This window comes from Peromyscus californicus, unplaced genomic scaffold (genome assembly GCF_007827085.1).
Source record: "Peromyscus californicus insignis strain IS unplaced genomic scaffold, ASM782708v3 Scaffold_10__1_contigs__length_136768540, whole genome shotgun sequence".
Lineage (NCBI taxonomy): Eukaryota > Metazoa > Chordata > Mammalia > Rodentia > Cricetidae > Peromyscus > Peromyscus californicus.
Genome location: NW_026294391.1, coordinates 25,188,121 through 25,332,299, shown reverse-complemented (window position 1 = coordinate 25,332,299; position 144,179 = coordinate 25,188,121). Strand labels below are relative to the sequence as shown.

General features: G+C 39.2%; 2 protein-coding genes across 4 annotated transcripts; one reads left to right on the top strand and one right to left on the bottom strand.

Annotated features, from left to right (window-relative positions):
- Positions 1–72,354: 72,354 nt before the first annotated feature.
- On the bottom strand, positions 72,355–113,741 carry Mospd2 (motile sperm domain containing 2). The gene is made up of 15 exons (XM_052716859.1): positions 113,555–113,741; positions 113,337–113,406; positions 99,547–99,702; positions 97,295–97,381; positions 95,388–95,542; positions 92,336–92,396; positions 90,076–90,114; positions 86,971–87,095; positions 83,128–83,304; positions 82,314–82,426; positions 79,943–80,039; positions 79,106–79,202; positions 78,545–78,674; positions 75,838–75,940; positions 72,355–74,936 (listed from the first exon to the last, which is right to left on the bottom strand). Exons 1-15 carry the CDS (start codon positions 113,561–113,563, stop codon positions 74,799–74,801), a joined length of 1,557 nt encoding a protein of 518 aa, XP_052572819.1. The 5' UTR covers positions 113,564–113,741; the 3' UTR covers positions 72,355–74,798.
- Positions 113,742–113,886: 145 nt separating this feature from the next.
- Fancb (FA complementation group B) lies at positions 113,887–132,100 on the top strand. 3 transcript variants are annotated; one of them, XM_052716651.1, is made up of 10 exons: positions 113,887–114,132; positions 115,938–116,520; positions 116,833–117,840; positions 120,849–121,001; positions 121,981–122,073; positions 125,286–125,414; positions 126,349–126,512; positions 130,349–130,779; positions 130,892–131,126; positions 131,587–132,100. In XM_052716651.1, exons 3-10 carry the CDS (start codon positions 116,902–116,904, stop codon positions 131,993–131,995), a joined length of 2,553 nt encoding a protein of 850 aa, XP_052572611.1. In that variant the 5' UTR covers positions 113,887–114,132; positions 115,938–116,520; positions 116,833–116,901; the 3' UTR covers positions 131,996–132,100. The 3 variants fall into 3 exon arrangements, with proteins under 3 accessions (XP_052572611.1, XP_052572690.1, XP_052572530.1); XM_052716730.1 differs by lacking the exon at positions 115,938–116,520; XM_052716570.1 differs by having other exon boundaries at positions 115,938–117,840.
- Positions 132,101–144,179: the final 12,079 nt, after the last annotated feature.

Below are 144,179 nucleotides of genomic sequence, written 5' to 3'. Positions count from 1 at the left end.
TGGCCCTAGGACACCAACATAGTCTCAGGTGGCTAACTGTACCCCAGGTATCCACATGGCTCTCAGTGGTAACAGGAGCCATGGCCATCAAATCAGACCCTGGGTGCTGTAGAGCCATGGATGTAGACATGGCCCTCAGCAACAGCTTGGGCCCAGATGTCACTATAGATCCAGGTGGCAGTACAGGCCACTCAGCTCAGTATGGCCCCTGAGGTGGCACAGCCCTCAGACACCAACATGACCACAGGTGATGGCCCGGATCCTGGGGCATTCATGTGGCCATTGGTGGGAACATGGCCTTGGATGCCAACACAGACCCTGGCTGTGGTAGGACCATGGACCCAGACATGGTCCTTGGCAGCATCCTGGTCCTGGATGTCACCATGGCGCTGGGTGGCAAAAAAGCCACCCACATCAGCCTGTTCCTCACCACCTTTGCTTCTTCAGTTATGTCTCTTTCTGTGGCACATGAACTGGTCCACTTCTCTTTCTCTCCCATGACTCTAGCTGGATGGGTCTATGGGTATCTTCAGCCAACCCTGGGGCCATAAGGACCAAGATGGGCCATGCCTGTCTTTCACCAGCCTTGTCTGTGAGGGTCTCTCTACCTTATTTTACTTTTTTAGACTTATTTATTTTTTTATGTGAATGAGTAATTTGCATGCATGTATTTTTGTATACTATGTGACTGCCTGGTCCTTGCAGAGGCCAGAAGAAGATGCTAGATCCCCTGGATCTGGAGTTATGGATTGTTGTGAGCCACCATGTGGGTGCTGGGAAGTGGAATCAGGTCTTCTGCAAGAGCAACATGTGCTCTTAACCTGTGAGCCATCTTTCCAGGCCCTCTGGCTTTTTTTGAGACAGAATTTCTCACAAAAATTGGAGCTTACCATTTTGGCCAAAGTAGCTATCCAATAAGCTTCCATGAACTGCCTTCTTCACACTTCTCCCTCTTCCCCTGCATTGGGGTCACAGGCCCACACTGCCATGCCCAGCTCTGTTTTTTTTTAACATGTGTTGCTTGGGAGCCAAATTCAGGTACTTATGTTTACACAGCAAACAGCAAGCTGTCTCTCCAGCCCAGCTTTCAATATTTTAATCTTAGGTAAGTACAGTATGCATAATAATTCCAGGACAACTTCTTAATTTTGCTACAGGGAAACAGATAGGATTTTATGTTGGATCCTAATGGCTCCCTCGGGGGAGGGTGTGAGGAGGCACAGGTGTCAACAGCACAGACACCAGGAGTCCGTTGAAGGCAAATAACGAACTCCTTTATTCAATAACAGGGAAGGCCTTGTCTACCCTCCTCCCAGCACCCAGTCTGCGTGGTCATCCCTCATTGGCTGAGCATGATCAGGAACTCTGAAAGCAAAGCGACTGTTGCTAGGCCCTCAGGCAGACTCTGCAAGGTCAGGAACTCTGACAGTGACCAGGAACTCTGACAGTGCCTGTTGCTAGCCCTTCAGGCAGACTCTAGGTTGGCTCATAAGGAAGTACGTTATGTGCATGCGTTGGCAACTGGTCTGAGACAATTTCCTTGACCCTATGGGCCTGTCCTACTGCAAAGAATGATGAATGAGTGTATACATACAAATTCAGTAACTGAGACAGTCCTCAACCTAAATGTTTCCATTTCTGTTTCTCTCTTCTAATTCTCTTGGAGAATTAGCTCTCTCCAACCTCCAAATATCCAGAAGGTAAAATAAGGCATTTCTTTAACTCCCACCCTTCTTCCTTCAGCTCTTGAAAAGATTTTCAGAGTGTGATCTATAAAGCAATGTAAAATTTCTCATCTTTAGGGAATGAAATGTCCATGCATTCTGGCTGCACACAAGAAGATTCATCTATGCCAATGCCATTGCCCTTATCTTTTCTCATGGCACAAGGGCAGAGAATTTCTAGTTGCATGATCATAAGGCTGCAACTCTAAGAATATGTTTTCTGTGAAGTGACACTGTGGTGGATAATGAAAGTGATAGTCTGGGCATCAAATGGATACACTTCTGGATTTGTAAAATATAGAGAATTAGATGAGATCATTCCGAGGTCCTTTGCAGCTGTAACATTTTATGCTGTATATCAATGGAACTGTATCCGTTTGGAAGCACATTCTTACTTCTTGTTCTTTTTATTGTTGAAGAAAAAAGAAGCCTTATTTTGTAATAAGACCTTTATGAAACCCTCACTTTATAGTGTATGATGGATAAGTCTATCCCTTTCAATCCTTGCATTATACCCCTCTCCTTCTAGGGATAGTAGAGAGGTTACATCAACTAAACCCTATAATTCTAAGCTCTCTAGACTTAATATTCTTACATGGGGTTAAGAACTCTGAACAGCTACACAAACACTGTGTCATCTTGCTTTTCCAAGAGGATTTATTCTTGACCTCTATGAACTGAAATAACTCAATAATAAAACATTGAGGACTCTGTGGCAACCATCTCTCTACAGCAAACAGCTTTCCTCAGCTCACGGCTTTTGTCAGAGGAACTTGCAGTGTAATGGAAGTTCCATCATCGTAGACAAGCATTTTGCTTTGCACTCTGCAATGGCAGATGGCAAGAGAAAAAGCTGGATTTATGCTTCAATATTAATAGCTAATCCTCAGACTGACAATTTTTTATATTAAAATGACCACCAAACAAGTGCTTGAATTGAGTTCATCTCTGAATTCACTCCCATAACCTGTTTACTGAGATAGAAGGGACATAATATGACTGAGTTCATTGTTCCATTCTACCTTGTGTTGTAAGATCTTCTCCCCCTGGAGAGTAGTGTCTTGCTTAATAGATATATTGGAAGACTCTGGTGGCCCAAGTTAAAGTTTCAACTTCAGACTTTATTTATAGGTCATCTGTTACTTGCCATTCAAACAAATTTAATGTGGGACAATGCTTTCTACTGGTGAGGAGGAACTTGATCGGTTCCAAGGTATGACTTATTGCCATTAGATTTCCTGAATTAGCTACAGAGAATAGCAGAAAAAAAGTGCTGAGGAAGATAAGGAACACCTCTTTATTTAAAGTGTTTGTTATGGTCCTCTTTGGCTATCATAGTGTCACTGGCTAATATGTGGATCTCTCTACAGAACACCTCCATGGGGAGCCAAATGTTGAATCTCTAGTGGAGCTGGAGTTTGATAATATGAATCCTTGGAAATGATGGACCTCTCTGCTACTCAGATATTAGTTCTTTCCAATTTCCCCTCAGTTCCTATACTTTTTGGTTTTGGGGTTACCTAAGTAGATAGTCAGCCATCTTATGTGGTATATCAAAACAATATTCAAATCTCATTGGTGGCTGGAATCAGAACTCTTGGATAAGAAACGCCAGTCAAAGGGTAGGGATGTGAGGCACAGAAGGGAAGATGTATAAGGATGAGTACACTATGAGTACACTAGAGAGAGAGAGAGAGAGAGAGAGAGAGAGAGAGAGAGAGAGAGAGAGAACAATCCTATGGGCAAGCTGGAGTTCAACTTACCAGGAAACTTTTGGGGATCATTCTAGTATATGAGTGTTTTCATTATCTTGTCTAAGGAGTAAAAGAACTGAATATTATACAGTAATCCTGTCAGTCACTTGCTGAGCATTACTCTCAAAGATGCCAATTTCCTGGCATTATCAGCCTCCATCAGCATGGCCATAGTGGATTCTAGTGGTTACAGAGACTCTCAAGCAGAGATACAGGTTCTTGAAGTTGGAAGTCTCCTTCAAGGAGCCACCTCCAATTGCACACCCAAGAAATATAGTATACAGGATACCCTTTATGAATCAGGCTATAGATCTGCAAGGTGACTGGGGCATGGCTGTAACATGCCCTAGTCTCTAGTCCATAACTTCATGTGCCCGGTCTCTTCACGGCAAGAATTAGAGACTCTCAATGGTCTGGAAGAAAACACTTGGAGCTTCTTAACATATACTGAATTCACTCTGTCATTTTTGCCCACTTTTAATTGGCCAAGCTTATCAACAAAAAGATAGAGAGAATGCTATTTTTCCTGTAGAAATAAGGTAAGAGATATTTTTATTGTTAAATAAAAATCCAATCAACCATGTTCTCCAAGCCTGAAGTCTCAAAATCCATATTAACAAATATTCACAGAGAAAAAGAAATGGCTGCTGTCATTGCTGACTAATGGTGCCTATTGATTATCTTCAAGGATGTGCTTTCAGCAGAAGAGCAGAGGTATTAATGAAACCATTAGAAAAAATATCAAATAATAAATAATTAATACATGTATATATCACAATAAGTAATTTATTAGTTGTAATGCAACATTTAAAAAGAATAACTAACATGACCGGTGCATGGAAAGTCTCTCAAGACCTTAGTAGAGAGGAAAACCAGAAGACTGGACAAGAACTAGATTAAGCAAGTTCTCAGGAAAGATGTAATTCTTTGCTAGAAATCAAGAATACCACCCTGAACTCAAGAAGAGGAGGGTTGACTGCAAGAGTGAATTTGTGAAGGAGGTGGGAGAGTTCATTCTGGGAGAGACTTCTGAAAGCAGAGCTGCCAAACACGGTGAGCAACATCACAACAGTACACCCAGGGTGCTCTTCTGCCAAGATTCCACACTAATTATTCAGTAACATAACAATTCTGATCACTCGTAGTAATTTTGTCACACAATTTTATGTCTGGGGGTTTTCACTCTTTTTATTTTTAGTGTCATCTTTTCTCCTAAACTCTTAATTTGGAAAATCAAAACCTGGACTAATAATATTCCTATTAATCTTGGTGTGATAGACTATATAATAGCTCACAAAGATGTTTCGAGCTGAATTTCTAGAACCTATGAAAAACTACAGTTTTGAAGATGCTCTTAAAATGAGGAGATACCTGAATTATCCAGAAGAAGTCAATGCAGTCAGAAGAAGCTGGTCAGACATAAGAAGGAGGAAAATAGGAGGAGTGAAAGGAATTTGGAGAATTAAACCAAAATGGGATCTATGCCACCAAGAACCAAGCCATGTGAGAAGCCTCTAGAAGGTAAGAAAGGTGAAGGTCAGATCCTCGGAAGCCTCTAGAAGAGTCCACATCTGCCAACACCTTGATTTTTATTCCTATAAGACTTATTTCTGACCTCTGACCTCTAGAAATGTAAGATACATTTGTGTTCTTTGAAACCACTAAGCTCATGGTGAGCTGTTGCAGCTGCTGTGTTCAGGAAGTCAAAACTCAGACTGAGTCTTCACACTACAGGCTGTTCTCTCCATGTTGAGTCAAGAACCTTCCTTTTTTTTTTTCATTAAAAGGCATAAGCAGTTCTCAAAGAAATGACCAATTCTAGGGTGGGAGCCAGAAAGATACAATGGGACAAAATGAAGCTAGAATAGCTTTGTAGTATCCCCAAACAAAATAATCAAGCACAAAGGATGGGATGTACTAAACCGATAGGCAAGTAACCTTAATATGTGCCTCATTGGCCAAAACTGAACAATAAAATATCTTATCTGATCATAACATTTCTTTGTTATTTTTGTGTTGCTGTGAGCAGATTTCTGACGGAAGCATTTTAAAGGACAAATTACTTATTTTAGACCACAGTTTTGGAAGGTTCAGTGCATGGCCACTTGACTCCCTGTTTTTGGGTCCATGGTGAAACAGAAAATCATGGGAGTGGGAGCATGAGGTAGAGGTTGATTATTTCACAGTAAACAAGAGACAAAAAGAGCTACAACAAGAAGGGGCTATGACAAGAAATAGCCTGTAAGAATGTACACCAGAAGCCTACTCTTTTCAAGAGGTTCCCCCCACCTCCAAAAGTTTCCACCATTTCCAAATAATGCCATTAAATGGATTAGTGCCACCCCTGGAACAATCCATGAATAAAGGCAGAGGATGATCTAGTCACTTCGCCCAAATATCACACCATCTGTCAACCGAGCCCTTAGTACATGAACCTGTGAGGGATTTTCATATTTAAACCATAACAGAACCCAAAGTAGAAGACATAGAACTATGTCTCTATTTTATACAATATTTAGATTATCCCCTTCTCCAGCTTAATCTTCTCACCCTGTATGGACTAAATTTATTGAGAGTATGTTTAGTATTATTAAGAGTATGGTAAGAGGAAAAAATGGTAACAGTTCAGTGGATAAACCTGGCAAACAGCACCGTATCTCAGTTATGAATGATAGTATCACAAGTCATGTGGATATCAGGTGTCCCCTGATGTAATGTGATTAAAGCATTTCATTTCAGTGTGGTTTTTTTCCTCTAAAATCTAAAATCTCTATCTCTAAGTACAAACAATGAGAAAACATCTGCTAACCCCCAATTAAGGGGGCATTCTATACGATACATGCCAGTAGTCTTCAAAAGTTTTAAGATTAAGGAACGTCTGAAAAAGTGTCAGATACCACAGAGTCTGGGAAATGGAGTGACCAATGCAACAAGGTACACTGGACTAGAAAATGGCGTTATTGGTAAAACCAGTGGAATCCAAATAAAGTCTGGGGTTTCATTAACAGTGAAAGAGTGAGTCAGATGTGGTGTCTCATACCTTTAATCACAGTGCTCTAGAGGCTGAAACAGGAGATTTCTGCAAGTTGCAGGCCAGTCTGGATTATATAGTCACTTTTAGACCAGCCTGGACAACAGAGTTAAGTCCCTCATCTCAAAAATTATGGCAAATGACTTGAAAGAGTAAGAGAGCCATCTCAGTAAAAATGAACTGTGGATATATAGCAGTGTGTTGTGAACTTGGAGCTTAATAAAAAATAACAGCAACAACTTAATGGTGTTTTTTCATTTTCTCCCAAAACATACCCATATTCTCAAGTTGTAGTCACACACACATTTTATTGTCCTCATTATCTGCTGGGCACAACTCCCAATAGATTAGACATACTGCCATATAGCTCAAATAACCATATAATAACTCGATGGAGTCATTACTTATAGGTCTGCTTTCCAAGGGAGAACACTGATGCACAAAGAGGTTAATTGACTCGCCCAAAGTACTGCGATAGTTCTTGAAGGAGCTTTGACTCTGAGCACAGGCTGTTGACTCTGCTTGTCTAGAACTACTAAGTTACAGTGTCTTAGAGGCTATGTGATTGGCTTAAAGTCACTGAGTTGAGTGGTTCAGAACTGAGATTAGTACTGAAGCTTCCTGCTTCTCAGCCAGGAGCTTCCCCTCTCTCCAGGTAACACCCCCTCCCTCCTTTTTTTCATTTTCCAAAGCACAGTGATAGTCTTTCAATTTCACTAGTCACTCTGAACCTTTCACAATGGCCAAAATGAAAACAATTTGAGTAACAAAATAAATGAAATAGGATTAAATTATAGACCAAGGTATAAATAAATAGGCACAATCCCTGCCACTGTAATTAAATGATTAAATAAATAACTGAACAGAGAAGAAGGAATTCCTTTGATTCCAGTCCCTGACCTGGCTTAACAATTGCTAAATGGTTAAGCCTTATCCAGTCTGGAGATGAGGGTCTGTGCCTAGTCTTATTGGAACTTGTTATGTTGTGTTCAGTTGATATCCCTGGGAGGCCTGCCCTTTTCTGAAGGGAAAAAGGAGTAGGAGTGGATCTAGAGGAGAGGGGAGGTGTGTGTGGGGGAACTGGGAGGAGTGGAGTGAAGTTTAGGTCAGAATGTAGCTGTCTGGATGTAATGTATGAGAGAAGAAAGAGAGAGGGGGAGGGAGAAAGGGGGAGGGAGAAAGGGGGAGGGAGGGAGAGAGAGAGAGAGAGAGAGAGAGAGAGAGAGAGAGAGAGAGGAGGAAGGAAAGAAGGAAGAAATTTCAATGACATGCATTCTAATTGCAGGTTGAAAGCTGAACAGATTTTTTTGATTGTCATTGGTCTAGTTTTTGACAAGATTCTGATCCTAATAGAGTGTCTCAGGGACTGAGGACAATTCAAAATTTATTCTGCTTTCTGGATATTGTCTTGACAGCTCCTGGCCTTTTTGAATCTTGAAGGATTAGCTTTGTTTATAGTTGCTTTATCTTTAATATCTTTTGGCACCCTTTGAACTGTTTTCTGCAGTTAGACAGCAGTGTCATCACCAGTTATTGTCCTTTCTCCAAAAAGAAGAAGGACACAAGATTGGTAAGGTTGGTGAACACTTTAATGATTCGGTGAAACCTTGAATCTCTTCTTTCTTCAAACTGCATTCAAATGGAATCTGCTCATATTTTCTTTAGAATCACATCAACAGCTCAGTGCTTGGTGGGTTTTCATGGAAAGCAGATTGGGAACTCTTCATCAAAAGTATCAGCTATTGGATTTGTGATTCAATCATGTGGAGTTCAGAAACAAGAAAATGGAGAAAAGTATTTTCAAATTACTACAATTGCAACAATATACATTTGTAAAGGGCATTTCTGCTTCTAGTGAGCACTTGCCCTGTTTTCTTCCCCAAAATCTCATGAAACCTAGTGAAGTCAGAAATATTGTCTCTTTTATAAGTGAGGAGATGTAAGTTAGATCCAAGTTTGCTAGGCTAATTCTGGAACACCATCATTTCATGTTGCCTTGACATCTTAAGGAGAGATGATTACAGTAAGGCAAATTCTACCACTCTACCAATAATCATCACTTTGATAAGGACATTATATTGATTCTTAGATATACTACCTCTGTACAAACGACAGCAAGACACATTTACTAGTTCATTAGGTAGGATGGCAGGAGATGAGGCAAAATTGAGTCTATCAACAGCCATTCTTCTGGTTTTCACCTATATTTCACAAGCAAGGGAAAAAGCAAGTGCAAAAGTCTACTAAAATATGGGGAGATAACATATCAACTCTCTTTGACAAGCCTTTTAGAAGAAAATATCCCAGTGCCTTAAAAAGTAACAAAATTGTTAATTGGTAATTACTTTTAAAAGCACGTAGCAAGGGATGCAATGGGGAGAATTTTGGACTCAAATTTGGAACTCTGGAACTTAGTAGTTGGGATGCTTAATTGAGATAATAAAAACTTTATGAAGCTACTGTATTATAATTGAAAAAATTATGTCTTTTGCGTATGTACTTCCATTCAATAGTTATTAGAGTTGTTGTTTATGGTTTTATTAAATGACTGTCCAGTTGCCTGCTTTAGAGAATCTTTAGATAAATGCCTTTTTGTCCCCAGACTAGAAAATGTCAGCCTTGAAATTTGTTCTTTCTTTGTACTCACTGGCATCCAAGGCTTTAAAAATTAATGTACTGAAGAATTACTTGTTTAATGCTCATAAAAGCACTTCTTAGGCTATTTACTTGAAAATGAATTTCATGGGGAGTAAACCATCAAGCAGTAGGGCAGGAAAATTTCTTCTAACTGTGATATCAAGGCAGGTTACAAGTATTGAAGCAGCAGCAGGTACTTCAGATGAAGAAGTACATGCCTTTCAAATAATGACGAAAGCCATCTGAAGCAGAACAGTGAAGACAAGTCCAATTTGTTAAATGCTCTTAAGATGTAGAGGTATGAGTAACACTTCAAACATGTTCAGCCTCTGCCTTCACACATGAAAGGAGTTTTATTTCAGTAACCATGGTTACCTTTTTGCTCTACTAAAATACTCGTTAAGTGGAAGAGACCAATGAAGAGTAAAGTTAAACCCTGTTGAGATACATAATGCAGGCACTAGTCAAATAATAAAATTCTCTATTTGTTTGAAAATTTAGATTTGTTTGGACAACAATGTAGTTATTTTCTATAAATGTATTTTTCCCATGTCAGGACAGTACCTTGACCTAGTACATAGTATTAGCTTATAATCTAAAATGACAACTTCTCATAGAAAAAATATACTGACTGATAGTGGAATTATGAGAGTGACTGAGGGAGTGAGGATGTGAGAGCAAAATGTCCATTAACTGTTCATAGCACATAAATCTTAAGAAGCAATACAAACAACAGTCTTACAAAATTATAACTAAGGATAAAATATCAAAAGCAAGTAACACTCCCCAGAAAAAAAAAAGCATAATAAGGGAGCCCAAACAATTAAACTGTGTCACTGTGTGGTTAATGAATCACTCAAGGTAAGGCTGTGCAACTAATTATTAAGGGGTCCCAGAAGGCTGGCTATGGGATCTAAGTCCATTACCAGTCTTTCTATGGTTCAATATTATACAGTGCCATTTGTCTGTTCTACTTTAAATATAGATGAGAGTACAATATAGACAGACTCCAAGATGATTCTGATCATCTTTATTAGATGCCACCCTCTTCATCAACACACAGAGAAAAGCTGGATTCCTGTGTCAAAAAGACATGTTTGTGGAGAAGAGAAAACCCTGAATGAATGACTCTCTGATTGAGTGAGTGCTGTTGACATGGACATGGGTATGTCAATGACACCATAGCCTCAGGATCAGAGGGATGGCAAAAGTCTTCCTTGGGGGACTGAGTGAGAGGGTTGACAGTGTGTGCAGAAAAGGTCCACCATAACTCTCTCTGCCCTGATACTTGTGACCTGAAGAATGCCCCCTGCAGAGACTGTCCTACTGAGATTAACAAAATTTATTTCCTTGCTTCTGCTGTGTGCCATAAACCCTACATCCTTTCTATCTGTATTTAACAACCCAGAATTCTGGTTTAAGTGTATATAATAATGTTGTCAGAAAGTTTCTCTGGTCCAGCCTGATCCTGGAGCTGCTCAGATCCAAGTAAACACACAGAGGCTTATATTATTTACAAACTGTATGGTCTATCTATGGCAGCCCTTTTGATACTTAGCTTTTATATCTTAAATTAACCCATTTCTATTAATCTATGTTTTGCCACATGTTCCATGGCTTTACTTGTGTCCCATTACATGTTGTTCTTTGGGCAGCTGCTCATGTTTCCCTAGACTCTGCCTTTCTCTTTCCTGTCTCTCTCCTTTCCTGCCTGCCTCTAAGCTACCTTGCTATAGGCCAGAGCAGTTTATTTATTAACCAATGGGAACAATATATATTCACAGCATACAGAAATACATCCCACAGCATAATAAATATCCCATACTTCCAGAGTGCTGTGATTTCTCCACTAGAGGTCCCAGTCCACCTTATTCCAGCTTTTCTGTGTGTCTGTCAGTCTGTCTTTTCTTCATTCCCTGGATATACCAGCCAGGTCTGTCCCTGGAGCTGTGTTAGATGCAGCAGGTATACCTTTTGCCACTACTTCCCAAGATAGTGTTCCCTCCCACTCTTTTAAAGGAGAATTTTAGCTGAAAAACCTCACTAATATTCATTGGAGAGTTAATTTCAATACTCTCTACAATGCCTATATTTCATTTAAAAATTATCCCATTTAAGATTATTTTTATTTTTAATTATGCGTATACATGTATGTCTCTGTGTATATGTGGACATGAGTGCAAGTGTCCAAGGAGAAAAGAAGTGATTGCTAGATAACTATTGAGTTAGAGTTGCTGGTAGTTGTGAGCTCCTCAGTGAGGATGCTGAGAAATGAATGTGGGTTCTCTGTAAGAGCAGTATGCAACCTTAACCTCTGAGCCATCATTTAAAAACTACTGAGAAAAAGAATTTACATAGTAAAAAGGAAAAGAATACAAGACTGTTGTGGAATATTAGTTAAAGATGTGTTAAATTCATTTATGCTGTGGAATATTTGTTTAATGATGCAAAGATGTGTTGCATTATTTTATGTTACATTTGTTTAACTCTGTGAAGCTGTGTTACTTTGCCTGCCTAAAACACCCAATTGATCTAAAATAGAGTTGAGTGGTCAATAGTCGGGCAGAGGAAGAAATAGGTGGGGCTGCCAGGCAGAGAGAATAAATAGGAGGAGAAATCTAGGCTCATGAGGAAAGAAGAAGGAGAGGAGGATGCCAGGGGCCAGCCACACAGCCACATAGCCAACCATAGAGTAAGAAGGAAAGAAAGATTTACAGAATAAAGAAAGGTAAAAATCCCAGAGGCAAAATGTAGTTAAAGAGAAATGGGATAATTTAAGTTAGAAAAGTTGGCTAGAAACAAGCCAAGCGAAGGCTGCGCATTCATAAGTAAGAAAAAGTCTCCATGTATTTATTTGGGAGCTGGGTGGCAGGCTCCTAAAGAGTGAAAAAAATAGTAAATCCAACTACATAAGACAGTTTATGAAGGAAAAAAAATCTTTCACTTCACATCTCATAACCATCCAGTGCTACTCTTGAGTGGAACTTTGTTTTTTTTTTTTTGTTTTTTTTTTGTTTTTTTTTTTTTTTTAGGTCTTTGTGTGAGGGCATTTAGTGGTAAGTATATAGACAGCCTGTAATGCCACCAACGGGAAAGTGTGCTTGAGAGGAATGCTTATTCTTGGGGAAGGGGTGGTTCTTATGGAATGACAAAGAAATGGAAAACAGAGTCCTGCTTCAATCACACCTAAAAGCCCTCTCTCTCCACCGTAAACACACCAGGTCACTTTTTTCTTTAATTTCAAAGAAGAGGTTTAAAAGTTTACAAACCAAAATTCCAAAAGAAAATTTCTTCTCCTCTGAGCCCTGTGTTTTGAATACCAGGCCTCCTTCCACTAGTATCTAAATTCCCTTAAGCTCTATTCAACTGACAACCGTCCACTCTATTTGTTATATCAGATTGATGCCCACTTTTTCTTCTCTATATCCTCACCCCAATTTTCCAAGTGAATGCTCAATAATGTCCATTTCCTCACTTCTCATAATTCACAAAGTAATTTGACTCCTTTCCTAGGATCAAAATTGCTTAGATCAAGATAGCTGGTCATTTCCATGTTCCTAAAACCACTGAACAGTCTTCAGAATTCTGGCATGTTACCAACTACCTTCAAAAGTATTGTCTTCTCCTTCTTTGGTGTATGTATTCTCTGCATATACGGCAGTTCTAATATATATTATACCCATTTATTTATTTATGCAGGGAAGGAGTGCATATGCCACCGGTGCAAATGGTTGTCAGAGGACAACCTGTGGGAATCAGTTCTCTCCCTCTATCATGTAAATAAATTAATGTTCTTAAAATCTATTTTTTCTTCTGTCCCCCAGATACATTTATTGTCTCATTGGCATTGTACTTAGCTTGTAGTTAAGGTTGAACTCATTATATTGACTTTTTAAATATGAGTTTCCTTTGGTATTTGCTAAGTTAATGGTTGTCCTCCACAATCTTCCCAAATGTTGAAGACAGAAATTGAAGTAATAATGTGATTATATGTCTCATCCACCTACCTTCCATCAAGTCATGTCATAGAAGAAAGGGGATGAAAGAGATTGTAGACTGGACAAGGACTTCAGAATCCAAAATTTAGAAATGGAAAACATTCAGACATTGTTTTTTATAAGTGTGAATGTGAAGCCCACTGGAGTGAGAAAGTGAAAGCAACTATGAGACTAACAGGTTGAAACTTTCTACATATCGGTAAGGAGGAAATCTTTCTATGTATATTTAAAGAGCAGACATTCATTCTTCTTAGCCTCCCTTAGTGCAAAATATTTTGCCGGGAACTAGTGGACTAAATGATTTCCAGTAACACACGACAAAATCTCAAGACAAATAGTGACATTTTATACCATGTAGTATTAAACTGCATATCTCTTTCTCCAATTAGGAACATGCGGTTATTTTCTTCCAACTTTGCCCTTTGATAGCAGAACTAATTTAAAGCTCTGGTTTCTTAGCAACTAGAGCTGATCCACACATTTCATGGGGATAGTAGATAGACATTTCGGAAAAGATTGGAAGTTACCATCTAAACTTACCAGAACGTGTTTTGAAAATGGACTTAAACAGCATATATTCTAATGGAGATACAAATTTTATTTCAGTACTCATAGACTTCATGACAATAAAAATCTAGTCAAAGTTTCTGGATTGCCCACTGTTATCTAGCTGCAATAGTAAAAGAAGGGATTGCTTGATTTAATCTGCATTCTAATTTATTCTTCTTTGTCATTCACAATAAAATTTTAGTGAATTGTAATTTGTTAAGTGTGATATTCTTTTAAGCACTATATGGGTTGATGTGTAAGTATACTGTTTATAAGGACCTACTCCCTTGTTCAGGATTCAAATTCTAAATTTATTAACTTGAATGACATTTGCTGATAAATATCTGGTCACATACAAGATTATAAATTACAATAGTAGAGCATTGTCAAAAATGGCCCAGGTAAGCTGTTGGTAGGAAATTAGTTTTGGCAAAGTGGTTTTGTTTTGTTTTTGTTTTTCCCTTTTCCCAGGCCAGGAATACAAATTCATGTAATTCCTTTCAACATACATCAGTGAGAGGAAGGTCAAAAGTTCTCAAGTTTGATTTTTGGGTTTACCCCGTAGGCTCCAACTCTTAGGGGCTTTCAAAATGATTGGATTTGATTTCTTTATATTCTTCCAAATAATAAATGTTATAAGTGCTTGGCCAGTAGTTTAAGAAAATTAATCGAAACATCTTACAGGCAATGTAGAAAATCATAAAGGATGACAGAGAAAAGTCAAGCAATTTTCAAATAGGCTTGCAGATGTAATTTAAACCCAAGAAAGAAATTCATTAGCAAATATAGTTCCTCCCATATGTTAGAGGCTTCTAGGACCATTTCTAGCCTTGGGCTATTTTTATCACTTACCTTTCCACTCATCTTGAGCTAGGACATTTCCCAATCATACTTCATGTTGATAACTAACTAAATGAAGTGAAACTCTGCTATTTTGTTGTTGTTGTTCTCTTTAAACTCACCTGGGTTAAATAATGAGATATCAGTAACAGAGGCCCTGTGTAATGGCTCATCTTCAGAGCCCACATGATAGGAATCAGAGTTACCTAGAAAAACACACCTCTACATGTGTCTGTGAAGGTGTTTCCAAAGAAGTTTAATTGAAGAGGGGAGGCCCTACCCTGAATATGCCCAGCACCATCCTATGGTCTAGGCTCCCAGACTGAATATAAAGAGCACGTGAGCTGAGCACCAGAATTCATTTCTCTCTGCTTCCTGACTGTGGGCTGTGGACACAATGCAACCAGCTGCCTCACTCTTCTGTCAGGACCCTTTCCCTGCCATGACAGGCTATACCCCCAAATTATGAGCCAAAAGAAACCCTTCCTTCCTTTTGTTGCTTTCCGGGTGGCCCCTGCCAGAGCAACAAGAAAAGTAAGTACTCTGTAGGTAAGTACCCATTTGAGGTATAAATAAGTTTTTGTTTCTGAAATACTACTAAGATCTATTTCATTATTATATCATCTTGTAATTGTTTGTACGGTCATAGTGCAGAAGTATATAATTGAACAGATTATTGAACAACACCATTGTGTCCCCTCTGTGCCATGATGGTAGAATGATGAAGTCCCTAGAAGTCCTCCACTTGTCTCTTCCGGATGATAATCCTAAATACCCCCTGCCTAAACTGAGTATCTTGACTTTCATACCAAATAAAAATTACTTCACGTGGCCTATTTTTGAAATATATATCAATCAGATCATTTAGTATATAGCCTAACATTTTTAGCTCAGCCTTTCATTTGTATTTACTATTTATCCATGTTGTTGTGTGGAAGTCTAATTCATTTGTCATCTAGGTGAATGGTGTGCTATCCTATCTATCTCCATTTGTTTATCACTACAACTATTGAACTATTGATTTGTTCCTGTGGGAGTGTTGTTTATATATAAGCACATATTTCGGGGGGTGGGGAGGTGCAGGGATAGAATAGTTGTCTCACAGGCTGTACACTTTTTCAGCTTTATTCTCAAATATTATCCAAATTTACTTTATAATGTGTATTTCTACTAATGGTGCACGAGAATACTCATTGCTATACCTGCTTATTAAAACTTGGCAATTATATGTACATATATAATAAATTGTCACTCTGATATAGATAGATAGGTAGATAGATAGATAGATAGATAGATAGATACATAGATACATAGATACATAGATACATAGAGATAGACAGACAGACAGACCCATAGTTGTGTGTTTTACTTTTTCCTGCTCATTTATTTATAGTGCTGGGAATAGAACCCATAGACTTGTACATGTTAGACAAATAATTTTCCACTGAGCCACATCCCTGGTTCAGACATTTTATTTTAATATACTAATCAATATGCAGTACTACCCCATTGTGCTTACTAATTAGCAAAAGGTCTTTATATATATATATATATATATATATATATATATATATATATATATATATACAGTAGAAATGTTGATATTTTTCATCCAGTGTATCCTCACTTGAAGCTGGAGGCATGAATGGCTACATTTTATCTATATGTACCCTGTGGTCTCAGTTTCCTTAGTGACTCATAGTGATTGGCTTACCCATAAAATTGAAAAAGATTAAAGCAATTCACTAGAATCTATTTAATTTTAAACACACCTGTAATTTTAATTTATATGATGTTCTCCTTTGAACATTTTCTTCTTTTTTTCATTACTTTTAATGAAATTACTTAGCAACCATTTATTACTTGGAAGTCTCTGCCAATCAGTCCATCTTATCTCTTCCAAGTACAAGGACAAGCTAAATTATACTTTTCTCTGTAGCATTAAATTAAAAAGGGCAGCACACTAAATTGAGTAACATCAGAATTCAGTCATTTTACTTATTAAACCATTTAAAAAACAGCACTAATATTGCTTCTTGCGTCTTATTCCTCAAATGTAGATAATCTGTGTCTTGTTAAAATGCTAAAAACTGGAACTTTGATTATCCAAAGTATTTTATGTCATGTAAAATATTGAATAACTCTACTCTCATTAAAATTCTAGAAGAGAAAGACTAGTGATATAGCCTTGTAGTGGGGCAAGGCCCCAGATTCCATTTCTAACACTACCAAAAAGTCTCATCTGGGAGAAATACTTCCATAGTCTTCGATATTTGACTTATAAAAAATATTTGATATTTGACCATTTTGATGCACCTTCAGCTATCCTTTGTCTTTATGATCATTCTTTGTATTTTCCTTCTTGGGAATTCTATGAGAAGAGGGAGCATTTATCTGTACCATCAGTCCTCTAGAGGACTTGCCTTAATATGGAGTACTGTCTCCTGTGGCTTCATACAAACTTGCAAAAAGATAATCATGTAAATGAAAGCATAACTCAAATTTCAATAAGTTACACATTTCTGAAACTTTGTTGGGCTAAAATCTTTTAGGACTAAATTAAAATATTAATATTTAGCTATAGAAAACAATTTCTGGCAACTGTCTGTAAAGATAAAAGACACCTAATAATATTATTTCTTCTGGTCCTTTCTGGAGGGTGTCTGTTTACTTAGAAAACACTTAGAACATGGCACCAAGGGTTACAGTTACTGGTATCTCAATGGCATCACTTAAAACTACAATAGAGGCTACTTATGGACTCAAGAAGTGCCTTCTGTAGTAATGATGATCTTCATTCCCCTCTTAGCAATTTCACCAATTGCAAATGTTGGATGCTTTGATGTACATCATTAGTCTTACAGCAGTACGGGATCCTTTCATCACAGATGGTCTTTGAAACTCAAAGGTTCACCATATTCAATGCAAATGCCTGTAAGACTAACATCTGAAGGGCTTCACTCACTTTTTCTAACTTACCACTGTAGCTCAAAGGCATCAGAAATTTCATTTCTCATTCTTTTCAGTGGATAAACTTTGTAATGGATTGAAATATTATGTCTTCATACAAATTTAGTATGACAAAAAGTATATAGAGACTTGTTGAGACGTGTAGAATCTGATAGAATCCATTCATCAGCCACACAGAATTGGATGCTAGAAGTATGATCTATATTTCTGCTTGGAGCAGGAATATATCTAAGGAAGGAGAGAGAGGAGAGAGAGAGAACAGGGGGCAGGAAAGAGTGAGTGTATGTACTGGGGCAATATTTCATAAGACCCAGGCAATCTCATCACCAAAGAAGCTTCCTCCTACAACCAATGGCAACAAATACAGAAACCCAGAGCCAGACATCATATAGAAAGGGACAGACTTTGGAACACTCAGCACTAAATGAGATAAATCCATCAAACCCCTCCCCTCAAGGCTCAGGAAACTCCACAGAAGAGTATAAGCACCAGAGATCATGGAGGACATCATTAGAACAAGGCCCTCTAAATCAACTGAGCAAAGCTCATGTGAACTCACAGAGACAGAAGCAGCATGCCTAGGCCCTACACAGGTCTGCACCAGGTCCTCTGCATATATATTATCACTTCCAGTTTAGTGTTTTTATGAGACTCCTGAGTGTGTGAAGGAGTGGGTCTCTGTTTCTTGTGCCTTCTCTTGGTATCTTTTCCTTCTGTTTATTTTGTCCAATTCCCATGTGTTGGTTTTCATCTTATAATATTATATTATAATCCCTTAGAAGCCTGTTTGTTTACTAAAGGGAGATGTTAAGGGAATTGCTCCAGATGGGTGAGGCGGTGGGGAGAAACTGGGTGGAGAAGAGAGAGGGGAAACTGTAACCAGGATATATTACATGAAAAAAACCCTATTTTTCAATAAACAGAAAAAAAAGACAGAGGCAATCTATTAAAAGTGACTAAATTATAAGTGAGAAAATAACTGCTGAATTTACATTGTTATTTTAAGTTTACCATGATAAATGAAGACCCCATGGGAATAGGAAGAAGCAGAGTGCTAGAGAGATCCCTAGAAATCCACAAAGATACCTTCACAATAGACTACTGGCAATGGTCAAGAGAAAGCCTAAGCTGACCTACTCTGGTGATCTGATGGCCGAACACCCTAACTGTCATGATAGAACTCTCATCCAGTGACTGATGGAAGCAGATGCAGAGATCCACAGCCAAGCCCCAGGTGGAGCTCCAGGAGTCCAATCGGTGAGAGAGAGAAGGGATTATATGAGCAAGAGATATTGAGACCATGATTGGAAAAAGCACAGGGACAAATAGCCAAACTAGTGGAAACACATGAACTATGAACCAGTAGCTGAGGAGCCCCCATGGAACTGGACTGGGTCCTCTGGATAAGTGAGACAGTTGATTAGCTTGAACAATTTAGGAGACCCCCAGGCAGTGGGACCAGGACCTGTCCTTGGTGCATGAGCTGGCTTTCTGGAACCTAGGACCTATGCTGAGACACTTTGCTTAGCCTTGTTGTAGGGAGGAGGGGACTGGACCTGCCTCAACTGAATCTACCAGGCCGAGCTGAATCCCCAGGGGAGATGTTGCCTTGGAGGAGGTGGGAATGGAGAGTGGATTGGTGGGGGGGGGGGGGGGGGGAGGCTGGGGGTTGGGAGAAGGGAGGACAGGGGAATCCGTGGCTGATATGTAAAATTAAATTAATTATAAAATAAAATTTTTTTTAAAGTTTAGATATGGTAAGATTTTATTTTTCATGAAAAGAAAATGCAATGGTCCAAATACATGCTATCAATAGCATTCATGAAATACAAAATGAACATGATAATGGAGTATTATAAAATTACTAACTGAAGGATCAGATTGTAGTTGAGTACTTGCCTAGCATGTGAGATGCCCTGGGTTCAAACCTTAACACCACAAAACTATTATTAACTTAAGTGAAACATTTTTCTTTTTCAAAGGAAAACCACACACAAATTAAATAACATATTAATAATTAAATAATAATAGTGTATAGTAAGTTAGCTCACCTGACTTTGACCATTAAAGGTAGATATCTTTCACTAATGAGTCAAAAATTGCTGCTTGCAAAACCTGCTTAGAAGTCTGCATATATCTTTCTTTTGGGCCACCAACCAGCTCCCAGATCATGACACAGAGACTTATTATTAGTTTTGAATGCTGTTCTAGCTTAGGCTCTTTTAACTTAAATTAACCTGTTTCTCTTTGTCTACCTTTTGCCTCAGGGCTTATTGCCTGTCTTACTTCTGTATGTCTTCCTTTCACTGCTTCTCTGTGTCTATCTGGCTGGCAGCTACCTGGCTTCTTCCCTTTCTTCTTTCGAGCCTAGATTTCTCCTCCTGATATCCCTGCCTATCCCTCAAGTGCCTCTGGCAGGCAAGGTGAAACAAATGCAACACATTTTTTTTCATGATTAAACACACAGCTTTATATCATTAAACAAATGCATCATAAACAAAAGTAACACCCATTTACACAGTTATTCCACGGCATAAAAAATGTAACACGTCTTTGCCTAGTTAAAATAATATTCTACAACATGTATCTTTTCAAAAAAGAGAGAGAAAGTTTCAATGATGTAAAGTACACAGGTTGTGACCTCCTAAAGGATAAAATGAGGCATGACAGAACATTAAAGGATTCATGCGAACAAACACCTACTCATAGCTTTTAACCAGAAGTTACCAAGGGAGCACAGGAGAAGGGCTTTGGAAGACAGCAATAAAGGAAAGCGGTTACAGAGTGCCCTTGATTGTCTATCCTGAAGGGAAGGAAGCCTCTAGTTCTGGAAGCTTGTGGCTTCTGACTAGTTAGCAGTGCATTTTTTCTCAATATGTGCAGTTTTACAAGAAATATTCTAATTGCGTTTCACCTAGGTTTGCAAATTAAACAAGATGAAGGTCACTGACGAGGTTTGACTGGCTTTGTCTGCTCAGAGCTTCTTCAGGTCTGGCCTCCATTTTAATTGATTTCAACAAAGCATAGACTCTCCAGCTCAAATAACTCTGTTCAAGTCAGTCTTTCCTGCTAGCTGTCCAAACCTCAATGGAAAGACGAAGAACATATGATCTATGTCATTCCGGCCTGGGAGTGTAGTTAGAACTTCAATCCTTGATTTTTCTGATTCTCAGCACAAGGCAAAAGACAGTTCTTCTGGAACTATGCTTAGATGGTAGAATTTTTCAGCTCAGTAACAGCTGACATTTTATTTTATCAGAAACTATAGACTAAACCAGTATGTAACAGGAATGTAATGGACAAGAGAAAGGCCAGAAAAAAAACAATATTATACAGACTGTCCAAGATCTATTTCTCTGAATGTTATGGAAGATGATCGTTAAAACTAGACATCATGACATGTACTCACAATCTTTCTTGCAGGGAAGGCTAAGACAAGGGAATCCCATGTTCAAGACCTCTTTGGAAAATATAAATAGACTCTATCTCAAATTTAAAAGAATCATAGTGGCAGTTAACAAATATTTTTGCCATATTTCACTGTTCAACTCCAAGACATCTTAAGGCTCATAAAACTGTTCAGTTCATTCCCAAGAAATTACTTCTCTTCTTTCCTGGAGTAGAAAAATCCACTCCTTCAGTCCTAATACCCATGACTAATCAGATGTTCTCTGAATTGTGATGGTCACATCCTAATAAACTCATAGTAAAATGAAACTATTACAAATCAAAGTTGTGTTGAATATACATACCCATCTCACTTAATATCATTGCTTGGCCACATACTGCATCTTAGAGTACCATTGTTTCCCTTCAAGACTGAGGTGTTGGCTAGGAGGTGTGGTTTACTGGGAGAAGATCATGCCATATTGCACCAGCTCAGGGGAAATATCATTATTTAAAATGTGATGCATTGTGTCTACTGAATGGGGATAACTTTTGCATTACCCTGAATTCAAAAACATGAAAGTCTAATCATAAATCTAAAGTTGTCTGCATTCCTGGGATAGAAAGGTTTTGTTGTTACTGTTATTGATGTCATTGATGTTGAGAGAGAGTTTCACTGTGTAACTCTGGCTGGTTTGGGGATCACTATGTATACCAAGCTGTCCTCAACATGCAGAGCTTCATCTGTCTCTGTCTCCCAAGTGTTGAGATTAAAGTCATATATTCCATATCCAGCTAGAAATGAGTTTTTAAAATATGCTACTTGGCTGGAAAGAAAGAGAAAAAGAGAAAGAGAAAGAAAGAAAGACAGAAAGAAAGAAAGAAAGAAAGAAAGAAAGAAAGAAAGAAAGAAAGAAAGAAAGAAAGAAAGAAAGAAAGAAAAAGAAAGAAAGACAAGGAAAGGAGAGAGGGAGAGAGGGGAGGTGGGAGGGAAGGGAGGTGGGAGGGAGGAAAGGAGGGGGAGAGGGATGGAAGAAAGAGAGGAGGAGGAGGGAAGAAGAGGGAGAGGCAAGATGAAGAGGAAAAGAGAACTAAAGTGAGCTCATAAAATACTAAGATGAAGACCTCACTAGGACTTAGCATGTAGCCAGGACCCTGAAGAGCTTCATCTTTAGGTTCAACAATGCTGAGGTGTGGGTCTAGAAATTTGTCTGCCTCTGCCTTGTCCCTGGAAAGAAGGGGAACCATCTAGAGGGGGAAAAGGGCATATCGTCAAAATGGAATATGACACAGATGAGAAAATAAATACAGTAGAGCCACATGAATCAGTTTGGGTGAATATCAAACTCTTAGTGCTGATTCAAAGCATCAAGTTAGGGACTGGGGAGATGGCCCGAGGAGTAAAGCGTGTGTCATGTAATCGTGAGAATCTGTGTTCAGATCCTCAGCACTCATGTAAAAAGCTAGGTATGGGCCATGAGAAAGGTAGCTCAGCAGTTAAGAGTACTTGCTGACCTTCCAGAAGACTGAGGTTGATTTCCCAACCCTCACATGGTGGCTCACAACTGTCTGTAACACCAGTTTCAGGGGATCCAATGCCTTCTTCTGGCCTGATAAGGTACCAGGCATGCATATGGTGCACAGATATCATGCAAGGAAACACTCATATTCATAAAATTAAAAAAATTAAAAAGCCAGGCATGGTGGTGTGCAATTCCAGTCTTACCACTGGGTACACAGAGATAGGAGGGTCTCCTGAGCTTGGAGGCCGGCTAGCATAACCATGTAGTGAGCTCTGGGTTCAGTGAGTGACCATGTCTCAAAAAACTGAAGTGGAGAGCAGTACAGGGAGATGTCTGATCTCAAATTCTGTCCTGTATAAGCAATTGCACACCCCCGCACACAAGTATACACATGAACACATATACATAAATGCATCAGACACATACATACACACACAGACACAGACACAAACACACAATTTAAAAGACAAGACAAATGGAAACTTTTAGGAGAACACATGTATATGATTAAATTTATACAGAGTGCACAGCACTGGTCATACTGGGCTAGGCATCTTATTCTGGTAGGAACATATTATAACTATGTTAAAATGGTCCTATTTTCAAATAAGGCCCCATTATGAGGTACTGGAATTAGGAATTTAATACATCTGAGGCGAGGTGACATTATTTAACCCATAACAGCACAGTTCCTCACAACAAAGGGCTGTCATCTGTAGATCAATAATGCTGCTGTGGAGAAAGTCTGGAGGACGACAACAGTGAAAAGAAGGACGGCGAGACTGAAGGTGTGGCTCAGTGGCAGAGTGCTTGCCTGGTATGTACAAGGCCCTCAGTTTGATCTCCAGCACAAAAAAGGGCAGTGGAGTGGTTCATGCACAATTCTGAATACGTTGGAGGAGTGCAGGAATTACACATAAGACATGTTTAGATATCACATTCCTTCTTACCTGTGTGATTATTTTTTTTCAGTTATTGAAATTTAAAAAAAATGACGAGCACATGGTTAAATTAGAAGATTGAAAAATGGACTTCATATTTGGATGAACTCCTTCATCCACTCGTTCATTTGAGGTTAAACTGAGGTTATGCTTGAATATATTATTTAAGAGTAATGGTGAAAAATAGATAATGTAGTTTACCAGGTGTGAGCTTGATGGCTCCTTCTTATGAGTAGGTCACATGTTTTCAGGATTCCCCAGTAGTTGAGATTCCTTAGTTCCACCACATTCCTGCACTTTTCAGTTCCACTACTGAGAAAGAGAAGGCAAACTGCATATATTACATTGGAGGACTCCTCTTCAAGACCTGGAAGCAGCATAGTGCAATAAATCAAAGTGTGAGGTCCAGAGGCTGTCTCCCTGAAGTTGAATCTTGCCTATGTTTTTTGCTGACTGGTCAAGTTAATCTCTCCAAGCCTCTGTTTATACTAATGCAAAATGAGGCTATAAATTATACTAATAGAATTGTTCTAGATAATAAATGAGGTAGTTGTTATGCTAAACATTGGTAGTATTCATCATCATCATCATCATCATCATCATCATCATCATCCCTTTCTTGTTTCCTTTAATGAGCTTGAATGTATGCACCTGATTTTTCATCCATCTCACTCTACAAACTATTATAAGACAAAAATGGGACCCAAGAAACTATTTACTTAGTCTCATGTGTTAATATGTGAACACATGAGGCTCACAAAAATATAAAATTCAAAGAAGGGCTAGAAGGTTGAAGCTTAAATACATTCTTTATATAGGTAAAGGCTGTGGACCGTTTAAAGCAAGACTAAATAACTTTTATGGAAAAGGAATAGGCACACACACACACACACACACACACACACACACACACACACACACACACACACTAGGAAGCAAAGACAACAAACAAAAACAAACAAACAAACAAAACAGATGATAGCCTGGGAAAAACTACATCTGGACTCTGAACGTTTTATCAACTCCAGTGTTTCTGTGAGTTAATATTCTGGATGATCTGGCCTTTAAATATACAGTGGATATTCACAAAGTGGCAATTCCTGTGCTTCAGGAGAGGTAGAGGAACAAGAAATGAGGAGGACAAAAGAAGTTAGAAAGACTCTGGTCATGATGTTACTTCTAAGTGTCATACTATAGGACATCATTTTCTGAGCCTCAATGATACCCTTCCCCCTACAAAACTATTGAACTGCACAGTGATAAAAAGGATTACTGAGGCTTAATCAAATCCACCAGCCTATCCAGAGGAATAGACTACAATGTTTTGTGTAGTAGTAATATATATGAGAAATTAGAAGTTCAGCTCAGTTGCTGAACTTCTTTAACATCTCATAAGGCAGCCTTACTGCCTCAACAGAGATGGGATATTAATACTATGAATAAGTGAATACCAGACACCCTCCATTCTCTTGACATCTGCAACAGGTCTCAGGAGAAGGAGCTATTTGCCTCCAGTGCAGTATAACTTTGCCAGTAATTCTAGCTGATTGTCAAACACCCGGGTACCATGTAGCATCAGTATCCTGAAAGCTTACAGAGAATCTCAGGTCTACCCCAAATCAACTCTATCACCGATCCCTAGGGAAATCTTACATAATCTAAAATGGCAAAAGTGTTGCTTCAGAACACTGGTTCTTAAGCTTGGCTACACATTGGAATCAAGTGGAAATCATAAAAAAAAAAATGTTAATGATTGCCTGAGTGCACCTGAGGCAGCTCTATTATAATTTGTCTAGACTGTAATCTGGATACTGAGATTTATACTTTTAAAAACCCATACAGGATGTTATTTTGTACTTAAGCTTAAGAACCATTTCTTTCAGTGGCACTCTATAGTTTGGATAAGTATACCTTAAAAACTCCCGCGTGGTTTTGGTTCCTAGCCCACGGCAAAGTTGGGAGGCAGTAGAAGTTTTGAGTTTTGATAAAGTCTTCTGAGAGGAAGTTAGGTCATTGAAGGTATGTCTTTGAAGGGGATTTGGGGCCCCTAGCTCTTGTTCTCTCTTTCACTTCCCTACTACCACTAAGTAATTTCTTCCACAATGCCAATAGGATATGGTGCCTCACCACAGGTTCAAAAGCAATAGGCAACCACTAATGGACTGCAAACTCTACATTGTGAGCAGGACAAAACTTTCCTTGGCTGGAATCAAAATGTTGCAGGCTATAGATACTCAGCACTTTTCCTGTATTTCCACAAGATTGAAGCAAAGTAACATGCCTGAGGCTGCCAGGAGAGCTGGGCACCATGGAAAATCACGACAGTCCAAAAAATTAGACAGTCAGCAATTAAGTGAAACCTGCAGATATTACACTTTAACACTGTAAATGAAACAGAGCTCAAACATTGAGTATGAGTCAGTGAAACAGAGAAAGGGGAAGATCCTTCTCTGTAGGGCTACAAACAAAAGAGAGAAGGAAAGACTTAGAGAGTTCCCCAAATGTAGTACATCAAAAAATATAGTCTGTGAAATGGGATCTGTGGTCCACATAGCGAGGCAGTGCTGAAGAATAGGTCTCTGTTGCTTTCCAGCTTCTTTGTAGAATCCACAATTAGAGGCAATCTTAAAAGGGGTGCTACCTTCTGACCTTACTGTGGAGAGGATTGGAAACTGTTACATTTATTTTTAAGTCTAGGAAAGCAATTTATTCCACTATAAGCACTTACACAGTTAGTCATGGAGAGCAACAGGCTTAATGATGCATTTTTTTTTTAAATCTCCAAATCCTACTGGCCTCTCCCCTTCCCTGGTCCAGTGAGTAGTCAACCTGAGAGTCACTGTATGCTCAAGAAATCTACAATGATTTGGACAGAAGTCTGCATTGTGATGCATTGTGGGAGTTGTAGTTTGCATTGCAGCAGGAAGTAGAATGCATGTCCATTCAAAAGTTTAGCTTTCAAGGAGTCAGAGTTGCTGTGTATGAATTAATTTGGGGACTGAGACAGACACTAACAAGGCAAGAGCTAGCAGGATCATCAGTCCCCTACTTACTGAGTAGATCATTTAGGTTTGGTCACCTGTGGTGATTTGAATGACAAAAATTATCTATTATCTTTGACATATGAATTTTTTTTGTCCCCAGTCAGTGGCCCTATTTGGAAGGCTTAGAAAGCATGGCTTTGCTAGAGAAAGAATATCACTGGGGGCAGGTTGTGTCCTAAAAACTTGTGCCATTTTGATTTTTTTCTCTCTCTGCTTCCAGCTCCAGACACCATGCCTGTTGTTTCCCCATCATCATGGACGCTGATCGCCCTGGAACCATAAGATCAAATAAACTCTTTCTTCTATCAGTTGCTTTCGTTATGGTGTTTTATCATTGTAATAGAAAAGTAACTAATACAGAGACACTTAGAGGAATTGCTTGGATATTTCTCACACTGATGACAGAGCACAGTAAATACAGGCAAGCACTCAAGTGGTCCCCAGGCTCTTGGGAAGGGACCACAGACACTTTCTTTAGTCACTTTTGTCCTTGGATCTTCACAGAGCTCATTGTTATGAATGGCACCCTGTCGTGGTTCTTGTGTTAACTAGTACCAGCTGGTAAACTTGCTGGGTTCTCAGCACCCAAAAGCCCCCTCTGGTTTGACCTATTTGGCCAGAAATGACATATTACCCCTCTACCTAGAAAACCCCAAAATTAGAATGCTAAGACAAAGACAAATAGGAGAAATACTCCAAACTCTTAAGCAAGGAGAATCTCTCTCTCTCTCTCTCTCTCTCTCTCTCTCTCTCTCTCTCTCTCTCTCTCTCTCTTTCAAGGGTGGTTCTGTTAACAATCAGTCATGAATTAGGGAGGGGCTTAAGAGGCCCTATCCATTCCTGCTGAGCTATAGGCTACTGATAGATTCTTGAAGCTAGGGAGTCATTGTCTTTAGTTTCCATGCACAGGTTAGTCTACTAGGCTCCAATGGTTACCTCTAAGTCCATGGTCACACAGATGGCCCTGGTTAAATTAAATGGGTCACAAAACAAAATAAATAGGCATATGAAAAGGGATTTGTGGGGAAGGCAGTGTAGATAGGACTGGGAGGAAATTAAGAGAGAGTGAGATGGGAGTAATCTGTATACACAGTGTGTATGTATGAAATTATCAAAGAACAAATTTAATTACTTTTTAAAAGACAAAACCACAAAAACTTAAAAAGCAAGGTAAACACGAGTTTTATAAAAGACATCAAAGCAGAGGAAATGCTGGCATGGAGTATACTAGAAGAATAGAATAAAGAATGTCAGAAAACAGAATAAAAGATAATATCAGATCTTGACAACAGATTGAGGAATTATTACACTCAGATTGTAATAAAGAAAAAAGAATTTGATGATCACCACATTAAAGACCCCTGTGATGTGATTTAAAGACCATGAGTAGAAGAAGTACCAATTTTCAGACTGATGATGTAGAAGACTGATTGGTAAAAATACAGCAGAATTTTCTTGAAATCTAGGGAATGACATGGATATCTCAGGATAGCATTTAGAACCACAAATTAATATGATCAAAAAAATCTCTCTACACACATTATAGTTAAAATGCCAAGAGTACAAAATAAAGACAGGATATTAAAAGCTGTAAGAGAACAGGCTGTAAGAGAAAATTGTCAGATTTACTTATGAAGGAGAACACAGCAGAATTCCTAATGAAACACTAAAGGTCAGGAGAATGTGGAAAGAGGTACTTCAAGTGTTCAATGAAAAAAGAAAACCAGCCTATAACTATCTCTTAATATAAACCTTCCCTCCTTTCAAGTTGATGACTTCAAGTACTTTGTGACAGTAAATTGTGAAGCTGATTCACATATTTACTCTTAGCAAAAGTTTCACATTGGTCATTTTGAGCTCAAAGGACTCTTATAGTATTTGTTTGATTGCCACTCTAAGCACATAGATCCCACTCATCTCTAACTAAAAAAATACTAAGAGTATTCCATGAACCCTGCTCAGCTAAATGGCATCAGACCACAATATCATGCTGGAAGCTATTTTTTTCCACGAAAGTCTTGGTCTAATAACAACAACAGTATGTGTGCTTCCCTGAAGACATGACACCACCACAACCTTCTAACAGATTGGCAAAGACTTGGATTGAATTGGGAGTTTCAAATGAGTTTATTTATTTATTTATTTTTTTAATATTTATTTTAATTTATTTTAATTTATTTTGCAATACAATTCAGTTCTACATATCAGCCACGGATTCCCTTGTTCTCCCCCCTCCCGTCCCCCTCACCTTCCCCCCAACCCCCCCCATTCCCATCTCCTCCAGGGCAAAGCCTTCCCCACAGACTGAGGTCAAATGAATGGAAACACATGAACTATGAACCAATGGCTGAGGGGTCCCCACTGGATCAGGCCCTCCGAATGGGTGAGACAGTTGATTGGCTTGATCTGTTTGGGAGGCATCCAGGCAGTGGGACCAGATCTTGTGCTCATTGCATGAGTTGGCTGTTTGAAACCTGGGGCCTATGCAGGATTGTTTGGCTCGGCCTGGGAGGAGGGGACTAGACCTACCTGGACTGAGTCTACCAGGTTGAGTTTATTTTTTTAAATCATTTTCCTTCTTCATTTTTGATGAACACACAATAGATATAATACTTTGCTTTAGAAATAATCCCACAGGGGAGGGGGGAGGGAGGGGGGGAGAACAAAGGAATCTGTGGCTGATATGTAGAACTGAATTGTATTGTAAAATAAAATAAAATTAAATTAAAAAAAATTATAGCAGCTTGGAAAAAAAATTGAAAGAACTTATATTGTCACAATGCTTAATAAACTTAATGATGATCAACCTACTAAAAGATGTCAAGATGACACTGGAATGATGATAAAGAAAGGGAGTGACTTCACCATGTAGTGTCCTGTATTAAGGAAAAGGTTTTTGTTGTTGTTGTTTGGTTTGTTTGTTTGTTTGTTTTACCTAAAGACCCAGTAAAACAGAACACTGCGGTGCTGCAAAAAAAAAGAAAGAATCCCACAATTCCATGTTTAATTGTGCATAGAAATACTTGAATTTGAGCATTTCTTCCATCTTATGAAATGCCCTGATAATACTACTACCACTTGTGATCGTCTTGAGGTGGCCTATGACGAAACATCTAGTTTCTTCATCCCATTCACATGCTTTCAAGTTTAAGAAATGGTGATTTTCAGGTTAAGGGGTAGAAAAGTGATCGTGTTCTGCCACATTCTTTCTCTGTGTCTTTGTGTCATGAGCATGATGTGTCATAAACAAATGCAAACATGTTTGTGTCTGTCCACAATGCCAGAATTTATTGGATAACAATAAATTCACAAGGTAAGGTGGTAAGGCAGTTTCAATGACAGCATTTGCCAGATAGCCCCTCTGATAGCCCTGGCCAAAGAAAGCACAGATTCTTTTATGGCAATCTTAAGCACTGATACTAACTCTAAGATTAAACTATACGTCATACAGTACATCAATGTGTGTGTGTGTGTGTGTGTGTGTGTGTGTGTGTGTGTTACAGAGTGATTACAAAAGGTTAAAGAGGCAATGTTGATAGATAATGAACTCAATGGGAAGCAAGGAAGAGGCTCCTGTTGTGAGTCAGGGAGCATTGGGTCATAAATTTGAGAAAGAAACTGAAGAATTGAGTGCAGCTATAGAGGCAAAAGGGCAAAATGAAGCCTGGATGAAGAAACGGATAGATGCATGAAGAGCAGGTCCAGATGGGAGAACATGAGGATAGACAGACAACAGTTAGTAGGCTATATCAACAACAAAACAGAGCATAGCTAAAGCACTAGGAATAGTAGAAAGTCCTCTATCTATGAGTCCTTAACAAAAACACCAGGCGCTTAGGTGACAGAGGGCATTGCCATTACAGCCTTAGATATCTTCCTGTTTACCAGGTCCAAGTAAAGGAGTTAAACCCTCCCCTATGTCTAGTATGTTCAGCACGGTTTCTCTGATGTGATTTTAATATACTTATGTGCTCTCATGGTCTCAGTTTACCCAAATAAATTTCTAGGGTAGCACTTGCTGTGGGATGTTCTGTATGCTGTGAATGTCTTGCTCTGATTGGTTGATAAATAAAACGCCGATTGGCCAGTAGCCAGGCAGGAAGAATAGGCAGGATAAGCAGGCAAGGAGAATTCTGGGAAGAGGAAGGCTGAGTCAGGAGATGCCAGTCTGCCTGCCATCTAGCGAGCAGCATGTAATGGCACACAGGTAAAGCTGCAGAAAACATGGCAACATATAGATTAATAGAAATGGGCTGTTTAAGTGTAAGAGTTAGTCAGTAGGAAGCCTGAGCTAATTAATTAATTAACCTGAGCTAATTAATGAGCAGTTTTAATTAATATAAGCCTCAGTGTGTTTACTTGAGTCTGAGTGGCTGCAGGACTGGCAGGTGAGAGAGATTTGTCCTGACCTTGGACCAGATGGGACACAGGAAAACTTTTAGCTACAAGCACTTTTTCTACTCACAGGAACAAGTCTTTGATCAGTGTGTGCCACATGGTATAATGCCAGGCAATGGTGCTATTTTCATGTCTATGCAAGCACACAGTCATTCTCCATCCTCAAAATGGAGTTGAGTGTTGTGGAATATTGGTTGAAGAGGTTTTACATTCATTTATGCTGTGGAATATTTGTTTAATGATGAAAAGATGTGTTGCATGTTTTATCTTGCATTTGTTTAACTCTGTGAAGCTGTGTTACTTTGCCTGCCCAAAATACCTGATTGGTCTAATAATGAGCTGAATGGCCAATAGCTAGGCAGGAGAGGGATAGGTGGGGCTGCCAGGCAGAGAGAATAAGTAGAGGGAGAAAAAGAGAAGAAGGAGTATTGAGAAAAAGAGGAGGATGATGCCAGAGGCCAGCCACTCAGGCAAATAGCTAGACACAGAATAACAAGGAAAGAAAAGATATACAGAAATAGAAAACTGTAAAAGCCCAGAGGCAAAAGGTATATGAGATAATTTAAGTTAAGAAAAGCTGGCTAGAAACAATCCAAGCTAAGTCCAGGCATTTATAAGTAATAATAAATAAGTCTCCATGCAATTATTTGGGAGCTGGGTGGTGGGCCTCCAAAGAGCAAAGAGTTAAAAAAAAAACTACAGTGAAATCTCTCAGGGCAGGGCTCAGTCTGAAAAAAAAATCACTGTTTTACACAATGTGGAGTAACTTAGAACAGAGCACTCCCTGATCTTAACACTAAGCCTTGCTACATGCTATGATTCACTAACATTCTTTGAAGAACTAGTAATGTCATCACAAAATACAGTACTCTAGTATCCTGATTATTTAAAACCAAAAGCCCTTGGAGATCAGAAGATTCTCAAGGAACCTTACTCTGAACTTCCTTTTTGTCTTAAGGCTTGCTAAAGTGTTATTAGTAATTACTTTTCATCCCTTCCCCAAAGGAAGGTAGAATGAATCCACACCTGGATAGACTTTGTATCAAGGTAATGTCTGTCTCTCTAGGCTCTTCCAAATTAGAAAGGGAGTCATTTACAAGGTAATTTCTGTCTCCTGGATTCATTCATCTCCCTCCAGACCATCTAGTACAACGCAAAATTACATTCCCACATATCCCTCTTTGCTATGAAGAAGCCTCTAAACCTCACTGGGCTATTGAGTAATCATTTTCCTGTGATTTTTCCCTATGCACATTAAAGTTAAATACATCTGTGTGCCTTTTCTCCCTGTTGTTTCAGCAGACTCTATTATTGAGCCTTCAGAGAGAAAGTTTAAACATCCTTCAGTTCTTTCCATGAAATGTTCTATTGAGCACATCCCAGATATCAGTGGAATAGTTGTGCATGCCATAGATGCAAAGAATCAGTCAGGAAAGACAGGGAATTACTCACAGGAATCAAAATAAATGCTTGAATGACTTTCTCTTCAGGGAGCCAGGTATGTTCAGAAATAAGCAGGGAGAGGAACAAATGGACTGACCATGTAGGTTGTATGGTGTTGTAGTAGATAAGCTAGTTTCTGAAAGTGAAATCCCATACCTAGGTCATCCATAACTAACTGTTATACCCAAGGGCACTTCATTTATTGCATCAAAACACTGGGTTCTTACCTACAAATTGGAAAGATACATCAAGATAATTTCTAACATTCTGTCTGTCACAAATAACAATGGGGGGGTCCATTTTCTCTGTTTTTCTATGTTGTTTGGTTGGACTGTGGATGAAAACTGACATAAACTGGATTAACAACAACAACTAAAAGTTTAATTATATCTATTTTCATGGGAGTCCCATAAAAATATGAGATTCATAAAATAAGGCCAGAACTGGGAGAATGGAGGGGGGATTCCATGCCTGATGTATATGAGGCCTTTAGCTCAATTCCTAGCACCCCCATACACACACGTGCGCACACACACACACACACAGACACACACACACACACACACACACACACACACACACACACACACAGTGGCAGGGCATTGGTTCTCATATGGCATCTTGAGCTACAGAAAGAAATGGGGCTTGAGACTTCTGGAGGTTGGAAATGGCAAGTTCTAGAAGGCTGAGGGGAATGCATGGTGAATATATGGAAATATATGGTCATGTGGTTTATTAGACAGATGTGTCACTGTGACAGAATCCCTGACATCACAACTGAAAAGGGGAGACGTTTACTTTGGCCCATGGTTTCTGGGCGTTCAGTGCACAGCTGCTTGGCTCCATGTGCCTGACTAGGCAAAACATCATGGTAGCAAGAGTATATTACTACTATTACTATTATTATTAATTTTTATTTTTACCACAGAGTAAGTATGAAATAGAGAGACAGGTTGGAAGGACCAGGGACAAGATATACCAAAGGACTCATTCCAACTGACCTACTTTATCCATCTAGCATGACCTCCTAAAGTATCCCAAACTCCCCCAAATAGTGTCAACAACTGGGAAATGTGATCCTGTTGCAGAGACATTACATATTCAAGTCAAAACCTTATGATCCATGTGCCCAAAGGCTTATGACTATCTCACAATGAAAAATGCATTTGAGAGTTGCTGTAGGATAATGCTTTTGTACACTGGTTTAGTAAAACACTGATTGGCCAGTAGCAAGGCAGGAAGTATAGGCAGGATAAGCAGACAAGGAGAATTCTGGGAAGAGGAAGGCTGAGTCAGGAGACACCAGTCCACCATCCAGGGAGCAGCATGTAATGGCACACAGGTAAAGCCACATAAAACGTGGTGACATATAGATTAAAAAAATGGGCTGAGTTTAAGTGTAAAAGCTGGTCAGTAATAAGCCTGAGCTAATGGCCAAGCAGTTTTAATTAATATAAGCCTCTGTGTGTTTACTTGGGGGATACGAGAGGGAGAAATTTGTCCTGACCACTGGCAGGACACAGGAAATCTTCCGGCTACAGAGTCCCTTAAGTCAACACTTCCACCATTGTTAAAAAGTTCAAGTTCAGATCAAAGAGATGGCCTGTCAGGTAGGGGCACTGCAGTTGTCACCAAGCCTGACCACCTGAGTTCAGTCCCTGTAACCCACATGGTAGAGGGAGAAAACTGATTCATGTAAATTGTCCTCTGACTTCCACACGTGCACTGTGGTACATGCATGCCCTCCCCCATCATGTATATGTACACACAGGCACACATTACATATAAATAAATAAATGTAAAAAAATAGAAATGAAGTTTAAAATTTCCTATGAGAATTAAGTCTAACTTTGAGGTATGAATCTCTATAAAAATAAAAATTAAAAAAAAAACCTTTTAAGTTACATACTTCCAACACATGATGGTAAAGGAAGTGTTTCTGTTCCAAAAGGAGTAATGAAGGCACATCAAGTTGAAATGGGACCAAAACAAGACTGAAACTCTATAGGGAAAGTATTAAGTACTATAGTGCCATGTTTGGGTATGAGGCCCATGTGGCATGATGGAAGCTGCAAAAGACTTGGGCAACCCTTCCAGCCTTACCGTTTGCAGCCCGCAGCTTCCCTCTTGCGTGGGCTCTGTTTCTTATCAGAGCATTTCTCCAGCAAGTGAGCGATGTTCCTGGTGTTTCCGACATACTGGAATCTCCACCAAATCTTGGGCTGCACCTCACTGCTTTGTGCGTTATCCAGCAGTTTGTCAGGGCAAGAAGAAGTGGCAGGAGTGTTATCTGAGAACTTACTAGAAATGCAGGGTCCATGCACCACCCCTGGTGTTTGATAAAGGGTTGCAGGTGACTTTCATGTACTTTCAAGTTTAAGAAATGCTGGCTTGCTGGTTAAGAGTTCATATCAAGGTGGAAAATTGCCCAAATTCTGCCACATTCTTTCTGTGACTTTGTGTCATGAGCATGCTGTGTCAGAAACAAACATCAAACACAAACAGGTTTTGTCTTTTGACAATGCCAGAATTGATTAACAATAAATTCACAAGGTACAGCAGTTTCAATGGCAGTAATTTGCTAAATAGTCCCACTTTCTTTGATAGCCCTGGCCAAAGCAAGCAGATTCTTTTATGCCAATCTTAATCACTGATACTAACTCTCAGATCACACATTACACATCACACAGTAAATAGATCCTCTTCCTTTCTGTCTGTGCCTGTCTCTGACCATCTTTGTCTCCCACCTCTATGTGTATGTGTGTGTTTACAGTGACCAGGCCTCTTCAAATATCTACTTCCAGGCTCTTCCTCCTGAAGTTTCCAGAACCTCCCAAATTAATGCTATCAGCTGGGGACCAGCCATTCAAGACATGTGCCTGTTGGAGACATTTTATATTTAAACTCTAATGCTTTGTTATGCAGATGAGTATCTCTCAAGTGATGAAGATGATCTAGCACTCGTTTTTGAAACAGATATCTTTATTAATGAAAATTGACTTAATAGATGGAAGTTGATTTTTATTAGCACATGCTAATTGAACCTATTAATGGGATCGAAACTTCTTTTACAAAACAGCAGCTTTTTGCAGTTGCTCCTGTGTTATGAAAATCCTCAAAATCAATATGCCAAAGGGAAATATTGGGGGACTAAGGTGTTTTGTACATTCATGTAACTAAGGAATCAAACATGTTAAAAATCATGAAAACATGTCTATGTTTATAGATCAAGAATATCAAAATGCAATACAGTTATAATATCATGTGCCTATAATCCCAGTATTGGGCAAGGGAAAGTAGGAAAATCAGGAATTCAAGGTGACCCTTAGCTATACAGTGAGTTTGAGTATAGCCTGGGTTACATGAGTTCCTGCCTCAAAAAAAGAAGATATAAAAATGTATATATAAATGGGAGCTAATGTCTAATAACTTGTTAGGTTTTTGTTTTCACTAGCTCTTGGAAGGGACTGCTTAGGCATCTTAGGAATTTCCTGAGTGACTGCAGTGTCTATTATTTATTGTGCTCTCATAGAGCACATTTGGGTTCAGGTTAAGCAGATATCTTAGGATGGGCGTTAACCATGCAAGGAAAAGCAATCATGTGAATGGACAATTGGAGCTTTGCATCAGGTGCTACTTGCCTGATCTCTGGGGAGGAAAGGGAAACTGGGCATTGAGTTCAGTCATATAGGCAAAGCTTAGTCAATCACATCTGTACAACATAGTCCTAGTAAAACTCTCGACACAAGGATGGATTTCGTGGTTGGTGAACACTTGGCTTTACTGGAAGAATGAAGTGACATACCCTAATCTAGGGGCGAAAGTCACTGGAGTTGTGTATTTAGCCCTATGTACCCCTTCATTTGACTTGTGGTGATCATAAGTCTAGTGCTTTCACGATCTTTGTGCATCTAGGGGTCATTTCAGTACATTACCAAACCAGAGAAAGTAATAGAAACTCCTGAATTTGTAATGTAAGTGAATGTAATAGATTCACCTCTTGGTGAGTACAAAACTGATAACTATAGTCACAGGATAAAAAGAGTGAAGAGAGATTTCTTATTCATAGCTACTAAGGAGTGCACTGGAGGCAATTCCTAAATCAGTGGTGCCCTCTGGCCAAAAAGAGATGAAGCTTCTATTGGGAAATTTATTCATATCCATATAGGAAATACAACATTACATGTAGAGGGGACACATTCCTGAGCATACTCATGCACCTGGGTAAATAATTGAACATTATAATTTCAAAAGAATGAGTCAGTATGATGTGACAATGTTAGCTACTTTTTGCTAGTTTTCTGAAGTACTTTAGCAAGCACAACAACAAATAACTTTGAAGTCATACTAACATTCTTTTTAAGAGGCAGCAGCATTTCCTGTACACAGAGGAGCTGACTGTTAAAAGTGCTTGCCTATTACCAGAGTCTTAGTCCAGAGGCCTGACCCTAAGAGCCCCAATAAACCAGGTCCAATCACTCAACCAAATGAAAGCTGAAAATACCAATGGACAAAAACAGGAAAGGAACTTCAGTTAGTATAGCTACAATACCAGGAAAACAAGAGGACAGATGGCCTTTCCCCTGTGTTTGGAGGTACTGTCAGGAGCTCCTAGACATGACAGAGAGGGAACAAACATGGAACTGGGTAAAAGTATGTATAGCTCATCTTGGTCAAACTGTGGTCTGGCTGATCACTATCTTTGGAATTGTCAGTTGTGTTCCCATCCCTTATGATTAGAAAACCTTATGATTGCTGCCTGCAAGGTAGGTCCCACTATTGTCACAAGATATTCTCCTGTCAGATCTATTGCTCCTGAAAGTCAAGGGAAGTGACTCAGAGCAAAGGAGGCAGGTGCAAAATAGAGGCAGAGATGCCAAGTTTTGATCCTAATTTTAGTTACCCATTGGACGTTTGCATGGCAAAATGAAGAGTCAGGATTTCTAGCTAAAATTATCTGGAAGTTCATGTTACATGCCTAGTAATTAACAGTAGTCTGTCAGAATTGCATGTGTGCTGACGAATGTCATATTTGTATGAGGCTTTTGTAGTTAGGGTTATTTTTATTGAGAGAGTGCCTTTAACCTGTGGAGTCTGCACTAACTCAGATGCTAACATCAGAATTGTCTTATGGTACTGTAGAAACCAAACCAACTATATCCTTAATGGGGGAAGAAAGAATGAACCTACACAGAACATGATTTATGAGTCTATAGACAAGAATTTCTGAGGCTGGAGAGATTGCTCAGTGCTTAAGAGCACTTGTTGCTCTTGCACAAGATTCAGTTTCAGTTCCTAGAACCCATGTGGTGGCTCACAACCATTCCTGATTCCAGTTCCAGAGATTTCAACTCCATCATCTGGCCTGAGGGTACCAGCACAAACATGGTGCATACATATGCCTGTGCACAAAACATTCATACAAACTGTCTTAGGGTTTCTATTACCAAGAGACACCATGGCCATGGCAGCTTTCACAAAGGAAAACATTTAATTGAGGCTGGCTTACATTTCAGAGGTTTAGTCCATTATTGTCATGGTAATAAACATGACAGCATGCAGGCAGACATGATGCTGGAGAAGGAGCTAAGAGTTCTATATCTTGATCCATAGGCAACAGGAAGTAAACTAGTTAGCACACTTGGTGCAGCTTGAGCATATATAAGACCTCAAAGCCTACTCCCACAATGACACACTTCCTCCAACTAGACCACACCTACTGTAATAAGTGTCACTCCCTATGGGGGCCATTTTCTTTCAAACCACCACACAAACAAAATAAAATAAATCTAAAAGGAAAAAGTTTAAAGAATGCTCTTTCTAGTGGCTATCAACAGCTTTCAAAGTCATGAAATAGCTTTTACCGATTCCAAACGGAGTAATAGGTCAGAATAAACTATAGATAGTTTCCCATGAAACTTCAATTTTTCTGGATATACTTGTTTTACATGAGAAAGAAATGGAACCTGGGAGGGCTTTAAATTCATCCTCCAGTATCTAAGGAGAATCTCTATAGAAACAATACTGGCTGACCCGTAAACAACATGCAAGATCCAAACTTAAACATTTGGACAAGCTGAACTTCACTTCCACTGGCACATATCCTATGATCACAAGCCTCCCAACTGGGAAAGTCCTTCAGATATGCAACCCAGCACAACTTCATGTACCCTGTGGACATTAATAATCATGAAATCAGTAAATAAATAATCAAAACCCCCCTGTTTGTTTTCTAAAGGCTGTTCTGTCTTCCATAATAAAACATGAGCATCTCATACACAAAGTAGTATTTCTCCATCTCTCCTGTCTCCCCATTGACCAGCTCTGCTTTCTGCATTTTGGGTTTGATATTTCCCTTTATGCCTCTGACTTTTCTCTGCATTGCTGTCTTGTATTGCATTTAGCTGCTGCTTTGTATGTGAAACCAAAAGTTCCTGTCTTGCAAGTCATATGAGGACTATCAAAAGCACCTTTGATGTGACTTCAAATTCCATGCTATCTTAACATGCTAAACATTCAAATAGCTATCAATATGAAAAAGTTACTTGGGTACAAGTGCCAGCATTGTGTGCAAATTTTCCTTTAGATAAACATAAGGTACCCATAAATTAATTTAGGGTAATTTTTAAGGTATTCTCTCAGCAATGGCTCTCTGAGACTGATCCCACATCTCCTGATTAGTTTTGGAGATCCAAATTCTCAAGCCCCCTTCCCCCACTCCAGAGTTTTAGAACCAGAAATAGTGGGATGTGTTTCGACAGGCTGTTGTATAGATTTTTAAATTTTGTAGTTGGAGATCCAAATGGTGAACAGAAGCCAGTATGCATAATGAAATGCAAGTGCTTTCTGCCTGTGTCTCTGGCCATGACCTGGTTATATAGCTTTGTAGGCAGAATCTTCAGAGCTTTGAAGACAAACATAACAGAGTCACACTGCTCCATGATAGCCATGTACTTACCCCAATGCCATACTGTTCCTAATGTAGGAAAAGAGTTATACAAATCCAATGGGAAGTTTAAAATTCCAACATTCATCCTAGCCCACATTTATGTTTTAACTACACATCTTCATCTGCTTGTGGAGAAACTTTCCAATAGGCTCAGCTGTACAAACCCATCACTGAATCTCCCAAATGCTTAAACATTTGCTTCCAGAGTGCTTGGCCCGAGAAAATCTGGGGCAACAAGCTTTCAACAGACTTGTTTGCCTGAATTTTTAGCCACAGTTCAGAGGACCTCTGTTACATGCCGTTCTATGCCATTAACATCCCACTCCCCTTGCTAGTGTGACTCATATTTTGGCATCTGTTTCTTTTGGCAAGAGATGAGACTTTTAGTCACAGTGCAAAGCATGCAATTCTCTCTCATCCGATTTATTTAAACTTCTTTTCTCTTCCAAATCTCCCCTAAAGATCGCTGCCAGAGGTGCTGCCTCCTCTCAGATGCTCATCTTGAAAGTGTCTTCTGAATGGGGGTGGAGAGGATGTTTTCACTTGGGAGGATGTCTTCCAGTATTATAGAATCTGGAAGTGAATGTAGACACTATCTTCAAAACGAGGCTCTGTAATTATGCACGTCTGATGAAAATGACAGTCTGCAGGTGGCACATCACTTTGGAGGTGTGATCACAAACACCAGCCTCCTTGGGAGATGAGGTAAAGGCAGTTAGTGCTTAAATTAGTTTATCTTTAATTTGCATTTGATGTTGGACCACCAGGTGGGAGCAAGTTGATGAGTTGAAAATCTCTATTTTGCAGGAGAGCTGCTCTCCCTTCAGCACATCTGGAGACTTGGCATTGCCTATGAACTCTGCTTAGTTCACACAAGAGATTCTGATGTATAAGACACTCCTAACTGTAGGAGCCAATGCTTTGAGTTTGGGATCTGGTGTTCACAGTAATGATGCTTCTATAAACATTGTCTTTTGCACTTTCAAATGCTTCAGTGTGTGTAGAAAGGACCTCGTTTGACCACTAAGCATATTTTATAAATTTATTTCCTATTTTGTTAACTATTTTTGTTAAAATTTTCATGACATCAAAGTCAGTTTTATATCACTGAAATAGCATTTTAGCCAGTGTTTTCAGACTAAAGATTCTTTCAAAAAGTCCCAGTGTACCTGACACCAAGCCTGATGACCTGGTTTTGGTTTCCAAGATTCCACATGATGAAGGGAGAAAACTGAGTCCCATGAGCTGGCCTCTGACCTCCATGTGCATGATGTGTCCCACTCCCCCACCCCACCCCACACACTTAAATGAATAAATGCAATAAAGAAATCCCAATGATCAGAAATGATTCTCTCAAAATACAGAGAAGCTTTCTCTGATGTTCTTATCACCTGGGCAAGACTGATACATGTTACAGGAAGAAAGACCCCAGAGCTAGAGTCCAAGGAACACTCAGAGCCCAGAGGAACTTTGTTCCAAACTATTGTCTGCTCTTGGGGCCCAGTTATCTCTCTCAAAATCATTTACACTTCCTCAAAAAATGCCTACATCATCCACTTCCTTATAAACAAGTCATAGTGGAACTGCAGACATAGCTCGGTAGTTAAGAGCACGCAGTACTTTTTCAGAGGACCCAAGTTTGACTCCCAAAACCCATGTCAGGAGGCTCACAAATAACTATCTGTAACTCCGGTTTCAGAGGATCTGACGTTTCTGGCTTCCAGGGTTACTTGTATTCACATGTAGATACCACACACCCCCAATACATGGTTAAAAGTAAAATGAATGTTTTTTTAAAAGGAAGCATATACACTTCCAAATCTCGTTTGGTTTTAGATACTGACTTTAGATACTGTGACATCTTCATGCACAGAAAACTTACACGTATGCCATTTCTCCTGTTAATCTATTGTCTGTTTGTTCTCATTTCTCAAATAATGGACCTCAATGGAGGAGAAAGAACATTTTTTCATACTTACAAGTAGGGTGCACCCCAGACCAATGGCATCAGACTGAATGGGGGTGGGGCAGAAATAACAACATATTTAAAAGAGTTCCAGGACATCCTATTGCAGAGAGAGAGAGAGAGAGAGAGAGAGAGAGAGAGAGAGAGAGAGAACTATTACTTGAATAATTACATGACAGTTAGTTGAGGGATCTTGTGAGCTTGAGATAGACATTCTATTTGTAAGGAAACGAACATATGGTACTATGCACTGGAAATAGGATAAGGCAAAAAGGTTTCTCAGCCTTATAAATGTTAGAATAGTTGTAGCAGGAATCTTAACAGTTCTTATTAATAAAATCAAACCTGGGGCCAGTTATTGGGGTGAAATGCTGGATGGTCAGAGAGACAGAACAAGCCACAGCTAACCTCACCTGGCCAACTTCTCAGCTGGTCTTGTTTCCTCCGACTGGAAGCCTCTGTGTCCTCACATCCGAATGGCTCTCAGCTGAACTGTGCTGCTAGAAGCCTGAAAGCTTAACCAGCCAAATGCTTCTAGTTTCTGGTTCTCACGCCTTATATACCTTTCTGCTTTCCACCACCACTCCCTGGGATTAAAGGCTCGCTTTCTGGGATTAAAGGCGTGTGTCACCATGCCTGGCCATTTCCAATGTGGCCTTGAACTCACAGAGATCCAGAGGGATTTCTACCTCTGGAGTGCTAGGATTAAAGGTGTGAGTGCCACCATTTTCAAGGTTTTGTATCTAGTGGCTGTTCTGTCTCTGACCCCAGATAAGTTTATTAGGGTGCACAATATTTTGGGGAACACAATACCACCACAAATAGTCAGTGAAATTGGAGCGGTCAGGGACACTACTCATCCTCAACTTGTCTGTTTCTAACTGGTAAAGCATTCAAGTCAGTGTCTGCTGGTATCAATCTTGTTCTACTCCAGGGGGCATCTGGGTTGGAGAGTGGTTAACTCAGAACAAACAAGTCATTATCAGTGTGCACATGTTACCCTCTTAATAGCATGCATATGCAGATTCCTTTGTACAGTATGAAGTACAAGTGTGTCTTTAAAATACAGACTATCAAAGTACCTGTGCCCACACCCATCCCTCTTAGCCTCTATCATTTAGGGGCCTTTAAAAATTCCCAAGACTTGGCAAAAAGTCAAAATTGTTGGATATCTGCATTGGATATTAGAAAAACAAGACAAGAGAAAACAAAGCAAAAAAAAAAAAAAAATCCTCAGGTAATTTCAATTTGCCTATAAGGTTGAGAGCCAGTGGTTTGAAACAGTGCTCTTCAAATTTGGTTGCATGCCAGAATTCCCCCATTGGGAGTTAGGAGTCTAACTCCTAAAAAAATAAATAAATCACATGCTATTATCCACACAAGTGACCTGAGAGTCCTCAGGGTGTGGCTCAGTTATGGACGTTTTGTAACCTCCTCAGGTAAGTTCAATTTGCAAACTGACCTGAGAACTAGTCCTCTGACAGGTGAAAGAGAAGCTAATGGAGAAAGAACAGAGAATATAGGAAGACATCACTAATAATTTCGTCCCCTTGGTCAACTGCTCAAATTCTGTTCTTATAAATGATTTTGTTTTTTGGTACTGGAGCAAGTCCAGTGAATCCAAACAACTTGCTCTCTGGCTTGACATTATGTTGAGGTATAAAGTATCCCCAGAAGAGGCTGCATCCATTCTCTTACTTTATGTATTAAAGGTAAAGATCACCCTTATTCAGAAAGCTACAGATCAGCATTTTCCCTCACCTGCCTTCAGGCTCTAGTTTATAAATTCCTATTACGAGATCCGCTTTATCTAGGGAGAACCATGCCTTAACCTCAGCTGCATATTAAAATCACAAGAAGAGATTGCAAGTTTTCACTGCTCAGGTCTCTCTCCAGGTCAGTGAAAGCAGAGTCTGGGGGAGAAGAGGGAGGGGTGGAGTTCATACTAACAGTGTGTGTGTGTGTGTGTGTGTGTGTGTGTGTGTGTGTGTGTGTGTGTGTCTGTCTGTCTGTCTGTCTGTCAGTGTGTGTGTGTGTGTGTGTGTGTGTGTATGTGTGTGTCTATGTGTGTATTTTGGTGCTGAGAACTGGGCCTCCTGTGTGGTAACTGAATACTCTGCCACAAGTTCCACCACCAGCCCCAGTGTGTTTTTAAACCAGAAAATGTATTCAGATAATTTTAGATTCTCAAGCAGCAGCTTTGATGTATATTTCTCTAATGGATTATAATCCAACATCTTCTCACATGCTTATTTGCTGGCCACAAATCCTCTTTGGTGAGATATTTGTTTGAGTCTGTTGCCCATATTCTAATCAATTCTTTGTAGTTTTGCTGTTGAGCTTCAGGGTTCTGTAGATCTTCTTGATACTTTGTCAGATACTGTGTTGGTTAATCTTGTCACCTTGATAGGATCTAGAATCACCATGGAAACAGGCTTCTGAGCATGCATGTGAAGGATTTGCTACATTAAGTCAACTGAGGTGGACACACCTGCCCTAGATGTAGGATCTGCCATTCTCTGGGCTGAGATTCCCATACTGCATAACGTTTAAAGGAAAAAGTTAGCTGAGCACAGCATTCATCACTCTCTCTGAGCGCAAACATTAGTCTCTGCTTCCTGCCCATGGAAACAATGTGACCAGATGCCTTCTGTCCTGCCCCCATGTCTTCCCCACTGTAATGAACAATATCTCTGGTACTGTGAGCCTAAAACAAAAAGCAAATGTGTGTGTGTGTGTGTGTGTGTGTGTGTGTGTGTGTGTGTGTGTGTATACATATATATATATATATATATCAAAACCCACCTTAAGCTACTACTGTTAAGTACTACCTACTGTGAAGCTGCTTCTTAATAGGTATTTTGTCATAGCGTTGAGAAAACTGATATACATATGTTTTCCCACACTATAGCTTGTCTTTTCACCCTTTGTACATGGGCTCCCATGGAACACGAGTTTTCAGTCTTGACAAAGTCCAGCTTACTGATTTTTCTCCTAATGGATAATGCTTTTGGTACAAAGTCAGAGAATTTGGCCTCTGATCCTGAAGCTCCCCGTCCCTGTGTTTTCCTTTCAGTAGGTGGCTCTATAGCAGTAGTAATTGGATTCGGTGGGTTATAAAGATTTTTAAAAAAGAATAAAAGATAGGAAGTTGGTAGGGGGAGTGGGATTAGATAGAATCAAAGTGCATTCTATACAGGTATGAAATTCTCAAAGAATAAAGATTTTACAGGCTTTATAGTTTTACATTTTATTTTTTATAATTAAATAGTGCACGTTTAGAACTAGTCAACTGGACTCAGTTTAGGTAATCTAAATTTTTTTGAAATCCCAAGTATGACAAATAGTAGCCAGTAGAACAGATGGCTTCTCGCCATCAGGCCAGATCACAGTATTGACCTTGACTGCATCCATGTCACAGAGTTCCACAGCCTGTTTGCTCTGGTGTCTGGTGCTTGTTGGCTTTGACATGCACAACGAACTCCGACTCAGGGATCACAGTGCTCCCCTGGAGCAGCTCTCTCCTGAAGATATTTAGGTTGTGTCCAGATTTATTAATGTTGGCCCACCAGAAGATGACAGACATTTTTTTTTTTTTGCCAGGGGTTGGGTGTAGAGGTTGTAGACTCCTTTCAACACTGCAATATTGGCTTTCAAAGCCATGGCCTTGGCTTTCTTTAGAAGCATGACTTTCCTTCGTTTTCAGTATGCCATCTTCATAGCAAGGCACATTTCACATTTAAGTATATCTGCTTTGAGTAAAATTTTTTTATGAGTCAGGGTATATGTCTATTGCCTTTATTTATTTCTATGTCTGTGGATGTCCACAAGTTGGCATTTTAAAACTTATTTTTTATTTTATGTGCATAAGCGTTTTACTCGCATGCAAATATGTGTACTAATGCACATAACTGGTGCCCAAGGAGGTCAGAAGAGAAATCTGATCTCCTGTAACTGAAGTTACAGATAGCAAACATGTGGGTTCTGGGAACTGAATCCAGATCCTCTGCAATAGCAACAGATCCTCTTAAGTACTAAGTCATCTCTCCAGCCCTGCATCAGTATTTTTAAAAAGCTCCCCAGATCTAGTGAGATGGCTCACTAGGTAAAGGCACATGCCACCAAACGTAACAACCTGAGTTCAAATCCCTGTGACCCCAGTTTGAGGCCGCCGAAATGGTTCAGTGGTCCAAGGCTTTTGCACTAAGTCTGAAGTCTGACAACTTGAGTTCAGTCCCTGGGATCCTTGTGGTGGAAGGAGAGACTGACTTCTGCAAGTTGTCATCTGACCTCAACACATGTATGTGCCTTCTTTCCCAAACAAATAAGATGTAACAACAAATGAAAAACTTGCCTGTATCTGACATTTACATCACATCTCAATTTGTACTACTACATTTCAAGTGCTCAATAAACACAAATAGTTAATGCCGAGTGTTTTGGAAATCACAGTTTCAGGCAAAGGAAGTCTTATTCTTTATCCCTATCTTTCTCATGTTTGTTAACTGAATATTAAATTCATGTACTGTTTCTACCTGAAGCCAATGTGGGGCCTACTCACTTCAAATAATAGCAGCTGTTTTAGAAAGCCTTGCTTCCGATTAGAGCAGGATGAAACAATCTTGTTCTAGACAAATGCATTCATGGTGGAATGTGCTGCTATAAATATTTATATCGGTCTGACAGTGATGGCCCCACAGCCTGAGAGCCATGATGTCTTCTCCCCATGCTTGGATCTTATCTTATTTTCCCCTCCACTAAAGTTATTAAATTCACATGAGCTTGCACGGTGTTCTAAATTCATGAGAGCCTTGTTTATTAGATGGAACGGTGCAGCAGGGAAGGTGGGACAAGGCAAATCTTCCATGTCATCACTTAAACTGTCTAAGGAACAAAATGCTGAGCAGAACTGATTTCCACTCTACAAATGAATGCACGCAGAGTTAAATAAATGCACCTTTACACACCCAGCACCAACTAGAATGACTTCTCAACCTCAATGCTGCTGACATTTGTTATTTTTAATTTTTTTTAAAAAAAATTTTCTTGCTGAGGGGCTGTCCTGTGCACTGTTAGGATATGTGGCATCATCTGTGATCACCAATGTCCATGTCAAATATTATCTCTAGACATTGCTGAATGACCCCTAGAGATCACACCAAACTGAGACTCACTGGACCACAATGAAATGAATTTCTAAAGTATGCATAGTTTCTTCTCCTTTCTCATTTCCTCTTTTCTTTTCTTAATTTTTTTAAGACAGGACCTCCTGCATCTCAGGCTGACCTCAGACTCACCATATGGCTCAGGCTAACCCTAACCTTTTGATCCTCTTGCCTCCACCTCCCAGTGCTAGGACCATAAACTTATGCAACCATGCTGGGCTTATGCTTTGCTGGAGATCCAACCTAGGGTTTCATTGCATGGTTTCATTAACCAATTGAGCAATCTTCCTTCCTTCCTTGCTTGCTTGCTTGCTCCCATCCTTTCTGCCTTCCATCCTTCCTTTCTTCTTGGATTCTTTGCCCAATTTGAAACTTCACATGACTAACAGAATTCCTTTAATATTATGGACCACTCCAATTTATTTTTGTCTTTGGAGAGAAATGATGCTTTCTCAAACTTCTTGTGAGATTTGTTAGTCACTGGGAAAATGTTACCTGGTTTTCAGGTCACAGTACTGTGGATACCTTAACATCGAGAAGTGGGATAGATTCTTATACTGATGCAAACAAAACGCAACTGCACTTACCTCAAAAGGAATGAGAGCATTTGTTCTGAACCAAGAATTAGTGACCATGGCCTGGGAACACAGATTCAAGTGACCCTGAATAACATGTTCCAATGTGGAAGTTTCATAGTCACAGAACAAAAGAAAGTCATAAATCAAGGTATTTACCAACCACACCGATAGGAACTACAGATAGGCATTTCATCCAATGTGGGGAATCTCTGTTACGCATCTCAGATGTTATCAGATGGCATTGTTAGCTTTTTGGTTGGTGGAAGCTAGTAAATACATTCAAAGGTTTTACCTGACTAAAAAAAGCATGTTAGGTCAGACACAGAGATCCATAAGAATGGCTATTAAGAAGACTGAAGACAGTCCAAAAGCCAGGCATAATGGCTAACACCTGTTTTCCTAGCATTCACAAGGCAAAGACAGGAAAATTACCACAAGTTTGAGGCCAGTCGAGTCTATATGCCAAGTTCCAGGGCAGTCTGAGCTACAGTGTGAGATCTTGTTTCAACAACAACAACAACAATAATAATATTAATAAATGTAGCCCAAAATAATTTTGCTCTAGATCTGCAATATTCCTACTACCCACAATTATGAAGTTCTTTGTGTGTGCATGTGTGTATGTTAATGTGTGGGTAAGAATGTCCATATTTGGGCACATATGGAGACTAGAGGAAAACCTCAAGTATTGTTACTCAAGAGTCATCTAGATTATTTTGAGACAGGGTCTCTCATTGACCTGGAGCTTGCCAATTAGGTTAGGCTGGCAGGCTGGTAAACCTCAGGAATCTACCTATTTCTGTGTCCTCATCACTGGGATTACATATGTATTCAGCTGTCATGAGTGTCTGACCCCTGAGGCAAGCAAATGCCATCTTGGGGCATGCTGCTGTGCCCCTCTGAAAAACAGCACTTTACTTGGGCTTGTTGACAGTTTGTACCTCCAATAGAGGTGTGGGGAGGGTCAGAAGACCCTCACCTGAGTATCCAGCTGCTCCTTACCGCTTATTGTAAGCAACTCTGCCTTAATTGCCAATGGCCGGGAGGAGAGGTTAGAGTACCTCGGCCTGAGAAGCCTAGGGAAAGCAGGGTTGTCCCGCTGGGTAAGGCTTTTCAGGTCCTGCAGCCTGTTGGAAGAGAGCACTGGCACCCTCCCCCTATGCTCTGTGAGGAAGCCCAATACACTCATTGGTTCCCCAGAGTGAACTTTGGCAGAATCGAGACTCGGTTTGCCTTTAGGACTTTAGTATTGGGACTTTAGGAGAAGGAATAGACATTGCTTATGTCTTCCCCTGAGAAGGGAATTTAATAGTTACCACGCCTGGTTTTTAAATGTGGGTTATGAGGATCAAACTCTGCTTTTTCCTCACTGAACCTTCTCATTAGCCCAGAGTTCTATGCTATCAGTAAGCCTTGTAGACTCTGCCACACAGGTCTGTTTTTTTTTTTCTGCCAATTTCAAGATTATTCACTGCCCAATGATTCTCTTCTCATCCTGGAAGGACAGCTTGATTTCCCCACACATACCGAAAGAGTTTGCCCATTTCTCCAGCCAAGAAAATGACACTGGAGTCAGAAGTCTTCCTCTTCTTTGCCAGAGCCCTTCAAAGAGACTTTATTCAATATTATGGTTGCTCCTGCACAGTGCGTGAATGAACAGATGCAGGATTACAAGTGGCATTGCAGGTAGAAGCTGGGGATTGAAGCATAGGACTGAACCAAGAAACGGGTTTACTATATCCAGAGACAATGGGCAGAACAAAAGGGATTAGTTAGCGACAGTGTGCTTGGAGCACAGTTCAAACTGATCAAAAAACATTTGGAAATTAAGAAAGAAGATTGCCAGCATGAATGCTTTCAGTGTCCACCTCGTTTCTTCTGAAAGGAGGAACCTGTGACTCCCCATCCTAGTGATGACCAGCAAGACAGATCCAGATTTAGGGATTTAATCTACATTGAACTTTGGGGATTTAAACTACCTTGAACAGATGTGTGACTGACTTACGGGGTGTTGTCAGGAGCTGCAGTCATATGAGAAAATATAGCACTTAAATTTAGCAATCTCTATTCTTGTAGAACAAGGCAATCCTTCATTCAGTGTGATAGGATAAATGTTCTGATGGGCCAAGAAGAGGTGAGTTCATAAGTATGGCAGAACAGGAGAAAGCAGAAACAAAATAGCAAAAATAGATTGGCCATATCAAAGTCACTTTGTCTATAAGGTAGAAACAGTAGCTGATGGGGCTGAGGATACAGCTCCATGGTATAATGCCCTGATGATGATGCTTGGACCCTTAAGTAAACTAGAGTCGATGTGACAAACTTATTTTGTTCTGGTCAGTAATTTTCTCTTTGGGGTGGCTGAAGGGAGAGCAGGGAATTGAACTCCGAGCCACATGTATGCTAATCATGAGTCTTATAACTGAGCTATATCCCCAGCCCCCCCTATGTAACAGCAGCTTTTCTCATTGTTCTGATGAAATACCTGCCTAAAGCAACTGGAGGGAGCAAAGGTTTATTTTAGCTCAAAGGTTAAAGGAATAGAGGCCATTATGGTAGGGAAAAGCATGGTAGCAGAAGCAGCTCACAGCTGTGGTGATGGGAATCTGTTCACTTCTGGGCAAACCAGGAGGTGGAGTGAGGTAATGCTGCTGGATTTCCTTGTTCTATTTGTATTCAGTTCAGGACCACAGCCCTTAGAATGGTGCCACACACCCTCGGGGCAGATCTCCTCCTCTTAGCGTATCTGATCTGGAAATATTTTCATGGAATACTCAAACTGTACCTTATTAATGTCCTATTTTGTGTTTCTGTATGGTTGGTATATGTGTGTGTACATGTGCACATGCATGTATGTGCATTTGGGGGACAGAGGTTGGTGTTGAGTGTTTTTTCTCAACTTTTATCCATCTTATTCTTTGAGACCGAGTCACTCACTGACCGTGGAGCTCACTGATTGGCTAGGCTGACTGGACTGTGAGCTCCAGGGATTTACTTGTCTCTGCCTCCTTCCAACACGAGCAGGCCCAAATTCAGGTCTTCAAGATGGCATAGCTAGCACTTTCCCAACTGAGCCAGTTGTTTCTTAATCCAATCAAGCTGACAATGAAAACTAACCATCTCATCCAACATATTTTTGTTTAGCAGCTCTTTTTAGAGCCCATTGAACATGTATTTGAAAACTTATTTTTCAAGGATCTTGAACTGCTACTTCAAGGCCAGCAAGAAAGAAGCGAGGACAGAAAAGTGTCATGGGAATTCCTCAACATTATTTCCAAATTAGTGCTGACCTCCCTTCTAAATACAGGCCTGGGAAACCAAACAAGAACCATCAGATGACAGAAGAAGTGGATGACAGAGGAAAACGTCCTGAAATTATCATACTGGTCTTGCTTTCTGCTCTTCCATGAAGAAACCAAGGGTGCCAGGAAGAGAAAGTTCTTATCAAACCAAACAGTGAAAGTATGTGCGTGTGTGGCTTTATGTTTGTGGTTCTGATGAGAAGAAACAACTTATCAGCTGAGACAATTCAGAGAGGGAGGATAGCATGGGGGGAGGGAGAAAAGGGGTTGAGAGAAGGATGGGGAAGGGTGGGGGAGGGGAAGAGTTGGGTGTAAGTTTCTGTGCTCAGATGAATCTGCCTCAATCTCAGACCACTAACTTTTTGACAGTGGGGCAGACTTTGTTTGAGGAGCTGCTCTGTTCATTGGGTGACATTTCCCAACATCGCTGCCCTTGTCCAGCCAGACAGCACATACCTTCCCAGGTAAGAAAACTAAAAATGTCTCCAGCCATTGTCAAATGCCTACCAGGGGCAAGCAACTCCCGATCCAACCACCAATTGACCACCACTACTTCAGATGATCTGACCCGGATTGGAAAATTTAGAGCAAAGCTTCCAAAATTATCAGTAGAGAAAAACCAGTTTGTGTATGCATGTGTGTGTGATATGTATTCGTGTGTGTCTGTGTATTTGAGTACAAATACAGTGCTATGGTTGTTGTATGGAGGTCAGACAACAAACTTGGGAGTCAGTCCTTGTGTTTCACCATGTTTGGGACACAGTCTCTTTGTTGTTGACTGCTAGCCGAATGATGCCTCTGAGGAGTCTCTTGTCTCTGCCTCCTATTTCTTCGTAGTAGCACTGGGGTTACAGACACTCATGCTCCTGTAACCAGATTTCTGTGGATTCTTGCGATTCAAACTCAGTTTCCCCATATGTGTGCGGCAAGTGCCTCACCCACTGAGCCATCTCCTCAGCCCCCCCCCCCCCCCCCGCAATGAAATTTTAAAGATTTTCTAATCTGTAATGAGCCTAATTATCTTTGAAACATAATAAAATTGTATCATTGTGTAATAATCACCTTATGGTAAAATTGTATCTTAAATAAACATTGTTATTTAAAAATAGAGTAAGACAAGGACACATCTGCTGCACTAGTTAGAATGAGGCTTTGCAAACTTGTACGTAGTGAATAAAGTTGGCTCAGTTGATGACCATGCATGTTCAATCAGAGTTTATATGTAATATATGTACATGTTCCTTTACTGCACGCAGGTTAGGCACAGAGATCTTTGTGATTAGAGAAAGCACCAGAACTCAGAGGAAAACGACAGCGCAGCACAGTGGAGGAGTTCAGGACAAACAATGGGGCAGTGTCAGCTAATATGTCAGCTGTGGCTTTTTTGTCCCTTTGAGATCTTTGGATATGACCTTGATATTCGTAGTGTTGGTGGTGAACTAGAGCTGGATACAGGAGCCTTATTTCTTTTCACTATCACAGCAGAGATTTGGAACATGGTGAGTGGGCTGAACCCAATGGAAGTTCAATAGTAACAGAACTCCCCTTTTTCATGGATGAGTAGGCAGATGAGAAACCATGGAAGTCACAGTCCTTAAACACATCCAAATATGCAATATTTGTTGACTACTTTTGCTCAAAGCAATGTGCTTTATAGCTTTGAAGCCCTATTTGGCATGTCCCCTTTTTCTTTGGAGAGGTTCTCTTTCAATGACAGACTCACTAAAATACTAGTTAGACTCCGTCTCGCTTGCCTCCATTCTGTCATCTTTGTATGAATGAAGTGGTTGTCTTGTTGTTGTTTTTTGTTTACTTGCTTGGTTGGGTTTGTTTGTTTTTGTGGGTGTGGTGGTTTGAAAGAAAATGGCCCCCATAGGCTCATAGGGAGTGGTGCTGTTAGCGGGTATGGCCTTGTTGGGATAGGTATGGCTTTGTTGGAGTCACTAGGGGCCAGGCTTTGAGGTCTCAAAGGCTCAAGTGTGACTTTCACTGCCTAACCATCCAGATGTAGAACTCTCAGTTCCCTCTCCAGCACCATGTCTGTCTGCATGCTGCCATGTTTCCTGTCATAACAATAATGGACTAAACCTCTGAAGCTGTAAGCCAGCCCCAATTAAATGTTTTCCTTTATATGAGTTGCCATGGTCATGGCGTCTCTTCACAGCAATAGGACAATTTTTCCCTGATATTCAAAAATAGAATGAGTACTTAGAACAGTTCCTCCCATGACAGGAAAGCCTATCTAAGAAAGTGCATTTCTCTAAAGAGCTGTGCCATACTATCCTTTAGGTCCTGTGCTGGAAAAGTAAATCAAGTTTCAAATGATACCTTTAAATTATATTCTATAGTAACATAAAGGTACCATAAAGTACCATGTCATAGGTCTGCAAAAGTCAAATATTCTCTATTTCATGACTTGTAGGAGTAACCGTGCTTTATCACAGGTCATTTTTTTTTATACAGTGTCTGGCCCTAAACTCTCTATGTAGTTGCCTATAAGGCTGTATAAGGCACTCATGTGGTCAAAAGACAACTTGCAGGCATTTTTTTCTTTCTGCCATGTGGGTCCCAAAGATCAAACTCAGGTCCTCAGCTTGGAGGAGAGTGTCTTTACCCATTGAGGCATATCACTGATCCTTAATGTCTTCCTTAAGGGACTAGATTAGTTCCATGAGAATGGGCTGCCCTTTATGTTTAACCTCTTCCATACACACCCACTTGCCTTCTACTTTCCATCATGTTATAATCTATCAAGGGCCTTCACCAAATGCAGCTTCCTGATTTTGGATTTCTAGTTCCCAGAACCACAAACAGAGTCAATGTCCTTCCTTTATGAATTACCCATTTGAGATACCCTATTATAGCAACAACACCACACTGGGGCAACCACTGTAGTGCAACATCAGCATTACCTGGGTGCTTTATGCAAATACAGAATCTGAAGCCTCACTTCAGACCTACTGAGTAATAATCTGCATTTTCACAAAAGCTCCAGGGAATCTATTGGTTTAGTAGAAGCTAGAAGCATTGTTGTAAGACAATAGAAAAACTAAATTCTATACTATTTTTTCCAGAGGGATATTGTGGTAATATCATTTCCTGTTACTATAATCAAATATGGTGACAAAATCAAGGAACACAGGCTTTATTTGGACTCCAAGTTCAAGGGTGCAGTCTGTCATGGAAGAGAAGTTATAGTGGAAGCAGTTTAAAGTGGCTGATTGTATTGTATCCACAATCAGGAAGCACAGAAAGATGAATGCTGGTGCTCATCTCACTTTCTCCTTTTTAGTCAGTCCAGAACCTGAACCTGTAGAATGGTACCATGCACATTTAGGGCGGATCTTCTCACCTCAGTTAAACCAGTGCATTAACTCCCTCATAGACATGTACAGACATTTGCTTCCATGGTAATTCTCATATGTTGAACATCAGGATCAGCTATCACAGATATGGATAACTATTCCAAGATGTTTGAACACTGAAGATTGGCTAAACCATGTCTATCTCTAACTGTTCTCACATTCCTTTGCCTTATGGACCAAGTAGTGTTGGATAAAATGGGGACTGTCCTAAGTCCAGCAAGTTGGATGCAGGGAGTGGGGTGCATTCAAGACAGAGAGTAAGCTGTGGGTAGAGCAAGCAGAGGTCCTCTAAGAATCCTAAGCAATATGTAGATTAGTGTCAAACAAAGCAAGTTACCATAGGGCTGTTTGGGGGAGAACTAAGGCTATAATTTATTTATGGCTCATCAGCCAAAGAAGAAAAAGAACTCTGATTTTGAGATCTTTGCTTTAAGGAATGAGCCTGGATATCTGTTTGAAAAGGGGAGAGACCAAGCACAGAGACGTAGAGTGTCTATGACAGGAAAGACACCATGATAGGAAAAGCATTTTTCCTGTTGCACTCAGTGGCAATGCTTCATCACTTTATTTTTGATATTGGTTTAAAACAATCTTGTTGTATCAAAGGAAATTAGGTAACTAATATAGGTCATAATTAAATTTGTTTTCTTAATTAATTTTTAACGTCTTTCATCAAATTTCAATTATAAAAAGCAGGATTGTAATAAGCTCATTTTAAAAAAAATAAGGAGAGGCTGGAGAGATGCCTCAGTGGTTAAGAGCACTGGATGCTCTTCCAGAGGACCCAGGTTCAAGTCCCAGAATCCACATGGCAGCTCACAACTGTCTGTAACTCCAGTTCCAGGAATCTGACACCCTCACACAGACACCAAAATGCACATAAAATTAAAAAAAATAAAAAAATAAAAAAAATGGAGGAAACTGCATTTTACCATGAAAAGAATTGCTGTTAAGTACATTTTCAGAGTGTTGCATCTTTCTGGAAAGATTAAACATTTTTTGAACTATATTTTCCGAGTAATTATAGATACACACATATGCACACTGTCTGCTTTCTTCAAATACATTTTATCACAATCTATTTTAAGATTTTATTTTAGGGGACATAGATATGGCTCAGTGGTTAAGGTCACTTGCTGCTTTTGCAGAGGACCCAGTTTGTATCACAGTGTTCACCTGGTGGCTCACAACCATCTGCAACTCCAGTTTCAGGGGATTCAACGTCCTCTTCTGGCCTCTTGGGGCACTGCATTTACATGGTGCATTCACATACATGCGGACAAATATTCATACAAGCAAAATTATAAGCTTTTAAAGATTTTGTTTTTAATTTTATTTATTTCTCTCTGTGTGTGGTTATGAGTACATGTGTGTGAGTGCCCATGGTGGCCAGAAAAGGGCATCAATACCTGGGAATTGGAGTTACAGGTTGTTAGTGAGTGGACTGGTGTGGATGCTAGGTACTAAATGAAGAGCAAAAAGTGCTGGTAACCACAAAGCAACCTCTCCAACCCTTCTCATAACAAATATTGTCATGTTATGATCTTTGCATCAGTTTGGGTATAAAGTCATCCTAATGATTTGTGAAAAATGGTTGAATTTGAATGTGTACGAGTTTCAAAGGTCTTATATTTCATAATTATTCAGATAAATAACTCATAGAAAATCCTCAGGACCCTACCACCTATTCAAAGAAGTGTTTAATCCAGGAGTCCTCTCTTGGTACAGCCCACCATTTATCTCATTTGGGAACAAAAAAAAAATCTAATCTCTCCATTGGCAGCAAAGCCCAGAAGAGTTGCTGATTTAATTCAGTGGCTATTTGTAGAACCTATTTGTAGATGCAGACTTGCCCTTTTATTCTCACCTTAAGAGTGGCAGGAAGAGATGCTGTGCCAAAGAAACAAACAAAAAAGCCCTCTGCATTCCCATCTACCTTTCAGTGACATTTCTTTGGAAATAATCATCATCAAAAAACAACCCCTTCTCTCCCATCCCAAGGATGTTTGGTAGCTAGCCTTAGAGGGGAGAACCATTTTCTCCATAGGATGAAAGTAAATGGATACAAGTTAGTAGATACATTATCTAGAGGAGCTAAGTAAGAAATGAATTGATTTCACAGATCCACCAAAGCAAAATACATTTAATGAGCACACAAATGAAATCAATTCACCCAATAAGGGTGGTTGTTAGGGGAGAATTTGGGAAGTATTTCCTATTTCCAAGGACCGTCTTATGTGTAAAGATAGAAATAATGTAAAAAGAAACTCAATAATACCTGTTTAGGTCTCTCTCTCTCTCTCTCTCTCTCTCTCTCTCTCTCTCTCTCTCTCTCTCTCTCTCTCTCCCTGGAGAGATTTCCAATGTTGAATAATTGGTCTCTAGAATAAGCTATGTTTGAACCATGGGTTTAAAAGATTAAACAATTCTGCCAATTTGCATTAAATATCTGAATTAATTTTTCAGAGCTGAATGTCAAAATGTCATTTTCTACTAGTGATCATATGAGCAGCTATAACTCCTAGACTCCACCCAATACAGGTCACCATATGCCCTCTATTTTTTTTAAATGTTAAGTTAATGTGCATAGTGATATGTCCCCCAAATCACAGTGTGACACTTGGTTAATCATTAATGTCTTCAAGATAACACAGGGATGTATTATGCATCAGATAGTCTTCCAAGTAATATGCCCTAAGACATTTGCATTTTCATTTGTGATTGTTAATCTTGATTGTCAACTTGATGAAATTTAGAATCCCATGGTGGGGAAAAGCTATGGATATATCTCTGAAGGGTTTTCTAGATTAAGTTAATGAAGGTAAAAAAGCACACCTTAAATGTGGCTGATATCATTCTATGGGTTGAGGTCCTTGACTGAATAATAATAAAAAAAAGGCTAGTTGAGCATCACCATTCATTCCTCTTTGTTCCCTCACTGTGGATGTTATTTTGCTTGCCACCTCCCTTTCCTGTCTCCATGCCTCTACACCATGATGGTTTCTATACCCTGGAACTATAAGCCAAAATTATCCCTTTCTTCCATAAGTTGCTTTGGTCAGGTGTTTTTTTGTCATAGCAACCAGACAAGTAATGAATACATTATTCAGTTCTCATTTACTGACTTCCTACCTTATTTCAGATGCTTCATTTCCAGGATATATTTGTGGGACTAGGGTGAACTATTTTCCATTCAAGCACATTTTTACCCACATACTCCCCTCTGGAACACCCACTAGCAAGACACACCTATGCATGTTGAAAAGAAAGGTTGAATTCTGGTTTGCACTCTAGCCTTTCCCTCCCTAGTAAAATTAGGAGAAATGAATCTGTCAGCTCTCCCTGTAGATTTGATAATTGAGCTACCTGATGGTATTTCCTCATGGGGAGTCCTTACCTACATAATGCCCTCATTATGATATACTAAGTTTGACTATTATTAGTTATGATAATCGCAACCAGGTATCTGTAGATTTCTGGAACATGGCCAGCTGAAAAATACTACAATTCTAATTATCCAACTGTAAAATGAAGATATTTCATGACAAAAAAGTTTGTTTTTTGATACCCTCCCACATACTCCAAACAACAATTTAGTATTTTGTATATTAAATCTGGACTGGGACCAATCACCCTACTCTAATTCTATGACTTCCTGAAAATGGGGACTGTATCTTGTTTATCTTTGGGACACTGTGCCAAGCATAGTACTTGACATGTAGAAAACGTTCAATACATGTTTAAGTCATTTTGAGGAATATCCATACACAATGCAGGTTACTTTTAAATGGACATAAACTATGTGGATTATGAAACTCATGGAAAAGCAGAAAAAAATAGCTTCTAACCACAACTCTTGACGTTGATGGAATGCTTAATAATCAAGTAAAATGAGAAACCATTTACATGTGACCACCTGGGAACTTGGGAACAGTATGTACATGAACGTGCAGATTCTCTCTCGTTATGTGTCTATGTGTTGTATGTGTGTGTAGAGAACATGTTCATGTGTGTGAATGTAGGCATGTATGCTGTAGTGCACTTATGGAGCAGAAAGGACATCCTCTAGTGTCAGTCCTCTCTGTCCTCGTGGTTTGACAGAGGACCTCTCGTTTCCTGCTCCACATGCCAGAGATTCTCCAGACTCCATCTCTCACATAGCCGCAGGAATGCTGGGATTCCAGACACACACTCGAGTGTTCAGCTTCATGTGGGTTTGGGGGATCCAGACCAGATCTTTATGCTTGTTCAGCAAGTGCTCTACTCACTGAGCACCTGCCCAGCTGGTAGTTAGTGGTTCCTTAGTCTTTTCTAACATTTCAAAAGTCTTCCTCAAAGCCTAACCCAGGTACTATGACCTCAGAATTGCTGGCATATTAGAAATGCAGAATCTTCAACCCAGTGCCAACCCTTCTTAGTCATACTCTGGCTCCTCATTCAATGAGTTCTTCAAACACACTCCTGGAAAAGGTCTACGGATTCCTTATTGATCTGTCTTTGAGGTTATCTGACCCTGCTTAAGAAGTGATACTTTCTTTGATGCTTATATATCCCCATTATGATTGGTTGGCTTTCCCAGGCTTAGAACTAAGAGAGGACAAACCAGTTTTCTATCTCTCATACTTTTCTGAACCTACAAAATGTTGAACTTTCAACCCATTTTATTCAAACACTGCTTGCTTATGGACTGCTTTGCAAACAGTTTAATACTATTATATATTCTGTTTACTGGAGGGCAGGAAAATACAATATTGAATAATGAGTCCCATGAGCAAGAAAAGGGATGTGGAAATTTCACCTATAATCGAGTTAAAGAACATTAGATTTAGTAAGTAGTTGAAAGATGTACCTGGGGTAAAGAAAAATGCATAGGTATATAGCAAGTTCATAGAGTCTTTTCTTTTCCCTGAGCCTTTAATAAAAATGTATATTGATTTTAAGCCATAAAATGGAAGGGTTAATAGGAACAATTAGCCAGAGATCAGTGTCAGAATCATTGAAATTCAAAATGTCAGTGAAGAAGAAAACACTACTGGAAGGCAAAGAAGAGCTCAGAGGAACATAAATTAGCAAGAAGACACATAAAGAAATGTCACAAACACATGATGAGTCAGACTGTCATGAGAGTTTAGTCTAGAGAATGGCACAAACTTGAAACAAACTTGTTATGTGGATACTTACATGTTGTATTTGAAATGAGGTTCCCTAACGTTAGGTTTCATAATACCTCTGAGGTCTACTAGGCTTTACTCTGCGTGAATATTTGCTGCTAATACCTTCCTAACAGCCAGGAATTTGGGCCCCAAGCTCTATGTGGGTTGGCTAGAGTCCAGCAGAGCAGCAAACGGAGAGCAGCAGTGGCTTTCATGATGACTTTGCATTTCAGTGAGTCTCAGATACCCTTTCCATGCTCAACCAACCTACTGAGAGCTAACAAACATAAAACCGGTTGAGAAAGACCAGAATAGGAAGGAAGGAATAGCCACACACACAGATTGGACTCTGACTGGGACTAAACCATAGACTATTGTAGGAGGAAAAGAAAAACAGGAATGCAAATCCACTGAAAGGTCTTTGAGATTACATGTGGGGTTTGTTATTGTCCTTGTTGGTAAACCCCATTCTTTGGCCAAACTGACTCATTTTACAAATGACATTGAGAAAATTAGAAAAAGAAAGATCTTTCCCTCTTCTCCTTTATTTACAATTGTCATGGCATTTTGATTTTGACCATCTTAGTATTCTGATAGTCTGAGCGAATGACGTTGGCTTTATAGAGAAATACTTGAATAAAGAAGAACCAAAATTTCCCTGTGTTCTGCTTTTGTTTGAGACTGAATCCTGATATGTTGCCAAGACTGCCTTTCTCCAGCTTCAGTCTTGTGCATGGTAGGCCCAGTTGGAATGGCCATTTTGAAGTTACTTTTCTTTTTATTTATTTATTTATTTATTTATTTATTTATTTATTTATTTAGAAAAAATTTTCATTCATTTTACACAACAATCAAAGATCCCCCTCTTCCCTCCTCCCATACCCCCAGACTCCCCCTCCCAACTCACCCCCCACTCCCCACCCACAAGAAGGCAGGACCTACCATGGGGAGGCACATCCAGTAGAGGGCAAGTCCAAGCCCTTCCCACTGCCTCAAGGCTGCACAAGGTGTCTCATCATAGGTAGTGGGTTCCAAAAAGCTTGCTCATGTACCAGAGATGGATTCTGATCCTACCGCCAAGGGGCCCCCCAAGCAGATGAAGCTACACAACTGTCTCACCATGCAGAAGGCCTAGTCCAGTCCCATGTAGGCTCCACAGCCATTGATCCAACTTTCCTGATTTCCCACTAGTTTGATTTGGTCATCTCTGCATGTTTCCCCATCATGATCTGGATGCACTTGCTCATAGAATCCCTCCTCTCTCTCTCCCCGACTGGACTCTTGGAGCATGGCCTGGTGTTTGGCTGTGGATCTCTGCATTTGCTTCCATCAGTTACTGGAGAAACACTCTGTGATGACAGTTAGGGTATTCAATGGTCTGATCACTGGAGTAAGCCAGTTTAGTTCGGGCACCCTCTCCACTATTTCTAGTAGCCCAAGCTGGAAGAATTTCAAATGACCAAAAGACATTTAGGGAATTGCTCAACATCCTTAATCATCAGGGAGATGAAAATCAAAATGACTCTGAGATACCATTTTACACCTGTCAGAATGACTAAGATCAAAAGCACTGCAGACAGCTTATGTTGGAGAGGATGTGGAGCAAGGGGAATACTCCTACACTGTTGGTGGGAGTGCAAACTTGTACAGCCACTTTGGAAATCAGTATGGTGGTTTCTCAGAAAATTGGGAATCAATCTACCTCAAGACCCAGCTATACCACTCTTGGGCATATACCCAAGGAATGCTCAATCATACCACAAGGAAACATACTAAACTATGTTCATAGCAGCATTATTTATAATAGCCAGAACCTGGAAACAACCTAGATGCCCCTCAACCGAAGAATGGATAAAGAAAGTGTGGTACATATACACAATGGAATATGACTCAGCAGAGAAAAACAATGACATCATGAAATTTGCAGACAAATGGATGGAACTAGAAAATATCATCCTGAGTGAGATAACCCAGACTAAGAAGGACAAATATGGTATGTACTCACAATAAGTGGATACCAGATGTAAAGCAAAGGATAATCAGACAACAACCCACAACTCCAGGGAAGCTAACTAACAAGAAAGACCCAAAGAGGGATGCATGGATCACCCTGGGAAGGGGAAATAGATGAGATCTCCATGAGTAAACTGGGCATGAGGGGAGGGCAATGGAGGGTAGGGGATAGGGGATTGAGAACATAAGGGAACGGGATGGTTGAGCTGGAATAGCAATGGAGGGGGAAAGCAATGAAGGAGATATCATGATAGAGGGAGATATCATGGGGATAGAGAGAAATCCAGGGTTAGGGAAATTGCCAGGAAGTTACTTTTGTTAATGGTGGGAGTGGGGACAAGGTGACAGAGCAGCAGGAAGTAACTGATCCATTAACATCTAGCTAATAAGTTCCTTCTTTTGTCTGCAGTTTGAAGCATAAAGAACATTATTGCTGTGTGCGATTCTTTTGCTTGGGAAATTTCAGTGGTGTTTTTTCTAATCCTGACTTCTCAGGTCAGTAAAAGTTTAGTCTCAAATCGGTAAAGGGAATTTTGACATGAATGATTCTATTTTGATTTTTTAAATTGGTCTGTTGGGGCCTAATGCAGGAGATTAGTTCAAAAGAGAGATTCACCTAAACTTCTTTATTTAACACGAGGTCTGCAAATTTGTAGAATACCTTTTATTCTAAAAAAAATCATTATGCACATTACCACATACAAATTCTAGCACATTTGAGCTGGAGTTGTAGCTCAAGTGGCAGGGCAGTTTACCAGCATACAAAAGACCCTGAATTCCATCCCTAGCACCACAACAAAACAGAAAGAGATTCTGAGAAATCCTATGGGGGAGAAACAATTTTGTCCAATGCCATGTTTCTTAACATTATATGAAATAACTTTTTGTCCCAGTGTGAGCTATGGAGGAAGTAATGTTAGGAGGAATCTACTTGAGGAAATGATGATTTATAGAGCTAGAAAATAGAACATAGGGATGTATTCTAATGCAGTATTACATGCGTCATAGTGCTCCCTGCCAGGATATGAACAATGTTTAAAGGCTGGGAAAACTGCCTGCTCATCAAAGCTTTGGGTAAGCCCCAATACTTTTCCACTCTAGTGAGGCCAGGATGGAAGAAATATCTTTGCATGTTCCAGAAAAATAATGCCCCCACTTACTTCCACTTACCAGTGAGGCCCCAGACCAGTTAATCTAGGCCCTATAGTACTGTTTATATCCTTTGCCTAAAGCTGTGCTAATGGATATAAATTTATGCACATGAGAAGGAGAGTCAGGAATGAACAGGGAGAAGGCAACTACAGAACTTAAGAATATTCATTTTAAAATTGTAGCCATTTTTTCCCTTCATGCCAGGACTCCATGATGAACATCTCTTCTCTTACAGAATTTAGAATCTAATAGAGAGAAATGTTAATAGACATTATAAAGATTTTAAAATGCAAGATATTATGAGTGTGCTATGAAGAAAAACCTAGTACTGTCAATTGAGGGGAGATTTAATGTTCTGAGCCAATGATCAGTTGAGAGCCAATGGGAAGGGGGTGAGAGAGGAAAGTTAGGACAGAAGAAATGTCAGGCAGAGAAATGGGCCTGAGCCATAAGGACACTTGAGGATTTGAGAGAAGTCTAGGAAGGTACACAAAGCCTTGATTATTCAGGGAGTTGGAAGGAAAGTTATGAAGTCATTCATGGGCTAAAAGACATTAGAGTCATTTGATATTTCCTTTTGTATATGTCCAATGTATATGTATGAATCCAGGCCTACATGTGCTACACTGTACATGTGGAAGTCAAAGGACAACTTTTGGGAATTGGTTTTCTCCACTATAGGCCAACCTCAGGTCATCAGCCTTGTGCTGCAAACACTTTCACTTACTGGGCCATCTTGCTGGCTCTATTTTGAGGTTTTCATCAAATTTCACCAGGTCTATAGTTTCTTACATCCTGAGTATTTCTGAATCAATATTCAGAAGTTGCCCAGATCTCTTGAGACTCTGGTAGGAGTCTAGGTGAGAGAAGCTCTGATGTGTTTAGGGATGGTAAAAGGGAAGAGAGGGAATAGAAATATGGATAGATTATATATATAGAGAGAGATAGATAGATAGATAGGTAGATAGATAGATAGATAGATAGATAGATAGATAGATAGATAGAGGAAGGGTGTCAAGGATGAAAGTCAAATTCCTAGGTGGTATAAATGGAGGAAGGGTGGTATCGTCTATTAAAATGAAGCATGCATTGAAATAGAAATTGGACGGCTGTAGACAAATTTCTAAACAACCTTATTAAATAAGGAACACAGAGTCAGATACAGAGGTAATAGTCAAAGAGATCAGAGTGAATAGCCATAACCAGCTTTAGCTTACCACCACACAGTAGCTTCCACACAGAGAGCTTCTTCCTGCCTAAACTGAGCTTTTATTGCCTTCCTGTTCTGCCTTCTCATTGGCTCTAAGCCCAGCCACATGACTTCCTTGTCACTGTCTGTCTATACAGATCTCCAGGTCTCTGTGGTTGGTACTGGGATTAAAGGCTCATGTCACCACACTTGGCTGTGTCCTTGACCACACAGAGACTCTGCCTGCCATGTGATCAAATTAAGGGCATGGGCTACCACCGCCTGACTTCTATTTATGGCTCCCTGATCTCTGATCTCCAGGCAAAGTTTATTTATTAACATTCAAATAAAATATCACATTTCAGAACAAATAAAGTATCACCACAGATGGCAAACTCAAGTGTGTGATCACGAATTGTTTTTCTCATTTGTTATGGACCCTTGCAACTCCTAAGTGGACAGTTCGTACATGTGTGTCAACTCCAACAGTGTATCTGGGCTGCAAATATACAAGGAGTAATGGCTTACCGATGGTATTTGCTACCATGGCTGTGGAGAAGTTCAGTTAAAGAGAGGGAGGGGAGTACTGTTCTAACTTTAGCATCTTAAAGGGTTCATAGATAGGTGCCAGTAAAGGAAATTGAAAGATGCTAACGGTAGAAGGGGGAGTCTGTTATGTCAGAAACCTAGTGTTATTGATATAGCCACATATTATAACAAGAGCTCACTTCAAGTTCGGGTCATAGCAAATCCATTGGATGAAGCAACAAGGCGGGTATTGCTGATCTTTGACAAGTACTGTAGCTGGAATGATGAGACTAGATTCTAGAATTGAGTGAGATGATTGTTTTTTTCAAGGACTACAGGAAGATCATTAGTGCATCTGACTTTGGCCATAAGTATGTAAGCAACCTCACTTGTATTTGGCTCTCACCACTTAGAATGCAGAAGTTGTGATGGTTGGTTTTAATTGTCAACTTGATACAATCTAGTGTCACCTGGGAAGGGAGTCTCAATGAAAAATTGTCTAGATTAGGTTGGCTTTTGGGCATGCCTGTGAGGACTTTTCTTCATTTTGTTAATTGAAGTGGAGGCCCCTGAATGTGTGTGGCACCATTTCGTGGGCTGTGCCCTGGACTGATAAGAAGGAAGAGGCCAGCTGAACACTAGTATGCATCTCTTGCTCTCTCTGACGGTAGTTGTAGTGTAAGCAGTTTCTCTCAGCTCCTTCAGCAGTGACTTCCCTGGATGATGGACTATAACCTGGAACTGTGAGCTAAAATAAAGCCCCTCATCCACTAAGTGACTTTTGTCAGTAACTGGAAATGAAACTAAGACAAATGTCTGGTCCAGCTCTTCAGAGGATGATAAATACATGAATTTTTATTCACTCTCAATTCCTTTGTGCCTCTTAAAGCAAGAGAATCTTTCTGATATCAAATTTTATTTACTCATTTTTTAAAATATTTATTTATTTTTATTTTATGTGTATGAGTGTTTTGCCTGCATGTATGTAGTATGTGGGTCACAAAGGTGCAGTACCCATAGAGGCCAGAAGAGGGGGTCAGATTACCAGGAATTGTAGTTACAGACAGTTGTGAGTCATCATGTGGTTGCTGGGAATCCAACCTGGGTCCTTTGGAAGAGTTGCAAGTGCTCTTCACTGCTGAGCCAGCTCTCCAGGCCCCTGCTATCTAGTTTTAAAGACATACTACTGTACTAGGGATATTCTTAAGGACAGAGTATCTGTGTAGCATGCATGAAGCCCTGAGTTTGTATCTCAGCACCAAATAAACAAGTAAATAAATAATAAATAAAGAGCCATTATATATTTATTATGATATAGGACCTCTGTCCTCTCATTAAAACAATAAAATAAAAACAAATATTTTATGTGCTATTACACAGAAAGTTCACATTCATCACTTTAGAGATTTCTATGCCTGTCTCTGCCATAATAATGTCTTTCCAAATGTTTAAGGAAAATTCAGAGTATAACAAATTCTGCCCTAAGCATTGACTTTAAAAATGTAACTTGTGTGAGATGGACCTCTCTGCCTTTAATGCCTACAGTCTTAAGTCTTTTTTTAGAAATCTCAGAGAAGTAGTGGATTTGTAAAGAAGATTTGTTTTTTATATCAATTCCCTTTCGATCACCTACCAGTTCAGCCACATTCAAAAGGTGCATTTTCCAGACTATGTCATGCTGTTTTTATTGTCTCTTAATAATAACCTCCTATAGTCTCCACCACCACTAGGAGGAAATAGTTGGGGTCACAGGATTAGAATAGTGAAATCACCTTTGTTTGGACATTAAGTTGACAGTTGACAACAGTTTTTTTTCTTTTTTTTTTGGCTTCTATTCATGTTGCTCTACCCCATGTACCTGTTCCTGGATGAGAACATTTCAGTACAAATTTAACTGCAAATAAATTTTTCCTCAATGAATCTGTGTGGCAGTATAAGAGAGCCTATTTCATAAAAGTGACAGATGACTATTGCATTCGGGAAAGACAAATTATTTCTTAATTTATTATAACCCCAGATCCAGCAAGGAAAGGGAGCAGGCACAATATCAAAAGTTGGGGAAGTTTCTTATAGTCAGCAATTTATACACATACAAATTGCAACATGTATCAGGAAATCAGTGAGATTTTCAACATGCACACAACCACTTGAAAATGCACAGAGGCTTTGCTGGAAAATAAAGAGACTGTAAGACATTGGAATTCGGTTCAAAACAAATTGGACAACTTAAATGTTAGGAACTGCATACAGGTCATGGGAAAAAAGAGGGTATGTGCTCTCCTTTTCTTTCTTCCTATCTTTTCCCTTTATAGTTTTAACACTTTCATAGAGAATTCTCATGTCTAAGAAAATTAGCTTAAATCCATTGAAGTGAATGGATTATTCCTAAAGGAAAGAGACATTTTTTAAAAAGTGAGTTGGTTTCACTAGAGCATCATGAATAAAAGTAGCCAATTCCTGGAAATACCCTTTGTCCTAGCAAATTAACTAATTGTCAGAATCTTTTCTGAGTTCTTTTATGATGGGATTAATGTTCAAGATAGGGGCCATGTGCTTTCTCTTGAGATTTTAATCATGAAAGATCATTTGTGTGGACTGAAGCTGTGACTAGGCTAGAGATAAACTATCCCAGATCCTGTCAGTTGGTGCCTATCACAGAAGTTCTAGTTGACATTCTTTCAAGTGAGGAACATCTTCAAAGCCATCCATCAGAGGCAAGGTTGAGCTCTGACCCTGTTTCTTGAAGTACTGAATTGGGAAAACTTTCAGGTAGGTCCCACCCAACACAGCCTTCTATAAACTAGCTACTTGTCTGTTGGGGTAGGGCTTGAGAATGTGATGTTACATCACTTTCCTAATTAAGCTATGCTATATGGCAGAGACTTTGCAGGCTTTGGCTTAATTAAGGTTCCAGAAGAACTAGTTTTGAGTTAATCTCAAAGGAGATTGCCCTGAGTAGAGCAATGATCTAATTAGGCAGACCCTTAAAGGGAACTGGGCCCCATTGGAAAGAAAAGATTTGAAAAGAGGGCAGCTCTGCTTATGGTGGTGGCCAGAGAACAAAGACCCAAGGGTAGCTTCTAGGAGCTGACCGTAAGGCCCTCTGCCACCAACAAATCAAACTAGAGCAATTAGGTGCACAAATGAAGGGATTGTAGCCTCAAAAAATCTGATATTGTTAAAATATCACTTGTTTTGACACTGCCCCCATATTTTGTGGAATTTTCTACAATATCATGAGAAGAAATACCCACCAAAGGAGCTTCAGTCCATCATAACAGGAGGGGAAAAAGGGATCCTCTTACTCTATGAGTATGCCACCAACTTAAAAATATTCACATAAACCCCTTTAAAATTCACATGCAGAGCCCACTCCAATCTTTCTTGGCAGTATTTGCTTTGCTTAGCTTTGCTAAATATCTGCTTAAATTATCAATGGCTCTTGACTAAATTCAAGAAGATAAGAACTGAGGGATTCTGGAACATTCTGTCTGTAGCTTAGAAAACTAAATATCTGACAACAGTCTCTTTCTCAGACCCAGGGAAATGGATGGAATGCTGAGCAATCAGTGAACTGGAAGTTGGATCTGTTGTAGATGGACTGGAGATAAGGGATAGAGTCCCAGTGTAGCTCAGACCTCAAGGGGAAAGAAAACACAGGCACCAAGGGAGCCTATCCCAGGTTTCGGCACCAAAATGTAAGCAACTGTGTTGCAACTCTGGAGGAAAGGTATCCTAACTGTTCAGGAGTCAGAGGACACCTTGAGCTGCTAGGACAGCTCTGGCAACTGGAGCCGCAATGAGACAGCTCAGCTCTGGAGGGAAAGGTATCCGGGATACCTTGAGCTGCTAGGACAGCTCTGACAGCTGGAGCAGCAATGGGACAGCTCAGCTCTGGAGGGAAAGGTAACCTGACTGCTTGGGAGATTCATGCCTGGAATGCCTGGAGCTTTTAGGACAGCTCAGCAGGGAAAGGTATCCTGATTGTTCAGGAGTCAGGCTATACCTGGTGTGACGGGGGGGGGGGGGGGGGGGGGGGGGGGGGGGGGGGGGGGGGGGGGGGGGGGGGGGGCAAGAAAAGAATTATGGTCTCCCTGCAGGATATAGCAATCCTGCCTTCTCTCCTGGAGAGCCACTACAGCTAAGCTTTGCTCAGTCCCCACTTAAGGGGGCTTCCTAGCAGAGCTCCACTTCTCCAGCCTAAGAGGTTGCTTCTTTTGCTTCACTCTGTTAAAGGGGAAACCCCTGCAGAAAAGTAGCAATCTCCCGCTCTAGCTCAAAAGTTGTTACTTTTTTTTATTCCCCCTTGCTCAGCCCCCTAAGGAATGTCTCAGCAAGGTTCTTCTGTTCAGCTCCTCTTGCTCAGCCCCCCCCCCCCCCCCGCCTCCCCCCACAACTCTGCAAAGTTTTTTCTGCTCAGTCCACTATGGGACATCTTAGCAATCTCCTTCTCTGCACCGATGAATGAAGAGCTTCACACTTTAGACTCTTTGAGAAAGAGATTTATTTGGGAAGGAGGAGTCCAGGAAGAGTGGCTGCCTCTACCAGGGTGGGAAAGAACAGCCCACAGCTGACCAGGCAGGGCGGGTTTATATAGGATCTCTTGGGGGGCAGAGTTAACCAGGGTTTGGTTAGTTTTTTTCTGCTCAGGGATTGGTTAGCTTTGTGGGTTAAGAACAGAGATGGTCCTGATTTCAGAGCCAAACTGTGTTTCTTTCACTGGCCTTTCTTAGCTTTTTGAATCTAATTCTAAGGCGAGGGCATATTTCTTCCACTGGCTCTGATTCTAGGAACAAAGAGTGTTTCTTTTGTACTGGTTTCAGTATCATGGCATGTTTCTTTGGTTCTGGGTTTGGCAATAAAGTGTTCCTTTCTCTGGCTCAGGTCCTAGATCCAGGCTACGTTTCTTTCCCTGGTTCTCAGCTCCAGGGTCAGGGTGCTTGCTTTCCTGTTTCTGTGACTGGTTAGTTTCACTGGTCAGTTGGCCAGGGGCAGAGATGGCTCTGATCTCAGAGCCAAACTGTGTTTCATTCACTGGCCTTCCTTAGCTTTTTGACTCTAATTCTAAGGCCAGGGCATATTTCTTTCAATGGCTCTGATTCTAGGGACAAAGAATGTTTCTTTGGCACTGGTTTCAGAATGAGGGCATGTTTCTTAGGTTCTGGGTTTGGGGATACAGTGTTTCTTCCTCTGGCTCAGGTCACAGATCCAGGCTGTGTTTCTTTCCATGGTTCTGCGCTCCAGGGTCGGGGTGGGTTTCTTTAGCCCGCTCCTTTTCCCTACAGTGTGTGTGTGTGTGTGTGTGTGTGTGTGTGTGTGTGTGTGTGTGTGCACACCTGCATGCACACATGTGAACAATAAGGACAGGGGGTGTTGGGTGCCCTGCTCTTTTATACTCCCCGCCTTATTCCTTTGAAATAGGGCTAACTCGGTGAACGTGGAGTAGGCTGATGGCCAGCAAGCCCAGAAATCCTCCCTCCCTGTGTCTCTCCCAGCTCTGCAGTCACAGGTAATACCACATCCTGCATTTTAAGCTGGGTGCTAGGATCCAAACTGCTCCTCTTACTTATTTAGCAATGAGTGAACTGCTGAACCATCCCTCCAGTCCCAAGAAACAGGTTTCTCAGCTTTTCTATCACCTGTTTTTCTTGGAACCTTTTATGTTCATTCTCTTTTTATTTTCATATAGTTTAGTGAAGGAAAAGCAATGTTGGATCTGCCTAGTCTACATTTAAACCAGTTTCTCAGATGTGGCAGCTTTATTTTAAACTTTGTTTTTATTTACTCTTTGTGTCTTTCATATCATGCATCTCGATCCCATTCATTTTCTGTCCCTTCGTATATGCCCTCTGCCCTTGTAGCCCACTCCCTGCCCCCCAATAAAATTTAAGAGAAAAAAAAGAGAAAAAATTTCATCATGGAAGCTGCAGTGTGACACAGTGAGTCATGCAGTAAACCCCTTTGTCCATATAGATCTTTAACTTGCAGGTGTTCATTGCAAAGAGTCATTGGTCTAGTTCGAGGCCTCTGGTTTCTGCTACACTATTGATGCCAGGCCCTCACTGGGACTCCTTTTGGCTATCCTGATGTTGCCCTATGTAGTGGAGATCCTGGAGCTTTGGGTCTGCAGGACCAGTCCCTTCACGTGCTCCAGCAGCTCACAGATGGGGTGGACTCACCTGTCATATGGCAGCATGAGTAGGAGAGAGATGCTCCCCACCCCCTCACGCCCAACAATCAACATCTGAGGCAGGTGGGAGAGCTGTCCCTGCTCCTCATCTGCTGAAGCACTCCAGAGATGACCACTGTGCCAGGCCTGGGCAACACAGTAGAGCTAGCTCTAGGTGGTTTTAACCAGCATTACAAGTGGGAAGGTGGCTCAACTCGGCTCCAAAGTTGCACAGTCATGTAATCTTGGGAAAAAGAATGACTTCTAGGATCCTCATTCTCCTTGCCCATAAAAACCAAGATTTTATTGTTGCTAGAGTTTTCCTGCCTGGCCCACAGTCAGGATAAATCTCTCTCACCTGCCAGTCCCACAGCCACTCAGACCCGACCAAGTAAACACAGAGACTTATATTGGTTACAAACTGTATGACCGTGGCAGGCTTCTTGCTAACTGTTCTTACAGCTTAAATTAATCCATTTCTATAAATCTATACCTTGCCACGTGGCTCCTGGCTTACCGGCATCTTCACGTGCTGTTTGTCATCATGGCGGCTGGCAGTGTCTCTCTGACTCAGCCTTCCACTTCCCAGCTTTATTCTCCTCCCTGTCCCGCCTACTCTTCCTGCCTAGCAAATGGCCAATCAGTGTTTTATTTATTGACTAATTAGCAACACATTTGCCATACAGAATATCCCACAGCATTTTATGATAAATTGAGGCAGGCTGTTAGGAGAAAGGAACATGAACAACTTGTGTTCCAAGGACCAAACTTGCTCTAGAGTGTGCATATACTTTTTACAGACAATGGGCTGGTCAATTAAAGCAAACATATCTTGAAAATTTCGGTGTGTGTTGTGTGAATATGGGATCCAGAGGACAATCTTAGGTGTCTTTCTTGTCACTAGCCACCACTTTTTTTGTTGTTTTGTTTTGAGACAGGGTCTCTCTTACTAAATGTGAAGCTTGCTGAGTAGATAGACTGGCTGGCCAGTGAGTGTTTATATTCTCCTCTCTGCTTCCCTAGTGCTTGAATTACAAGTGTATGGCAATATGCCTGGCTATCTATCTATCTATCTATCTATCTATCTATCTATCTATCTATCTATCATTTTTCTTTCTTTTCCTTCCTTCCTTCCTTCCTTCCTTCCTTCCTTCCTTCCTTTTTTCTTTTTTAATGTGTGGTTTGGGGATCAAACTTAGGTCCTTGTGTTTAAAAGGCTACCAATTTTTCGGAGTGAATTAAGTTCCCAGTTATCTTCAAATGTTTTAACATGCACAAAAGTTTAGGACACATAAGTGGGGTAGGGAAGGTATGAGATTTTGGACATTAAAAGCCAATACTGTTTTTTTTTTCAAAGGAAAGAAACCATCAGTAGGTAAATGGAAAGGATCTGATGTGGTGATTTTATTGGGGTGCCAGGGCAGGGGTGCGAATACCAAGCATGGAAGTTTGAAGAACTGACATTTGGCTCTCAGTGAGGTGCAATGTTCAGGATATTCACCCATGAACAGTTCTAGGAAGGCAGAGGGAGGCCAGCCTCAGTGGGCAGGTTAAATATGTTATTTCCTCACTCTCACATCTATCATGTACAAGACATAATCACCCAATAGGGAGAAGATACACATGGGCTACCTTTCCCTAGATATGAAGTGTAGGGAGGTGACTAGGACACAGGCAGTCTGTTGAACGACTGTCTCATATGGAATAAATGGGAAGAATTCAAGTTCGTTCCTTTGGTCTCTGGAGGGAGGAAAAGCCCGGTGTGTTTGGGAAGGCCCATGGTACGTACTAGTGATGTGAAGAGCCCTTCAGTGGGTGGTGAAAAGTGAAGGGAGAAAGAGCAACTCTTTGGCATCAACCCTTCCCTAAGCAAAGATTTCCCCTGAGAAACTTGCCGCCCAGAAAAGCTTCCTTTAGGAAAGCTCACCCGGGTCCCAGGTTGGTACTTCACTCTGCGGGCTCATGTTCTGTCATTGTGAGTCACTTTTTCTTTTGTCACATGTGTTGGGCCCTTTTCTTCCCTGATCTTGTATCGCTGCTTTTCAACGTAGGACGACCAGTTATTCATTTGATTTCCATGAGGGGCTGCTTTTTGGGAAAGTTATGTCTTCTAATAGTGAGGGGACAAATGGTGTCAGCTTCAAAGGTCTCTTCTGTCACCAGCTTGGGCTGTCTTTGTGCCCTTCCATCACCCAGTCACCCATCAAACACCTCTGTGCAAGAACTCAAGTAGGGGGACATGAGGCAATCTAGACTTCTGTGGTTCCAGAGGTTCAAGCTAAAGTAGTGAGTTTAATGTCCCAAACTGCACTGGGGGTGCGGCCTAAACTAGGCACAGGGATGGGGAGAAACTGGCTGTACTCAAGCATAGGGTCTCTTGACATGGAATTCATCTTTGGAAGCCTAAGGTAGTGAGTGTCCTTACAAAATGCAAAGGAGATCCAAATGGGATTATGATGATCTGTAGAAGGGAAGAGATGGTCTGAACATTGGGTTTTTTTTTTAAAACAATGATTTATCACTTAGAGACAAGAGTTTTTTCCTGATGATATTTATTTCATAAATGTAATTATTTTCTAAAACATATTAAAATAGAAAACATGTTCTTTTGATCAATTTATACAAAGAAAATACCAATATAGTAATAAAAATACTGAAAATATATGAAAAGCACCAGAACATTAGAGAAATTACACTGGCAACAACAATTCTAGGAATATATTTTTTATAATTATACAATAAAGTGCTATTAAATCCAGTCAAAATTAGTGGCAAGATATAAAAAGTTATGGTTTTATGAAATTTGAGACTAGGTTTACCAGTAATTGCATTTTAGGCTACTTGCAGATCAAGCTAATGATCTTTTATTAATGTTTTCATGGAAAATGTATTAATTTCCATCCCCATGTGAAAACAAAAATCAAAATGAAAATCCCTGGCAATTTGATCACGAAAAGGCAATGACATGATTAGAGATAAAATTACTGATTAGAATACCAAAAATAATCATGCAAATGTGATTAAATTAAATGAAGACAGAACGAAATAAAATGTAAATATATAGATTAATCAAGATTAGTAGAAAAGTTTAGACGCCTTTGACATTATGGTTAATTTTCCGCAGTTCGGTTTAGTCACATTCACCACAGTTTTGAGGAGTGATGTAACAATGTATGTGTTACATTCATGTATGTTACATTACAATGAATGCTAACAAGGTATGTTACTAAATTCAACTGACCAGACATTAAGCAAGGAAGGGTATTTAGTGTGCCAACACCATTTTCTTATGAAACATTAAAGGGACACTGTTAGGACAATTTTATTCCTCATCTTGGCTAATTGATTCTTCATTTATCTGATGAGGAATGAAAAGCACAGACAAATACTTTGGGATGAGATTATATTAAGGCCCCAAATCTACCACTTGGGAAGTCACTGTGAACATACAGGGACATAGATACTGTGCACAGTACTTAGTGTGGACTGCAGTCTGTTTCACATCTGGAGGTGGCAAACTGAAACAGAAAAACCCAAATTAAGACAAAGTATTACACTAGTGTCCTTTTAAGGTTTTATTTCCTTAGCCGACTTTTGAAGGAGCTCTGTTACATCACTCCTCAAAACTCGGTTTTGGAATCAACTTCTTTAAGCTGAAAGCCTCCAACTCTACTCCTGAGAATAATAAATCTCCAAACATGGCTACAAATACATTTGCTAGGCAGACTACTTTTCTTTCATCAAAAGTAGATATACATTTGAACCTAAAGTGACTGAAACTGGTCATGTTGATGATAACACAAACTAATGTCATTAGCTTCTGCTTCTGCAAGGTGTATCTCTGGAGGAATTTAGGAGCCGTATGAATATACCAAAGGCAGAGTATCAAGTGGTCCAGAGAGCCCATTGGAAGTAGTGGTTCCCATCCCCTAAGCCTCTTTGTTTTGCTTTTATATTTGCACACATGGATACTCCAGTCTTTTCAAGGTTTCCTTCTCACCAACAATTTTAACAAGGACCATTTTGAAGCCAAGGTTAGTTATATTAGTATAACTAATAGACTAGACTAGACTGTCAACAACATTACCTAATGCCTTTCATTTAAAAATGAGGGTTTACATGGCATAATCTGTGGTCCACAGAGGAGACTCCTTTGCCCTGGGATGAAGGAGAAGATGGAACAATGGAAGAGTAGGCCCTTATACTAAACCAGGCAAAAAGGTTCAGTGTCCAAACAGAGTGAACGGCATGAAACTGCATAGAATTGACTAGAAAGGGGGGGCTGTTTTGGAGACTTTCTTTCTGGGCACTGCTACCAGAAATCAACGAAAATTCAACCACATGTAGCTTTCCCTATTGGGTCAAAACCAGAGTGTTCACTAAAGAGCCCAGATTAGTAAGAGGCGGGCCGCTCAGCAATGCTGAGAAACAAAGGCTAAGGTGCTTTTGCCATGAACTAGCTTTACATTCCAAAAAGAATCTTGACTACCATCTGGAAGGCGTTCTCAAAGTTACAAAGTCATGATTACATAAGTTACTCTGTTTAAGTATGTTTACTTTTCAATATACATATTTTACATACATAGTATAGAAAAGCGATTACGTCAGCTCAGCTAGTAATTCTGTATTTTTTAAAAAAGCAGATTACATACATCTTTTGGCTACAACAATGCATGTTACTTAGACTTTTCAGCTCAGCTCATGTATTTACATGATAAAACTTTGCTGTGAAGGCATTCAAATCAAAAAGAAAAAAATAAATTACGTTTAAGCTATTAATTTACATAATGCATATGCCTTTACTTAGTTTCCTAACTAACTATAGTCTCTAATAATCAATGCCTTGGACATTTCTCTATTCAAACAACTGATTTTCAAGCTAGGCACCCTCCTATATGCTACATATTTCCTTTTAGGAAGCCCAGATGTACAGTAGTTCTAGAAGGGGGGTAGAGAAGTTTGAGTGGGGTCTGTATACCTTCTCCAGATAATGTCTGAAGGAGTTAGGTTTCTGACCAGGCACCACTTCTTTAACTGTATAACGAATAAAAGAAAGACACGACAAAAGCAAGCAAGACCATTGTTAAGGCAAGCAGCAGCTGTTGGAACCAGATAGAGCGCTGGAGTTGGTCTTCAAGTTTCCTATTGCTTTCTAGTAAACGATTGAGCTGAATGGGAAGAAAAAAAGGGACGAAAGATTGATATCAATGAAATAATCATAAACCATGCCAAACTGGAATATCAGAACTCTAAACACTAAAGGGAAGGGGCCCATCTACTCTGAAAGGTTGGGGGCTAAAAATGGAAGGAGGCATTCGATGTAAAGTTTGGTGGACACGTATGTCCTTCACGCTCTACTCTGAAAGGTCCAATGTTCTAGTTAAAACAGGACAGAGTTATCACTTCCTGGAGGTCCAGACACCTTTGGGCTATTTAGATCTCTTTGGTTTCTCTTTCCTTTTGGGCATCACACCTAGGGCACTGCCATGATAAGTAAAAACTCCACCACTGAGGTAGATGCACGAAGACCTTTTGTTTCTTTCCAATTGATATGTACTAGTTGGAGCCCTTTTTATATAAGGTGCAAGTCTTTTGTACTCACCAAAGCACTATGTGCTTTACTATTTGGCCCTGATTCCATAGTAAAATTGTCAGAGTCTTTAAATGCTTGTGGCCTTCTGAAAGCAACCTGCCATGTACCATTTCTAACTGACCTCTTCACAAAGAAGAGGGCACTCCCAGGCCAGGCGTGGTGGCCCACACCTGTAAGTAACTCTAGCACTTGGAAGGCTGTGGCAGGAGGATTACAAGGAGTTCCAGGCCAGCCTGGGTTCAAGATGAGTCTTTGTCTCCAAAAGCAAAAAACAGAAACCCCAACAAACAAACAAACAAACAAACCCTAAACCCTGCAAAAGAAACAAAACCAAAACCAAAAAAAAGGGAAGAAAGAGGGCAAAAACCAACTTTCCTTGTCTCTATTAAAAGGTTCCCTTAATTAGTGGAACACAGATGGCCTTCTGGTGTCGATTACCACTGGCGATTGTTTAGTCAGGCAGAAAGCACACTTACTTGCAGATATAGATCTTCACTGGTTTTATCTGACATGTTAGAAGCACCGTCTTTCAGCATGAGAGTGTTTGGTTTGCTGCTCTCAACAGTATGGCATCTTAACCTAGGAAATTCAAAGGAAACATAACTTCTTCAAAGCTTTAGTAAATATTTTTTCTGAAAGTAAAATAGGGAGTGCAGAGTCAAATGCAAGTGGTTGTGTACTGGAGGCGAAGGTTTCATTCCTCTCCTTAGGCACAATCCAGAAAGTAGCTCAGTCTATATTTATCTATTATCTTCTGGGGTCTTTTATTCTCCAGTGAAAATGAAAGCTTAGGCTTTGTGCCTGCTTCTAAACCACTGAGCTTAACCCCCAGTCCCCTTTTAGCTACCTAATGTGTGTGTATAAAGAACAAGAGGCTGTGCATACTGCCCACTGCCCCAGGAAATTCAATAGAAGGCTTCTTTGTATGTTGCTCAGTAGAATTTACCCAGATTAGCTTTCAATTTCTAGAATGGAGGATGGTGCTTTATTAGAGCTTTTAGTCTCAAGCCACCGGGATCCCTCCTACCTTCTAGGTGAGAGCTCTGGAGAAGGCAGCCATTAGCAACTGGTAAAACCCAAAGCAAAGAAAGTAAAGCAACTTACATTTAACGGACCCCCTCATTTTGAGTGTTTCATAAGCACTTTGAGTTAATCTCGAATTCTTTTTGTGTCCCTTGCTCTTAACCTTGCAAAAATTTCCCATGCTTTTAACTAAAAGCAGAAAGATCTTGAGGCTCAGGTCACCCCTGGAGTACATAGCAAAGCCCCATTTCATGAACAGAGCAAACCACAGGAAACCAAAACAAACAAAGCTTGACAGAATATAGGTTTTGTTCCTAGGCTATGATTTGAAAATGTAAGGATTGTTATTATTTCGTGAAAAACAGGTGGTACCTCTACTCAGCCGGACCTGCATCAACTTCTCCAGTGTTTTTTGTTAGCTTTATTTTCTTCTTTGAAACATGGTTTTCCTATGGAGTCCATGCTAGCCTCAAACTTTTGATCTTCCTGCTGCAACCTGCAAGCACTGTGTGTTGGGTTATAGGTCCTTATTGCCATGTTCCTCATTTTTTGGGTGTGTGTGTGGGGGGGTGTGGAACCAAGGACCTTGCACATGAGGGGCAAGCACTGTCGCCCTGAGCTGCCTCCCCCAGGCTGTTTATTTAAACAGTGCTCAAGTTTCTCATGTTAAAAACCTCAAGACAGCCTGGGCATAGTGGAGAGCACTTCTAATGCCAGTACTTCAAAGGCTGGGCCAGGAGAATTGTTACAAGTTTGAGGCTAATGCTTGGCTATACAATGACACCCTGTGTCAACGAACAAACAACCCCCCAAGCCAATAAGTACCCCCAATACCCAAACAGAAACAAACCACTACTGAAAACAAAACCAAAACCAAGACCCTTCATCAACTTCACAGTTGCTCTCTAGTCTGCCACACCTCTAGTCTAGCCCAGTTGGCCAAATCCATCTCTTTGGCATGGGCTCTGCCTGATGTGGTTCCTGCATCCTGAAAGTGCTCTTTCCGGTCAGCAGTACCTTCAGCAATGTGCCCATCAGTGGGCAGCGCCAGTGCCTCATCTTTCTTTATCTGCATGGCAGTACTTGGGACTACTGGTCACTTCTCTGTGACACACTTTATTCTCTGGACTTTACTGACCTGACGAGAGCTGTTCTTGGACCACACAATACTCCTCTAGGCTGGGCCAAATTCAACACTCCTCAGAAGAAAGGATCTAGTGCTCGGCTAGCTGTCTCCTGGCCACACTCTCCCCCCAGTTTTTCCTGTAAGCCCAAGCACATGGCTTTTTCTTGAAACTTGCTTTACCCGCCACCACAAAAGCTCTCTGTGCGGTTACAATCGGTCGCAGTGTGACTTCCTTCCTCTTTCATTTCCTTCAGGTCCTAGTCAGTGTGGCAGCAGAGAGACCATCCTTCACCACTCTATAAACCAGGCTTTCCTACCTCAGCGCTACTGGTTTGGGGGGCTCATGATTTGGGCTGTAGGAAGCTTAGGAACATTTGCTAGATGCCCACTGTACCCCACCCCTGGGTTGTGAAAAATAAAGATGTCTCTGGATGTTGGCAAATATTCTTGGGTGGGGTGGGGGAGGCAAAACTGATGTCACTTCAATAAATTGTAATCCCACTTTAAAAGGGAGTAAAGCAAAACAAAGTAGAAAGCAGTCTCCTCGTGTTTCCTTTACTTTCCAGTACATATTTAAAGACATTTGTCACAGATGACATACAACGGCGCACACAAGTATCCAGCTGTGTTTCCATGTTTCTCTGAGCAGCTTTTCTAATTGTTATCTACGGGTTTCTTCGTGTGGGAACAGAGTGGCTGAATTCTCTGAGTAGCTCCGGAGTACTCCAACATGGGCATGTGCCAATGGATCTCAGCTAGGGTTCACCAGTGGCCCTTTACCTCCCGCCTTACCCTTCGACTTTACACTGCCACAGTCTATGAACCAAGTGAGTAAGCATTCCGAGAAGGTGGACTTGAGGGTCAGAGATGGACACCTGTCAACTGGGCAGTCCGTGAGCAGCTCCCCTTTTTCAATCCAGGCACCCCAAGAATCGAACAGTTGTAAGAAAAGGACAGTGCCCTCCCTGCCATGCAGGAATTTCCGATTCTTAGTCTTCCATCTCATTTGAGAGGCTGTGAGTAAAAGTGCTTACCTATGTTCCATCACCTTGCTTCTTGGAACTTCTTTCCAGAACTGGGTCAATTCTGCTGGCCCAGTGCCAGATGACTGCTCCATTTCTGCAGCCATTATCAGAAACCGGTCTTGGGCAGAGACTCTTAAGCCTGTATTCCAAAAGAATAATGCAACATATGAACACCAACTGTCATGGGACTAGATATATGGCTTAATGCATTGTTACGATTTAAAAAAAATTATTTAAAACAATTTTACATTTAAATATATTTTGATCATATTCTTTCCTCCCCTATAAGTCCTTCCTGATTCTCCCTACCTCCATACCCACCCAACTCTAAGTTCTTTCTCAAAAAAAAACCAAAGGAAACCCCAATACAATACAACAATAATGCTCCAAACCAAGAAAACAAAATAAAACACCACCCAAAACAAACAAAAAAAAACCCCACCAAAGTATAACCAAATAAAAACACACAAAAAAATCCTGTGTAGTCCATCATATATGGGTCAACTACTTCTGAACATGAGGCATTATTTAAGAATACATTAAGAAAAAAAATAAGGAAAGACAACTCACCTCCATGTGGAGAAACGATTATATCAACTGAAGCTCCAGGATCACAGCTGCTGTTGCTTGGCTTAACTCTGTACTTTTCTGGAGCAGTGGTTCTCACCTGGTTACAAACAGTTACCACATGACCTCATGCTGGTTTGGAGGCAGGGCTTAAGAATGGCCTTACAAAAGGGCAGCTAATAAACAATGAATGAAGTCTATGCAACCACCTTGGTTGTTATGTGTAGAATGTTATTTGTTCACCAATACGATAAAAACATCCTGAGTTATTTAAAAACCTACTTTTAAGTTTGACTGACACTTGGCCTTCGCCTCCCCCCGCCCCTTTTTTTTTGAGATAGGGTGTTACTTTGTAGCCATTGCTGGCCTGAAGCTGGCTATGTAGACCAGGCTGGCCTCAAACTCATAGAGGTCAACCTGCCTTTGCCTCTCATGAGTTGGGATTAAAGACATGCACTACCACACCTGGCCCTAGCTTTCCTTTTGTTGTATGTATGTGAGCAGATATGTGCACATGTATGAAACATCTAATTTACAACAGTGAAGGCTAAAACCATCAAATCGGAAGTACCTTTCCCCTCACATTTGGTATATCCTGGAGTGTCGTTTCTATTGGATCCTAATGTGTCAGCAAATATGAAGTGTAGGAGACCACAGTCACTATCAGCCCTACTAGAAGGGAATGCAACAGGGCTTAAAGTACTAGAAATAAAAAGAGGGCACAAGCTGACTATGATATGCACAGTTGTCCATTGCTCGAGGACTACTCTTTCCATCAGTATATGCCTCCAATCACTTTCATAACTTAGTATGGCTTTAAGGTTTTGTTTTGTTTCTTACCTTAAAGGCCACTATATTTTTTGTGACATTTGTCAACACTATTAGAGTTTTCTTCTCTCCAGACTCCACACTTCCGAAATACAATTCTTCGGCTGGGCTAGGTGGATAAGCAAATAATGCATTTATAGCACTCAGACTAAACAGCATTCTAATCATTAGTCTGAAAAAACGTTTGGCCGATAGTTCACGCTCATTTGTATGAAGAGACTTCCTTATAAAAGATGACTACAAAAACAGTTTCCTAATATCATTTTGTACTTTAAACTTCTGATGCTGCACATGCTAGGAAGCACTATGGTTTTCCCTAAGGTCAGAAAGAAAACAGGAAGGAACAGAAGAGAGAATTATGAAGATGCTGAATTAATCCTATAATCAACACAATCTAAGGTGGATCTGCGTAAGCTCTTTGGGAGGTTATGGATTATAATGAAAAGAACACAGACGGCATTACCGCTCCAGCTCTCCCTAATTACAAACAGCTTCGACTTGAGCACCTTTTTTACACCAATAGAGAAGAACATAATCTCACAGAAAGCTTATTAGGGATATATTTAAGTAACAGAATAATTTCTTACTACACAATGGCTTTTCTGAGTAATGGAGGAGAAAAGACAGACACGGAAAGAAATTTGGAGTAGCAACCAGAGGGCAGTTAAACTAGCAAAACTAGTAAGTCTCAAGCTTCCAAGTTTGCTATTATTGGCTACTGTAGTATCTATAGCCTGAAATGAAAAGATTCAATTCTCCCAAAAAATTGTGTAGCTTAACATTAACCAAACTGTGTCAGTTGCCTCAAAACAAAGGGAAGGACATTTGGCGTAGTGTTTTTGCTTTAAATTGAAAACTGAATAGCTTACGTCATTTTTTTTCATATAACTTAAGTATATATACACATATATTTATATATGTATGTATTTATGTATCTTAACGTTTTGAGACTCTTTAGGTAGCCCAGGCTAGGGTCCAAGTGTGAGCCTCTTGCCTCTTACGATTGCTGGAATTGAAGGCTTGCACTGCTAAGCCCAGATGGAGATATGTTTCTACTTGATGTGTTACACAAGAAACATCTTCCCATCAAGGATATTCATTAATCTAGAGAAGACATGTGTTTAAGGATAAACTTGCCCACCTTTGGGCAAGATGGTAAACATACACAACTGCTTAATTGCTCTTGGAGCCTGTGCAACAGGAGACATGAAAAAGCAGCAATGTTACAGATATCAGAGCCTGTCTCAGTAAACAGTACAAAAATCAGGAGCACCTTGGGGAGATGACATTAGTGGGGTGGGCTCCTTGTGCACTCGAAGGAGCAGCTCTGTGACTCTGATGGGGGCACAGGTAGTGGGGTCATGGCCAAAGTGCAGTCCTGGAAACTGTCCTATTCTAGCCTGCCTTTCCAGCTGCTCTCACTGTTGAATCTCAAGAGTTGTAGGCTAGGATCTATGCTTTGGATGGTCCTTCTGCGAAGCACGAAATGTTGACTTCCAAACTAGTCAAAGAAAAAGTGCAAACTGACAAAACTCCAAAGGTGAAAAAGGGCAAAGAAAAACTGTGGGAGACAAAATTTATGTTGGGTGGCTTTCCCTCACTCACATTCTTACACAGACAATGGCAATAAATCCAAATCCACCTGCACCAAGAATCAACACACACGTAAACAAAGCAGCTCTGTCAATTAGAGAATTTCGATTGCATTTTTTAGAAGTCTAGCTGTATTGTTGATGAAAGGTGTACTCCAATATACTCCAAACATAGTTACACATGAAGGTTTTAAGGAAAGGGACAAGAATACCACATTAGGTCATCACTAACCAGTGATGGTATAACAATATTGAATAAAAATAATATAGGAAATCGTCCTGGACTTTGTTTTCTGGTGCTAGGGATCAAACTCAGGGCTTTACACAATTCCACCCGTGAGCTGTACCCCCAGCTCCCAATCCCAAATGTTTTGGATTAACAACCTAGAATGGAGCTAAATATGTCTGAAATTAGGGTTTCATCAAAACCCTATTTTCCTAGAACACGCTGGGCTTTCAGAAGGTCAAATCAACAAATATATCCCCTTATTTTTACAAGTATCAGTAATAAAACAAATGTATCATTAAGATTCATAAATGAATATTCAATATTACCATCTGAAGTGTGATAAGGGCTTTAACACACACTCAGTGGAAGAAATAATAAAAAGGGTAGTTAGAAATGGTCACTAAGTCAGGAAAAGAAGGCAAATTGTACTCTTAACAAATTGTACTGTCTACTCTCAACAGTTTAAACAAGAGGGTAGAAGTTTCCTTAATCTTGCAGTCCTCCCTATTCCTAAGATGATCAAGATATGTTACAGCAATGCAGTGGAAAAGATCTTTGTTACCTGATGTGTAATAAGGGCCCTTTAAAAACACTCAATGGCTTTTTAAAAGTTTTCATCTTTGAATCAACTTTTTCGTTTTCATCTGCTTTGGAAGCAGACTCAGTTGGGATGATCTATAGATAAAAAAACAAAGAAACAATGTAGACAAGATGAAGCAGTTTTAGTTCAAGTTGGACAAGTCATTGGGAGAACAAGTAAATATCAAGATTCAATGCAAATTATAGGTGTTAACATGTTTAGCATGTCTGAATGACATGTTTAACATATATTGACATGACCATGAAAAAAATATTATATGATTCTCTTATAAACATGACATTCTTGAAGATATTTGTTCTAAATTATAATGTACTTATCACGCAAGCCCTTGCTAAGTTTTGTAAAGACTGACAATTAACAAGTTCTTCAAAACAAGATAAAAAGGAATTTCACCCAGGTGAAGTTTTATATTAATCACTTATTTTTATCTTAGATAAATAAATATATTTTTGACACAAAAACTCCTTCTAGATGGACTTTGCCAAGTTTTGCACAGAGCATGGACTCAGCTCTTTTTATTCAGGGAAAAAAAAGTATGCTTCGATTCAATTGACCTCATCCCCACTCCTTCATTTTCTCAAGACGCAGAAGCATGGCAACTGGATTATCTCCAGGATGCAGGCTGAGCTGGGGAAGCATGACAGGGCTTTTCCCCCACGTGCGAGGGACTGAACTTAGGGCAGCATGCATGCTGGACAAGTGCTCCACCACCAAGCTACGTCCCTAGCTTTAGACGGCAGCTTTGGATTCCGTTCAACTTTATTCCTCAAATTACCTTGTCTGACGGAACTGGTTGTTCTTCATTAGATACCGTCTCCAAGGTTTCTTTACCATCACCTTCTATATCCTCTTTACTTGAGGTTTCATCCTCGCTGGCAATCGGCCCGTTTTCACACAGTGGTGTCTGGAAGTCATCATCTACCAGTGGTGGGTAGCTATACTTGAAAGGATCCTAAAGAAGAGAACATGCCTTATCAGCCTGCTAGTAATGTGGAGAGAAATATTTCTCTCATGCTATGTTAAAAATTGATTACTTGGGTCAAGAAAATATGCTTAATTAGTGAAATAAGGAAAAAAAATGGGATTCATTTCAAAGAAAAAAAATCAAGTTACATCTTTAGCTTACTTCACAGCAAGAAGTTCAGATGGCCAAAAACATTAAATGTAGTGTGAGTATCTTTGTGTGGTTTTTAAATCATAAAAGTATGCATTAAAACAGAAGAGGAATACAACCGATCAGCAAAACTCTCAGTAGAGCAGACTCTGCACAAAACACAGAACATAGGTAGTGCAATAACACTGACAACTGCCTCTTGATGTGGCTCAATGGTAAAGTACTCCTCTAGCATGGCTGTGAACCTGGCTTCAATGCCTAGCATTACAAGTAAAACAAACCTCAACCAACTAAAAAATATAAAAAAGCCCATAGCACCAAAACAAAATATCAAAAGGGCTAAAGATGGCTCAGTGGGTAAAGTGACTGCTGAGCTAGCAGGAGGACTAGAATTTAGACCCCCTGCGGAAAGCCACATGTGGTAACACCTGCCTGTAATTCTAGTACCCGGAGGCAGAGACAGGAGGACCTTAGGGGTTCAATGGCCAGCCAGTCTAGCTAATCCATAGGTTCCAGATACAGTGAGAGACCCTGTCTCAAAAAATAAGGTCGGGGGCAATAGAGGAAGACATCTAATGTTGACCCCTGGCCTCCACATGTGCAGGTATGCATACACATGCACACATACTTATATACCACCCAGAAGCAAGCAGAAAGAAACACAAGGGCTGGAGAGGTGGTTCAATGATGAAGAGTGCTTCCTGCTCTATCAGAGACTAGAGTTCAGATCCCAGCACCACATCAGGTAGCTCAGAGCACTGCACTGGGGACTCCAGCTCCAAGGTATTTTTTAGCTCCTTTTGGCCTCCTTCCACGGGTACCTACACATACACACACACACACACACACACACACACACACACACACACACACACACACATACACACACACACACACACACACACACAGAGGGAGAGAGAGAGAGAGAGAGAGAGAGAGAGAGAGAGAGAGAGAGAGAGAGAGAGAATATCTTTAAAAAAAACACAAGTGAACAAAACATACAAGAAGTGGGCATGATAGTTATATGCCTATAATATGAGTACTGTAAAGTCTACAACAGACCCTGCCTCAAAAAAAAAAATAAATAAATAAAGAAGGGGAAAATTGCAATGATGGTTTTACTTTAATTGCAAGAATAGGATCTGAAATGCAAAATATTCAGTTTTTCTAGGTTAAAATACAAACTATAAAGTTTCAGAATAAGAAAGGTACAGACTAAAAATTAAATTTTTTTGGTTCAAGTCTTTTCTGATTAATGGAAACAAACAGAAGGCCGCTGAAAACTTAATCCTGCTAGTCCTTGGTTCTCTTCAAATACAATTTGGCCAGGCAGACAAAATATACCTATAATTATTTACATAGGCTTCGAACTTTAGGAAAAGTCACTTTTATATTCTTTTTAACAGCTTGGTAAATCCTAACAAAATTATTTGAGGTGGGGAATCACCATGTAGTCCAGGCTGGCCCAGAACTTTGCAATCCTTCTTTTTTTACCTCTTGGATACTGAGATTACAGGTGTGTACTACCACATCTGGCCACAGCATTAAAAATTTCAGACACACCCACCTGTTTCTGATCTCCGTTAATAAGTAATATGAATCAGTTAAGAAAAAAAATTCTGAGGGCTGGGCAAGATAATTTGCCTAGCATGAATTTGGCCACTGGTTTGATCCTTAGCACCCAAAACAAAGGGGAAGAAATCAATCAAAAGCAAACACCCCTTCCAAACTTTGGCAGCACATTTTAAAGGATGCATTTCAAATTAACAGACTACTGAATAGGAAAGATGGAGGCAGTGGGGCGGGGGGAGGGGGGGGAGACAATGACACAAAAATTCAGTAACTTATGGCTCATGTTAGCAGACATAGGTGCAGACATAGGTAAAATCTTGCCACACACTGATTTGGAATGATCTCTAAGCTGTGTTATGAAGAAAAAACTGAGATATACAATACTGTACAAATACACTATCTACTAAAAAAAGATGAGTAGGAGGAAGGCTTATGTACACTTGCCTACATGCGCAATACACATCCCTAGAAATTAAGATAAGAAATGCAATCATGGAAGGCAATAGGGTGGTTGAGACAAGAATAGAAAACATTTTATGAGGACCTGTTTCTGAATATACTTCTGAGTCCTAAATGCAGCACTTCAGTTTAGAATCATATACATATATTAGCTATTCAAAAAATTAGTGAACTTTGAAACGTAAGTGAAAAGTATCTACACCATTGCATCCTTTTCTGGGGGTATCAGTGATCCTTCCTTGGGCATTATGATATGGCATGGATCTCCCTGGGAAGGGGAAATGGAACAAATTTTGCAGGTGGACTGGGGGCAGATGGGGATGGGAACAGGAGGGATCAGGTCGGGGGGATGGAGGGAGAAAGTATGGGAGAAACAACTGGAATTGGAGGGCACCTGGGGGCCAATGGCAAACAGTGCAGTGGAAATTCCCTGGAATCTATGAGGGTGATCCTATCGAGGACTCCTAGTAACAGAGACTATGGAGCCTAAACTGGCCATCCTTTGTAACAAGGCAAGGCTTCTAGTGGTGGGACCACATTAACCCAGCCACAAAATCTTCGACGTATAGCTTGCCCTGCCTGCAAGATGTGCTGGGGCAATGGTGGTGTAGAACTTGTGGGAGTGGACAACCAATGACATGTCTAATTTGAGGTCCACGCTATGAGAGGGAGCCCATGCCCAATACTGCCTGGATGACTAGGAACTGAAGGCTGGATAGCCCAGAGACCTAGGATAGACTCAAGCACAAATGGAAAAAAGTCAATGAAATGATTCCTAATGATATTCTGCTATACTCATAAATCAGTGCCTAGCTCAATTATCATCAGAAAGGCTTCTTCTGGCAGCTGATGGAAGCAGATACAGAGACCCACACTCAAACATTAGGAGGAACTTGGGGGAACCCTGTGTAAGAGGGGAGGAAGGACTGTAGGAGCCAGAGGGGTTGAGAACACCAGGAGAGCATGGCCCACAGAATCAACTAAGCAGGGCTCATATGGGCTCACAGAGACTGAAGCAGCAATAACAGGGCCTGCATGGGTCTGCACCAGGTCCTCTGAATATGTTATAGTTGTTAGCTTGGTGTTTTTGTGGGGCTCCTAACAGTGGGAATGGGGGTGTCTTTGACTCTTTTATCTGCTCTTGGGACCCTTTTCATCCTACTGGGTTACTTCCTTCAGCCTTGATATGAGGGTTTGTGCCTAGTCTTATTGTATCTTGTGCCATGTTTGGGTGATGTCCCTGGCAGGCCTGCTCTTTTCTGGGGGGATATGGAGGAGGAGTGGATCTGGGGGAGATGAGAGTTTGTAGGGGAACTGGAAAGAGTAGAGGGAGGGGAAGCTATTGTTAGAATGTATTATATGAGAGAAGAATAAATAAAACATTTTTAAAAGATACGGCGTTTTCCTTTTGAGTACATAGTGTAGAGTGCTATTATTCAGCATTATTCTACAAGTTTCAAGGACTGTACTTACTGTTCCACCCATGTGGGGAGGCAGGTATTCCACACTGACATATTCCTGGATTTCACTTTTACTTGCAAACTTCAACAGACTTACTGCTTCGGGGCCAAGCCAGCTTTTCACAATTTTGAAAGCAGCTGAAGAAAAACAATCACGTCACAGAGCTTTACTTGACTTGTCAAGTACTTTCCTGTATGTACTAACCCACAACTTCTGAGACCAGTTTCAACTAGGAGCTGCTAGTGTGTTTCTTATGAGGCAGAGCACTTACCATTCTTTAATTCTGGGAGGCTTGATGGTATGCATGTCCCTCACAGGTTTCAAATGATCCCCAGAGATTCAGGAAGACTAAATCACCCTGATGTTCATGGAGAAGCTTTTCAGCGTTTTGACCTCTGACCACATCTATCAGCGGCCTCAACAACTATGACTTTTAGACAATGAAGCCGACTGCTCTGAGATTCAGGAAGGAATTTCATGATGTTGTGAGGAAACCTTTACTTTGTGTTTCTTCTGATAAACCCTCAATCTGAAAACCCTTCTCAAGGGAAAAGGCAGAAACAGGAGGAAGAGGTCCTGTTCATTATGGGTGTGAGCCAGAACCAGCTTCCTTCCTGACTCAAACCTCTGCATTTTCCCCAGGCCTCACAGTTTATATAACCACGAGGAAGACGCTGCAAGAATAAACTCCTAGCAAACATAGCTATTTGACAGTTACAATTCTGCCCTGTGTCCTGTCGTTTGTTTTATGCTTAATTAAAAAAAAATACTTCTATTGGGACATTTTTAACACATTTGGAAAAAAACTAAAAGCAGACTGCTGCAAAAGTGATAGTAGAGAAAAGGGGAAATAAGAATAATAAAAACATTAAAGTGTGGTTTAGAAAATCACGTTTCATTCTTATTCTGGTTCACTATGATTTAAGCTTTTGTTCAAATACTATTTAAACTTTCCTTTTCAATTTAAAACAGCTTGTGATTTGACAGGATTGAAGTCATGCTATTGGAATTAAATGAAGTGTTAAGTCTGATTTTTCCATGCCAGCTTTATTGAAATAATTCACAAATGATTCTAGCTGTAGGTTATCATAAATGCCAAAAAGCTCTGTTCTGTGCAGTTCAAAATTACCCTTACCTAAAGTGAGGTCTTTTTTAGCCTGGGGGCCTTAGATTAATGAGAACAGCATGATCTAGGATTTTGGGAGGGACTTGGAAAACCAACATGTGATTTAAGGTAGGAGCAGTGGTCTATGGAGTATCAGTAGGGACTAACCACAGGCAAAATCAAGATGCCTACATAATGGAGCTCCAAGACAATTTCTGCACACCAAGGCACATGGCTTCAATGAATTTCCTTGGTTGGCAATACTGCGTGTGTGCTGCTCACACTGATGCCAACAGAGAGAACTGTTTCACATTGAAAACGTCTTTCTGAACCCTTTCCTTGCAATAAATCACAAAAGTGAGCACCATTGCTTTCAGTGAGTTCTAGCAGTCCTAGTGAGTGATCAAACGTGAAAGGCATTTGGGGAACTTCTTGAATTTGTGGAAGGTAGCCTTGTATGGACTGCTAGGATCCCTTTAAAATCTACTTTTTTTCAAACAGCACTTTCTGGTCCTACTATTTAAAGTGTTTTATCATGAGATGGTATTAGATTTTTGTCACTTTTTCACTTTATTAATATGGTATATTACCCTGATTTTCCCACTTGGACCAACTTTGCATTCTTAAGACAAATCCTGCTTTGTCATGGTTTGTCAGGGTCTCACCAGCCTGAGCTCATTGATTAGATCAGACTGGCTGGCCAGACAGTCCCAGAGTTCTGCCTGTTGGTATCCTCACCCCTCACTCCTTGGGCTAAGGTTACAGGCACATGCTACTACTACGACTGCTTTACACAGGTTCTTGGAGGAGTCAACTCAATTTTCAAGTACTTTCCCAACTGAGGCATCTCTGTAGCCTATAGTGCTTTTTCTGTTTCTTTGGCTACAGTTTGTTAGTTCTGTAGTGCTAGAGGTGGAACTCAGGGCTTCTCACAGGCTAGGCAAGTGCTCAATCACTGAGCCATACCCTTCAGAGGACGGGTGCGTCTACAGTTGCAAGGATTGCAGTCTGGAGTTTTCTTTACAACTTATGTTGGTATCAGGCCTGTATTTACTCATAAATGAGCTACAATCAGTCCTTTGTGGCCTATTTTTAGAACTGTTTTAGAACTGTTTACAAAGGATCTGGGTGAATTCTTTAACTATTTCATAGAATTAGCCAGGAAAGCCACCAGGACCCGAATGCTTCTTTGTGGGATTTTTTTTTTTTTGGTTGTTGGCTACTACTTCTGATTATTCTTGAGCCAGTTTCAGTAGTCTAGGTCTTCCTAATAATTTAACATTTTCATCTAGTTTTCTAATTTTGTTGCTATAATTGTTTTTTCATTCCACAAAGTCAGTACTGACCTCTGTTTTCTGATTTAAAATTTTAGTAAGTTAAGTGTTTGTTTATTCTTTACCAGCATGAAAGGTTTGCCAATCAGGAACTTTTCCTAGAACTGAATTCCAGTTTATAGAGTTAGCCTATTGTTTGCTGTGTATGCAACAATGGACTTCTGTAAACACCAATGAAAACAGAATGTGAAGAAGCAGCATTCCTTTTAAAATCACTAGGTAATTTTTTTCAATGGCCATTTCAAAAGACTCAGAGCAAAATTAGGATTGTCAAAAGGGCTATGTGACTACAATGATTGAGAGTGACTTTCAGATTCCTCCCACCTTGTCCCTCCACACTTGAAACCCAAGAGAAAACCTAGGCAACACACGTTTTGTTAGACACCCTATGTGTGGGAAACAGAACGAGGCTTCTTGTAATTGCTTTGCCCAAATGGCAGATTATCTTGAGGCTGATTTTAGAAAAGACTAGTGGAAAAACTCTCAGTGTCTGAGGAGAGAGAATGTCAGCCTTATTTGTTTAAAAACCAGTCTTTCAGTACCCTGGCTGTATCCTTTTAAGAGTACACAAGTATAATACAAACACGTTCCTAAACAGCTGTAGAAACATGGCTGAATGGGCCAAGTGAGACAAATGAAAGTCAAAATGCTTTAGAAAAACACAAATAATACACTCACCATTCATTATCCAAGGCATATCAAAGATCACTATTTTTGCTGAAAGATGGAAAAAAAGAATCACTCAATTTGACTTAGTACCTCTATAATACTCTACCAGTTTGACCCGATCTAGAAAAAAAAAAAAACTAACATGTGAGGAAAAATTGAGCTGATTGGCCAAGTTTTAATTCAGGGAAGTATGAGTAGTGCTGGGACAGACCATTGTCTCAGAATGGGGAGGGGTCCCAACAATGCACTGTCTTTGTCCTTTGGCAAGCAATGCATTCCTTTGTTCATTTGCTGTGTTTGCTGCTTGAACAAAGGTACACGAGGAAATGGTTAAAAGGACATGGGTGTGACATGTCAGACCAGTGCAGAAAGCAACTGCGCTTTCAAAATATTTACAAGTCTAATTTATGGCTCCGCTTATCATTTTCTTGAGTCACACTATTAAACTAGTCACAGAGCCGTCCCTTCCTTCTGATTCTAAGAAACAGAAACTAATTTTTTCTTAAATGTTATGAGCTCCAGGAAGCCAATACTTCCAAAGTACACAGAACTGTTATTTTAGATACAGAACTGAGGGTATTAAGTAGTGCTATCAACACCTGTGAGGGAAAAATATCAGAAACCACAACGGAGATTGTGATAGCCAATTCATTCTTCTATTCCGGATGAACCAAATATGTAGTTTTATTTTTTCTCTGAGCAGAGAACCCTGTAGAATGTTACATAAAACTAGCACAAAGTAAAGTACACAAAAAGAACACGGTAACAGTAAGAGGTAGACAGGTGCTCAGTATTCCTGTTATTCAGTGGGAGTATAACTAAAGTAGAATAGTTCATGGCATGTTTTGAAAAACAATCAGTTAAAGAGCCCATAAAATCCAATGTCTGCAAAACCACATGATTTTGGTAGAATACATCATCTGTATTTAACTGAAATGAACAATATCACCATTCACCTTTATATGAATCCATGAATAGTTCTTTCAAAATAATCCTGGACATATTTGATAAATAAGTATAGTATATTCTTTTCTCAGTGGATCATCACAAATGCTTTTAAGTATTTCAGTCAACAGGTATTTTAGAAGGATGAATGTATTTTATAAAGTAATAGTTACATTAGTATTATTTCTACATGGCTCACCACAATGTCCTTTACATCCTTCAATAAACAAGCATTTATTTTGTTTTGCCCATAAAAGAAGCAAGTTAATATCATGAAGTAGTAATTCTATAGCATCCATTGATGGGCACTGCTCAGCAAGACTTAATGAGTCAGGGTGTACCAGATACACAAGGAACAATAGATGGTTCAAGTTTCCCAACCTGGACACTGTCATTCTCTTTACCAACATTCACAGTCTCTAAAGGGATTGCAGTATAGGGCTGTAGGTGGTGCTGATTCTAGATATCCATTGTGCTTTTGGTTACCCAAGAGATCCTAACTGTGGGATCTGTCAGGAATATGCGCAGGCAGTTCTGTGAATTTCCATTTTGATAGCCCTTTGCTTCTCCTGCCCTTTCAGTTTTACAGAACTGGAGTTAAATATATTTGACTGTTTATGTGGGTTGGCCACTTATTTTCCCCATAAATCCAACAGATGAAAAATGAATATACAAGGCTTACGAGGAGTCCATCATTTGTGTCATTATCCGAGAGTTACCATTCAAAACAAACAAAACAAGGCCGAGGATGTTAGTTTAGTGGCAGAACACTTGCCTGGCATGTACAAGGCTCTGGGTTCAATCTCCAGCACCATAAGAAAACAAAGTAATACAAAACTCTCTAAATACCAGAGTCAAATGTAGTGCATTGTGATTCAGTATTTTCTTAGCGCCAATTTTAAAACAGCAATTAGTAACATACTGTATGTATTTATCGTACAATGTGCCTTATCAGTACTGCTTATCTGTTCTTGCATGCAGCAAGTTCCACATAATAAATATAATTTTAGACAAAGATCAGTAAAAATGGGCTCACATTGCAAATAAATGTATAATTGCACACAGCTGTGTGTCAGATGTTACAGGATGTCTTGGTGTTTAGAACTTCACTTGCACCAGTAACTGTAAAGGAAAATTACTGCAAAAAATTGTCTATGTATCTACCATGATGAGGATTTACATGTCTACCTATGAATACATTTAAAGTATTTCATCAGAAAACAATAGTCCAGGTATGAGACTCTGCAATATAAAGCTTTATAATTTTTGGACATCATCTATAATTTCAACATATTACGTTTTTATAAAGGAGTAAGTTACTTACAGAGGTATTTGGGGTAATACACCTTAAAGCAGCTGATGATAAAGCGTACAAATTCCATGTCCTAAAATAAAGATTAAAGCTTTAAGGCTGTCCATATTAGAGAACTTCAAATTACACATTTCTGAAGGTGATAAATTATTAAATACAAGTAAGATTACTATTTTTCTTAAGAGATAAGCTAATATAAGTATCTATTGCCCCAAGGATTAAGGTTTAGGTCATGAAGCTAAGAATTGCTCTAAAATTGCGTTAAAGAAGTCAGACACTTATTGGTATTTTACAAATTACTTGTATTACTTCAACCTAGTTATATGCTTCAGGCTACAAGAGCCATGGGGTATGCAATGTATATAAAAGTGATCCCCACAGAGAGACTCTAAAATTCTATTGAACAACCAAAGAATTATTGAAAAGGGTACTGTTTATAACCGGACTAACTGAAATAATATATATGTATTCATTTGCAACTATACATATATAGGTTATGGTTTAGTATTTACTTTCTAAATCTAATTTGTACCTTATAAGAGCTTCAATAAAAATACTGTATTAATTTTTTTACACAATGATCCCACTGATCAGACCTGCCAGTTTACTTTTTATTTAAAAGGACCCAGACTAATGTTGTTTTTTTGTTTTTGTTGTTTTTTTTTCTTCTCATAATCAAGTGCTGTTCATTCATTCCAATTGTTAGGAGACTGTATTAAGCAGCTGTCAGGGTAGTTCTCTTGATTCATATACAACAACAGAAAATTAGGTCATTAGGGACATTATTCATGTTTCATTCCCCATATTATTCCATGCTAGCAGGCTGTTTTATTAATCCTGCTCAGCCACCTTATAAACACTGCGAGTTTGAAAAGCTAAGCAGACAGGTTGTAATCCAGGACAGCTATTAAAAACCTGGTGATTCTAGATAGGACAAGCTATAAAGTCATTCCTGGTATGAGTTGCAGCACCTTTAATTGCAGTAAACTGAATGTAAGCATCCCTAGCTCTAACTATTTAATATGGGAGAAATCCTAGTATATAATAATACCTTTATAAAGAATCATTATATCCACTGGGCACAGTTTCAAAAATCTATGGTTAAGTAAGAGCCAGAGAAAGGGCTTAAAAAACTAGCTCTACAAACATTACCCAATTTAAAAGCCATGACCACTCTCTGATACTCTTACTAGTCTTCATCTAGTAGTCATTAAAATCATGTATTCAATTGAATGTCCTTGTTCATAAAAGCTTGAATACTGCTAATTTTGGGGGATGTGATGTATGTCTACACTGGGTACTACATACCATAGCTTCATGAAACAGCTTGTTGTTTCTCAGGATGTTTTTCAGAATGGTGCCTTTATCATGCAAAGTATTCACCCTCTGATGATGCATGCAAGATTTTTCTTTCTAGTTCAACTGCTGAGAATGGATACACCTCTCCTAAAATGTTGATTATTTAAAGTCTAGCTATTTGTATAATTTTAAATGATTCCATTCTTTTAGCTAGGAAGGTAAAAGGCTATAGTCAACATTGAAGTTCAACTCTTACTAAAGAAGGTAAAAGGCTATAGTCAACATTGAAGTTCAACTCTTACTAAAGCATTTTTTAACGCATCTTTATAAGCTGACTTTGTGAATCCTAAAAGTGTCATATAAAAAAAGAAATTATCCAGTAAAGATTCAGGTGCTATATAACATTAACAATGGCTGAAATATATAATAGTGCCAATGGTCTTTCTTTACAAATTAGAAAAGACATTCTGTAAGTCATTTGAAAAACCATCAGATAGCTCCTATCAATTCACTATATTAGGTACAGAAAACATTAACATACATTGTTCATGGTTGTGAAGTCATAATAGGTGGCTCTGGTACCTCAAGAACAACAGAATCATACTCTATCTTCATTGAATGTTGACTTATCTAGGTCATTTTAGTTTCATTTAGAATATAAAATGTTTTGCTTTGTAATTTAAAATCCACTCAATGGAAACTACATTTTTAAAAATATGCAGGGTATTAGATTCTTAATGTGAGAAAACATTCTGCCGTCTCCTTCTCCTAAAGCTCTTTTTAATTGTTCTCTCTAACTTGGTTTTGTTGTTTAAATTTAAGACACCATTATTTTGGGCTACACAGCCACACACATACTGTAGTAAAACAGTTCTTTTTATCTTAAACAGGTATTTTCCAATATTATTACAAGTTCTTCACAAATACCAACATACATAGTTATGTATACTCTATCAATGAAGTATAACTTAATTGACCATTTTGCCATGTTGGACACACAGACTTTTTCCTAATCTCTCATTATTTTTTGAGACAGTCTCATTATGTGGTCCAAGCTATCCTTGAACTTTTATGAACTTTTTAAACAAACTTTTATAAACTTTTATGTTTAAATAATCTTTATACCTCAGCTTCATAAGTAGCTGTGGCTACTGGTGTACATAGAAGAACATACTGCTATTGTAACTAGTGATTTAACTAAATTTTCAGGCTGGTAAAATCATCTGAAGAAAACTGGTTCCGCAAGCTTAGTAGATAAAATAAACAAATAAAAAAATTCAAGAAGTATAAACAAGTGCCCAACAATAGCAGAGTATGGCATGAGGCAAACTCACATGAATACCTTGCACCCTCAAAACAAGGCAAAAATATAAGGTCACAGAGATTATGCATGTGTTTATTCAATATTTAGTGACTGTGTTACTCTGTTCTAGGCATGGGGGTTGGTGCTGGTGGATATTAGCATGCTAAAAATGTTCAGTGTTCATCACAATGACTCATGTCCTGCCAGCCTCCATATCTTACCTCTCCATCTACATCATCAGACATGGAACATTGCTAGGAAATATAGCATCCCTACCGAATACTGAAGCAAATTTAATTCTCTGCAAACCCTATTCCACATTTGACTTCACACGCAATGCAAGGGAAAAAATAATCATTTTAGATTCTGCTAGCTTCGTTTTACAACAATATTCAGATGTCAAGAAGACAGGAAATACAGAGGAAACCAGGACACATTTTAGGATTAATGAAGAATGCTTACCATGCTATTGAGTCCAGTTTCTGACATGTCAAACATTACTGTGATAGGCTTCCCATTTTCTCTCTTGGCGTACCGTTCCAACCAGAATGCTATGAGCTTCTTTTTGTCCATTATGGTTTTCTGGTCTTTTATATGATACTTCACTCTGATCCAGACTTTAAGCAGAACAACAGATAAAAATAAGCATATTATTTATTATTTGTGGCATTTTCATTATATATATATAATTTCCCTTGGCATATTCATTTATAATTCATCTTGTTTTGAATAAAAACATCTCTCCCCTCTTTAAAATAAGAAATAGTTGCACTTGGGACCTTTAAATTAAAGGGTAGAAGAGAGGCAAACTACTTTTCTCTCCTTTAGGAAATAAACAGACGTCACTTTTAAGTGAGCTGAAGAGAGAACGCAGGTGAACAAATATCATTTTGTAATAACCCAGAAGTGCTTTGCACTATGCTTAAGAGGAAAGCTACTGGTCTGATCAAACACTAGAAAATATGTTCCACCCAGAAGAGATACACAGACAGGCAGGAGGGAGGCCTGAGGAGTGCCGAGCAGGGGAGTGGGACATGGAAAAGCTTAGGGTGCTGACAGCTAAGACTGAAATGGGATGGTGAGAAGAGAAGCAGAACAGAGGCAGGGGAGGGATGACTAGATGACTCTGAAGTCCTAGCGTCATTTTGGTTTTGCTATTTCAAAACCTAGCTTGAGCAGTGCCATAGAGGTTGGAGTGGAAGAGGCCAGGGAGGAAACCTATCGGGTCACAACCTGGGAAGGAGCTGACAATAAGAGAACAGGGTAGACAGGGCTGAACTGAGGAAGTGGCTGGTAAAGATGAATCGGGAACCAAAATGATGCTAAAATTATAGAGAGAGCCAAGAAATGAGCCAGAGCTGACAATCCAGAAGGAGCATGATGGCAGAACACAAGTGTGAGTTGTAGATCATGTTGAGTGTTGAAGGCAGCTCACAGTCAAGAGACATCAGCTGGCAGGCAGCTGGGTATGCACAAGCAGCTTGGGAATTGCATGGGATCTGCACTGTGAATTGGGAAGTTGCCAAAGCTGATGTGTCTGAGATGACCCCATGGGACAGTAGCAGATGCAAAGTATAAGAAACCGAGAAAAGAACGGACTTTGGGAAACACGTTTCAGGAGCAAACTGCAGAAGAGGTATGAGAAAAGGAGACTGAAAAAGAAGAGGCAGGGATAAGAGGAAAGTCAAAATACAGTGCAGTTCACAAGCTAACGAAAAGGCAAGGAAGATGCACATAGGCTCTCCTACCCTTAGTACCAACTCAAGCTAGATTTGGGCGAGTGGAAAGGAGGATCAGAAAGTCATCTGAACAACAGACGACTGCTACATTCTTCCTATTACTACACACATTTCAGAAAAAGCTAAGAGAAGACCAGGAGAGACTTAAAAGTCCGTTTTACATATTTAGCAACTGTCAAAAGATTCTCTATAAAAATATATACTAGGTAGAGTGCTAGCAACAACTGAGAAAGAAGATAATGACTAACTGAAATGACTTTGACTGTGTTACGACTGCTCCGGTGCCATGCCTACCTGCCAGCTACCATACTCCCCACCATGATGGTCATGGACTCTAAACCTCTGAAACCACAAGCCCCAAATAAACTCTTTTATTAAGTTGCCTTGGTCATGATGTCTTATCACGGAAATAGACAAGTAACTAAGACACAGCATTTGTGTTTACTGCTTAGTTTATAATAAGGCAAATTATGCTTTGATAGTATTTGACAGGGGTAAAGATAGCCACACACCTCTAGTTACAGTTAATTTATTGCGTATACATATGGAAAAGTTCTGTGATTATTAATAGAGACACAGATATGCATCTCAAAGTCTTAAAAAGCTAGGGTATGAATTGAATATACTTACATAATTTGTTACCTTCTTTGTCATAACCGTGGAGATAAATACCACCAATTTCTAATAACCATCTTGGAATAGAGGATTCACTAAGATCTAGAAAGTGATAAACTTTGATCAGTAATAGTAACCTACATATCTAAAAAGAAAACTCACACTGTAAAAATAATGTTACATAGTAGCATCACTTACTCAAACATGAACAATGTACAACTTAAATCTTGAATAAATGTAACTTGTTAAAAAATTTGAAAGAGTGGCTGGTAATACAAAAGCTAGTTCTTGCTGAGAAACTACTGACAAAAGATTTACAGATGATGGAAAGAACTGGAAAAACTCTCTTATTTCTGTGGATATCTGCAGATTCTGGTTGGGTTTCAAAATTGACTTGACTTATCAACACATGCTAACACTAAGAGACCATTCAATTTAATCCTGGAGGAGGAGTCTGGGTGTAGTCCAGTGGTAGGAGGGTACATGTTTAGCACAGACAAGGTCGTGGATTCTATCCCTAGGTTCCTCCTAAACAAACAAAAGCTACATTAATAAAATATTCACACCACCTGAGAATTTGAGGGGGAAAAATCAGTTTTGTCTAACAAGATGCCATTTATCCATCTCCTCTTTTCCTCTTTAGCACCCCACCCTGGTGTGTGTGTGTGTGTGTGTGTGTGTGTGTGTGTGTGTGTGTGTGCAGACCAGGCATTGATGTGGGTTGTCTCCCTTTCCACTGTCACCTTACTTTTGTGAGAAAGTCTCTCACTGGATTTCGAGCTTGCTGAGCTGATTTGGTTATACTACTACACTAGCTGGCCAGCAAAGCCCCCTGGGGTCCCGTTTCCACCCCACTCTCCACCCCCAGTCCTCTGACTACAAGTGCATGTTGCCATGCCTAGCTTTTCAAGTGTGTGCTAGGGATCTAAACTTAGTCATGCTTGTAAAAGTATCGAACCTACTGGGCTACCTCCCCCAAGATGGTATTTTTCTACAAAGTTTTATATATAGTAAACTCTAATGTTTTAGAGCAAGTGGAAAAGAATTCAAGAAAAAAGATCAAATTCTTTAGCAAGAAAACCAAATAGACCTAACGAGTCTCTAAGGGAGGCTAAGGACCAGTGTGGCAAGGCAGCTCAGGGAAGGCTTTTGTTTCATTCACCAGCTCTTCCCAGAGAACAGTCAAGGTTTCTCTCTCATCCCCTCTGCCCATCTCAGATATTTGCTCTGTCACCCAAAACTAGTAACCTGTGCAAGAATACACACATTGTTGAATTTAGTATGAGATTCTCCATGAGCCAAAAAAACAAAAAGAAAAAGAAAAGAAAGAAAGAAAGAATGAATGAATGAAAGAAAGAAAGGGGAAAAAAAGCCACATACAACAAATTTTATTGCAAATAAGTTTATTCTGTCTGTGATTTAAAAATTGCAGATATGTGCTTTTTTTCTTGATTAATACATGTTTCTTTGTTTAAACTGCCTACATTTTTACATTTCCCATCACTTGACTTCTTAGATTTTAGGTATGCCCTTTGTTGTGGACTCTAGTATAAAGAATAGGGAGAAAATTTGTTCTAGATTTGTTGACTATTTTGCATAAGTCTTTAGACTCAGTCACTCCCAAGTTCATGCTTATAGGTAGTTGAAATGGGCAGTTTTGTCTACTTCTTCTTGTTAACAGTTTAGAAGGAGGCAATAGGTAACCTTCCCTGCAAAGTTCTTCACATATCTGAAAACTACTGTAAAATTTCCTCTAAGATTTCAAACACCCATTTGATGACAAATTTCAATCTAGTAAAAGAGTTTAGAGAAGTCTGCCACAGGACTCCTTGGGGAAAAGCTTGCTTTTCTGGGCTCCCCATTCAGTTATGGAACACTCACAAACATGAGGTATTCTGGGGATATGGAAAGGCATGGGCAACAACTAAAAAAACAAAACAGGACAGCAATATCTTCTTATTTCTAGGTCTAATACGGAAGACTATCTTGCTGTTGTTTAATGGAATCGAACCAAACACAGACTAGGTAACCATGCTTTTAGTGACAATGAGTGACCCGGTTCTCTGTGATCTGATTTTCTTATGAATGATTCTCTTTCTAAGATTTTGTCATAAATGGTCCCTTTGAAAGTGTGATTAGGCCCCTAAAGATAATATTCTAGTGTTAATGATGACTGCTAAGGATATATGCAAATATACAGACAAACATCTAACAATAACATTTATACAGATGGTATCACCCTGTCAAGGTGAAGTCCAACAGCTTACCATTGACAGAAAATTCTTTCCTCCACTGAAAACTCTCATCAAGCATCTTCAGTGTTTCATCCACAACATTATGTCTCCAAACTAAGTAACTTTCAACCCAATTATCATCTTGCTGAAGCCTTTCAACATCACGTGGATCATATTTTTCTGACTTTTCTAGGGAAAAAAACAATAATGAACATCTAAATCAGGTTAATTCTGCTGTGAAAAATAGCAAAAATAATGGCAAAGGAGAAGAAAAATCTGGAAGACAAAGCCATATTTCTCCAAGACACACATAGGGATGTTTTTCAGGTGAAAATGTAATCTAAAGAATTGACTGGATTCCTAAGTGAGAGCAGAATAAAATTATCTAAAGACTACCGATTTGAGAAGGTGTCTAATGATGCTGTCCAGGATGTCTGAATTCTTGGAGTTCAAGTGATCCTCTTACCCGAGTCTTAGTAGTTAGAATTAGAGATGTGCAATTCTGCACATGGCACAGAATATCATTTTTTGAAAAAGTCAAGTGGAAAACTGTCCATTAGCTAGAGTTTACTAGCTAATCCTTCCTTCCTGTGACAAAATCCAAGAAGGAAGGAAAGATTTTTGTGTGTGCGTGTGATTATAAGGTGCTCTCTAACTTGTGGCCCTTCTTTCTCAGTCTCCCAAGTACTGAAATTACAGGGGTGCACCAACAAGATCAACTAAGGATGCACTGATTTTGGCTCACAGTTTCAGAGGTTTTAGTCTGTGCCAACTGTCTCTGTTATTTCTTGGCCTGTGATGAGGTAGTATGTCATGGCAGAATGGTACTAGAAAACAAAATGTCTCCTATCATGGCAGACAGGAAGTAGAGAGACAACCAGCAAGGGGCCAGGGAATGGGTATACTATTCAAGCACATCCCCCCAGTGACTAACTTCTTCCAGCAAGGCTCTGTCTCCTAATAGACCACTCAACTATGAACTCGTCAATGGATCTGTCCACTGATGAAGTCAGTGCCCTTATGATCCAGTCATTTCTCATCTGTTACCAGCTGGGGACCAAGACCTTCAACACACAAGCTTTTTCAGGGAATATTTCACATCTAAATCATAACATGCAGCATCATCATGTTTTCAGACTCTGAGGCCAACATTTCCAATCATTTAGTGGAGTAATTATATTCAATTATAATTGTGGGTCTTCACACACATGCCAAATTCCCCACTAACGTCTATACCAGATATTCCTCCTTGCATGCACTAGTTTGTTGTAAGGGGATTCTTCTTGTCTCCATGTAATCACCTCTACACATCCAAATTCAACCATTTGGCAGCACTCTTTCAGATATTTCCTCTTCTCACAAATATTTCCTGTGACCAAACGTAATTCTTTGGTGAGCAGCAACAGGCTTTCATTTAAGTTTTTCATAAGGCATTCAACAGTCTTTATCTTGAATTAGAGTTACTGGTATGCATGCCATCTTTCTTAAATAAATCAGGTCCACAGCCTGTACATCTTAAGAGTTCTCTAAAGCAGATGCCACAACATTTACTGACAGACTCTATTCTGTCTTTATTTTTAGTTCCTCAACTACCCATTCTCTCTTAAGTTCTAAAGCAAACGGTTCTGGAAATTTCCCTGGCTTCTACATTTCCTCTTCTTTCACAAGTATTTAGTTGCTAAGTTGTAGAGCGTCTCCATCCTCTCCACCTGTACTGCCTTTAGTTCAGGCCCTTGAGATAATAGATGAAAGGGCAGGAAAGTATAAAGTGCATTGAGACAATTAACCTCTTTGAGTCTCCCAGTTTCTCATCTTCAAACAGTTTTATGTACTCAGAGGCCTGGGTAAGGGTCAGATGAAAAAGAATATATGAAAGTGCTTGGAAATTTAAAACACCACAAAATATGAGACCATAAATCATACATTTGTGGAATGTCATCTGGGGTGGAGATTTTAATATATGGGCTCTATTTTTCTAATCTATAAAATGAGTGGTTCCGTACTACATAACCTTTAGGAAATAGTTTCAGCTCTGTAATTTGAAAATTCATTAGTATTCCAAGCAGATTTTCCCTTTAATTATAAATGACATTTGAGAGCATAAGATGGCTTTAAAAGAGTTAACATAGCCTCTGTCTCATTAAGGAGGGATCATTTTGTTTGGCCATTGTACCAGTAGAATGTTTTTCTTAAAATTATGGCTGCCTTCATCCGCTTGCAGGAAAATGTCTGCCACAGACCCATGTTAGCATAAGCACAGTTTAGTTATCAGTTCTTCTTCCAAATAAAAATGGCAGTCAGTGAAAAAGGGGACTAAATAAGCTCCCAAGTCAAACACACTTAGCATGTAGAAATGTTCTGTGGGTACACCCCCATTTTCTCACATAAGATATTAAATGCACATGTCTTCAAAGGTCAAAGTTTAATAAAAAAAAATGCTGTATCATTAGAGACTTTCTAAAATAAATCTGCCTTTTCTCTCTCCTTTCACAAACACGGTAAGTACTACAATAACTACTTTCCTTGGCTCTGGTCAGAGTCAGGTAATAGTTTTCCCTGCTATTGCTTTTGTATAGTCAGTACAGATGTCAGTACAATGAAAAAAGCAAATGATATCTTAGGACTAAGATAAAAACTGTTCGACCTTAGAGACTTCTGGATGAGTCTTGGGCATCCACCAGGGTCCCAGACTACACTGAAAAGTACTTTCTTAGGAAAGTATTTGGAAGTGATACAAGGTCAGTATAAAGTAACCACAACAAAAACGGTGAAACATTATTATTCACATTATTACTACTGGTAGTGATATCATCAAGACACTGACCACTACTAGAAATTTAAAGCCCTCTTCCTTTGATAGTTTTCATGGATACCGATCTCTGAATCCAGAAGTTTCCATTTAGTGTTATTATTAATAGGAATGTATTTACACAGGAAATACTGTTGTTACTGTTTTAACCATTTGACCCCGGACAAGCAGAAATGAAATCAGAGCAGGGGGAAGAAATGAGAAAGAGATAGCTGGAGAGGGGAAGAGGTAGGGTTTAGCAGAGAGAGGGAGGAGAAAAGTAGAAACAGGGATAAAGAACAAGAGGAAATAGGGAAAGGGCCAAGGGAGGAAAAGGCAGAGAGCAAAAGACAACAAGAGAGACGAGGGACAGAAAAGGCAGACAGAAGGAGGAGAATCAGAACAGAGGAGAAAGTGGATAGTCAGCACGCTATGGCTTTGGATCACACAGTTAAAGGACATTCTTAATTATAATATATTTAGTACAACAAAACCCATTGTTGTCTTTTAAAATTCATTGCGTTCTTCATGTATTTATTTGTATTATTTATAGTGTCCATATACAGTGCATGTGTGATTGTCAGAGGAGGTCAACATTCTGGAACCAGTTCTCTCCTACCGTGTGTGTTCTGGGAATTGAATTCCATTTGTCAGGTTGGTGGTATGCACCTTTACCTACTGAGCAATTTTGCTGGCCCCAAAATCTCTTGTTTTCATACATAGGCCTTAGATTCCTCCATGAATCTTTAGTATAGATCAAAGTCCTGACAGGGGTTTGGGAGAGAAGCACAGACTATTGATGAGTTCACAATGGGAAACAAAATAAAACAAAACAAAACAAAACAGAAAACCCCACTCCCTTAGCAGTTGGCCATAGTCTACTCTGAATCTCTTCATATCTGGAAGACTGAGGGAAAGGTGATCTTCTATGACAGAACAAGTCTCAAGTTTCAGCATGCATCAGAACCAATAAGAGCTGTCCACACGGGCATTTTTGGGTTCCGTACCTCGATAGGGAACTTTGGAGGAGACCCAAGAATCAGCAAGCTGGTGTAAGGACAATATTAGTGAACCTGTGGTCTACTGCAGGGTTTGGTAATCCCACCACCCTACCCCGTGTACAGTTAAATGGTAAATATCTTAAACCTTGAGGGACACAGATATCCCAAGGCTGAGTCCTTGTATGAGTATTTAAAAGCCCTTTAAAATGCAAACTGAACAAAAATAATTCTCAGGCGAGGGCTGTATAGAAACCAGTCTTGGATGATTTTTAGTCAGTCGCAGGGAAGGTGGAACTTTATACTTCAGTTGCTTCAAGAGCACCAGGGTCTAAATTTTCACCAGTCACCAGCTAATTATCCAGGCCAAACAGACTTAATAGATTTTGGTCATTCCTACATATTCTGAACTGTGTCAGGGTCTCGGTGTGGACTCATTAGCTACAATTTGGTGTTTGCTCTTCTTAGTCCAAGTCAAAACAGGAGGATGTGGGGCCCATCTCAATAACAATCCAGGCCTGGTGACACAAGCCTGTAATTCCAGTTACTCAGGAGTCCAAGGCAGGAAGGTCACAAGTCCAAGGCCTACCACAGCTACACAGTGAATTCAAGGACAGCCAGGTGACTCAACAAGATACTTCTTCAAATTAAAAACTGAGAAGAGAAAGGCTAAGTTATACAACTCAATGGTAGAATGGTAGTGTGCTAGCCTAGCATGTATGAATCCCTGGGTTCAATCTCCAAAACACACACACACACACACACACACACACACACACACACACACACACACACGCCATATGGAAATACTGTTCACGATAAATAATAAGCACTCACTTTGAAGGGACCCGCTCCTTAAGTCACAGCTGCAAATGTCAGAGTCCCTGTGTAATGAGGAAGAGGGCATGAGAGGAGTGGGGGCTAATGCTGCTCTACTCTGATGAGTTCCAAGCGCTCAGGGACTTTGGAAAGTCACCTCCTCATCCTTCTAATTCCTACCAACAATAGATGCACATTACATTTTTGAATCAGAATGATTATTCCTGTGTAAGTCTGACCCCTCACCAACCCTGACATTTCTCAGGGTCCAGCTCTTCAATAATAGATTGCATTGTTCTTGCCCTTTTGAAAAGTTAAAATTTTACAGAACAGAAAATAAAGTTATCAAATACCTAGGCAGCAAAGACACACACACACACACACACACACACACACACACACACACACACGCACACATACACACACACACACATACAAAACCAACCACCAAGCTTACTGACTTCAGCTAAAATTACTCTTGATTTTTCCATATAAGCTTTCAAATAGTTTTAACCTTTTTTTGGTACTTTCCATTGTGACACCCTCATTAAACCACAGGTTATTTAGCAGAAGTAAGAATTACACACATTGCTGGGAGGTTATTAATCCATAGAGGTATGCTGTTTTGGCTTCCTAAAATTTAATTTGTTTTTAAGTATCTGTTTATTATGACTCCAAATATAGTTTCCTAACGGTGTGAGAACCTGGCCTTTATCTTCTAGCTGCTTTAGAATTTTCTGAGACTTCTTTTATTACTTATCACATGAAAAGTATTTGTAAAAGCTCCAAAAGTAGAAGAATAGATTTTAAAAGTATCTATTCTCTATGTGTTGGGGAGGAAAACGTATATACTCCAACACACACAAACACATATACAAATATACAAATGTACTCAGCTGTGTTCTACAATTAAGTTTGTTCACTGTGCTGTTAAAATCTCAAATCTTAAGGACTTTTTTTTTTTTACCTGCTTTGCTCTAGGTGTGAAAGAAATTTGTTAGAATTGATTCCTTCACCTGTTTATGGATTTCTTGAGTTTCTTTTCTAACTCTGAAAAGTTGCATTTTTAAGGCTACCTACATCATTAAGTAGTTTTGAGTTGTTGAATGTCATGTTCACTGGAAATATACAGCAGTATAATAAAACAAGAACCATGGCGAACTAGAAAAAGTAAATGATGTAAATAATACGTCCTACAATGAACATAAATTTTGTAACATTGTTACATTGTTTAGTGAAATGTATCAAATTTATGTTCTCTCATTCTTTGTAAAATGGTGACTGGAGGGGGAAAAGTCCTTGAGGAATTTCTATGATTCTATTCAAAAGTCTAGAGACCTTTTATTGTTGTTTCTTTTTCTTTTCTTTTCTTTTTGATTTTGAGACAAGGATCCATGTAGCCCAGGAGGGCCTCAGATACAATATGGAGCTGAGGTTGACCTTCAACATCTGATCCTCATATCTTCACCTCAAGTGCTGGGATTCTAGACCTGAGCTACCACACTTGGTTCTTCTAGATATTTTACTGTGATAGTTAACTTTCATTGTCATCTTGATATAACCTAGAACCACCTAGGAAGAGTCTCAATGAGGGTTGTGTTCATTGGGTTGGACTATGGGCATGTCTGTGGAAGACTGTCTTAATCAAGTTAATTGATGTGGCAAGGTCCAGCCAACTGTGGGCAGCACCATTCCCTTGACAAGAAGTCCAGAACTATATAAGAGTGGAGGAATGGTGCATATGCAAGTAAGCAAATGAGCCTATATGCATACATTTCTCTCTTCTCTTGATTGGAGATGTAGTGTGACTTGCTATTTGAAGTTCTGGTCTCCATTTCCTCATAATACTAGATTGTAAGTGAAATAAATCCATTTCTCCCCTGCCTTTTGGTCAGGGTCAGGGTGTTTTATCAGAGTAGGAGGAACTAAAATACTTATCAAATCAGAATCATTGTTATACATTAAATTTTCAGTAATGAAAAGTCACTCCTGTACCCTATTATCAAGAGCACATGTTAGGGCTGGACATGTAGTTTATTGGTACAGTGCTTGCCTAGCATAAGTAAGGGCCTGGGCTCCCTAGTACCACAAAACAATAAAGAGTACACTGTGAATTAGATAAACAGATTGTACTCTTATTGTCTAAGATTGTCTAAGCTATGAAAATAACTGTGATTAAAACAAAATCACCATCCTAGAACTGGCAGTATTTCATTAGCAGGTGGTTTCAAACTGCAAATGTCACTAAACATTAAAAATGAGGATATATGACTAGGGATACATTTCATAGAGATATGAATTTTAAAAACCCACTGAAAGATAAAAGAATAGTTGCTAGGCAATGTAAAGGGTCATTACTAAGACAAAAGATTAAAAAGTAAGCAGGTCTACCAATTCTTCACTCTCATCCAAGTTTATGACTCAAATCTTTGTGAGAGAGGAGGGACTCAAGAGCAAGGGACATGAAGATCATGATGGAAAACCATACAGAGACGGCCAGCCAAACTAGTGGAAACTCATGAACTGTGGACCAACAACCCATGGGACTGGACTAGGCCCTCTGGATACATGAGACAGTTGGTTAGCTTGAACTGTTAGGGGGGGAGGGCAAGGTAGGGGGATCGGGATCCATCCCTGGTACATGAGCTGGCTCTTTAGAGCCCAGTGCCTATGGTGGGACACCTTGTGCAGCCTTGGTGCAGGGAGGGAGGGGCTTGGACCTGCATCAACTGAATGTACCAGGCTCTACTGACTCCCCATGGGAGACCTTGCCTTGGAGGAGGTGGGAATGGGGTTGGGATGGTGGAGGAGGAAGGCTGGGGGACGCGAGGAGGGAGGAGAGAGGGATCTGTAGTTGGTATGTAAAATGAATAAAAAATTTCTTAATAATAAAAATAAAAAAATTAAAAAAAGAGCCGGGCGGTGGTGGCGCACGCCTGTAATCCCAGCACTCGGGAGGCAGAGGCAGGCGGATCTCTGTGAGTTCGAGGCCAGCCTGGTCTCCAAAGCGAGTTCCAGGAAAGGCGCAAAGCTACACAGAGAAACCCTGTCTCGAAAAACCAAAAAAAAAAAAAAAAAAAAAAAAAAAAATTAAAAAAAGAAAGCCACATTTCATGCCCTCTGGAGCAGAGATTTGGTCATTTTAGATCTATCATAAGGATAAAAATCGATCCTTTTCAAAAAGTGACTGACAAATAATTATATACATTTATATAACATTCTTATGTATATATCATAGAACACATAAATCAAGCTAATGAAAAGATATTTTTCCATACATTTCATTTCTATTGTAAGTGTACTTAAAGTCTGCCTTAGTAATTTACAGGTATACAATACTGTTATTAACTATACTCACTATATTGTACAAAGATCTCTTGAACTTATTTCTCCTGTCTCACTGATATTTCTATCCTTTGACCATCATTGCTTTATGTGTGCAGAAATGTATAGGCAATGTTCAGAGCAGTAGTATGTAAGGTAGCAAGCCTAGCGAAAACTGAAGTTCATCAATTGTTTTATGAATTCTATGAACTATTACACAGTTCCAAAATTAGTTACATTACACAATATGAAGGAATCCCAAACTGAGGCAAATCAGTGTAAAGTATGTTCAGCCTTTATATCAAGGTAAGAAAAGAATTAAAAATGTAATAAAGCTTTGGTGGAGGAGATTTCTTAGGGGATAAAACTAATGAAAAACAAGAGAATGAGTAACCCAAAATACAGGAAAAGTGTCTCCCAAACGTCATACTAAATGGGAAGTGTATAAGGGAATGGATCTAAACCTTTGGCTGAACATTAAGTACATGGTTACATATTCTTTCATGCTTTAAAGATTATGTCCATTAAAAAATCAACATTCAACCAAAAGGAAATAAAAATTAAAAGGGCAGAAACGTCTTTGGGTGAGAGGAAGCAACTTTAATAGCAACTGAAGAAACCACAAAATAATGGGTAATTTTGAATACATTAAGAAACTGCCAAAATCAATGATAGTGGCATTAACAAAAAAGGTGTATGCATAAATGAATATATTTATATGAAAAGAAGTTTAGCCAAACTAGCAATCAAACGCAAACTAAAAAACTATTAGTTAAGAAATGATGACATTAAATATGGATAAGGTGTGGGAGATGAACATTATCCCACAGGGCCAGTAGAAATCAACTTGGGCAGCTTGTATGGTGCAAGTTTGATATATACTATGAAATGAGTCCCAAGTATTTATTTGTGAAAACAATAATTTGATTCCAAGACATGAGTCTAAAAGGAAGTAATCTTAACTGCTTCATAAAGTTGTACTAACAAAAACATGCAAGTAATCTAAATGTCCAAAAAGGGATTATCTGAATGAAATGGCAATTGTCTTTTACTAATAGATTCAAATATTAAAAAAATACAATGTTGCCTACTTTATAAAATGGGGAGTAAGATCATGCCAATAAAAATGTAACATACAAATGATAATCAGGATAGTCTTTTAATTTTGCTTTTAAGGATATAGACAAAAGATTAAAAAAAAAAACTACCACTGTTAACTATTTCTAGATGGTATGGAGGCTTTGTTACTTTTCTGCTATCAACTAAGTTCATTTAAATAAATTCCTATCAAAGAGATCTCCCTGCCCCTGCTTCCTGAGTGCTGGAATTGAAGGCGTATGCCACCACTGCCTGGCTGCAAACAGCTCCTAAAGATTCTGCTATTTCCCAATAGCACCATGTTTTACAGCAAGCTTTCCTAAGGTTTGGGAGCTGTTGAGCTTTTCCATGACATTGCTTCCTAGGCTTCCTGAACATACTGCATACCTTTTTATCCCAGTGCTTTTGCTCAGACTGTCTAACCCACCTTGGTCACCTTCTCTACCTGGCCAAGTTCCACCTAAGTTCATAAGAAATACCACCTGGGTTAGTCAGCTTTCTGTCACCACAACAAATATCAGAGATGAAGGGAGTAAAGGTTTATTTTGGCTCCAAGTGTTAGAGGTTCAGTCTGTCACCAGATGGCCAAGTTGTTTTTGAACCTGTGGTGAGGAGGGACATCAGGCAGGTAGCATGTATCAGGCCCAACAACAGGAAGAGGAAGGAACCAGGGTTCCATCATCATCTTTAAAGGTACCATTCCCAAGAACTCTTACTAGGGGGTCAGCCCTTTTTTGTTTGTTTGGTTTTGGTTTTGGTTTTTCAAGACAGGTTTCTCTGTGTAGCCCTAGCTGTCTTGGAATTCACTCTGTAGACCAGGATGGCCTGGAAATCAAAGAGATCTCCCTGCCCTGCTTCCTGAGTGCTGGAATTGAAGGCGTATGCCACCACTGCCTGGCTGCAAACAGCTCCTAAAGATTCTGCTATTTCCCAATAGCACCATGTTTTACAGCAAGCTTTCCTAAGGTTTGGGAGCTGTTGAGCTTTTCCATGACATTGCTTTTAACCCAGTACTAACCAGATCACCAAGCAGTAGGTATCTTTCTTTGTCATAGCACTTAATCAATCTTCTTTGAGAAAAGGTCTCATGAAGCTTAGGCTGGATTGCAAATCACTAGGTAGTCAAGGTTAACCTTTTTGAACTCCCAATCCTCCTGCTTTCACTGCCCACTTTCTGGGATTACAGGTGTATACCACCGTGCCAAGGGACTCCTTTGGTTCTTACTCTTTGTGATCCAGTTCACCTTACTTAGTAGTTTATCTTTGTTCTAACACCGTCACTAAATTGTACAAGTTTGGAAAATGGCTCTACCATTTACCTTTCTCTGACAAACTGATTTACAGAATTAAGCTGATAATGAGTACTTTCAGAGCTGAATAAATTAATGTCACAAAGAGAAAGAAGAAAAGAACAGGAAATGGTTTTCATTTGAGACTCAGCGTGGAACTTCTCACAGTAACAGTGACGGAGAAAAGTACCATAATTGTGAACCTCTATTTTCTTTTTTTGTCTGCTTAAAAATCTACCCATATTTGGCAATATTTTCTACAGGCACAAAAAAAAATGAGCTTGGAATTCCCAAGAACCTGTTTTCAAATGAATGTTTGAAGAGAGATGCTTGTGGATAATAAACACTTTTCTTTAGGAAAAACATCATTATGGCTTATATGCCTTAAACCTTTTATGAACCAAAGTATTGTTAACGACAATACAGACTGTGAAAGACAAAAGTGGATGTTCCAAACACAAAGTTAACTTTTCTTACTTTATCTATATAAATTTTTTTATCCTATCTATCTATCTATCTATCTATCTATCTATCTATCTATCTATCTATCTTTATCTATCTATATCTATCTATCTATCTATCTATCTATCTATCTATCTATCTATCTATCTATCTATCTATATTGAGACAGGGTTTCTCTGTGTAGCCCTGGCTGTCCTAGAATTCACTCTATAGATCAGGCTGGCCTGGAACTCAGACATCCACCTGCCTCTGCCTCCCAAGTGCTGGGATAAAGGCCTGCACCACCATCGCCCGGCTACTATTTATATTTTTTCAAGACAGGATTTTACTTTTCGTACATGCTTACCTGGAACCCACTATAATAAATCATGCCACCTTGGAACTCAAAGGCCCTCCTGCCTTAGCCTCTTGAGTTCTAGGATTCCATGAATTAAGAACCACATCAGTGTTACCAAGGTTAATTTCTAAAAAGCAATCTTATAGGGAGAATACATACAAACTAAAAAGCCTTATTATAGTCCAGGGTACACCTGCAACTTTCAGGTGAGAAAGTCTTTCATGGCTTCTACTTTCCTTGTCCACAGAGTCTTTTTACAACTCTTGTGTAGATAACTCATATACTGGTTTACCTATACCTAAGTGTATATATTTAAGGGTAAAACCACCCCATGCCACCATACACAGTGCCTTTCTCTGAAAAAAAAAGTTTGTCTGTATGGCTTACATTGTGAAGGCTGCTCTTTGCCAGACTTTTGGTAGGAAATGGGAGCTGGTTAGGTCAGTTCTTAATTTGGAATATCAATTCTTCCAATGATCTTCTAATGCACATCTTTAAGTAGTGCTATATTCATTCAATGATTATGTGCTAAATGCTGTGAAAGGTATTGAGGAGGGAGAAAAATACATACAACTTCTGCCTTCAACTTCTATAGGCTGCTGCTAGTAACTAAACCCATCTATCATCTACTGGAGGAAATGAACAATAAACAAACAAGACAATTACAGGCTAGGAGGGAAAGTATGCAGGACAGGAAGCTACTTAATAACCCGTGAAGGCCTCTCAGATACATTTAAACCCTGAAAAGACAAAAACAAGGCCTAACCATACACACTAACTGGGGAAAAGCAACTCAGGCTGAGAGAAATGGAAATGTCCCAAGATGCAAACAGATGCATTCTGTTTGAAGAACACAAATGAAGCAGTGTAGCTATATTTTTCAAACTGTGAGTCATGTTTTGGAGTGTGATGTCAATTTTGTGGGTCACTGCATTTTTAAAAAGGAAGTCAAATAGAAAATGCATCAGCCACATGTTTTTAGACTAAATATTCTTTAATTAACTTTGTGTGTGTGTGTGTGCGTGTGCGTGTGCGTGTGCGTGTGCGTGTGCGTGTGTGTGTGTGTGTGTGTGTGTGTGTATGTGTGTACTGGGTTGCTATTTGTATGTCTCTTAATGCTGGGGGTGTTCAACTCTGCACTAAGCAAGGAGAGTAATAAAAGATGAGGATGGACAGGTAGCCAAGAGCTAGGTAATATATGACTGCGTATTTGTAGGCCACCAAGAAGAACTGGAACTTTATTCTAAATACATACAGTGGGAAGACATTGGAAGGTTTCACACTGGGGAGTGACATGATCTAATCTGACATTGTGATGTTGCTTAAAGATTACTATAGTGAAATCCAAAAGGCCTGAGTGGTAGGCCAGGCCAAAATTCTAACACCAGGGATTCTGAGCAAATTGCTTAATCTTACTACACTTCACTTCCCTCATTTTAAAAATGAGAAGACTGAATCAAGATGACCTTTAAAACCTTGGAGATTGCATAACTTACCTATCTTCTGCTTGATCCCTTGAGCATAAGTAAATGACTATTATAGAACCATCAATTCATTAGTTACGAGTTATGTCTTAATACACTATAAACCATATAGCTATGGCTTGTATTCATATAGAAAGCTATTGTAGAATCTCCTTACTGTAACCAGCTATGATAATAGACATGAGTGAGATCTCTGTGCTAAAAGGGAATGGAGTGATTTTGCAACTCTCTGGTACAAAGTTTGGTACATGAAGAAAACTGGCAAGGAGGTATGAAAAGATTTACTGACCAGGCTATTTGGAACAGATTTCCTTATTTGTTCTAGGTCATCAACTGATGTACACTACAGAACAGTATAAGGGTATAGGAATCTTCTGGTAAGCACTAAAATCAAAATATGAAAGTTTGATTCCATCCACAGTAACCAAATGACTAAGGCAAAATCTGTATTGACAACCCACTAGTTTTTAGTTCCACACTTGACAATCTGATACATGTTTCTTCACTTAATCCTTTAACCTTATTTACATTTCACAGATATGGAAACAGGAACTCAGAAGATGTAAGCAAGCTATTTAGTGGAAGGGTCTAGATTAGCATCAATCAAGGCAGACAGCAACTTGAGCTTTTAAATTCCGTATTTATAACTTATTCTAAATGTTTAAAAATACTGATCAGATAAGTACTTGACAGCTCAAGTATCTATGACATTGAGACACTGAATGTTTAACCAATAAATCAATTCTGCACTTACAGAAACTTTCAAGTACAGAGCGTGATGAAACAAGAACTTGTGAGTAGCACTTTTGGTTTTGAGAAGCGGAATTAAGCAAAATAAAAGGAACTGGATTACCAAATTATGTACGAAGTATATAGCAAAAGTACAATGACAGTTTCCAGGTTTATTTTCTGGTGAAAGGCTATGAACTGCACACAGTGTCACCTGTCATTAACCAGATAGCCCACCAGGCCCATGAACACAAGATGCTAGACATTCTGATTTCTAACTTACATTAACCTTGTAAAGGAAGAAACGAGCACACCATCTGCCTCACTGAAGCAGTTCACACAGTATGGCAAAACCCTTGAAACACGTACAGCATCTTTCCAGTGAGGGTTGAAAAGGTCTCTAACATCTGCCAGCAAAAACACCCACAAACATTCTAACAAAAGTTGGATATGCTCACTGAACACCCCACTTCAACCCCTAGAATGCAAGCTCACCTGTCACATACTCAGCTTCGAATCTCCGCCGGGTCTCAGAGATTAGCTTGGCTTTATTCTGAGCATTATTCTGGATGGGAGACAAAACAGAACCTTAGATGCTTATGGTCTTTACTATGATCACTCAGCACAGCGCACCTGCACTGGAGCACACGGGCCCTGGGCCTGGAAGGCGGCTTCCCCGTCCAGGGACCCAGCAGAGGTTCTGTGCTGCTCACCTCGGCCATGGTCACGATCGTGGACTTGATCGTAGTTGTAGCTGTCGCTGCTTCCACAGCTGGCTGCCAAGTATCTCATCACCAGTCAGCCCAGCCCAAAGGTAGACCAAGAAGGGAGGGAGGAGGAGGCGGTCGCGTGACACCGGAAGGTAGAAGGAAGTGTCTCCATACTGTCCAATCCCATACTGTCGTCCGGGGGTAGAGGCGGGAATAAGTTCTCTGCTCGGCTCCCACTTGCTTCTCTAAGGAGAAACTCCACCCTCCGACGTCCTCCGGGCACTGCTGTCCCGCCCCCAGCAGGCTGGAGCACTCCGACGCTTTCCCCAAAGCACAGCCCCTGACAGCTCGGCAGGTCATTCGCTTCCACCACTCGGAGGCCCCGCCCCCTCAGGTCTCCCCTGGCAACCGCCTCCATCAGGCTTCACCTCCCGAGTTTTTCACTCTGCTATTGGGCCGGGTGTCCCAGCGTGCAATGCGCGGGCGGGAGGTTCGGAGTCATTTAGTGCTTCTGGGACATGAAGATTAGGCTGCCTTGGAGAACTGTTTTTTCCTTCTGACCGTTGCGGATACTTTGGATGGTGAGTGTTCTCTATATCCGGCGATTATTTCCGTTAAGAACTTTTTGTTGTAGTGTCTCACATTATAGTACTGGCAGGCCTGGAACTTGGTCTGTAGCCCAGGTTGGCCTCAACTCTCAGACAGGCTCCAGTTTCTGACTCTCTGATGGAGACTACAGGTGTAGCCACCACTCTTGGTTGTGGAGTGTGAGACGCTTACAAGGCAAATACCTTTGAACTCCGAGTTCAAGTGGTTATAGAAAGTTAAAAAGAAAGATGTTATTTTGAGGAGCTTATTCTTAACAAGGTGGGGATAGGGCTATTATTTCTGCCATGTAAGTGACATTTGTGGTTGTCACAGCTCGGGAATGGAAGTGCATCTGATTTCTAATGGGTAAAAGCCAGGGATGCTGCCAAAGTGGCAGGACAAGTCACAATGCTTATCCAGGGCAAAATGCAAACATTGCCAAGGCTGGTAAAAGCTTAGATTTATAAAGTACTGGAACAAACTTTAGGTTTGGTGGTTTAGTTGAACATAACAATGCTGTCTTTCTTAAAATTTGACAGATACTGCAGACTACTTGTATAAATGTAAAAATAAAACAAAACTGTTAGCCTAGGGACTGGGGATATAGCTCACTGGTACCATGCATGTTGGAGGCCTGATGCTCAGTCTCCAGCAGCCCTTTACCTCCGCCAAAAAGGAAAACTCAAGTCTTCCCTCATAAATCCCTCATCTGTAGCTGGTTCACCACAGTAAGGCATTTAGCATTTTCCCCCACAGTGTTTCCTATATTTACATTTTTATGGGAAAAATTGAACACATTGTTTAAAACTTGTTTGAAAATATTCATAAAATTATTTGAATAGCTAAAATCTCCTCTAGACTCAATTCCCACTTCAGTACCCTTACTTATTAAAATTTAACCATCATGATATGCAGTACATTCCTTTTAACTGTAGTGTGATGTTCCATTTGTTTGTTTTCCTACTGGTAATCATTCAAATTTGTAATTTTTATATTGCAAATAGTAGTGCAGGATATATTTTAGAGTAGTAGTATCCTTCCATATGTGGGTCTGTTTCTCTTGGGTGAGGTCAGAAATACAATTGCCAAAGATACACATTTCAGTTTATTGTCAGGTTAAATTCTATAGTCACCTCTCTCTTTCATAAATGCCTTATTAATTATCTCCTGTTAATGAACTTTGTTCCTCATTCATGTATTTTAGTGCTGTCACTCAGATGAAGCAGTACCATTCTGTGATTTCTGCATTGTTAATTCATCCCATGTGTTGTCGTTACTTAAAAGAGTGACTCTGCATGTATGGCCACTGAAACAAGAGAGAACAACAGTTTTCTGTGTCTGTTGAGTTTAGAGGATGTTCCTTTGATTACATTGATTTTTACCCATTCTCTCACACTGCCTTCCTATGGGCAGTTTGTTCTTAATAGAGAAATGCACGCCATGGCAATATGATTAACAGGGTTGGCTCAAGAGGCAAAATGACTCTTTTCTAAATCAGCATTGCTGATTAGTATTGTAAGCATGGAGCAATGCTGCAACCTTGGGACAGTTTACCTTCATTACAGTAAAAGGGTCTGAATTTATATAAAGGAACAATCAGAACCTGAAATGATGTAATGCATGTATTGTAACTGACAGAGATAATAAGCACAAGTGATTGATCACAATTACTTAATTCTTCTGCTCATTTTCATTAGTTGTATCCACCCTCAATTTCCTCCTATTTTGAATACTAATATTTTTCCTCGGGTCATAAAAATGTATTGTAAAGTAAGTAGTATTTCTGTTTTTTTTCCAGAGCGATTTGTGAGCTTTTTTTCTCTCATCGTGCAGCCTGTACAAACTGTTTTCAGTAAGCAGGGCCCAAGTGCCTTGTCTGTGGGGAGCAACCGAATTCAGCAATCAACATATTTAGGGAAGTCTGAGTTTCAAGACAAGTAAACCATTGATTAACTGCATCTCATCCTAAAGAAGCTAATATAAACCCAAATTAGATTTAGTAGATTTGTAACAGAGAGGGAAGTAGAACTCATAAGAAATTTCCTGAACCAGAAAGATATCTGAAGTCATTTTTTTTTCAGTGTTCTCGGGGTCTCCCCAGTTTTCTGGAAGAGTTCCTGCCTTCTACCCTGCTGAGGCAGAGTCCAGTTTCTGCTGCTGCTTTGCACACTCCAGGCTTAGATGGCCTGGGGGCTTTCAGGAGGTTCTCCTGCTTCTGCTTCCCATCTCAACAAAGGAATGCTGGGATGACAAGGCATACCACTGCATCAGGCTGCTTTTTACTTGGTGAAGTCTGGTCATCCTGCTTATATACCTTCCTGATGGAAGGTACTTTTAATAGAACTTGAAAATGCAGCTTGCCATGCTGATAGCACATTCAGGTATCTTTTCTGACTTAGTTATTCACAGTCTTAGAGTTATTTAAGGAAGTATGGCGTTGTCACCAGGTGCATGATTCGTACCTGTAATCCCAGCACGCCAGAGACAGAGGCAGAGGAATTATGAGGGCAGGGACAGCAAGGGTCTTTTATATAGCAAGGCCTTCTTTCCATAGAACGTTGTCACAATTGTGTAAGAAGTTTTGATATATTGACTTCAAATGAAATGTATGATGACCTCTGTGATAATTTTCTAACAAAGTATGTTTTCTACTCTCTGCCTGTTCCATTGAGTCCTTCTTTTTTCCCCCTTAGGATTAAAGGCCTCAACTGGAATCCATTTGCATTTGGAACTGGATCAACACAGAGACTTGATGTATTAGAATGGCTGGCAAACAAGCAATGCCACTTAATGAGCAAGCAAAATTCTTGTGTTATAATGGGGAAATCCTTGTGTTTCATTTGTCCAAAGGAGATTGTGAAGTGCCCACAGATACATCTGTATTATATGTCAAAAGGATGGTATTTGACAGAGAAACAGAAACATTTGTTCTGATATCCACGGGTTTTTTAAACATTCAGGAGAAAGCTTCTCATTTAAAAATTCTGTGTTGTAAATGTGTGTCAGATTTCAGAACTAGAGTTAACCTCCCTTGCATTTTGATACAATACACAAAATACAGTAGTAGTGCTTTCAAATATTATATACTGTTTCTTCACAATCCAAACAAATTTGAAAAGCATTTGAGTTTTAAACTTCACCATGCATTGGATGACAGCTTACAGATCTTTGATGGCCCTGTAGTTTTTTGGCGATATCTTGACAAATTCTTCTATATATCGTCCCAAATTGGGAAAGTTACTAATATATCAGTTAAACTTTCCTCTATTGAGTGGGTAGGTGAGATCGAAAATTTTGGGGTAGTATTTTTGGGTCTAGCAGAACCACCTGAGGCTAAATGTACCCATAAGCTTTCAGAATCAGATTATGAATTTTCCAATTCCAACCTTTGTGCATATGTTCTTAAAAGTCAAGAAATATTAAGCAATAGCTACCTTATCCCTCTTGCTTACAGTAGTGTAGTAACTCATGTGCATGTCTGTGCAGCTGAGATGGTCGACAAACAGTTAAGAATGTCTCTGATTGCCCTTACAAAAAAGAATCAGCTCGTTTTGTTCCAAAATGGCGTTCCTGTAAGAGTATGCCAGCTTCCATTTCTAGATCCTTGTTCCGTTCAAATTCTAGATTCAGGTAAAGGAAACCGATTTTTCATCGTGTCATTCAACTCCAAGGCTTGTGCTGTTTCAGAAAAGAAATTTAAGGTACAGTGTTTGATCTCAATCTTACAGTAATTCAGTTGGTAGCTTGGGCTTTTCTTTTCCTGTGTTTGCTTTGTTTTGGTTTTTTGAAACAGGACTAGGTCTTAATATGTAGTTCAGATGGCTTTAAAGTTTTCATCCTGCTTTCCTGAATCCTAGGATTACATCCTTGTGCTACCATCACGTACAACCATTTTTAGACTTTCTAAGCATCCCTATTTTGTAAGTCAGTTTTTAGCATTAGTCCTTGTAGCTGTTTCACTGTTTTGTTTTTGTTTTTCTTTCCTGAAGTTGTCTGAAGTCTCCCTATAATAGTTTGGGGTCTTGGTGTTTGAAGTCAATAAAGACTTTGAGTTTGGAAGCATAAATATATACCTACAATTATATTTATTTGTCTTTTACTATAACTATTTGTAATTTTTATTAATGTAATCATATTGGAATATCTAAGTTATAGGAAGTAAAGTGATTGTACTTGAACAATTATACTTAGCAGTTAAGACAAAACAGTAACCATGTAGGATTTAAAATGGAATGAAACATTGCTAATATTGAATACTGAGCCTTTGCTATGAAGACCTTCTGTGAGAGGTTTTAGATAGTAGAATGAATACTTTATTCATTTAAATAATAAAACTATTTTTAATAGCAGTTTTGTCCCCATGTGGAAAGTAACAATCTTTCTTTGTGGAAGCTGTGAATCTGTTCATTCTGTTTCATTCCAAGAAGGAATTGAGGTAGCTTACAAGAAATACAAACAGGCATAAATTCAAGTAAATAATGAAAATCTAAGTCATCATGCTCCCAGACCAGCTCTTCATAAAAGCCCCGGAGATGTTTAATTCAGAGATAGGACTACATTTTCTCTTAGGGTTTCCCTCAAGTGGAAACTGTCTCTGCATGTTTTGACAAGAATCTGAGGCCGATGTCAGGTATGCACAGATATTTGTGTTTTCAATAGAAGAGATTCATATGTTCTCTAGTTGTCCTGTTTCATAGTCTCAGGAAGTTGTGCAGTATTTGAAATAGGAGTGGTCTGAATTAAAATACATTAAAAATGGCAAGTCGACCTGAGATATCAGACTTAGTAAAGGGCTAGGTATGGTGCTACATTGTAATGCCAACAGTGAGTAAACCAAGGCAGAGCCAGTAAGACCTTGTCTTTGAAAAAAAGATTTAGTGAAAATGCAGTGAAATATTTTGATTCTTAATTGATGACATCGAATTGAAATGGTAATGTTCTGGGCATACTGGGTTAAATAGACAGGGTTAAATAGTCAGCCCTCCCTATCTAAGTGTTCTGCAAACACTGATTCTGCCAACAGCAGATTTAAAATATTTGACAAAATCTGGGGTTTGTATTGAATATGAAAAACTTTTTTCCTTGTTTCTGTGCCCTAACAAGTACAGTATAATCAATGAAATGTTGTACTTTCATTGTTTTTGACGTTATAAATAATCTAGAGATGTTTTAAAGTATTATTATTATTATTATTATTATTATTATTATTATTATTATTTGGTTTTTCGAGACAGGATTTCTCTGTGTAACAGTCCTAGATGTCCTGGAAGTCACTGTGTAGACCAGGCTAGCCTTGAACTCAGAGATCTGCTTGCCTCTGCCTTCTGAAAACTAGGATTAAAGGCATTCACCACTATGCTTGGTTATATATTATATACAAATACTAAACCAATAATCATCCACAGAGTCTTGATTCTGCAGAGGGTTTAGGAGCTAATCTTCCACTTACATTGAGAGATGACTATATTACTTTTACATTTTTACTGAAAATTTAAAATTGTATGTGTGCTTCCCATTTTTGGTTCACTTGTATTTGTGTTAAATAGCACTGTTTGAAAGATAATCATTATAAATGTGCATGTACATTCATGCATAGTTCTTTGATGTTTACATGTCCTAAGAATGTCAAAAGCTATACCCATAAAAATCTCACCAACATGATTGCCTAAACATGTTCTGAACATGTTAACAAATTTTGATTGCCAGTGTCTCCTTTCCATAGTTTATTATGCCCCATAATTGTGGGGAGACATGTAGGTTTTCAGATAGGCTGCCTCCCTGCACAAGTGAAGAATCACAGCTTTCGAAATTAATCTTGTAGGACCAGGATTGATATTTTATTATGTAGATTGAAATGCCTTATTTACATTCTTTCCAAAGTATAAGCCGCCTTCCTGTGTCATCTAGATAATGTGTCTGTGTTCCTTGGATTCTGGGTGGGAAGTGTAGCTCTTCTGCCCTTAGTAGGTGATCTGATACTTGTGGTGTTAAAAGCCTTTAGCTCTATGGACCTTTAAGGAAACTATTTTAAACTCCATGTCTCCTTTTCTGTTATAAACTTAACAGATCATTCTATTTAATTAGAATGCTTCTAGGTGTCCTGCTGTTAAGGATCCATTCATTTCCTTTTTTGGCCCTGATAATAACAATGCTTGTACCACCACCACTGGGGTTAGGCTGTTAAGTTCATCTTGAGTGTATTTTACTTTGAGAACTCTTCAAACATGTACTGGTACCTTTTGGTTATCCAGTGCTACTGAATTATTTGGGGAATTGGTCTGATAGTAAACAGCGTGTCCACTGAGGCTTATGAGAAATAGGGTCATCCTTAAATTATCCATGCTAGATAAAGAATCTTCACTAGAGTTTTACTCATGCTAAATATTAGGCTTCCAAAGTTTTAGTTATGGGAAGTGACTGAATTTGTACATAGATCATGAGATTGGAACACAAAAATCAGGACTGTGATAGTCTTTAGATAAGCATTAATAAAATACGACATAAGTATCTTGCTATTTACAAAGTTGTCATAGTTCCTTATGGTTTTGGATCCTCTAGTAGCTGTATCTTTAGCTTTTGTATTGCAACTTTCATCAGTCATTTGTAAGAATGAACTTAACAGATTATAACTGCACAAAACAAAAAGACTTCCTAGTTGGTTCATATTTTTCCTTTCCGTATTCCTCTTGTAACACTCCCATTCTTTCAGGTTGTTGCTAAGTGGGAACAACTTAGCTTAGTCCTGATAAATGACTTTGTTGGAGTTGGAACTGAACAAGTACTGGTCATTTTTGAGGATGCTCAGAACACAGATCAGCTGACTTCATTTGCAATAACAGATTTTGTCAGAATAAGCTATTCAGTAAGTTCTGTTTACATAGTATGGTTTAAGAGCCATTTTAGTACTTAAAAAGCTTGATCCTCACTCTAAATCGTGTGCATCTCTATCTAAATGATTTCATACTTTTAACTTTAAAAGTATATAGACTGACTCCTTTAAATGTGTGCATTGTCCTTTTCAACAAATGTTATATAAATTGACCTTGCTTTTCATATAAACTTGTATTGTGGTATATGTATATCTAAGGGTCACTCAAATGATGGTAATGCTGTAAGCAAACTTTATTGTTGCTTCTGAAATATCATTTTGTATTGACAAATAATATTGCATTAATTAAGGAATAAAAGGAAGTGAAACTACTTCTTAGAAGAGGAAATAAGTGACTATGAAATGGCTCAGTGGCAAGGGTACTTTGTTGCCTAGCCTGATGACCTGAGTTGTGTGCCTAGAACCCACATGGTGGAAGGAGAAAGCTGACCTCCACAAGTTGTCCTCTGACCTCCACATACATGCTGGGTCACATGCTGTGGAACACTTCCAATCCCAGAAAAAAAATAAATGTAATAAATGTTTTCAAATACAAGAAAAAGGTGAAGCAATCTTGAAGTCTTTATCATAAGAGAAATGATTTTCCCTGAAGTTTCACATTTAAGTAGAATTAGAATCTCTCTATTTTTTTTTCTTTTGTGAAATGAAGATGATTGTTCTTTGCTCCAGGGTTTTATAGAGAATAATGAGACAGTATACAAATTTGTGATACAGTATACAAATTTGTGATACAGTATACAAATTTGTGATACAGTATACAAATTTGTGATACAGTATACAAATTTTAGGTGGTAGCAGTAGGACCTGTAGTGATACTTACCCAATTCCCAGATGTTGAAAATACATAATTTGTTTTGCATGAAGAACTGCCCTTTAGATAGTGATTGTAGTTTTTTAATCCTCTGAATTTTCCATTTATTTCAAAGCTTGTCTTGATCTTTTCTGTTATTAGACTAAACCACTGGATTGCAGTGAAGACTCTTTTGCTGAAGAGGAACATGAAAATTATTGTTTGGTGCTTCCAGCACTGGAAGCACAATTAGAAGTTAGTGTCTCGATCTGCTCTTTCCTTCTGCCTTGTGATTAACAAGTTCTAACTGAAGTAAATAACATTGAAAGGGGATGGTTACAGTGTTCAGCAACTCAGTGTTTAGAAAAAGGGTATTTCGGAGAGCTCTATGTTTGGGGCACTGCTGTAAAAATATATTAATATTATGAAGGTGAGTGTGGTGTTGCAGGCCTGTGCTTTTAGCACTTGAGAGGTTGAAGCAGGCTAATTGTTAGTTTGAGTCCAGCTTTGGCTATACACAGTTCCAGGACAGCCTAGGCAACAGAGCAAGACCTGTCTCAAAAATAATAACCCAAACTACTATGCTGTTACATATAAGTATATTGTCTAGAAATGATAACTTTTTGCAGTAGGATTTAGTAGGGTTAACAAGCTATATGAATGAAAATAACAGAAGCCCAGTTTTAAAAGGATCCTGACCTACAGAATCAGTATGTCACAGCATCTCTCTTAGAAGGGCAGTGAGTATAATAGGTTATAGCACATTAACAGACATATAACAGTCTACTCTCAATTTTTCCCTAATAAACTTCTCTACAAAAGCCAAGCATGGTGGCACATGCCTATAACCCCAACACTTGGGGGTAACAAGAGTTTAAGGTCAGTATATACCATGTTCCAAGCCAGCATAGATGAGACTCTCTCAGACAGACCATGAAAAATCTCTGCAAAACAATTATTGTTTTTGGTTAAATATACCAGCTGTATTAGTTTTCATCACTGACAAAGTTCCTAACATAGGATCTAAGGCAATATTTTTCAACCTGTGGGACATGACCCCTTTGGGAAGTCAACCCTTTCGCAGGGGTTACATATCAGATATCCTACATATCAGATGTTTATACTATGATTCAGAGCAGTAGCAAAATTACAGGTATAAAGTAGCAACGAAAATAATTTTGTGGTTGGGGTCACCACAACATGAGGAACTGTATTAAATGGTTGCAGCATTAGGAAGGTTGAGAACCACTGTTCTAAGGGAAGGATTTCTTTTGGATCACAGTTTCAGATATTTCAGTTCTTGGCTGGCCAGCTGCAATTGCTTAGGGCTTGAGATGAGGCAGAATATCGTGACAGCAGGAGTGTGGTGGAGCACAGCTGGGCATCGCATGGTATCCACGAGGCATCTCATGGTATCCACAAAGCAGAGAGTGTGCTTGTGTTAATGTGATTTCTCCTCTCCCCTTTTAACTTTCATACCCTTAGTCTGTGGGGTGATGGATGCTGCCTTACATCCGGAATGGGTCTTGTTCCCTTTAGTTTATTATTTTTGGAAATGCCTTCACAGATCCTGTGCTCTTAAGTTTTTTTGTCAACTTGATAGAAGCCAGGGTCATCTGGGAAGAGGAAGGTCCTTTAGAGATTAACTATTCCTCCCCTACTCCTCATTTTGTATATGATGAAATATGCAGACTAGAAAGATTAAGTGCCTTAGAGCTAAAACTAGAGTCCATTGCATCAACATAGTTGTTAGTAGGGAAGCAAATGGAGGACCCATAACTTGAAGAAACTGGTGAGCATGTAGCAAGATGCTGATAATCATTGTTTGTAATGCCCCACACCTAGACACTAACACAGATCCTCCTCAACAGAAGTGAATTGTGCTCATGAGATGAAGTGCCGTAGAGCACCGAGAAGGAAAGAGATCCAGCTGTTAGGGACAACACGACCAACCTTAAAATCTGAGGTACACAGAATGGTTCAATTTAAGAAGTGTTCGGAAAACATACAAGACGAAAAACACTCTGTAGGAACATGTAGAAAAAAATGGTAAACTCAGAAGACAAGCAAGGAAGTTATGTTAAGAGTCCATGTAGTGTTGCCTTCTGGCTAGAAAAAGACATTTGTGATTATTCAGGCCTCCCAGGCAGCCCCCAGAGTGCTTCCATATACTTGGATATAGTTTTTTGGGTGCTGACTTCATTCTTAGTCTTCAGACTTTCCCAAATTGTGGCATTTGGGGCATGTATAGTAGCATCACAGTAAGGAATATTAGAGCAAGGCTCAGTGTCAAGCAGGGCAGTTTGTCCCCATACTGGTTTTTGCTCGGGTTTCTGGTTATAAGGAGATGAATGAAAGTAGTTCTTAACATACATGGCAAAACTCTGGAAAGGTAAAGCCATCTATTGGTTGCAGGATTATGTGTATAGGAAAGGGAGGGGAATGCTTTATTGACTAAATTTCTTCCAGTGAGCTTGGTTTAGTTGTATGGTTTAATAACCAAACTACACAATATTTGAAACTAGAGATTTGCTATTTTGCCCTGGAGCACAGGGGACATGATGAGAGAAAGAACTGACAGAGGCTAGTGCTAATTTCAGAGGGTTCACTTTCAGTCAGCTCACCTTGAATAGATACGTCCACTCCCACCCCAATTACAAGCCACCAAGTACCTGAGCAATGGACTAGGAGCACTGTGAAGCAAGTAGGAGGAGACCACCATGAGATGTTTCAACATGGTAGCTACACTTTACACACTTTGTAATGAGGTAAGGTAAATAAGGTAAATAATTCAGTCTCCCTCCTCCACCTTCTAGCGATTGATTAAAAAAAAAAACTTTAGTTCATAAGAAAGGAACCCAAAAGGTTTTTAAATATGGAAAGACATTTTATTAGATGCTGGATTAATACTTAAACAGCCTCACATGTCTATCTAAATGAAGCAACTTCTGTCAATTCAACAAGACTATTTACACTTTTAGTAGCAAAATATATTCCAAGATTTTTTCATCCTTAGAGCTGAAATCTAATTATCTTGCACAATAAAAGAAATGTATTGCCCTATTCCCTGTTCTGAGCCAAAGTTAGTTTCTTCAATAGTTTTCAGTAGATTTTTTTGTCAGTAGAGTTGACTAGGAAAAAACAAGCATAAAACAGATTGTGGCCATTGTTCTGTTGGAGGCCTCAGTTTTATTCATAGTGAAACATGTTATTGAACTCAGCATTGAAATGGATGCTAATGTATCAGTATGCTCAGTTTGGTGCATAAACTCCACAGCAGTTACTTCCATGTCTTCCCGGGAACACAAAGCACTTCTTATGTAAGAGAAAGAGAATCTATAAACAAAAGAGCTTTTCTCTGAAAGTGTTCTCTGCAGAGCTTATTTGCACAAAGTACTTCCTGAATTAAGGACATGTCCAGTTTCACTTGAAACTGTCTCTGGTAACTTTTTCTTTCTATTTTTCAGGCTTCATTTGTTTTTCTTAACAAATTACAGAAACATATCTCACTTAAGGATAAATTTATTGCAAACTCTTGGAAGGCTCTTTTAAACTCAATTTACGGGAAAGTTGATAGTACGTCAAGTGATGAGGAGGTAAAGTTAATCATGTGACTATCATTTACTCAATTGACAATGTGCAATCTGTTTGAGTTATTTAAATTGTAATAAAGTAGAAAATATTGCTTACTGGATTGAAAAGAAGAGTGACGGGGTAGACTTTCATAATATTGAAAAACATTTGTTCAAGGAGCCAATATTAGTCTGTTTAAGTACAAAACCAGCTCTGCCACTTTGTAGCTGTGTGACTTCAGGCAAGTTCTTCACCTCTCTGTGGCTCAGTTGTATCTGTAAAATGTAGAGAACAATACAACCAACAAAGGAGGCTATGGTATTGTGAGGATTGGTGTACAAATGGTATTTAGACATAAAAATAAAGATTCAATAAGGAATACAGTTATTTCCCCTAACTCTGGTTTCTGTTGTTATTATATATTTATGGTAATGACATAGGAATGGCCCGGACAGTAACAATAAAACTTCAGCAGAATTCAATTTGAGCTCAGTGCAAGTTCCAGGGTGGATTGTTTTCAGTATGTTTGTGGTATATATTATCACACTGTATTAAAATCCAGTTTTGTGTCCCCACTGCCTCTATATCAGCTAACTCATCTTCCAGTCATGATTCTTGACCTGAGCATATAATTATTTTTCATGAATTTTATTTTAATAAGTTATGTATAACCTATAACATTTTATTTATTATATAATTTTTATTATTTATTATTATATTATAATGTATTTTAAAATGCTTCTGTGGTGTCCAGCCTTTTGACATTGCAACATGATATCATTTACAAATGTGTTGGGCTACATTCATAGTTATCTTGAAAAGCATGTGGTCTGTGGGGCTCGGGGCTGGACATGCTTCTTCATGCTATAAAGCCACAAAGCTGGTCTTCATTGTATACCTTTTGATTCATTCCGTGCATTTATTTTAGTCACCTGTTTTGACATATTTTTCTTTAAGGACTGCCTTGTTCCGTTCTGTGATGAAGATGAAAACAGTGTCCATATTCCTGAGGGGAAGTCATCAGAGACTTTTCAAGAGCCAGAACATATTGTAGAGCAGACATGGTGTCGTGTACTAGACGATGACTTAGTTGTTGGAATGAAAGTCACATCTTCGAAACTGTAAGTAAATTTTAATGTAATAATGCTATGTAAATGCTGCATACCAACCCTATCTAATAGAAATTAATGAAAGGCACATGTAATTTTAATTGTTCTAGTAGCCATATTAAAAATTGAAATAAAAGCAAGTGAAATAAGTTTTAGTATTTTATTGGGTACCCTCCATGCAAAGTTTCATTTTAACATATAATCAGTATAAAAACTATTAATGAGATACTTGTTTGCATATTGAGCTTTTGAAATTTGGTTTGTCTAACAGGTTTTAATTTCCACTTGCCATGTTTCTACTGTTTAGTTGCTGTATGTGTCTTGGCCAGGAATATTCTACAAATATCCATTTTATACAGATGCATTGAGTTTTTTTGAGGAGCATGGCATTTACAAAATTAAGATGATATTCTCAGGGTGGAGATAATTAAAGAGCACACGGAATGTTTTATCAAAGCATGGAGAAGAATTAGGAGCATGTAGAAACTTTAAACTAGCATGGACTGGAGAAAGTTTAGTTAAATAACTAAATGTCTAATAATAGAAGATTTTTCTTCTCGGGCTGTTGAAATCATAGAAAGGGAAATAATATCTCTACTGTCTGAAGCTGAGAGAAAAGCTTTCCCAACAAAACAATGAAGCACAAATATGCGTACAGACAAGTTGGAGAGCCTCTGCTAGTCTATTTGACTGGAACAGTGTGGAGTTCAAACAACTTACCTAGTAATTTGAGGTTTTTACTTGATCTTGTTTCAGTGAGTTCCTTTTTATTTCATGACAAAGGATCTCACTGTAGCCTAAGTTGATCTAGAACTCTGTTTTGCCAAGCCTGGCTTCAAGCTCTTGATCCTGGTGTCCCAGCCATCCCAGCTCAAGGATTCCAAGTGTATTACCATGCCTGCCTGTTCACTGACTTCCTAAGGTGTTTGAGGTGATGGAGCATGCAGGTTTGGGGGTTTTTTGTTTCATGTGGTGAGTTAGGTGAATCCGTTTTCTACTCTAAAACTAATTTTGCAATCCTGAGTTTTATAAACCCAAATTCATTATATAGTTTGGGTGCATTAATAATAGATTTGGTTTCCTCATGTTTGGTCAAGAATATTTGCATTTGTGAACACGAGTGAAGTCGCCTTGAAATTTCCTTCAATAATATTTTCTTGGTTTTAGTCCCAATGCTGTAACAGTTTGCTCATTTGTTCATATGTATTTATTCATGTTGAGTCTTGCTTTGTTGCCCAGGCTAGCCCAGAGTTCCTGGGTTTAAATCATCCTGTAAGCTCAGCCTCCTAGTAAGCCGCGCTGTTTTGTTTTGTTTTTCCTGATCTGTGGAAGACTGTATAAAATCCAAATTATTTGGGCTTTGCCATTTGGTTGTACTGATCTGGAAAGCCGTGAATTTTGAGATAATTCTTAACTGGTGATCAATTTCTCTAAAAGTTGTGGATAATACAGATTTTATTCTTAAAAACCATTTGCTTATGTTTTTCTAGTAATTGAATGCTGTGATACATACAAACATTTATCAACTGTGCTGTCAGCAGTTTTCATTCTAAATCTTGTGTCTGTTCATGAGCAATTTTCCAGAATGTTGTTCATTTTATTAGACTTTTCAGTCGAATAATTTCGCTTTAATGATTTATGATTTTGAATTGTTTCCTAGTTTTTAAAATTTCTAGTCCTTCATTTTCTTACTATTTTAGGCTTATACTATTATTCCTTTTATAACTGTTTCATCATGATGTGATTGGATGTGGATTTCTTTATATTCTTCATTAGGCTGTTAAACTTCCAGACCTTGAGAATTGACTTTTTTTTAAAGCAGTTCAGGAAAGATACTAGAAGTGATGTTACACTTGTTCATTCTGTATTCCATGTTTCATAGCCTACCTCTGTACCCTCTGTTCATCTCATTGCCTCTTAGGTCGTGTCTTCTGATATAGTCTATTCACTAATTTTATCTCCAATTTTCTAGTCCACTGTTTATTCCACATTTTCATTTACATTTGTTCTATTTACCCCTTCCTAGGTTCACCTGGTCATGTTTTATTGTCTCATAATTTTCAAGCTTTTATATCCTTAGTATGGTGAACATGATTACTTTTTTAAATGCTTTTTATGTATAGAAAATTTCAAACATACCAAACGGCATGGTGACATCATCTTCTCATGACTCAGGTCCAATAATTATCAAATTATTACTAATCTTGTTATATATGCACCTTTATTCACAACCCTCCAGATTATTTTGAAGCAAAAGTATGTCATCTGTAAGTATTTTAACACACACACACACACACACACACACACACACACACAATGAGAACATTAAAAATGTGTTTGGCTAACAATAATTCTCTCGGGCAATGTTCACATTTACCTCTTGTCTTGAATTTAAAATAAGTTTTTAAAACATAAGCCAAATAATATTTATAAATTGGACCTGGCTGCATATACATCCCCATAATCTGTACACACTCCTTTCTTGTGTATATGTTGTTTTTTCTTGTAATGTATATTTTGAAGTAACCAAGCATTTTTCCCTGTAAAGTTCAATGGGCTAGACTTTGCTGAATTTATCCCATGGTATAGCATAACACGTTTCGCTGTCACCTTTATGCCCCCTAAATCAGAAGTTAGATATCAAAGCTGAGTCATTGACTAAATGTTTGAATTTATATTAAAAGAATACTGAATAGATAATGCCTTCTTTCATCAGAAAGCATGTAAAAATGCTTTGGGATTTATCAGCCAGAATAACATTGTTAAGAACAGTTCTTCAGGAATTGGATACGTATGCCCTTAAATGATGTGATTTGTAATTAGAAACAAAAGCCTGGTCAGGACAAGGTGCTTGTTTGCAGCTCAATGGATTGTTCTTTCTTGGGATTTTGTATATGCAGAGATAAGTGCTGTCTTTGGTTGACTGGTTGACTGTGGGGGTTTATTCTTAGTGGTAAAATCTAGCATAAATCCATGCTGATACTTCCAATTTGGAGTAAAGACTTTACAGTCTTATCACTACCAGTCTTGTAGCTCAGTTTCTCCCCCTCTTGCTGAAAAACCCCAGCTCTCAGTTACACCAACAAAATTACTCTTTCTTCATTACACAATCTGTATATGATAGTCATGGAATCAAAATATCAACAGTATGATTATTACAAGTTGTTTCTTTAAAATCCTTTGCCTAATCTTTAGTATAACCCAGCAGATAGTGAAATTCCTATCTTTGGTATGCATCACCATTCCTTGATAACATGATAGAGTTGGAATGTGCCTAAATAAACCTGAGGCATATTTGTCAATTATGAGGAATATCAATCACAAAAACTTTTGTGAAAGATAGGAAATAATCTATATTTAAGTTAGATTTTAAGTTACTCAGGGAAGGTTTACTTCAGAGGTATTTTATTCTAAATTATTACCAGAATTTAAAAATGAGTAATTTCTTTTTATGTATTTCAATAAGATTCATTCACTGATAATTTCATAGAATGTATTTTCATCATATTAAGCCTCCTCCCTCAGCTCCTCCCAGATCTACTTCCACCTCTCTACCCACCAAACTTTATGTTATTTCCCTTTTTTAAAAACCCAGGAAATCTAGTTTGTATTAGGCAGCTCCTCTTGGGTGTGGGGACTACCCAGGAGTGTGATTGATGTACCTGACATCACAGACCTTTTCAAGTCTGTGTGGCTTTTACTCCCAACTCTTTAAAATTTTGCATTGAAATGATTTTTCCTAGGGAAGGAGAGAATAACTGTTTTCTTGTTTTTTGTAAACATTTAATCATTTATTTGATTCTTTTAAAAGAATGTGCAGAATAAGCCAAATTCTTGTTTTTTCACAGATCTCCTAATGAAATGACGTTATCACTGATAATGGATCAAGGCAACAGGTCCAGCTTTCAGCTTATGAAGTGTCAAAGTCAGGTGACTAGGTTGAGTATGAGTTCTCACCCAGAAGCATACTTGATGCCAGTGGAAACAGGAGCAAAGAGAAAAAGGGACAAGTTGACCTCTGGGAGCAAGGATGAGGAAACGTCTTTTTGTGAACAATTCTCTAAGACAGAACCTACACACATAATGACTGCTGTCACGCCTCTTTCACCACTTCTAGTATTTAACAAGTTGTGCTGCACTTTACTGTTAAACATTAGTGACAGAGATAATGATAACAATACTGTGCATGATTATATTGTATGTGGCAACCTTGATTTTAATCTCCAAGATCTTTTTAGTATGAACCACCTACTGGCGTTCCCGACGAAGCAATCAATAGGTAATTGGAGGGCTAATTTTTTGTTGTATGCTTAATTGAATCAGAAGATTTTGAAAATTGGTTGATAGTGACAGAATTTAAGGATAGGATTTGTGATATGCTTTCCTTGTAGAATGTATGGAAGATCTTTTCTCACTTCTTGCCGTATTGCACAAATACTGTTTTCTTGTCACATCACCTGCCCATGCCCCGAATCTAATGAAGATGTGGCTCTTGAAACACATGAAATGTGAAATCATCAATGACTTTAGAGAAATATACCTTTATAAAAAGCTACGAAGTTGTGGGGCACTCTTCTCTTGGAAGCCAAGAACAACATTTGAAGGAATTTTAACAGTGTACTGCAGGTAATGTATATCCAGTTCAAACTAATTCAGAGAAGTTCGTGTGTCTGAGTGGTCTAATAATCTCTGTGTAGAATTCTGTGTTAGGACATGTCACAATCTTGGCCTGGTATTGCTTGAATGGATAGAAATTTGATGTCTTTTCTTTAGTTTTTTGTTTTATATATTTTAGACCCTAGCAGTTATTTTAGAGTTTACCCCTTCTCTATAGTGAATTTTCAGTAAATACTATGTTGCTGTTATTACTGAGCAAAAGATACATAATCAGGCCAGTAACTTGACTGCTGCTAAGTTGGTTAGTACAGGATATGTGTACTGATATAGTCAGACTTTTATTAATGAAAGCATGCATTTTTATTATCGATCTTAGTGTTTATGAGTGAATATGAATTGGTTACTATAATATGTCGCGTGTGACCCTTGTGTCCATTGCAGTTGTAGCACGTTTGTCTTGTATTTTTAGGAACCAAGGAGTTTTATTCCAGTGTCTTGACCATCTCTTCAAAGTGCTCCCTGAAAAATGTTTCTTCCAATACCTGGCATTAGGAACTGAGGATGTCCTAATGAATCATTTGTCATCCACTTTGGAGCAGGAACTAGTTACCTTTTGTTCTCTTTCTACTTCTGCCTTTGAATATGTTAGAGACGGATTGGTGCATCCGTATAAGATAAGCAAAACAAGTAATAGTGCCACAAGTGCTTCAGCGGCAAAGGCCAAAATCCATCTGCACGAACAAGAAGTACAGGGAGAAAGACTGATACAGGACTTGAATCTGAAAGTGAATGGTGCCAGCTATGCGGAGATGACTTTGGCATTAGCTGAGACGCAATTGAAATCAGACCTTATTGCAGAGAAACTGGCCAATTTGTAATGATACTTTCAAAATCTTGTTTTAAAATGTTTCAACTGTCGTAAAGTGTTGGTTTCACTTGTTATCCTTTGTTAATATAAAGATTAAAACTTACTATAATCCCTAGGGTCTTGTTTTTGTTTTATTGTTTTTGTGTGTGACATAGGATCTCATTCTATAATTTAGGCTCTCCTATAATTCAGTTATGGAGCCTGTACTGGTCGTACTTAGGATTGCAGAAATCTACCTACCTCAACCTCTCGAGTAGCAAAATTAGAGGTGTGTGCTCAATTATGAGTATTGATGACACAATATGGTATTTCCAATAGAGCAGCAGTTTCTTACATTGTCATTTTGACTCCCTTTGCTTCTACCTTCTATTGCAATGGGGCATTTGACTGTGTCTGGAGACTTCTTTGTGTTAGAATTTGTAGAGGATGGTTTATGTTTATATAATCAGAAAAACTGAGACAAAATAAGAATGTGTAATAGTGGCACTTTGGAATGGATGATTATTTGTTGTGGGGCTTTGTTTTATGTTAGTAGGAAGTTTAGCAGCATCTCGGACTTCCTCTACCCACTAGATGCCTGTAAGATTCTCAGCCTACCTTTGCAGGGAGTTAAGGCCAGGATTCTATGAAACCTTCTGCTATTCAAGGATAGCCCACACAGCAAAGAACTAAATCCAAAAGTCCAAAGAACTAAAATGTCAGTAATTTAGGTTTGAGAAATCTTTTCTTAAATTTACCACTTCAGTAAAAAATATTTTGCTCTATTTTTAAAAAAAGCTTCTTTTTGTGTATTCTGCTTAGTAAAACATGACATGTAAAAAACCAACTTGAAATGGATGAACTAAATTGGATTGTCAAAATCATTTTCAAAAAATTTTTTTTACATTTTATTTATTATTTTTTTAATTTTAAAATTAATTTAATTTTACATATCAGCCATGGATTCCCCTGTTCTCCCTCCTCCCACCCCTCCCCGTCACACACCCCCCCCCCCCCCGCCCGCCGCCCTCCCTCCAACCCACCCCCCCATTCCCATCTCCTCCAGGGCAAGGACTCCCCTGGGGATTCAGCTCAGCCTGGTAGATTCAGTCCAGGCAGGTCCAGTACCCTCCTCCCTTCACCCAGTTGAGCAAAGTGTCCCAGCATAGGCCCTAGGTTCCAAAAAGCCAGCTCATGCACTAAGGACAGGTCCCAGTCCCACTGCCTGGGGGCCTCCCAAACAGTTCAAGCTAATCAACTGTCTCACTTATCCAGAGGGCCTGATCCAGTTCCATGGGGGCTCCTCAGCTATTGGTTCATAGTTCATGTGTTTCTACTAGTTTGGCTATTTGTCCTGTGCTTTTTCCAATCAAGGTCTCAACATCGCTTGTTCATACAATCCCTCTTCTCTCTCGCTGATTGGACTCCCGGAGCTCCACCTGGGGCCTGGCCGTGGATCTCTGCATCTGATTCCATCAGTCATTGGATGAGAGTTCTATCATGACAGTTAGGGTGTTCGGCCATCCGATCATCAGTTCGGGCTTTCTCTCGACCATTGCCAACAGTCTATTGTGGAGGTATCTTTGTGGATTTCTGGGGACACTCTTGGGCATATACCCGAGGAATGCTCAATCATACCACAAGGGCACATGTTCAACTACGTTCATAGCAGCATTGTTTATAATAGCCAGAACCTGGAAACAACCTAGATGCCCTTCAGCTGAAGAATGTATAAATAAAATGTGGTACATATATACAATGGAGTACTACTCAGCAGAGAAAAACAATGACATCATGAGGTTTGCAGGCAAATGGATGGATCTAGGAAAAATCCTGTGTGAGATAACCCATATTCAGAAACACAAATATGGTATGTAGTCACTCGTAGGTGGATACTAGATGTAAAACAAAGGATGAGTAGACTGCTACTCACAACTCCAGGGAGCCTACCTATTAAAGAGGACCCTAAGAAAGACACAGGGATCGCCCAATGACAGAGAAATGGATGAGATCTACATGAGCAAACTGGATGTGAGGGGGGATAAGGAAGGGCAAGGGTCGGGGGAAAGAGAGCTTAGGGAGCGGGAGATCCCAGCTGGATCAAGAACAGAGAGGGAGAACAAGGAAAGAGAAACCATGATAAATGAAGACCCCATGGGAATAGGAAGAAGCAAAGTGCTAGAAATCACTTTTTGATATACCTAGCCCTTCTGGAAAATTAAATATAGTGGTGAGTGAGACCAGTTTGTGAAGCTCTGGTTATGTTGTATTAGAGAGCCACTCTGAAATTATACAACTGTGGGAATGCAAAGAACTTGGGACATTTTTCTTAAAAGAACATCTCTCTCAAATGGCTAAGTGTACCTCACAAGCTACTATACTATCAGAAGTAAAATTGTGGGACTGAGCAGAGAGCTTAGTGTATAAAATAATTTGGCCTGCAAGGCTGGGGACCTGAGTTCTGATCTCGGCATCCTACGAGAGCTAGATGCAGAGCATGCTCCTATAGAGGCAGTGCTCCTACAATGAGATGAGAAGTGGAGACAGGAGAATTCCTGGAACCTCATGGGGAGGGGTAGCTTGATACCTATAATGGCGAACAATAAGAGACTCCATCTCAAACAAGACGGAAGGTGTGCGGCACATATTCCTGTGCTCGCACACACATTTTCCATGCAAAAAAAAATTGAAAATGTTTTTGGTGCCTTATGAAATTCCAACTGGAGGCAAAAACTGAAATACAGAATTATAACTAGACTAAAGAATATAGTTCTCAGAGGTAAAAAATTTAAAATAAGTGAAAATTCATTAAAGAACTGATGTATAAGATCTAGTGAGTGACATTTGAAAGAGATAAAAGTTCAACCTACTTTCTCTTCCTGAAAAAGAATTGTAAAAGAATGTGTTTAGTATGTGTGTGGGTGTGCAAGTGCCATGGTATCCATGTGAACTTCAGAGAACACTTTTGGGAGTCATTCTCCGTCTACTATGTGGGTCTAGGGGATTGGACTCAGGTCACCAGGCTTAGTGGCTAGTGCCTCTACCCATGGAACCATCTCACTAACACTGAAAAAGAATTCTTAATAACAAGAGTGTCTGGAAAAGAAAGGAAGGGGGCAGGTGTAGGTCCCTTTCGTTTTACGGTCTTTGACTAAGATGCTGACTGTCTTCTCAGTTGATAGAGCTAAAGCTGATTGCACAAAGTGACACCTTATGTTTGCAAGCATGAAGTATTAACTGCTCCCATGCTTTCCTGGTAACTAATGATCTGGGCATGCCAATGGTTTGAAAAGAACGCAGGTTATTTTCTTGACAACTGTCAGTTTGCCCAAATCCTGTAGAGAAAAATTTTCAAGACATCTTAAGTGTGACAGTTGTTTAGCTCTGGGCCTAGATTTAGTGAGGGGTCAAGAAATATAATATTATTGACAGATAGCTTTATGCCCACCAGTAATCTTGAAGGACATATAAATACATTCCTATGCATATCTGTGCATACAGAAGGTTAATTTGTTTTTTAGTATTAGAGATTAAGCATAGGTTCCCATACCAGCTAAGCAAATGCTCGACACTCAACTATATATACCCAGCTCTCTTACTTTAAAAAATGAATCTATTCTAATTAAAATATAATTACATCATATACCCTTTCCTTCTCTTCTCTCCACCCTCTCTCATGGCCCCTCCTCCCATTTGAAGAACACAGCACGTTTGCTTTTAAGGACAGTTGGTACAGTGGAAAGACACACAAACTGTACTTTATCAAGTTCTTCCAAGGGCTTGTTCTGTTCGCCATTTGGGGTTGTCTGTGTCTGTGATTTGAGTTGCTTACTACCTCAACAACAACAAAAGCCTTTTTTCCCCTTTGATCCAAGTTCTTAAAATGCTAATAGTCTGGTCATATCTTCAAAAGTACCTCTGACTTTTATTAGTATATTAATGAAAGAGGCTTAATTTATACTCATAGATATTTTGCATTTTAGATGCTAATAACATATTATACCACTGAAACAAAAGTCTTCTGGCTTCAGTTTCTTGGTCACCTTTTAGGACCTCATTTCGGGAACCTATCCTGCCCGTTGTATTCAGTGGGACCAGGTCCTGTTTATATATTGATTTTTGGTAGTAAGCCAAACACCCACAGTGCTCTCATTGTTTGAATATTGGACATGTACATTTATGAGTGGCTTTGCTGGATGTACTTGTGTACTTGTGCTAGGGAGGTGGTGTGTGGGGTGGGGGGACTGGGAGGAGTGGGTGGAAGGAAAAACTGTGGTTGGAATATATTGTATGAGAGAAGAATACATTTAAAAAGAGAGTACTTGGGGCTGTTCAACATCATGGCCTTGAGTTCAGCTAGGAAGTTCTTTCCTACCTTTAACTTCATCTTTAATTATCCATTTCTTCACAGTAGTAGTCAATTTGGAAAAATCATAAATAGTGTTATGGTCAGTAAAAGCATAGCACTTGTCATCAAAATGCTTAGCATTTGTCCTTACAAGTTCAGTCGGAAGTTAGAAGTACCATGTGCTCTATTAATTACCGCTTGCACACCCTTCTCCTCCTTTCTCCAAATCACACTTTCTTTTGCTTAGAAAGCTCCTTTTCCCCCAGCTCGAGTGATTGGGGAGGTGGCCTTAATCATACTGAGAGAGGGGACTTGGTTCTCTGTGGAGGAAAGGATTCTATGCAGCTCTTGCTTGAAGCAGCTAGTCCTAATTTTCAAAGCCGAGAGTTATAATCACAGGAAATTAGGCCTTGGAATGAGATTAAAAGTAGACAGTATTTTTATTGTTACATCTGACTCAAACCAAATGCTCTTTAAACTGCACTGCCAATAACTTCAGAAAAAAAAGTACTTGTGACAAAAAGTAAAGATCCTGTTATAGCTGAATTGTCTCTAGCCACTAGCTTTGATACCAACACATACTTCAAAAACTGTTTAATTATCCACCCCCCCCCCACCTGTGGGACAGAGTCTCCTTGTGTGGTCTAATCTGGCATGGGCCTTTCTACATAGCCCAGCGTGACCTCAAAGTAAAAGGCAATAATCTCTACTTTAGGTTCCCGAGTGCTGAGGTCACGTGTGGGCCACCACCCCCCATATTCTCTGCTTCTTTCCTGTTACAGCAGACCAGTTTCCTTCTGCCATCCTCCCTGAGGAGAGTTGTATGCCAGACCAATTCAGTTGCATCTCTGTATCTCCTGGTTTAAAGTATAGAATGATAAATGAAAGACTCTATCTGTCGAACACGGTTCTGTCTTATGCATTTCTTAAAACATCTGAAGAATTCTGACTTTCAGTGATTTCTCATAGCAAATGTTCTCATAGTCTCAGCTGGCTCCTGTCCTGTAGCAAGAGAAGAAACCTTGATCCTTTTTTATTGTTCATTGAGTCTTTTCACTGGGAAAAAAATTATTTGATGTCCTAGGACTGTTTGCAAATTAGAGTGGCATTGCTATATTAAGATAGACACGGGGTTATTAATGTTGAACTTACACCCTTTCCAAGGTATATAGTAGTGTGTGAAACATTAACCCTTTCTAACCTTTTCATAAAACAAGGTAAGTTTTAGTGTGATTTTTGAGGGGCATTAGATGTTCTAAGGTTTAGAATGGTTGAGTAATTTGTTTATGTCAAGAGCATTAATAAAATCCTCTTGTAAGTTATCCCAATAGGAAATTTATGCTATAGCTTTATACTTTTAAAATTCTGATAGAAGTAGTAAAAACACTGTGGTGTTGGAATCTGAATGGATCTTGATCCATTCCTGGTGGAAAAATAGGCTAAGTATGTAGTATATTTGTTGGCCCCCAAAGAAGGTGGGGGTTGGTGTGCAGAGTAGTCTGTTGTTTGCTGAAACCCATGGCACCTGCAAGGGGGAAAATCAGTCAGAAAACAAAATTATTAGGAAAAAAAAATATTTGTAAGATTTAGGTAGAATAATATTGACAGAAACTAACCCATGTTGTTTACCACTTTTCTGTGGTGTGGGCTGCTGGATAGTAGTTATACCATTTATTGAATCAAATACTATGCTCATCCTAAAACTGCTTTTCAGGAGAGTGGCCACTAGCAAGGTGTTGCTATTCCAGTTTGCATTTACATTAGTTACAACAGAATAAAAATTTAAATTGAGTTCCTTACCTGATCTAACAAGGTTTTAATAGTCCCATGTGGTTAGTGGCTAGCATTTGCTCAGTGCAGAATAGGACATAGTCACATAATGTTTTCTTCCACAGTGCTGCTTTAAGATGTGTACTATTTTTTTTTTTGTTTTTTTTTTTTTGGTTTTTCGAGACAGGGTTTCTCTGTGTAGCTTTGGCCTTTCCTGGGACTCACTTGGTAGCCCAGGCTGGCCTCGAACTCACAGAGATCCGCCTGGCTCTGCCTCCCGAGTGCTGGGATTAAAGGCGTGCGCCACCACCGACCGGCAAGATGTGTACTATTAACTAACACTTGTTTACCAATAAAGAAACGGACACCCACACAAGTGAAATAATATACCCAAGGTCGCATGGCCAGTAATTTTAAGCCTCCGGTAACCATAACCTTTGCTGTATTGATAGCATGCTTTTCTCCTTTCAGTCAGTTTATTAATAAAACAGTCATGACCTGATAGGTTTATAGTGACAAATTATATTTATTATTTTTAAAAGATGGAATTATAAATTATAATTACTAAAACTATAACTTTATTAATATAATTTCAATATCAGGGAAAAGGCAGACCATGTATAAATGCAATGGTTATTTTCTCAGTCGAGTGATAGAATCAGTGAGTTTTTTTTAACTACTTCCCTCCAGCAATATCTACATTGCAGTCTATCAGTGCCCTATTTGCTGTCAGTTGTCTTTGTTAGAACTATCACTTTCCAGAATTATTGTACTACTATTGCTTGTTCATATTTGGGAATTTCTTAATTTTCTTAATTTCTTAAATGAGTGTCAAACCTTTAAGTCTTTAAGTAGCTTCTTTTTGAAACTCACCTAAGTCTTCCAGTATAGGAAGTATTTGTCATTCATTGGTCATCACTACAATAGAGAAATTGGAATTCCAGGGAGGGGGGAAATGTAAGCTGTCTATTCTAGAAACTTTAGGTCTTTGTTTTATGGGAGTACTATATCTCTCAAGAAGGAAAAGAGGTGGATTTCTGTTTTCTATTTACAATTGCTGTCTGCTGTGATACTTCCAGATGATATTCCTATAAAAAAAATTTCACATCTTTGAAAATACCAGTGGTCCATGAAGGGGAAGAATATAAAGAGATCTGTCTATTTGGTCCTGTGTTTCCCTGTGATTTCAATGAATAACTTGTACACATCTAAGGGCTGAAGATACAAAGATAATTTCCTTGGCTTCTCAGAAGCACACACTCTTAATGGAGAGACAAACATACAGAGGTGTACTCTAGAGTAAGCTAAACAAATATCCCTAGTGTTCCAAGGGAACAACTTTAAAGGACTACGTCCAATAGAAGCATAATCTGAGAAAAGAGGTCTTCATTTTGAGAAAGAGGATATCTTTGGGGAATCTGTTAAGAGTTGAGAGTATTCATGTTGGAAGTAGGTATAAGATTAAAGATATTATGGTGGTGTTTTACCTCATGATTCAGGCATAATCCCAGAACAAAAGAAAAACCAAACATACAAGGAAATTTACACTAGAGCTCTTTGAGCATCATAAAGGTATTTAATATATAAATCACACTTTTGAGCTATTTGGATGATTTTTATGTGGAGCTTAAGGGCCTCATACATGTTAAGCAAACCCTCTGCAACCGAGCTTCATCAGGTTGAACTTTGACTTCCACACATGTACCCATGATTCTGATAATTGCTCTGGGGTAACATAGAGGGTCAATGAAAGGAAATGAAGTAGACAAGGAAGAATTCAGTTTATATTTTGGATTAAAGGTATAAGAATTTTGAAAGAAAAGTGCTTTGAACTCCCTTGAGAATCCATCGAATTCTATGAATACTTTTTCATTAAATGGTCTGCATTCAAAGAGAGCACTCTTTTTTCCTCTATGCTCAAAACAGTAATTCTGGCTCATCTCAGTACCTTCTTTGGCACTTGCTTTGTACTGGAGAGCAATCTCATTTTTACATACTGAAAAGCTCAATCCAGTCTATTGTCTTCAAAATAAGACTATATAATAAAGCAAATATCATAGTTATAGTAGCAACAAAAAGTGCCAATAATAAGACATGTTTCTGATCAGAATGAAAACCACACTTTAAAAGATTTCAAATAATACTTAAAAATAGTACATACCATTTTCCTGAATTAGAAAGTAGATGGAACTAATTTCAGTCTGTATAAACTTGAAATTTTAATGAAATATTAGTAGGGTGTATAAGAACAAGTCAAGCTGTTTCTAAAATTCTTGTGGAAAAAAAACTACAATGCAGAAAGACCATAGGAACTTGTGAAAAAAAAAACATGGAGGGAATAGCATCTCCCTACTGGGTACTAACATGCAGAGTAAATTATCAGTAAGTCAAAGTCATGCATTTAGGCATACTGCAATAGAATAGAATGTTCATAAATAGGACCAGATGAATTTGATAATTTGGTACATGATAATAATGACATTCCACGTAAGCAGAGAAAAGATGGAGTTGGTGACACAGCACATAGCTAAATTACTAGAATTCTTGCCTAGCATTTCTCAAAGCCTTGGGTTCTACCCCCAGCACCACATAAAACCAAATGTGGAGGCCGAGGTTTGTAAACTCAGCACTTGTGAGGTAGAACCTGGAGAATTAGAAGTTCAAGGTCCCCTTGTGTGGGATGACTCATCCCTAACGGGCTTGAGGGCCAGCTGGCCCAAACCAGTAAAAAAGATACTTTCTGACAGCCAACCTGGGTAAGCCTAAAGGCCTTAGCAACAGCAGCTGAGACATGATCTGGAGATGACCTGGACCAATGAGAGGCAGCCATGTCACACCAGCAGTTGCATATTCATCAGACCTCCCCCCCAGGGCGGGGTGGAGGGTATATAAGGCTTGCCTCTTCCTGATTAAACCGAGCTTGTTGTTTGGACATTCTCCAGGAGTCTGTATGGTTTGACCCTGCGTTTACTTGGCCCCCTTCCCCAAAGGAACAATAGCACAGGACCCTGCCACACTCTTCATCTCCTTCAGTTTTGTTATTGCTCTAGCTAAGACTTCAAGTATTATGTTGAATAGGTATGGAAAAAGTGGACAACCTTGTCTTGTTCCTGATTTTAGTGGAATTGCTTTGAGTTTTTCTCAATTTAAGTTGATGTTGGCTATGGTCTTGCTATAAACTATCTTTAAGTATATCCCTTCTCTCCAGCACTTTTATCATGAAAGCTGTTGGATTTAGTCAAAATATTTTTCTGTATCTAATGAGATGAACAAATGGATTTTTTCTTTTGGTTTGTTTATATGGTGGATTATATTTACTGATTTTCATATATTGAACCTTCTCTGCTTCTCTTTCTTTATTGAATATTGGTGTGGTTTGGGTATCAGGGTGATTGTGGCCTCATAAAATGAATTTGGCAATGTTCCTTCTGCTTCTATTTTGTGTAATAATTTAAAGAGTATTGTCATTAACTTTCCTTTGAAAGTCTGGTAGAATTCTGCACTAAAACAATCTGGCTCTGGGCTTTTTTGGTTGGGAGATTTTTAATGACTGCTTAAATTTCACTAGGGCTTATAGGTCTGTTTAAATTGCTTATCTGATCTTGATTTAACTTTGGTAAATGGTATATCTCGGGAAAATTACAGACCAATTACCCTTGTGAACATAGAATCAAGAATACTCCACAAAATACTCACAAACCAAATGCAATAAATAGTACATCAAAAAGATCATCCACCATGATCAAATAGGCTTCATCCCAGAGAAGCAATACCTTTTACAATAGCCTCAAATAATATAAAATATCTTAGATTAACTCTAACCAAGCAAGTGAAAGACTTGTATGATTAAAACCTTCAAGTTTTTGAAGAAAGAAATTGAAGAAGATATCATGGATCAGTAAGATTAAAATAGCAAAATGGTCGCAATATCAAAAGCAATCTACAGATTCAATGCAATACCCATCAAAATTCCCACACAATTCTTTACATACATTGAAAGAACAATACTCAATCTCATATGGGAAAACAAAAAAACCCAGGATAGCTAAAACAATCCTGTACAATAATACAACTTCTGGAGGTATCAGCACTCCAAATTTCAAGCTCTACTACATAGCTACAGTAATAAAAACTACATGGTATTTTCATAAAAACAAACATGTTGATCAATGGAATCAAATTGAAGATCCACACACTGATTTTTTTTTATAAAGAGGCCAGATACACACTGGGAAAAAAGATGATGTCTTCAACAAATGATGCTGCTCAAACTGAATAGCTGCATGTAGAATAATTCAAATAGATCCATACGTATCACCTTGCACCAAATTCAAGTCCAGATGGATAAAAACTTCAACATAAAACAAAATATACTGAACTTGATAGAAGAGAAAATGGAGAATGACCTTGAACTCATTGGCACAGGAGAAGATTTTCTGAATAGAACATGGTTGGCACTGGCACTAAGAGCAACAATTAATAAATGGAACCTAATGAAACTGAAGAGCTCCAGCATATGTGTCTAGTAAAATAAAACAATTTTTGCATATTACAACATGAAGAATATTACAGGTATATCACACAACCCTACAGAGAAAGCAGTTATAGAAATATCTAATTGAACTCTAAAAGATATGCTTAATAAGCATAAAGGTGTAATAAAGACCCACAGAGATAGATTGCACAATACTTTATGAACTTTAAATTTTCTAAATGCTAATGAGAAAGGAACGACAAATGTGGAGAGACATTGGATAATAGAAAAAAAAATGTTGAATTAAACCAGTATACTTTAAAGATATGTTGATCTCAGAGTGGAAACCAGGATATGTGTTATGTTGGGGAAGAAGTTTTGCTTTTGTTTCCACAGGAGAAGAAAAGTTATGGATGCCATCAAGATTGATAAAGATTATATTCAACCATGAGAGACCTCTTGATTAGGAGAGGTGCTAGTTCGTCAAACAGTGTGGCCATTCAATCTAAACTAACTTACAAGACTAACAAATGCTTTTCATTTGATCAGATATAACCTTTCAAAAAGGGCAACTGTTGCTAGAGTTTTCCTGCCTGGCCCACAGTCAGGACAAATCTCTCTCACCCGCCAGTCCCAAGCCGCTCAAACCCGATCAAGTAAACACAGAGACTTATATTGGTTACAAACTGTATGGCCGTGGCAGGCTTCTTGTTAACTGTTCTTACAGCTTAAATTAATCCATTTCCATTAATCTATACCTTGCCACGTGGCTCGTGGCTTACCGGTACTTTACATCTTCCTTATCCTGATGGCGGCTGGCAGTGTCTCTTCCTACGCCCAAATTCCCAAATATACCAAACTTTGGAGATGTGTAAAGGTTAAAACCTTCCTTTTTAAGAAAAGAAAAGGGGAGGTGCTGTGGGATGGTCTGTATGTCAAATGTGTTGCTGATTGGTCAATGAATAAATCACTGATTGGCCCATGGCCAGGCAGGAAGTATAGGCGGGACTAACAGAGGAAAACTGAGAGAACAGGAAGCTAAGTGGGGGGACACTGCCAGCCGCCATCAGGATAAGGAAGATGTAAAGTACCGGTAAGCCACGAGCCACGTGGCAAGGTATAGATTAATGGAAATGGATTAATTTAAGCTGTAAGAACAGTTAACAAGAAGCCTGCCATGGCCATACAGTTTGTAACCAATATAAGTCTCTGTGTTTACTTGATCGGGTTTGAGCGGCTTGGGACTGGCGGGTGAGAGAGATTTGTCCTGACTGTGGGCCAGGCAGGAAAACTCTAGCAACAGGCAACTCCCCAGAATTAGGATTGGGGCCAGGTTTTGTTTTTGTCTGTCCAGGAGAATAAAGTCATCCAACTAAGGAATCTGAAGACCACTAGACAAAACGAGACATCTGAAGCAAAGGACAAATCATCCAGAGAAAATGCCCCAAGAAAAATAGCAAATTGCCCTAATGGTAGCACAGTTCCAACAGGATAAAATTTCATGAATCTTCCCAAATGTTTGTTTCTGCTGTTCTCTGTAGACAAATAAGTCTTTTATAGTCTCAATTCAACTAAAAATTAAAGATGGCTTTGTAGTTGGAGCGTGGCTCTCTCCTTCTCTAA

Coding starts and splice junctions, on each gene's coding strand:
- Mospd2 (XM_052716859.1), bottom strand. Junction 82,427..83,127: donor AACCAGTTCCGTCAGACAAG/GTAATTTGAGGA, acceptor TTTTATCTATAG/ATCATCCCAACTGAGTCTGC. Junction 75,941..78,544: donor AGCAAGGTGATGGAACATAG/GTAAGCACTTTT, acceptor TGAATTTCCTAG/GTTAAGATGCCATACTGTTG.
- Fancb (XM_052716730.1), top strand. CDS start 116,902: ATGGCTGGCAAACAAGCAATGCCACTTAATGAGCAAGCAAAATTCTTG. Junction 122,074..125,285: donor CACTGGAAGCACAATTAGAA/GTTAGTGTCTCG, acceptor TCTATTTTTCAG/GCTTCATTTGTTTTTCTTAA. Junction 125,415..126,348: donor GTACGTCAAGTGATGAGGAG/GTAAAGTTAATC, acceptor TTTTTCTTTAAG/GACTGCCTTGTTCCGTTCTG.